The sequence below is a fragment of the Achroia grisella genome, unplaced genomic scaffold (assembly GCF_030625045.1).
Source record: "Achroia grisella isolate CSIRO2021 unplaced genomic scaffold, CSIRO_AGI_Agris_v1 utg780, whole genome shotgun sequence".
Lineage (NCBI taxonomy): Eukaryota > Metazoa > Arthropoda > Insecta > Lepidoptera > Pyralidae > Achroia > Achroia grisella.
In genome coordinates, this window is record NW_026713020.1 from 7,828,726 (window position 1) to 7,930,326 (window position 101,601).

General features: G+C 34.5%; 8 protein-coding genes, 1 non-coding gene and 1 pseudogene across 10 annotated transcripts; 3 read left to right on the plus strand and 7 right to left on the minus strand.

Moving 5' to 3' along the window:
- Positions 1-4,276: 4,276 nt before the first annotated feature.
- Positions 4,277-4,349, plus strand: Trnaa-agc (transfer RNA alanine (anticodon AGC)). Its single transcript has one exon. It is a non-coding gene; the product is annotated as a tRNA-Ala (tRNA).
- A 25,976-nt stretch (positions 4,350-30,325) lies between these two features.
- Positions 30,326-43,671, plus strand: LOC131850966 (uncharacterized). Its single transcript, XM_059201384.1, has 4 exons — positions 30,326-30,388; positions 38,422-38,564; positions 39,971-40,114; positions 43,283-43,671. The coding sequence occupies exons 1-4, from the start codon at positions 30,386-30,388 to the stop codon at positions 43,455-43,457; spliced, it is 465 nt and encodes a 154-aa protein (XP_059057367.1). The 5' UTR covers positions 30,326-30,385; the 3' UTR covers positions 43,458-43,671.
- A 137-nt stretch (positions 43,672-43,808) lies between these two features.
- Positions 43,809-52,009, minus strand: LOC131850961 (uncharacterized). The gene is made up of 3 exons (XM_059201380.1): positions 51,878-52,009; positions 49,195-49,261; positions 43,809-45,514 (listed from the first exon to the last, which is right to left on the minus strand). Exons 1-3 carry the CDS (start codon positions 51,893-51,895, stop codon positions 44,787-44,789), a joined length of 813 nt encoding a protein of 270 aa, XP_059057363.1. The 5' UTR covers positions 51,896-52,009; the 3' UTR covers positions 43,809-44,786.
- A 6,018-nt stretch (positions 52,010-58,027) lies between these two features.
- Positions 58,028-62,524, minus strand: LOC131850959 (uncharacterized). 2 transcript variants are annotated; one of them, XM_059201378.1, is made up of 6 exons: positions 62,366-62,524; positions 62,217-62,270; positions 61,671-61,730; positions 60,398-60,451; positions 59,763-59,816; positions 58,028-59,146 (listed from the first exon to the last, which is right to left on the minus strand). In XM_059201378.1, the coding sequence occupies exons 1-6, from the start codon at positions 62,411-62,413 to the stop codon at positions 58,523-58,525; spliced, it is 894 nt and encodes a 297-aa protein (XP_059057361.1). In that variant the 5' UTR covers positions 62,414-62,524; the 3' UTR covers positions 58,028-58,522. The 2 variants fall into 2 exon arrangements, with proteins under 2 accessions (XP_059057361.1, XP_059057362.1); XM_059201379.1 differs by lacking the exon at positions 59,763-59,816.
- Positions 62,525-63,706: 1,182 nt separating this feature from the next.
- Positions 63,707-64,351, minus strand: LOC131850967 (dihydroanticapsin 7-dehydrogenase-like; the record flags this gene model as incomplete). The annotated part of the gene is made up of 1 exon (XM_059201385.1): positions 63,707-64,351. A coding segment is annotated over one exon (570 nt), but the record flags the coding sequence as incomplete, so codon positions are not given.
- Positions 64,352-64,448: 97 nt separating this feature from the next.
- LOC131850960 (uncharacterized) lies at positions 64,449-69,115 on the minus strand (annotated as a pseudogene).
- A 1,203-nt stretch (positions 69,116-70,318) lies between these two features.
- LOC131850962 (3-oxoacyl-[acyl-carrier-protein] reductase FabG-like) lies at positions 70,319-71,340 on the minus strand. The gene has a single exon (XM_059201381.1). The coding sequence runs from the start codon at positions 71,129-71,131 to the stop codon at positions 70,367-70,369; it is 765 nt and encodes a 254-aa protein (XP_059057364.1). The 5' UTR covers positions 71,132-71,340; the 3' UTR covers positions 70,319-70,366.
- Positions 71,341-71,650: 310 nt separating this feature from the next.
- On the plus strand, positions 71,651-78,590 carry LOC131850964 (superoxide dismutase [Cu-Zn]). Its single transcript, XM_059201383.1, has 4 exons — positions 71,651-71,800; positions 73,064-73,114; positions 76,271-76,441; positions 78,148-78,590. The coding sequence occupies exons 1-4, from the start codon at positions 71,735-71,737 to the stop codon at positions 78,322-78,324; spliced, it is 465 nt and encodes a 154-aa protein (XP_059057366.1). The 5' UTR covers positions 71,651-71,734; the 3' UTR covers positions 78,325-78,590.
- A 918-nt stretch (positions 78,591-79,508) lies between these two features.
- LOC131850958 (uncharacterized) lies at positions 79,509-80,567 on the minus strand. The gene has a single exon (XM_059201377.1). The coding sequence runs from the start codon at positions 80,532-80,534 to the stop codon at positions 79,509-79,511; it is 1,026 nt and encodes a 341-aa protein (XP_059057360.1). The 5' UTR covers positions 80,535-80,567.
- Positions 80,568-81,394: 827 nt separating this feature from the next.
- LOC131850963 (circadian clock-controlled protein daywake-like) lies at positions 81,395-99,998 on the minus strand. Its single transcript, XM_059201382.1, has 5 exons — positions 99,878-99,998; positions 96,328-96,547; positions 89,822-89,952; positions 87,651-87,806; positions 81,395-81,599 (listed from the first exon to the last, which is right to left on the minus strand). Exons 1-5 carry the CDS (start codon positions 99,933-99,935, stop codon positions 81,448-81,450), a joined length of 717 nt encoding a protein of 238 aa, XP_059057365.1. The 5' UTR covers positions 99,936-99,998; the 3' UTR covers positions 81,395-81,447.
- Positions 99,999-101,601: the final 1,603 nt, after the last annotated feature.

The following is a 101,601-nucleotide window of genomic DNA, read 5'->3' on the forward strand; positions in this document are numbered from 1 at the left end:
AATGTACCATGTCAAGTTGACCTCCACGCGGTTCCTCCTGGAAACCATAGTGTTAAATTCCCGATGAATTTGCATGATGGTGATGGACGATATATTGGATCCTACACATATATATATGTATGTGATTCATATAGTAATTACGATAATAAAATCAGGACAATTCACACAGCGCCATCTAGTCCCAAGTTAAGCTAGCTAAAGCTTGTGTTATGGGTTCTATATAACTGATATAAATACATAGATATATTTTTTTTTTCGCAAATAAATACATTCACATATTTATTTACGAAAAACAAATATATCCGTCTATTTGTATCAGAAAAAATATATATCTATGTATTTCATAAATACATAGAAAACACCCAGATCGATACAAACAATCATACTCATGAATACGAATGTTTGTAACGTGCGAGGGATCGAACCCGCGACCGGGAGTATGGCAGATGGTAAACCGCTAGACCACCGAGGCTGTCAATTATTACGATATTGAAAGACTTGTTATTAATTTGATTAATAAATTTCAATATTTGCTGACATTGGAATGTATATATTGATTGATCAGCGTCAGTTAACTGAACGTGTTAATAAATTACTATACTTCTCATTATTACATAGTATAAAACAAAGTCGCTGTCGCTGTCTGTCCGTCCCTATGTATGCTTAAATCCTTAAAACTACGCAACGGATTTTGAAGCGGTTTTTTTAATAGATAGAATGATTCAAGAGGAAGGTTTATATATATAATACATGTACACCCGTGCGAAGTCGTGGCGAGTAGCTAGTAAATAATATACATAGAAAACACACAGACCGATACAAACAATAATACTCGCGAATATATGTAAAATATGTAGACCAAAATAACATTTAGTACAATTTTTGTCTGTCTGTTTGTTTGTCCCGGATAATCTCTGAAATGGCTGGACCGATTTTGACGGGACTTTTATCGGCAGGTAGCTGATGTAATAAGGAATAGTTTAGGCTACTTTTATTTTAGAATTTTTTTTTGAAAGATAATAATAAATTCCACGCGGACGAAGTCGCGGGTACAACTAGTTATATATACAATCATAGTGTTATCGTGTTAGAGTGTGAAATGAAAAATATTAATATCAATCAATAATATAATTGTAAAGAAATATATCTCTAACGATGACCCGAATTGCTGTAACATATTGCATTTTATATTTATTTAAATTGATTACTTGTAAAATTAACAACAGCCAGGTGTTGAGTTGTGTGGAGTTCTCTGTTCCTGAACATACATATACTTCATACATACACATACACTTCTGTTCCGGACAATATATAGTGTCGTGGTCAGCCGCAACTGCTACTTATGTTAGATTAATAAAATTATTTAATTATTTTAATTAGGCGATATGCTCGAGGAGTAGTCGTCAGGTTTTTGGGCAGTATGAATCCTGCAGTCCCCATTTGGCCCCTAAGGCTTCTTTATTTTTTTAACGACTGGAAAATCTTTATAGATTTTCCAGTCGTTAAAAAAATAAAAAAAGTTTTGCCAACCCTAAAATTCGGAAATCAGGACAAGATGCGTGAGAACCCCGGATTTTAGAGTCCAGAATCCGGATATGACAACAGGTTTTTTTAAACATAGTCAGTGTAATAAATATTAGATTAATAAAATTATTTAACTGTTTTAAATTAGGCGATATGTTCGAGGAGGAGTAGTCGTCAGGTTTTTGGGCGGTATGAATCCTGCAGTCCCCATTTGGCCCCTAAGGCTTCTATAAAGATTTTCCAGTCGTTAAAAAAATAAAAAAAGTTTTGCCAACCCTAAAATTTGGATATTAGGACAAGATGCGTGAGAACCCCGGATTTTAGAGTCCAGAATCCGGATATGACAACAGGTTTTTTTAAACATAGTCAGTGTAAAAAATAACAGTTAAAAATATTATAAATCACCTTTTTATTTATTTTTAGGCCTTAAAATTAAATATAGTATAATTTTTTGTCGTCATTTTAAATGTAACAACACAGAACTAACAAAACAGAATATTATTACAGTTTCTTACAATTTTTTCTAATAAATGAGTCCAATTTATTTGTTCTTAAAATAAAATACAAATTTATTAATATAATTTAATTATAAACCTAAAAAAATTACATTACCCCTCTCTCCTCGGATGCCCTCTAAATTAGGACAAATCCAGGGAAACGGATGGTATAAAAAATTACATTACCCCTGACTCTCCTCGGATGCCCTCTAAACTAGGACAAATCCAGGGAACCGGATGGTAACCCTAACTGAATGCATTAAATCTAAAAAAAATACATTACCCCTCTCTCCTCGGATGCCCTCTAAACTAGGACAAATCCAGGGAACCGGATGGTAACCCTAACTGAATGCATTAAATCTAAAAAAAATACATTACCCCTCTCTCCTCGGATGCCCTCTAAACTAGGACAAATCCAGGGAACCGGATGGTAACCCTAACTGAATGCATTAAATCTAAAAAAAATACATTACCCCTCTCTCCTCGGATGCCCTCTAAACTAGGACAAATCCAGGGAACCGGATGGTAACCCTAACTGAATGCATTAAATCTAAAAAAAATACATTACCCCTCTCTCCTCGGATGCCCTCTAAACTAGGACAAATCCAGGGAACCGGATGGTAACCCTAACTGAATGCATTAAATCTAAAAAAATTATATTACCCCTGACTCTCCTCGGATGCCCTCTAAACTAGGACAAATCCAGGGAACCGGATGGTAACCCTAACTGAATGCATTAAATCTAAAAAAATTACATTACCCCTGACTCTCCTCGGATGCCCTCTAAACTAGGACAAATCCAGGGAACCGGATGGTAACCCTAACTGAATGCATCAAATCTAAAAAAATTACATTACCCCTGACTCTCCTCGGATGCCCTCTAAACTAGGACAAATCCAGGGAACCGGATGGTAACCCTAACTGAATGCATCAAATCTAAAAAATTACATTACCCCTGACTCTCCTCGGTTGCCCTCTAAACTAGGACAAATCTGGGGAACCCGGACGGAAGGGGAGGGAAGGGGATTGTTAGTAATGTGGACTCATGACCCCATTACCATGTCAGATTAACCTCCACGCGGTTCTCCCTAGAAACCATCATGTTAAATTCCTGGTGAATTTGTTACGATGGGCTAACTGACCTGACCTCATGCTCATCTTATCATCCTCCACTGGTGCCCCGCCAGCGTAAACCGTTAGCGCAGGCGGGTGCACCATTCCATTATCATCTATAAAACATAACTTCACTATTGCTACGATTACATTCAGCCGCTTCCCCTGCCACTCGCGCTGCCGGAAATATTGCCGGGCGACAACTGAGCGAGAGGGCTGAATTTAAAAACACGCTGCCACTCGCGCTGCCAGTCCTTTGACTCGCGCACGAAAAACCGACTATCGAGGGAGCGCCGGACAGAGCGAGTGGCAGAGCTAATGGCATGGGAAGTGTTTCCAATCGTGTTTATACTCTCGCGCTGCTCACTTCCCTGCCCACTCGGGCTGAGTGTAAATTGGGCATAACGCATGCGCGTTATATAAACTGCTTTATGTATCGAAAACCATTGAAATTAGATCCACATTACGAGCGAAATAAACGAAAAATATTTTATTAACATCTACAAAAATATAATTATTATAACATAAAGTCATAAATCTTAAAAAAACGTTTTATTTATAGTTTATTGATATAAATAATTCGGAAACATCAATTTCAAACTTTTACTATACATAACTATATAATATATATATATAAAATTCTCGTGTCATAGGTTTCGTGTTTCGTGTTTATACAGAAACGGCTTGACCGATTTTGATAAAATTTTATTATATATGTATATTCAGTATATTCTGAGAATAGGTTTACAACTAATTTTTATACCCTTAAGTGTTACGGGTGGCTCACCCCAAATAATTTTTTATCGACAAATTTTTAAAATTTTTATTTTATTATGATTTAGCATTTAAAAATACATACAACCATACATTTTCACCCTTTCATCACAAACCACTATTTTTTAATACTGATTTTAATTTATAAGTCAAAACATCGTTTGCCTAAGCAGCTAGTTACTACATAATATCACAGATAAGATAATATAACATACTAATATCATGTTAATAATATATTAATATAATCTGTTTAAATATAATATACAAAAATTAAAAAATATATATTGACTATTTGAAACGATATTGCCTTCAAAAACATATCAGTAGGTATAATGCATATAATTGATATTTTCGACAAATCTGCCACTGGGGGCGTAGCTCAGATGGTAGAGCGCTCGCTTAGCATGCGAGAGGTACCGGGATCGATACCCGGCGCCTCCAAACTTTTTGTAAATCTATTTTTTTTTCTTTTTATTTATGTTCTATTTTAATTCACACCAAATTAAATCAATAAATTACTTTTCCTTAAGAAATATTGCAAAAAATTTTTTTTTATTTATTTTGTAAGTACATATTTTACTTCGTCCGCGTGGAATTTCACTTTATTTTTCTAAAATAAAAGTAGCCTAAGTTACTCCTTATTAAATCAGCTACCTGCCAAAAAAAGTCCCGTCAAAATCGATCCAGCCATTTCAGAGATTAAATGTAAAAATGTTATTTTGGTGTATGTACCGTAGTATATGCATGTAGTAAAAAACGATTATTTCAATATTACAAACAGACACTCTATCTTTATTTATATGTATAGATGTAATATTATCTTATCTGTGTCCGCTCTCAGTTACTTACAAAAGGCATTCTAAATAAAACATTTAGAACTTCTTTTGCAAATAAAGTACCGACTGTACTATTATTGTAGTAATATCTAAATATATATAACTCAAAGGTGACTGACATAGTGATCTATCAACGCACAGCCCAAACCACTGGACGTATCGGGCTGAAATTTGGCATGCAGGTAAATGTTATGACGTAGGCATCTGTTAAGAAATGATTTTGATCATTTCTACCCCCAAGGGGATAAAATAGGGGATGAAAGTTTGTATGAAACTTTGTCAATTTTAAACTGATCGGGCGGAAACTTTACATGCATAAAGCTACTATAATGTAGGCATCCCCTAAGAAAGGATTTTGATAAATTCCACCTCTAAGGGGATAAATTAACGCGAGCAAAGCTACGGGCAAAAGCTAGTCTAATATAAAAACAAAATATATGTGTGCACATGTTATTTGCTACATATGAAATAATTTTTTAATTGTGTAAGTATTACTTGAGTTACAAAAAAAAACAAATATTTCCCCTTCCTAACATCAGATAACGCTAGAAACTGGTTTATATAAAAAAGAACATTAATTTAATTCCTGGTAGATGCGCAGGTTCATTCCGTGAATATAAAATGTCTAATTATCATAATAATATAATTAATACATTTAAATTAATTAAAAACATAAATTATTAATATAAGAATCAGAGCAATTGACATGTTATCTAGTTATATTTAAATAATTATCTCACTTTACCTGGTCGATATCATTACATAGTATAAAACAAAGTCGCTGTCGCTGTCTGTCCGTCCCCATGTATGCTTAAATCTTTAAAACTACGCAACGGATTATGAAGCGAGGTTTTTTAATAGATAGAGTGATTCAAGAGGAAGGTTTATATATATAATACATGTACACCCGCGCGAAGCCGGGGCGAGTTGCTAGTACTTATATATAAAATTAGAATTATAATAAAAATTACATACTCCTCCGAAATGGCTTGATCGATTTTTATGAAATTTTATATTCAGTAGGTCTGAGAATCGGCTACTATCTATTTTTCATACCGCTAAGTGAATAGAATAGAATAGAAAATCATTTATTCAAATAAACTTACATTGAAGCACTTTTGAATAGTCATTACATTTTTTTTAATCTACCGTTCGTTCGGAAAGCTGTCTCATCACAAGAAGAACGAGCAAGAAACTTGCGTGTTGCTCTTTTAAATAACTTTATTATTACTTTACATTTTTAAGTTTAAGTGTGTGAATGAATACAAACCACCAATTAGCACTAATTCAATTAAATACTCAAATAGAAAAAATATTGAATATAACTGGTTAAAGTGATAAGGGCTGTCCATCCCTAACATTCTTTTATTTATTGTTATCGCTAGCTCCGGATATAGATGGCGCTGGAAGCAAGCACCAACGCCAAAGCAGTATTAATTATTAAAATTACCCGCAGTTGTAATATTGTGAAACTAGATGACGCTAGCGGCGCACTCGTCCCCACTAATACTACTTTACCGATTTTAGAACGCCATCTTATAATGCAGATTCTTGTTGTTGAGCATTCATTCCGAAACCGTTGAAGTGAAAGGTTAACAGTAGATTCCAAAGTTTGTTACATTATATTCGAAGATTGGTATTTAGATATAATTATTGCAGACAAATTCCAATAAAATTCAACGTATCCTATAATTGTTTAAATGAATTTGATTAAAGAAACTAGATAATTAAATATAATGATTATACCTACATTTATTAATATTTACATTGGAAACTTTAGAATTAAAATCAAAACGTGAATAAATAACTATATATATATCTGTAATGTGTTTAACTCTTTGTTATTATGAACAATTTCTTTATTAATATTTTGTAACGGGGCATTAAAATAGATACAACCCCAAATTTTCACCCTTCTACCCTATTTTTTAATAGCAATTTTAAATTATACGGTAAAACAGCGTTTGCGGGCACAGCTATTAAATAAATATATATTGCAATCTTCAAATTAGTCTGTACTTGATTTTAACAAGCGAATGTTGGCCATTAGCAATAACGATCAATTTAAATTGTAATAACAAGGGCTGCAGGGAATCATTGGCATTTACGTTAATTTAAACAAAACACCTTGAAGTTATGCGACCCTGGTAACTGGAGCTGCTATTCTATCTATATGATCAATATTATTTTGTAGGTCACTTTGTTTTTAAAGTAAAAACTTGTTGATTCCATTTATTTGGTCCTAATAAATTAGTGCTAGTTAGTGATTTGTATTCACACGTTTCGACTTGAAAAATATAAACTTACTAGCAGCGCAGGCGAACGCGTCCTATATCCTCACGCTATATATACACAAGCGACACGGACAGCTGTAAACTAAATCATTGTTTCATTACTGAGTATTTCACCACTCCACACTTATAACCGATACAGGGCTTCAGTCAGCTTAAGCTAAGCTAGCTAAGCTAAGCGCAAAAATATGTGTTTCTTTACGACATAACTCTCCTCTCTAAATTTATCAGTATTTCTCTAAAATATTATACATATTATAAAATTGGAGTGTCTGTTTAATATTGAAATAACCGTTTTTTACTACATGCATATGAATATAAATACGGTACATACACCAAAATAACATTTTTTACAATTTCTGTTTTACTCCGGCTAATCTCTAAAATGGCTGGTCCGATTTTGACGGGACATTTCTAGGTAGGTAGTAGATGTAATAAGGAGTAATATAGGCTACTTTTATTTTAGAAAAATGAGGTTTAATTCCACCACACTCCACAACTAGTGAGTAATATGTCTTTTTTTTTAAATAAAATACAAATTTCCACAGACAAATTCGTCCGTGCTTTTTTTAATTTACTTTAATATTATTATATTTATTTAATTTCCACTTTTATACAACTCCAGCCGAGATGTTACAATTTGCCTAACAGTGGCACCGAGGCAGACCTTATCCGTCTGGCCCAGAACCACCGCTGGCCGGCCGGGTGAGTTGACAACATGCAGTGTCACCTATCTTTATTACGATTCTTTTTTACTTTTTATTCAGAAGTGTTAGTTACTTCTTTCGTTAGCTGTGCTTGTAGGCTCCTAGGTCTTACGCATGCTTATTGTTGTCTTTTTTTAGGAATATATGTGCAAATTACAATGAATAAAAGAAGAAAAAAACTATTACGGTACGTCAAGTAAGGCATAAGACCGGATGATGATAATGACGGTCAATTCAATGATCTCAATCAACCGTTGGCCCACTAATAATAATCCAAATGAACACGTAAACTTAATATACATTATACTATAAGAGTAGCTATTATATAGCGACTTTGTCCGTATGCAAATTGATTTGTTTTATTAAAATAAATGAAATTTTATAATATACAAGTTAGAAAGTAAGTGAGGTTAAGTAAGTCCTTATAACATTATAATTATATAGGATTCTTAAATAAAAGTAGCCTAAGTTACTCCTTCAACGTTATATTACTATAATATATAATAAAAATAATATCTTAGGACTATTCACACAGCGACATTCAGTCCCAAGCTTAGCAGGGCTTGTGTTAGAGTACTAGACACCTGATATAGATACACAGATATATTTTTTGTAAAAGATTTTGTTTTAACAATTAGACCGGTATAATCATACTCATGAATACAAATGACTGTATCGAAGAAATTGATCAAACCCGCAACCTTCGGAAACAAGTTGGTCTACTAAACCGCTAGACCACCGAGGTCCTAGGTATCTATCTACAAGCCAAAGTCCCGTCAAAATCTGTCCAGCAAGTTCATATATTATTAGACAGGCAAACAAAAAATTATTTAATAAATTTTACGATGCAACTACCGTCTATACATTCATATCCATTTAGTAAAAAGCTATTAATTTTAAATGAGAAACAGACACTTCAATTTTATTTATTTGTATGTAAGTATGTACAGATGAACAACAGCCAGTTCAATGTCGCTCGTTAAACAAAACATCTAATATAATTCGTTATTACTCACTCATTAAAACTCATTAAAAAAAAAAAAAGGTAATTCAATTGAGTTTCTTGCCAGTTCTTCTCAATTGGATCTATATACCGAACTGGACGGTAGGGAAAAAATTAAAATTATAATGTAAAAATTTGACGTTCATAAGCGGCTAAAATGTCCTACATGAATAAATGATTTTTGAATTTGAATTTGAATTTGAATTACACGAATGCAGATCTGTGATTATCTAATTTGTTATGCACATATACATATACAAATCGTATATAACAGACGCATAGGCCATTGTATATATAAACACCTCTTTGGGCACTTTGTTGATCACGCCACAACCTACACACTTGCTGATTCCACCTTTTGCACTGAATAACTTGACTCCTATCGCGTATATCTCAGGCGGTATGGCAACGTCGCATTCTATTTTGCGATGCGGCCATATATATTCGTCGATAGTACGATATACTCGACACTTTTTTTACTAATAATTCGTGACTGACTGGCTCCGAACGGCTAAATTTTTGGTATACACAAAGACTTTTTGGCTCTGAATATATTTCAAAAATCAATTAATTATGTTGATCACTTTATATACTCGTCCTTACTGCGATACTTACTTTCATCCGAATATATACAGATACCGTAACGGTCTATCAATTATGAATTTATTAATTTACTAATGTAGATATTTTATATTCGCAATGCTCCATACATGCAAGCTCCAGCAACGGTGGAGGCAGGGTCCCCCCTGCACCGTACACCGCACCCCGCGCACACAAACAAATTAGATATTTTTTGAATACACAAAGACTTTTTGGCTCTGTATATATTTCAAAAATCAATTAATTGTGTTGATCACTTTATATACTCGTCCTTACTGCGATACTTATTTTCATCCGAATATATATAGATACCGTAACGGTCTGTCAATAATGAATTTATTCATTTGCTAATCTAGATATTTTATATTCGCAATGCTCCATACATGCAAGCTCCAGCAACGGTGGAGGCAGGGGGGAGCACCGTACACCGCACCCCGCGCACACAAACAAATTAGAATAAATTAAATTCATAAGATTATTTATATATCTCGACTGCCTCGGTGGTCACACCGCTTTACATCCGATGGTCGCGGGTTCGATTTCTCGCACGGTGCAAACATTTGTACTCATCGGTCATCGATTGTTTTCATCGGTCTGGGTGTTTTATATGTATATTACATATGTATTTACAAAATAAAAATATCTATTTATATCAGTTCAGTATCAGTCTGTGTTAATTGTCCAGGGCTATTTATTATATTTTTATAAACGGTTTTCTTTTTCCATCGCACCGCTCGCTATCGACAGTGAATTCATAGAAATGTCACTCTAAAAACAAAAATAGTTTTGTGTTTTGTATTTCAAATACAAAATGCAAAATAGGTATTTTCAAAATACTTTTTCAAAATAAAGTACCTTTTGAATTTTTGTCCAAACCTCAGATATTTTATTTATTTTAGGTATATCAATCATTACATAGTGTAGTATAAAACAAAGTCGATGTCGCATCTAACAGTACATAAATAAAGAAAGAAGACTTTTTGGCTCTGATACCGTAACGGCCTATCAATTATGAATTTATTATACCTAATCTAGATATTTTATATTCGCAATGCTACATACATTCTAATATCCGCCTCCATTCATTGTAACGGTGGAGGGACTAAATAGTTGAATAAAACTGAATAAGCACTTGCTCCACTCTATAGGTACTGCGTCGTCGTCGTATGCTGTTCATTTTTTCACTCGTTTTGGCGCCAATAGAGGGTCACATAGTCGTGGTAAAGTTAAGAACTTATAATTTAATTTTGATAACAATAGATACAAGTAAAAAGTAGGTATTATATTAATGTACGTAAGTACTGTACTTAAAAATATTTATTCTTTATTGTACATTTGAAAAACTTAACACTTAAGGACTTGTACATATACACGTACATACTGCCATTTTCTCTTAAAGACATCCAGAGAAGCACTATTTATCAAATACGCGGGGTGCACCGACCTTTGACCTTATAACAGCTGATTCGCGCGTAACGAATTACATTGCTACTTTTTGGTATTTTATAGTGGATATGTCACTATAAAATATTATTATTTCTTTAGATTATGACATAATAACATAGTTTACATGATTTTAAGGGAAACATACGATAAAAAAAATTCCCGTAAAATTTAAAAGATAAAAAATGGTTATTGTTGGTTATCCTTAAGAGATACACATATACCATCATGGACTTTTTTGTTGACCTTATTTTGATACATCTCAAAGCACTAGACAATACGCATTTTCATTAAACAGTATTGTATTTTTTTTATTTCTTTAACTTTAATGCACAAACAAATTTGTACATGTGGCGGACTTAATATTTTGCCGCGTTATTTACTAGGCAACCATGAGTGGTGCAGCGAAAGATTATTGGCGGTGCACTAATATAAATAAGAAATGTCAAAAAAAGATATATAAATACAAAGCAAAATATACATTTCTATAAAAAAATAACAATATACATACATAAATATATAACCCATAAATGTATAAATAAATACATAATGATCCGATAATCAAATTATAAGTACAGTCTCAAATTGAAAGTAAGAAAAACAGAAAATATAGAGAGAACTATAGGGATATAACAGAAAGATGTGAAAAAAGGAGAAGGACAGTAAAAAAGTTACAAATTTAAATAATGTTGCCGCAATTTCTGTTTAAATGAATTTATTACATTATTATATATATTAGGCATACGACTAGCCTTATGACTGTTACTTTTTTTTTAATCTATACATGTAAATAAAATTGGAGTGTCTGTTTGTAATATTGAAATAACCGTTTTTTACTACTTGCATATGAATATAAATACGGTACATACACCAAAATAACATATTTTACAAGTTTTGTCTGTCTGTCTGTCTGTTTGTTCCGGCTAATCTCTGAAATAGCTGGACCGATTTTGACGGGACTTTTTTTGGCAAGTAGCTGATGTAATAAGGAGTAACTTACGCTACTGTTATTTTAGAAAAATAAAATAAAATTTCACGCGGACGAAGTCGCTGGGGCCAGCTAGTGTATAGATATACCGAGATTTAATATTTAAGTTGCTATTATGTTGGTGACAAAATTTTACTGTAATGTTACTATTACGTTATCCTACACAATTTGTATTATTTTGGATGAATAAATAAATAAATAATAATCTATACATCTATACATTTAATAAAAATTGGAGTGTCTGTTTGTAATATTGAAATAACCGTTTTTTACTACATGCATATGAATATATATAAGGTACATATACCAAAATAACAATTTTTATAATTTTTATCTGTCTGTCTGTCGGTCTGTTTGTTCCAGCTAATCTCTGAAATGGTTGGACCGATTTTGACGGTACTTTTTTTGGCAGGTAGCTGATTTATAAGGAGTAACTTAGGCTACTTTTATTTTAGAAAAATAAAGTTAAATTCCACGCGGACGAAGTCGCTGTTCCCAGCTTGTTTTTAATAAAAACGGTTTATTTGATAGAAAAAACATCTTTTTTGTGGTACTTGAGAATGTTGAAGCCTGTTGTTTGTAATATTGAAATAACCGTTTTTTACTACTTGCATATGAATATAAATACGGTACATATACTAAAATTTATTTTTATACAATTTTTGTCTGTCTGTCTGTCTGTTTGTTCCGGCTAATCTCTGAAATAGCTGGACCGATTTTAATGGGATCTTTTTTGACAGGTAGCTGATGTAATAAGGAGTAACTTAGGCTACTTTTATTTTAGAAAAATAAAGTTAAAAACCACGCGGACGAAGTCGCGGGAATAGCTAGTGTATAATATATTAGAGATACCTACGTGTTTTTTTTTATTGATGACTAGCTGTACACGGGATTTTGTCCGTGTGTAATTTAACTTTATTTTACTAAAATATAAGAAGTTACATTCCACGCGAACGAAGTCGCGTGTACAGCTAGTTGTCGGTAGTCTAGCGATTTAGCTAGTACACCGCTTTGATTCCTGCTTGGTGGTCGAGGGTTCGATTCCTCGCACGCTGCAAACATTTGTATTCATGAGTATGATTGTTTGTAACGGTCTGGGTGTTTTCTATGTATAGATAATATATATTAATTTACGAAAAAAATCTTTGTATTTGTATCAGTTATCTGGTACCCATAACACAATGTTCAGCTAGCTTAACTTGGGTCTAGATGAAGCTGTGTGAATTGTCCTGAGATTACTATTATTACTATAATAAATCTTTTCAAATCAGCCGATGTTTATTTTTGCCATAATACGTGCTGTTACCATGTGATAATATTACGTAGTTACTGTTTGATAATGTGATAATATTACGTACTTATTACTGTTTTAAATGTGATGTGTTCATTATTTATATTTCCTTTGAATTAAAGACAAGTGTATATATATATATATATACGCGCACTTAGTTGTACACTTTGTTGATCCAGCCACGACCCGTAGACACATTTGCTGGTTCCACTGTCTATCTCTTTCTACCACTATAACGGTATCGTGGCGGAACGGCAACATGTTGCCGTTCCGCGTTCCCGCGTGTTCCCTAGATAAAGTATTCATCGATAGTACCTGTACTCGATATATATGTTTTCAACAATTTCCTGCATTAGTGACTCCGTATCAGCAAAATTTTTTAAATGCACAAAAACTTTGGCTCTGAATATATTTAAAAAATCATTTACTTGTGTGTTGATGAATTTATATACTAGTACATGAAGTACCTAAAATACTTGTTCTGATTCGAATAGGTAGCGATATTATGAATTTATTGTACGTAATCTAAAGATTTTGACGAAATAAGAGTAATTAGTTATCTATCTATCTGTTAACCTTGACTTCATACTGGCACCAGTATTATCAGATGATGAACATACTCTTCGAAAACTTACAGCAGAAATATCGTGTTTGGACTCATTAGATTGGTCTCGATGAATAGAGTTTAAAAAACTTAAAATAAATGGTAAATTAGAAATAACGTATAAAAACACTCTACGCAAAATTCAACCACTTTAAAACTTAATAATAATAATTAGGAAAAGATCAAAGCTATAAGTGCACTGAAAGTAATTGATGGCTTCCACACAATATTTTCAGTACTAAACAACTCTGTTTGTTCAGTAAAAGTGTAAATATACTGGTAACCTTTAATCATATTTTATATGCAAACATTACATATACAAACCCTAAAGTTTTATTTCAAGTAAATAACTAGTTTATTAGCATACAACGTTATAATTTAATTTTCTCATTGCTTTCTTGATTTAATTGATTGATTTTAGAAACATGAAAGCGTAGCGGTTTTTGTATTGATTGCCGCATGCATTCTTATGTAAAATGTGAATACTATAACTATCAGATGGCAATTGTAAGTAGCTTTGACGTAGTCTAGTGTTTTGAGTAGTCATGCTCACTAAAATATCCAGACTTGTGGCGGCGTGGTGGGCCGGGTCATTGGGCTCCCTAAAATATGGTCGAGCGCAGTGATGGCTGGCTCATCCGTCATACTCGTGAACGGGTGCTGCTTGTAGGGACTGGTCTGCTCTAATCACTATGACTGATTTTCTCTTATTAATTGTTTAACCAGTTGGTTATATATTCAATATTTTTTCTATTTGAGTATTTAATTGAATTAGTGCTAATTGGTGGTTTGTATTCACACACTTAAACTTAAAAATGTAAAGTAATAATAAAATTATTTAAAAGAGCAACACGCAAGTTTCTTGCTCGTTCTTCTTGTGATGAGACAGCTTTCCGAACGAGCGGTAGATTAAAAAATGTAATGACTATTCAAAAGTGCTTCAATGTAAGTTTATTTGAATAAATGATTTTCTATTTCTATTTCTATTTCAGAATGGCCAGTAGTTTTCAAGAAATAAGTCTTTGAAATTGTACGTGTAACTTATATATATACTAGTTTTTTCACCACAGCAAACAACAACAATATGGCCTAGTTAGTAGTGTACCTGTTTACCAATTTACCACATAGATACTCCGAGTTCGAATCCTACACTTTTTTTCATTATTTATTTTTTTGTTTTTTTTATTTTATATTTTAATAATTAATTTATGATTATATACGATTATGAATTTATAATAAAAACGTAGTTAAGTATTAAATTAATTTTACTACTTAGGAGTGTACCTGTGTACCAACTTACCACACAGACACCCCGGGTTCGATTCCCACCATTGACTATTGTTATTTACTCCTTTTTGTTTTTTTTTAATTTAATATTTTAATAATTAAATTAATTTATACGAGAAAAACGTAGTTAAGTATTAAATTAATTTTACTAGTTAGGAGTGTACCTGTGTACCAACTTACCACACAGACATCCCGGGTTCGATTCCCACCATTGACTATTGTTATTTACTTCTTTTTGTTTTTTTTTTTTAATTTATTATTTGAATAATTAAATTAATTTATACGAGAAAAACGTAGTTAAGTATTAAATTAATTTTACTAGTTAGGAGTGTACCTGTGTACCAACTTACCACACAGACACCCCGGGTTCGATTCCCACCATTGACTTTTTTTTTTTTTTTTTTTTTTAAAGTAATATTTAAAATTAACTATTTTAATAATTAAATGAATTTAATCGATAAAAACGTTGTTTAATATTAAATAAATTTTAAGTGACATTAACTATTATAGCATGCACAAAAAATATTTTGTAATAAAGAAAATATATTTGAAATGTTGTTGTGTTCATTATTTATAAGATCTTACTATAATTGTTAGCTGCTTTACAATTTAGAAAGTATAATAGTTAATGTAAATTAAAATTAATTTAATACTTGACAACTTTTTGTTCGATTAAATTCATTTAATTATTAAAATAGTTAATTTAAAATATAACATAAAGTCAAAACAAAAAAAATTCTATGGCGGGAATCGAACCTTGAGCGTCCGTTTGGTAAGTTGATTTGAAATTCAAAGGCTTATTTCTTCGAAATTACTGGTCATTTTGTAATAATACTTAGGGTTCGCATACCCTTATCGGATAATACTAATACACGGAGTTTCGTCACAATAAAATATCTAGGTTAGGTATAATAAATTCATAATTAATAGACCGTTACGGTATCTGTATATATTCGGATCAAAACAAGTACTATGAAATAAGAAAGAGTATATAAATTGATTAACACAAGTAATTGATTTTTGAAATATATTCAGAGCCAAAAAGTCTTCTTTCTTTATTTATGTACTTGTTAGATGCGACAGCGACTTTTTTTTATACTATACTATACTATGTAATGATTGATATACCTAAAATAAATAAAATATCTGAGGTTTGGACAAAAACTCAAAGGGTAATTTATTTTGAAAAAGTATTTTGAAAATACCTATTTTGCTTTTAGTGTTATAGTACTTTAACTGTTATGTTTTAAGTAACAATGTTTAATTATAATTAATACTACTGCACCAACATTCCGATCGTGCAAAAAAATTTGCTGTTTCATTATTTTTTAGTTCAATTAGTGGTCTACCTAAGTCCTGGGCTAAGGGGGGGGAAAGTCATGATGCCCCCATGACTCCCATGACCTCCATGACGCTCCCCCTGGATCCGCCGTTGCGTCTTCTCTTTATTCGCTCAGTAACGTTGTTACAAAAGAAAAGATTCCCGTCCAAAAAATAACAAGTATTGAGGTTTGATCTGGAGTCACGTTACTCCAGACTGATTTCTATAAATATTTAGATTAGATAGACTATTATTCTTGAAATACTAGCTAGACATTATTAAGTTACTGTAGCCATAATGTAGTAGCCCAAACGTGCCAATGAGGAAGCCCTTGGCAAATGCTGCACCCTGATTGGCCCGTTTGAATTGGATCAAGAAGTGGTCGTATGCCAAAAAGGTGGATTTGTATAAAATCGTGTATAAATCGCTTAATTATTATTATTACTCGTCTTGACAGTTGTGGCTCAAAACGGATCAACATTTATATATGGTCATCTGGCATTAGATCAACAAAAGGCCTCCGGATCAACAAGTGAAAAAGGATCAACAAAAAACTACCTATACGGCACGTCTGAGCCACAAAGTGCCCAAGGGGATATTATATATATATATATATATATATATATATATATATATATATATATATATATATATATGTCGCAGAATCAACAAAGAGGCTCAATTGATTAGTTTCTACTAGAATAGCGCCATCTATTATCGTTGTTGGAAACGTCAAGCGGTTTGCTTGGGTGAGGTCGGTACAGGGTAAAGCAGTTTTAACGGCAATTACGAAACGCCACTTTTGAATTGGGAGCGAGCGCGAGAGGTTGTTCTGCACTCTGTACCGAACTTGCCGCGTTTCCCTGACTAATCCGTTTGCATCTGGCTGATCGTTGTTAAATTTATTATTTTGTTATCGGGAGTGAGTTAATAGACAATTATACTTTAAATCCAGACTATTATTTCTTGCCTACACCATGCCCAACATGGGTTCTGATGACGAGGTATCCCAAGTAGAGGAACTACCCTCGTTATATATATATATATATAAAGAAATTCTTTATAATAATATAATTAAATATTTGAACAATTCAAATTTTGGCGCGTTCGGCGCTGTTGATTGCAAGGAGTGTGAAAGGGAGCTGTCAATAGAAATTAGACGTCGCCTATTGATGGTAGCATATTTGCAACGTCATCTATTATCTAATTAATAAATTCTAATATGGTTGAGTGCAATGATGGCTCGCTCATACTCGTGAACGGGTGCTGCTTGTGGAGATTGGTCTGTTCGGGTTACAAACACTGATTAGACTAGTCACTTTTGACGGAATTGCTATAGCATATGCTAGTAGTCAATCTAGTCTTCCAAATTGGAATTTATTTGAAAAGACTACGAGCTGAGTTTCTTCTCAGTTCTTCTCAGCTCGGTTGCGGAAGACAGTTCAATTGAGAGAGCTGGAAGAGGCCTATGTCAAAAGGCACACCAAATTGCGGGACATTTTATAAACTGCATAATGTAATCCCAAAATTGGGGAAATAGTCTATTATCATTATTTATAGTAAGTAGTAGATCTTCTTCTTTGTCCAACCCATGTTTATCTGGGGTCGGGTCTTCCTGTACATCTGCGCCAGAGAATTCTGTTCTGGGTTGTCTGTATATTAAGGTTGTCCTGGTCCAACTGCTCCACCTGTTCCTGTTCCACCAAAGGGCGCTTGGCCTGCCCTTACCTTTGGTCGAGTTTTGAGTCTGATCTTGAGCACTTTTTGAACCACGTAGTCGTCTTCGCGTCTTTGAATATGGTCATACCAGCGTAAGCGACTTTCTCTTACTTTCTCCACGATAGGAGCCGCTCTGAAGGAACCTCTAATGTACTCGTTGCGGACTTTATCCAGGCGTGTCACACCACCAGACCATCTCAGCATTTTATTTATTCATTTAGAAAACCAACAGCTTACAATCTAATACATTAATCAACAGTACATATCTAGAGAAAGCCAATAAGAGGTTTTCAGTGACTTAGCAAAAGAAAATATGTGAAACAGAACGTGGCAAATAGAATAAGGATTAACTTAAAAGTACAAATCAAATATTTTTCAATACTAAGTGATGAATATTTAAAATATTTTAATTAACTATTTTATAATAGACAAGTAATTTGTCTATGGTAAGAAGAAAAATATAAAAAAATATCTATGGTAGAACAAGTAAAATTTTGGTTTTGTAAAACAATTAGAATGGTGTGTGTTTTTTTTTAGAAATATAAAAAGGCTATTTGATTTTGAAATTATATTTTATTCACAAGGTGTCACGGACGGCCAGGACACTACAGTAAGTACAAAAATTAATTCACCCTTTTGTATTGTAATTTTCTTTGATATAAGCTGTAACGATAAAGATAGAATAAACGCAGAAAGTAGAACAACTAATCAGAAAAAATAAAAAGATCTTAACCCTATGATTAAGTTAAAGCTATTCATAAAAAGCACCAGCCTGTGATGATCATTTTAGCTTATTGCTTCAAATTATAACTTTTGATCAGTTTTATTTTTGGATTAATGCTTGAATAATTCTATCAATTGTAAAGACATCTAGAAGAAATGCGCGTTTATCCCAACCAAAACCCGGGACCGTCTGAAGTAATGCAGTGTGCTAAACCGTTAGACCACAATGCATATACGAGTATGTTGAGTTATCCTTATCTGTAGTCTATGGTTATAAATACTTGTGTCTGTTCAATCATGATCATTAACTAAACAAACAATAGATACTAGGAATTGAACCTTGAACCTTCAAACATTGGCATCTCAGTGAAATATATCTTTTGTTACAGTGACAAGAGCGGCCTCCCCGAGTGAACTGTATCGATATTTGGGTCATATTTTTCAATCGTAAAGATTGTACGATATTACGTTTAAAAGGTCAGGTATTTTTTTATGATTTTGTTTAACAATCTAAAAAATGTGTGTAGAAGAAAACAATTTTATTGATAATTAAAATAATTAAAAAACACCAAATTCTTAAAAATGTTTTGATTTGAACAACATTTATTTTTAAGAGCAACACACAAGTTTCTTGCTAGTTCTTCTTGTGATGGGTCTGCGTTTCGAATGAGTGGTAAAATCAAAATATATCTATTCAAAAGTGGTTGTATTGAGTTTATTTGAATAAAGATATTTCTATTTCTATGGAATGGTAAGAAGTCTCATATGATCGTAATAGAAATAGAAATAATCTTTATTCAAATAAACTCATTACAAGCACTTTTGAATAGTCATATTTTTTATTCTACCACTCATTCGAGACGCAGATTCATAACATGAATAATGAGCAAGAAACTTGTGTGTTGCTCTTTCGAATAGATGTTTTTTTATATAAATAACTGGCTACTCGCCCCGGCTTCCCCCGGGTGTACATGTATTATACATATAAACCTTCCTCTTGAATCACTATCTATTAAAAAACCGCTTCAATATCCGTTGAGTAGTTTTAAAGATTTAAGCATACATATGGACGGACAGACAGCGTCAACGACTCTGTTTTATACTATGTAATGAATTTTTTTTTATAACACAGGGGACAAACGAGCATGCGGCTCACCTGATGGTAAGTGATTACCGCCGCCCATGAGCACCCGCAACACCAGGGGAATTGCAAGTACGTTGTCGGCCTTTTAAAAAGGAATAAGCTCTTTTCTTGAAGGTTTCAATATCGTATCGGTTCGGAAATACCATTGCTGGAAGGTAGGAAAACCGTACTGTGGAAGACCGCCATTCATCCAGATGATCAGGATGGTATTTCAGTTTCTGGCGGGTGGTACGGTGGTGAAACTCAGCAGCTGGTATTAATCCGAACAATTCCTCAGAACACTCCCCGTGATATATGCGGTAGAAAATGCACAGAGATGCACACAATTTTACACAATAACAAGTAAGAGGCATGCGATAATCAACATAGAAACCGCTATGCACTCCTTAGTGCAATCAGATTGTTGTCCTCCTTTGTTAAAAGTTAAGTATTTCTATTGACAACCCTATTTGTGTTAGCCTCATATTACACCCACGTTACTGGTGGTAATGAAGACATTGAAATATATGAGGTGTCGTGCAGATATTGTTACAGTGGTATGCACAGCATCCAGTTGATTCGACCTCTAACCTCGTACCAACTCTCAACTTTACCTTGAAAACAATACTATCAAAATATTTAACTGAGAATAATGAATGACTTCTATATTTTTAACTAGCATATTTTCTTTTTTTTAATTAATAACTAGTTTCAAATGAAGCTAAATTATTCCATAAAACATTAGCTTATCTGTGAATAGAAGTCCCATAGAAATCAGACCAGCTCTTTCAGAGACTAGACTCTGTTTGAGACAGATAAAATTTGTTTAATTTTTTTTTTGTTCTACGTTCTGTTTACATTTAAAAATCTGTTAAAATTACAAAAGTACACTTCGATTTTATTTATTGTCTGTTTGTTTGTTCCTATTAGCAAGACAGTCTTTTTTTATATTAATTTTTTGACCTGAATTCTGTATATAAGTACTCTCATATGCAATTAATGAAGAACTATTAATATGAATTACAAACGGACATTTCAATTTTACTTATCATTACATAGTATAAAACAAAGTCGCTGTCGCTGTCTGTCCCTCACTATGTATGGTTAAATCTTTAAAACTACGCAATGGATTTTGAAGTGGTATTTTTAATAGATAGAGTGATTCAAGAGGAAGGTTTATACGTATAATACATGTACACCCGGCAAAAGTCGGGCGAGTAGCCAGTTTTTATACATAATGCTAACTTTTGCTCGCAACTTTGACCGCGTGATAAACAAACTCACTGTCGTATATGTATTCTAATACTGTTAGAATAATTATTAAATAAATTTGCTTCTGTAGGATTAATGGATAACAAGTCTGTAATATTATCTTATCTATGGTATTAGACGACTAATTGAAATACTTAAATATATATTTGAAATATGTAGGTATATAGATAAAATATATCAAAATGTAATAGAAAATAGAAATATTTGTATTATGCAGAAATCAAACCAAATGAATACAAATATTTGTACCGTGAGAGGAATTGAATCTGTGACAATCAGAAGCAAAGTGATGTGCTAAACCGCTAGACCACCGAAGGCAACTTACACAAGTAATAGAATATTACATTTTTTTATGTATGATAATGGAATGGTACATCCGCCTGCGCTAACGGTGTACACAGGCGGGGCACCAGTGGAGGATGATAAGAATAGAATAGAATAGAATAGAATAGATATAGAATAGAAAATCATTTATTCAAATAAACTTAATTTAAGCACTTTTGAATAGTCAACGTTTTTTTAAATCTACCGCTTATTCGGAAAGCTGTCTCATCACAAGAAGAATAAGCAAGTAACTTGTGTGTTGCTCTTTTAAACAATCCTTGTAAGTTCACATTTTACAAGTCGAAACGTGTAAATACAAACTACCAACCAGCACTAATTTATTTAGGCTCAAATATAAAAACACAATAAGATTAAATCAGTCGTAGTGATAAGAGCAGAACAGTCCCTACAAGCAGCACTCGTTCACGACGTTTCGTGTGACGGATGTGAGCCCAATGACCCGGCCCACCACGCCGCCACATGTCTGGACATTTTAGTGAGCATGACTACTCATTCCACTCGACCACGTCACAGCTACAAAAATTACTATATGGTAGTTACAGTATTCGCACTTTACATGAGGATGCATGCGGCAATCAATACAAAAGCCGCTACGCTATCATATATCAAGAAAGCAGTATGAAAAATAAATTACAACGTTGTCAGATGAGCATGAGGTCAGGTCAGTTAGCCCATTGTGACAAATTCACCAAGAATTTATCACGATACTTTCCATTATCATATGAAGAATCACGTGGAGGTCAACCTAACATTGTACATTGCTAGCAATAATATCATCATTCCACATAACTAACAATCCCCTTTCCCCTCAAAATTACATATTATGATCTATCTATAACAATCATCATCATCTATGATCAATCGGAGGATTGATCTCTCTGTCTGATTCAATTGATCGAAATTACAACGGCCTGATCCTAAGTTTGAACCCCTTTTTTTACGTAGGGAAAATCCCTCGTGGAGACCCACCCGTCTCAGGGGTCGATTTGGTTTTTTTGTGGATGATAATGGAATGATGCACCCGCCTGCGCTAACGGTTTACGCTGGCGGGGCACCAGTGGAGGATGATAAGATGAACATGAGGTCAGGTTAGTTAGCCCATCGTGACAAATTCACCAGGAATTTATCACGATGGTCTCCAGGGGGAACCGCGTGGAGGTCAACCTGGCATGATACATTGGTAGCAATGGGGCCATGAACCCTCATTACTAACAATCCCCTTCCCTGAGACGGGGGCCCCTGAGACTCCCCGTCTCAGGGGTTGGACGGACGGGTACTGTGACTCCTACTCACCAAAAACCCCACGATATTCCTCCTCACCGCCATAATGCCAGGGTCGCGGGTTCGAGCTGGCAATCAACCGCGACCCAGCGGCGGTTGCCCGCAAGCGGGCCATCCTCAACGCGTGGGGGAAACTCTTCCCAGTTCCCACGTCTCCGCCCACCGTGGGGGAAACGCACCGGAATACGGGATGCGCCCCCCCCCATCTCTGCTCCTGTTGTGTGTACAGCAGACTTGAACACAGTTTTGAACCCCTAGCGATGCACTCAGACTGCAGTCGTATCCGTCAGGTAGGAGTCAGCCTTCAGCCGCTTCATAATCCTTCAGCGGGTTTGAAGTGCAATTCAAAGTGACTCAAAATTACGATGGTCTGAGCTGAAGTTCGAACCTAGCGGTGTCCTTAGACTAAAGTCGTATCCGTCAGGCGGGAGTTGGCCTTCAGCCTCTCCATAAGTCCTTCCGCGAGTTTGGAGTGCCATCTGCACTCGCCCTCTATAGTTCCGTGAAGATGTAAAGGTCAGCTGCGGCCAACAAATTGGAATAGTTCAAAATAAAACTATTTCTGAATCATCATTAATTTCATTGTGTTTAAGCATGATTAAGTAACGAGTATTCAAAGTTTGAATAGATAGATAGATACATTTTAAGGTCAAACAGCTATCAAATGGCTCCAAGCTACGTACATTATCTAAATTAAGTCATTACCTATTATTTAGTTTGATAGGAACCTAATTACGAAAACTATAATAATCAAATCAATGTCTCGCTTGTAAAGTCACGCGATAATCTTCAATTTTTAGGGTCCCGTATTCATATCCATCTATTCTCTAATTATAGTGATAGGTTTAAATTAATTAGAATAAGCTACAGTGTTAAACGGAATTATCACAATATTTTGTTGTATTTATATATCTTATATATAAAATTCTCGTGTAACAGTTTTCGTTCCCATACTCCTCCGAAGCGGCTTGACCGATTCTTATGAAATTTTGTGAGCGTATTGAATAGGTCTGAGAATCGGCCAACATCTATTTACATCTATTCCCTAAATGTTAGGGGTAGTCCATCCCTAATTTTTTTTTTTAATTTAAGGCAAAACAACGTTTGCTGGGACAGCTAGTATATATATTATATGATATCTTAACTAAGCGTGATTAACTTAATTGTAAATTTAACAGTTAAAAACATTAACCGAAAAATTTACTAATAAACTAAGACGCGTGTAAAACTGAAATTAAATTTATTTGTTATAAAAGTGGTACATTGTAGATGGTGTGGTTATTTATGTTATATAGCTCTCACTTTTAGTCTCTACAGACATGCAAATACATATTTGAATTGATCTATTATTATTGTTTATATAAAAGTTACGTATTTCAAATTCATATTAAATTATATTTATTTTTGAATTCGTAATTCAAAAATAAATACAATTTAGATATTGATTGAAATGACCTGTCCTCTCGGTACCGTTTATTATTTTTATAGTTTATATATTTATTACAATGGTACAAAGTGTACAAACTATGATGTTGCGTTTTTTTTAATTGTGTCAAAGTGAAGCCGTTTGTTGCCAACATCACACGTTAACTTTATTTGCGCCCAGTCGTCAACAGAGGGCGCGAACAGATATTCCTAAAACTGAAAGACACATCCTATTAAAGTAAAAATCTGATAATAAGTTAACTTTACACAACGTGACAAACAACCATTCTCATAAATGTTTCTCCTTTACAGTATAAATGGTATAAAGATTTCATTTTTAAATAAGCAATTTATGGAAGATAGAATATTTCATTCATTCAATTTAATAGACATTAAATATTTTTAATTGGTTAATAATTCATTAAATTACAACTATCCAATATTTCCAAGCTAAGCAGAGTCTTCATTTCGGGTACTAGACAACTGATAAATATACTTAGATATTTTTTTTTGTAAATATATACATAGAAATCACTAAGACCTATTTAAACAATCATACTCATAAATAAATATATAAAATATATATATAAATATATAAAATCTTTGTACCGTGCGAGAAATTGAACCCGCAAACATCGGAAGTCAAACGATGTCCAAAACGACTAGACCACCGAGGTTGTTAATAATACAATAAATGAAAGACATGTCATGTCAAATTGTGGCGTCTAGAATTCAATGGAAGCTTTACATAGTGGGAGAACTTCTCACAGCTATTTTATTTTCATAGCCAGCGGCTAAACGCCTACACATTGCGTGATCAAGTGCACACAAGTAACTCATAGACAAATATTTCATCAGGCGCAATATGCAAACAAATCCATCGTTACCTTGACCTAGTTACACATATATACAGTGCTAACAAATTTACCTTTAAATCTGTTTTAATCGTAATTTACGATAACATCTTTTTTATTCAACGAGTTTTAATAATATGTGCTAATTAAAAAAAAATATTATAGATTCTCCCGTATACACCGGATTATTCATTGTTAATATGTATTCAAGTATATATGTGTATATGTACAAATATTATATATGCTTTTTTATATTATGTATTATATATATGATTTGTTATGCTTGTAGGGACTGGTCTGTACTAATCACTATGACTGATTTCCTCTTATTAATCGTTTAACCAGTTGGTTATATATTCAATATTTTTCTATTTGAGTATTTAATTGACGAAATCCGTTCTAAACTTATTAGAAACTGTATCCTGCTACTAAATGAAGTAGGAAGCAGAAATAATATTATACTGAGATGGGTCCCCGGGCATTCAAATATTGAAGGCAATGAGAATGCCGACCATCTGGCAAAGTTAGGGGCAAAAACCGTCCAACTGGGCCCCGAACCCTTCTGTGGTGTGCCTCGTTGCCTAAAACTGGGACATCTCAAATTAATAACCAAACGAGAAGCACTGAATCACTGGCAAGAAATGCCAGGATTAATACATTCAAAAGACCTTATATCGGGCTTCTCGACCAAATACTCCAATAGATTACTGCAATTGAGTAAAAACAACATATGCATGATGACTAGGGCCCTCACAGGACACTGCAAATTGAATAAGCATATGACTAAGCTAGGCCTATGCATGACAAGTATCTGCAGATTCTGCCAAACTGAAGAGGAAACGCCGCTTCACATCCTATGTGGTTGTAGCCCACTCATGCATAAACGAAATATCTCCTTTGGAAAGTTTACACTCTTCCCCGAGGAGATAAAAACGATCGCTCCTAAGAATATCCTTCAATTCTTGTCCCTGACGGGTCTAGGTAGCGAACTCTGAAAAGAGCGAGCACAATAGATCTATGTAGGTCGCAGTGCTACAGGTGCTACACATCAGACAATAGCCCAAACAATCCAATAAAAAAAAAAATTAATTGAATTAGTGCTAATTGGTAGTATATATTCACACACTTAAATTTAAAAATGTAAAGTAATAATAGAATTATTTAAAAGAACAACACGCAAGTTTCTTGCTCGTTCTTCTTGTGATGAGACAGCTTTCCGAATGAGCGGTAGATTAAAAAAATGTGATGACTATTCAAAAGTGCTTCAAGGTAAGCTTATTTGAATAAATGATTTTTTATTCTATTCGATAATAGAATAGAATAGAAAATTTATAATAAAATTATTCAAATATTCTATGTATTTTCTGTTTTATTTCTGTTAGAATCTATCTTTTAATATTACTTATTTCATGCTATACCTATACAATAAATAAATGCAGCGTCCACTTAATGTCAATTTGTCCTATTTTGGTAGGTTTTACATTATAAAAACTTCTACAGTAAAGATACCCATCTTACAACTTTTTTTAAATCGAGTTTTTCAGTTACGTATTCTAAAATTAGAAATTGCAATAAAAATTAGAATTTAAATTTTGAAATTAGAAATCAGAACCTGTTTAAAGAAAATATAACTAGAGTACTATAACTATATGAACCGTTGATATTAGTCGTCTTATGTACCTATCATATGTACAAAATTTCATCGAGCTTTATTAATTTTAGAAAAAACATCTAAATATATATAACTCAAAGGTGACTGACTGACATAGTTATCTATCAACGCACAGCCCAAACCACTGGACGGATCGGGCTGAAATTTGACATGCAGATAGATGTTATGACGTAGGCATCCGCTAAGAAAGGATTTTGATTAATTCTACCCCCAAGGGGATAAAATAGGGGATGACAGTTTGTATGAAACTTTGTCCATTTTAAACCTATCGGGCGGAGACTTTGCATGCATAAAGCTACTATGACGTAGGCATCCCCTAAGAAAGGATTTTGATAAATTCCACCCCTAAGGGGATAAATAAACGCGAGCGAAGCCGCGGGCAAAAGCTAGTTAAGTAATATGCTCTGTATTGAGAGGAGTCAGGGACATGCAGTCTTAAGACGCAGACAACTTTTTACAGTCTACAGTGAGACAAAAAAATAAAAATTTAATCAATTATGAATATACTATTTACCAAATGGGATAATCTCATCATTGCTTTGACCATTATTTGTGGTCGGCGCAGTATGTCATTCTCTTCCACTGCTCTCTATCGGCCGTCAGAAACAGTCATGCTCGCTATAAAGTTCTAACTTGTGGCGGCGTTGTGGGCAGGGTCGATGAGCTCCCTCTAATATGGCAATGATGGCTGGCTCATCCGTCATACTCGTGAACGAGTGCTGCTTGTGGGGACTGGTCTGTTCTGGTTACGAACACTGATTAGACCTTTTGCTTTTGCAATAGCATATGCTGATAGTCACTATATTACACCAAATTTGAATTTAAATGAATCTGTATTAGTAAACCTTTATTTGAAAAGAATACGAGCTGAGTTTCTTTTCAGTTCTTCTCATCTCGAAATCATTCCGAACTGACGGTAGTTTTGACATATCATAAGAGTCTATAATAGACCTACATGAATAAAGATATTTTGAATTTGAATTTGTCATATCTGAGCATAATCTGTTGAAAACATTACCTACGTCACAAGTGGATATATATGTATATATATATATATATATACAAATTATATGATATATCTTAAGATACAGACCATGATATAATCATAATTATGTCTAACATTACATTTTATCTAGACCTAAGTCGATACGCTTTGATTTTTGCCATTAACTAAAATGTTATTTATCATATTGCTGTTAGGAACACGTTAAATTTGATTGATTGAAACACGTTAAAATTAAGCTTATTTGCAATAAAACACATGTATTAACAATTAGTTATCGAGCAATCAGGGATATCACAAGATTAGCATTAAATTTAGTACCTACAACGCAATTGTTATTCTAAACAGATTAATTTTACGTTTAATTTCGTATGCATATCTGTAGAATTTTATGTGAAATGTATTTTATCTATGTATTATAAATTTATCACTGTATTAACATAGTTATGTACTTATTGTAGCAGGAAATTGATGTTAAATACAAATTTACAACTAGTTATCATAATAATGAATAATTCTTCCCCTAAAATTTTAAATGCTCACTAAAATTTTTAAGAAATCGATTAAATCCCATTACCTCTCCACTTAAATCTCCCTGTATTCCTTCTTGCTATGTGTCTTGTTTCTTTGCATATGACATTGTTGTTTTGTACTTGTATTTCTGTGTATTTATATATTTATATATGTATGTATATTTTGCTTGTAATTTTTGTAATTTTATATTTTTATATCTATGTATGTATATATTTTACATATAGTATATATAATGTTTGTTATTTTCTAATATTTATTGGTATTATTATCCTATCCCTATTATTACGTTTATATATATATTCTTCCATTCTATTCATGCGCCACCTACCACTTTTGTTGTATTTTCTCTACCTAAAGGTTGTCTGGAAGAGATTGCTTCTAGCGATAAGACCGCCTTTTGTACTTCCATATCTCTTTTCTTTATAATTCTTATGTATTAATTCTATTGGTGCAATAAAGAGTTTATAAATAAATAAATAAAATGTCCAGACCTGTAGCGGCGTGGTGGGCCGGGTCATTGGGCTCCCTAAAATATGGTCGAGCGCAGTGATGGCTGGCTCATCCGTCGTACTCGACATACAGCAAGACAGACACAAATACTCATTATGTTTATTTTTAATTATGGTAAATTAAGTTTAATTATATGTACATTTTATATGCTCTTTTTTTTCGTTTGTTGTTTATATTGTATTTTTTACATTGCACTGAATAAAATATTTTTCTTTCTTTCATTAATACAAATTTTTGCACCGCGTGAATCGAACCCATGTTTGCAATGTGTGGTGTTGTATCTATGTGGTTATTTACATTAAATCTGTGATAAATGTGACAATAAGATACGTAAGCGTAAAGAGAGAGCTTATCTCTGTATTCACGCTTACGTATCTTATCGTACGGACCTCTCTATTTACGTATTACAAATAGAAATATTTTTTATTCAAATAATAATAATAATAATATCTCAGGACAATTCACACAGCGCCATCTAGTCCCAAGCTAAGCAGAGCTTGTGTTATGGGTACTAGACAACTGATATAAATACATGGATACATTTTTTTTCGTAAATAAATACATATTATACATAGAAAACACCCAGACCGATACAAACAATCATACTCATGAATACAAATGTTTGTATCGGTCTGGGTGTTTTCTATGTATAATATGTATGTATTTACGAAAAAAAAAATATCTATGTATTTGTATCAGTTGTCTAGTACCCATAACACTAGCTCTTTAGCTAGCTTAACTTGGGTCTAGATGGCGCTGTGTGAATTGTCCTGAGATTATTATTATTATCATTGTGAAGAATTGTCAAGAAACTCAACAGGATTTATGTTATTATTATTATTTTTAGTCAGTTTATCATTACATAGTATAAAACAAAGTCGCTGACGCTGTCTGTGCCTATGTATGCTTAAATTTTAAAAACTTCGCAACGGATTTTGAAGCGATTTTTTTAATAGATAGAGTGATTCAAGAGGAAGGTTTATATGTATAATACATGTACACCCGTGCGAAGCCGGGGCAAGTAGATAGTTATTATATAATACTAATATGATATCTACTACCTCTGTAAATATTACAATTTTATGTTTCACCCGAGATCACCCAGAGAGAGAGATTTTTTTATGGATAATGGTACACCCGCCTGCGCTAACAGTATACGCTGGCGGGCACCAGTGGAGGATGATAAGATGAGCATGAGATCAGGTCAGTTAGCCCATCGTGAGAAATTCACCAAGAATTTATCACGATGGTTTCCAGGGGGAACCGCGTGGAGGTCAACCTGACATGGTACATTGCTAGCAATAAGATCATCAGTCCACATCACTAATAATCCCCTTAATATATATGACTTAAAGTTAATAAAGTTTATTATTAATTTGACAGTTACCACATTTCTGTCTGTCTGGATTTCTGAATCTGGATGATCGTAAGTATGTTTGTCACTGATAGTATTGTTGATTTTAATGAGGACATGAAATTATTAATGGAATTCCGACCACGAACTGTATCAAAACTAAGATGGCCACGTTATCAGTGTGATAGCACGATAACTGATAACATATTTGATATTATGATTATAACAGTCAGTACAGTGCGTGCTGTTCACGGCAGTAGATTAACAATGAGACCGGCAGAGATTTAGAAAATGGTGAGAGAAAATTATATATATTAATAATATATAAGTACAATATTTGTATATATTTATACATTTATATTTTTGTGTTCTATTATTATTTACATAACCTAATTGTACAACTAAGAACCTAAAATTAAAAAGCTTAAAAAATATAATGTGATGACTAAAATATATTATTAAAAGGGGTCCCTTTAGGCAACGTTCCGAAGATACTGGCAGCGTTCCCTCTTTGAATAGCTAGACTAATTCTTTGTCCGAGGTAGCTGCCAGCTCTTCGGTCTTCTGTGATGTCGACTAACCTTTTCGTTATTTCTTTGAAAAGTCTTATAGCGCTAGGACCCCACGGACCAAGGGTCTCGACACCGAATGGGACAAATTCATATTCGGAGTCTAGACCCCTATATTTACATGTTTTGGCTTTTTCAGCCGCTTCACATGCCGCACCAGCTCTGTTTCTGTATATATTTATGTAATATATTATTGTATCTCTTATGTATATATAATTTTTTTTGTACTGTTTATATTTTGTTGCATTTTGTTTACGTTTATCATTTTGCACCGCCAACAATAATTCTCTGCACCACTAATGGTTGACTGATAGAAAATGCCGCATGGTGTTAAGTCCGCCATATGTATTGTACTATATATATTGTATTGTGTGCATTGAAGTTAAATAAATAAATATTCTAAATGCGCCCGCGGTAAAAATTATTTTATAAAAAATATTTGTTTCTTTAAATAAAAAGTAACTTATGTCCATTCTGATGTGTCCAAGAACATGTGTAGGACATTTCATGAGGATCAGTTCAGTAGATTTTGTGTGAAAGTGTAACGAACGTCCCTACTTTCACATCTATACATATAAATAAAATTGGAGTGTCTGTTTGTAATATTGAAATAACCGTTTTTTACTACATGCATATGAATATAAATACGGTACATACACCAAAATAAGTTTTTTTACAATTTTTGTCTGTCTGTTTTTACAAGTTTAGCCGGAACAAACAGTTCCGGCTAAACTCTGAAATGGCTGGACCGATATCGACGGAATTTTTTTTGCCAGGTAGCTGATGTAATAAGGAGTAACTTAAGCTACTTGTATTGTGAAAAATTCTTTCATTTTAGAAAAATTAAATTCCACGCCGACGAAGTCACGTGTACAGCTAGTTTATAATATTAGTAAGGATATATATATACCTATATTATATGCATATACCTATATATTTAATGTTTAATTATGGAATGGTGCACCTGCCTGCACTAACAATTTACGCTGTCGGGGCTCCAGTGGAGGATGATAAGACGAACATAAGGGCAGGTCAGTTTTTCCATCGTGACAAATTCACCAGGAATTTATCACGATGGTTTCCGCGTGGATGGGAACCGCGTGGAGGTCAATCTGACATGGTACATTGTTAGCAATAAGAGCATATCCATTACTAACAATCCTCTTTCCCCTCAGTGTAGGCATATTATAAATACTTACGATAGATTATTTCTTTTTTATCAATAACAAAAGCTTTTGTGTTATTGTACTAAATTGAAATAAATAGGTACTTCTCTTATATATATAAAACTAGCTTTTGCCCGCGTCTTCGCTCGCGTAGTAGTAAGTATTATTATTAATTAGGTGTAGTTTTTGCGGCTTTACTTTTGTTTAGCGTGTGTAAATAATTAGGGCCTACAAAATCTAAGAAGATTTATACAAACTTTCATCCCCTATTTTATTCCCTTAGGGGTGGAATTTTTCAAAATCCTTTCATAGTGGATGCCTATGTCATTGTAGCTTTATGTATGCAAAGTTTGAGCCCGATCGGTTTAAAATTGACAAAGTTTCATACAAACTTTCACCCCCTATTTTACCGCCTTGGCGATAGAATAAATCGAAATCCTTTCTTAGCGGATGCCTACATCATAACATCTACCTGCATGCCAAATTTCAGCCCGATCCGTCCAGTGATTTGGGCTGTGCGTTTATAGATCACTATGTCAGTCAGTCACCTTTGAGTTATATATATTTAGATTCTCGTGTCACAATGTTATTTACCATACTCCTCCAAAACTCGACCGATTTTATGAAATTTTATATGCACATCCAGTAGGTCTGAGAATCGGCTACTATCTATTTTTCATACCCCTAAGTAATTAGGGTTGTCCATCCCTAATATTTTTTTTTATTTTTTGGACAAATTTTTTTGTTGTGTTTTTTATAATGTGGCTTTAATAAATACATAAACCCCTAAACATTCAGCCTTCTACCATAGACCTTTTAATAGTGATTTTGATGTACATATATGGCAAAATGTCTGTGGGGTCGTGGGAGTAGAAACTTATATTTTTGTATATACATACATAATATACATATAACAATGGCTAGACTAATTGTGAAGGATGGAGATCAAGATGACGAGCAAAAAGTAAAACGGCACCGTTGTAGTTGTAGAATATTTTTTGTATTAAATTGACTTATGTCATATAGAAAAAATATAATATTATAAAAAAACATAGATAATAAAAAAGGTATAAAAATAGTTTCCAACACTAATATAATTTATGCTAATCTTTGATTATATATTAATGTCCTTAATCCTAGTGAATATAAATAATACTCCACTTATCCTAGCATGCTAATAGGCAAAGTTGATGACGTTTACTTTACCTATTATCTTTCTATATAAGAAAGAAGAAGAAAGAAAGAAAAACTAGCTGTACCCGCAGCTTCGTCCGCGTGGATTTTAACTTGATTTTCTGAATGAATTATACCATGATGAATGACGAGCGTGCATGGCAATAGTTGTTCATGCACGGGATTTTCATTTAATGTTAGACATAGACACCTATATAAATATACATTGTAAATAAACTGGCTTTTAAAAAAAGTAATTCAATTGAGTTTCTTGCCAGTTCTTCTCAATTGGATCTATATACTGAACTGGACGGTAGGGAAACAATTAAAATTATAATGTTAAAATTTTGATTTTCATAATCGGATAAAATGTCCTACATGAATAAATGATTTTGAATTTGAATATACGAGTATATTTGCGCCGTATATATATATACTATCAGACCCGGCCACGCGTTGCTGTGGCCAATCTCTGGAATGGCTGGACCGATTTTGAAGGGGCTTTTATTGGCAGATAGCTGATGTAATAAGGAGGAACTTAGGCTACTTTTATTTTACAAAAATTAAATAAAATTCCACGCGGACGAAGTCGCGGACACAGCAGTTTATACCCCTCCGATCATCCCCAGTCCTCCCCTCCGTCCAATTCAAATGGGGATCGATATTACGACGGCCTGAGCCGAGGTTCGAACCCCTAGCGGTGCCATCAGACTAAAGTCGTATCCGTCAGGCGAGAGTTGGCCTTCAGCCGCTCCATAAGTCCTTCCTTGGTTTGGAGTGCCATCGCCCCCTATCCTCCGGTGAAGCTGTATAGGCTAGCTGCAGCTCCAAAAAAAAAAAGCGGTTTATAATTGTCACTATTTATGACTATTTTGTTGTTATTCTAAATGATACGAAACGATGAATATATTTTTGGATGCTTTTATTTAGACTTCTATCAAACAAGTGTATCAATACAGTTTACCGGATATTGATGTTCGGAAAAGTATCGAAATAGATGCGTTCAGAAATCACGATTCATAACAATAATATTAGTAAGGAATCAAATATCCTCACCGTTGCTTCTCAATACATTTATGAAAATATCATATATGCCAGAAGGAATATAGACAGTTTCAAAAGAGTTAGTGATTGCACTAATAAAAGCTTACGTAACAATAACAAACTGATTTTACCTAAATGTCGTTTGGCTAAAGTTAGTAATTCGTTTTATGGCAATTGCGTAAGGTTTTACAATAAAATACCAGAGTCCGTTATAAATGTGCCAGAAAAAAGATTTAAATGTCAAATAAAACAGTTCGTTTGCAAAAAAGCTTACTATAAAATTGAAGAATTCGTTAACGATAATAATGTTTTTATGGAAAAACTTTAAATCTATAGCACTGACAATATTATCTGATTACATTAATAATGAGTGCGTAGCGACTTCTATGTTGATTATCGCATGCCTCTTACTTGTTATACTGTAATTATTTATATAAAAAAAACACCTATTAAAAAGAGCAACACACAAGTTTCTTGCTCATTCATCTTGTGATGAATCTGCATTCCGAATGAGTGGTAGAATCAAAATATGACTATTCAAAAGTGCTTGTAATGAGTTTATTTGAATAAAGAATATTTCTATTTCTATTTCAAGAAAGGCAGTAAGGGTTAGTAAGATTCCATTTCGAGATTTATAAGAACACGCGTGGGAAATATGACGACTGAGGTAACCAGAGATAAGAGAATACGAGTGTTACAGCTGTAGGTATGAGTGAATAAGTTATACAGCAATCCCGTTATCAGAGATATACCGAAGGAATGTGTCGCTAACCAATCAAATCGATGTTACTATATATGATTAACTCTTTAATATATGACGTCACAGCAAACAATAATTAATTTTAAATTAATGAAGAATTTATTATTTTACTTCTCAAGGTATTTCCTGGAGATTAAAAGAAAAAAAGGTAATTACAGGTTTCTTTGGGGTTGGAAACGCACATTATAAAACTCTGGTAGAATCTATTATTTACCTCCCAAGGTACTAGAGATTACACGAAAAAAGGGTAATTTAAGGTCTCTTTGGGGTCGAAACGCAGATTATAAAACCACCAATTATAAAACCATCAAATCTACCGTCAGTTCGGAATGATTTCGAGATGAGAACTGACTATCGCACGTTTAGTTACAAACTGCATTAACTCGAAAATAACAAATTTTGAAAATGGACTTTAATTGTTTGTCTTAAGATCAAATTTCCTTTTTTTTTCGGTGGTTTGTATTCACACACTTAAACTTAAATTGTAAGTAAGAATAAATTATTTAAAAGAGCAACACGCAAGTTTCTTGCTTATTCTTCTTGTGATGAAACAGCTTTCCGAATGAGCGGTAGATTAAAAAAAATGTTATGACTATTCAAAAGTGCTTATATTAAGTTTATTTGAATAAAGATTATTTCTATGTGTAATATGTGAAACAATATTCTATTTATGTATGTTTGTGTGCTTGTCTTTTATATTATATATCCGGCCAATTACTCCAACTTTATGATACACATATCTAGGACAACTGTATACCTAAATTCTTGACATAAAGTAGGGTTACCAACACCAAATTAAAAAAAACTAGGATTTGAAGTTGGAAAACCAGGACAATTTAGTTTAAAACCAGAACTCAGTAATATACATGTTATAATTACATTATTATATAATATCAATAGGGTAAATTAATAAAATTCAAGTAATGATAATAATCAGTTTTTAATACTTAAAATTATTTAAAAAAAACTACTATAAGAGCAGGTATTATAAAAATGGCGCGTGAATTTTGAAAATACATGATCTTATCAGGGCGTTTTAAAACCTAGGACGTTGCTTAAAAGCTATCCAGGACACCACAGGACATTATAAAAACTAGGACATGCTCTGGGAAAACAGGACGGTTGGCATCTCTAAGATAAAGTGATGTTGGTAGAGATTATGAATTGTTTGAACGCGATATTAACTTTATTAACACTCTTACAGTCAAGGCACCATGTTTAACATGTTCTATAATTAACCTTCGTATTCGTAACTAGTAGCAGTTTGCGGTTCTGTTCGCGTCAAATTGAGGGAATGTTATTATATAGCTTTCATTTAATAGAAACTTCGAATAAGCTGACAGCTCAGATTAAATTTATTGATTTTAGAAATATGAAAGCATAGCGGTTTTTGTATTGATTGCCGCATGCATTCTTATGTAAAATGTGAATACTATAACTATCAGATGGCAATTGTAAGTAGCTTTGACGTGGTCTAGTGTTTTGAGTAGTCATGCTCACTAAAATGTCCAGACTTGTGGCGGCGTGGTGGGCCGGGTCATTGGGCTCCCTAAAATATGGTCGAGCGCAGTGATGGCTGGCTCATCCGTCATACTCGTGAACGGGTGCTGCTTGTGGGGACTGGTCTGCTCTAATCACTATGACTGATTTCCTCTTATTAATTGTTTAACCAGTTGGTTATATATTCAATATTTTTTCTATTTGAGTATTTAATTGAATTAGTGCTAGTTGGTGATTTGTATTCATACACTTAAACTTAAAAATGTAAAGTAATAATAAAATTATTTAAAAGAGCAACACGCAAGTTTCTTGCTCATTTTTCTTGTGATGAGACAGCTTTCCGAACGAGCGGTAGATTAAAAAAAAATGCAATGACTATTCAAAAGTGCTTCAATGTAAGTTTATTTGAATAAATGATTTTCTATTAAATAATAATAATAATAAAAATATCTTTATTGTCTAATAATAATAAATAAGTATCAACGGCGCCTATACATGTACTATACAAAATATATAATAATAAATAATCGTGGACAATTAACACCACGCCATCTAGTCCCACGGTAAGCAGAGCTTGTGTTATGGGTACTAGACAACTGATATAATTACTTAGATATTTTTATTTTGTAAATACATATAGTACATAATATATATACATTTGGTAATCAACGTCTATGTGACAGACTCGACCCATTGGCTTTGCGGCGAGATATTGCATCTCTCTGCATTTTCTACCGCATATATCACGGGGAGTGTTCTGAGGAATTGTTCGGATTAATACCAGCTGCTGAGTTTCACCACCGTACCACCCGCCAGAAACTGAAATACCATCCTGATCATCTGGATGAATGGCGGTCTTCCACAGTGCGGTTTTCTGGAAACTTTTTGCCTCGCACAACCACACTGTGGAATCACCTTCCAGCAATGGTATTTCCGAACCGATACAATATTGAAACCTTCAAGAAAAGAGCTTATTCATTTTTAAAAGGCCGACAACGTACTTGCAATTCCCCTGGTGTTGCTCATGGGCGGCGGTAATCACTTACCATCAGGTGAGCCGCATGCTCGTTTGTCCCCTGTGTTATAAAAAAAAACATACAAAACACCCAGACCGATACAAATAATTATACTCATAAATACAAATGTTTGCACCGTTAGTGGAATTAAACCCGCAACCATTGGAAGTAAAGTTCATCACTGAACCACTAGTCCAGCCATTGAGATGATGATGTCCTGAGATTACTTTATTTACAAAATACACATTTTACAACACAATATAGTAAAGAAAACAGAGTATGTAAAAGATAAGAAGCAAATACAGTATATATACCTTGACGTCTTTGGTGGTCTAGTGCTTTAGCACACTGACTTACTTCCGATAGTCGCAAATTCGATTCCTCGAACGACACAAACATTTGTATTCATGAGTATGATTGTTTGTATCGTTCTGGGTGTTCTCTATGTATAATATGTATTTACTAAAAACTATATATCTATGTATATGTATCAGTTATCTAGTTATGGGTATAACACAAGCTTTAGCTAGCTTAACTCGGGTCTACATATGTGGAGTGTGAATTGTTCTGAGTTTATTATTATTATACTTGGTGTATTTTTTTTCTCACCTTTTTTTGCTGGGTTCTTACGCTTTGTGGCGTATACCACACTTATTATTATTATACCTAAAAAGGTAAACAAAACATAAAAATATGCAAAATCACAACATTATTATATTTGAATTAAAAAGAAATATATTAATATATTTAAGTACGTATATATCTAAGTAGTAACTAGTAACTACTGCATTTAAAATATAATATATATGTATTTATTTCGTAATTTAGCATCCCCTCTATAGGAACACATAAAACAATTAAAACTTTCGCCGTATCAAATGGCGGCTGAAGTACTACTTAACATCATAATACAAAACAATGTGATAATAAACATAATAGGGAAGTAAAAAAAATAAATATAAAAAATACAGTATATATAAAATTTCATACAGACGTTCCTTTCTCCTTTCGTAATATGTGTAGCACTGTGATGAAAAAAGTACTCCCATATTTAGTACTTACTACGGGAGTACTTATAATTTGGTCATCATATTTGCAGGAGACAGAGAATATAATCATAGTGAGCGTGTTCGGCGGGGTGTGGCTGGTGCTGTTCATCATCAGCGTGGTGCTGTGCGTGCAGGTCTCCAGGCTGAAGAAAACCATCTCCGACATGCAGGCCACCGGCAGGATGCGAGTGCAGTAAGTAGATCCCATCTATCACCTTCACACGATACGATCAAAATAATTCATCAAAACAATTTACATAGAAAAATATATATATACTCAACGTGACCTGATGTCCCGTTTTAAATGAGACTGTCCCTTTTTATTATTACAAGCCCCCCGGTCCTTGGAATAAATTTTGGGACGCAAATTTGTCCCGTTTTCAAAATCCACGCGAAAGTTTTTAGTAGTCGAGCCGGACGGTTTTGAATTTGATAATTAAGGTGATATAAAAAAACGTGTGAAGAGTTTCATTCTTACTTAGAATCTTCACCAGCTGTGTTAAAGTAAAGTTATTTCTTCAAAAAATATAAATATAACTAAACAAAATGTTTAATAACTCATTTACTTTATTTGTTATTTACCTTTCTGAAAGCTAGTAGCTACCTCGAGCAAAGAATTAGTATAGCTATTCAAAGTGAGAACGCTGCCAGTATCTTCGAAACCTTGACTAAAGTGACTCCTTTTAATAATATATTTTAGTTATTATATTATATTTTTTAAGGTCTCTAGTTTAGGTTAATAATGTTAGTTAGTTATTTTGTAAAAATGTTTAGTTATATTTATATTTATCTGGTATATTTTTAAATTCGTAACGTTTTTTAAGATAGATAAAAGTGTTTTTATTGATTATCTAATAATTATATAAATAAACCAATGTCCCGTTTTACGTCAAAGAATAAACGTCAAAGATCAGGTACTACATACATTTTCTTCTTTATTTGCCGTCTCCTACCGGAGGTTGGCAGTCATCCTGGCGATCTCAATTTTGTCCACCGCTGTTCTGATTGGGATCTGGTGCTGATCCCGAACCACTGTCTTAAATTCTCTAGCCAAGATGTACGGAACCTGGATCTTTCCTTGAATTATTATTTGTAAAAAACTATATTTTTTCTTTCTCATTATATGTCCAAGGTATTGCGAGTTCCTACGCTTTTATTACAAATACATACATATATTATTAATAGTAATCAAATATCATTAGCAACACTGACATGTCCAAACCTTGTAATATAAAACAACGTACAAGCTTCTAAAAAAAACTACGTTACAAAATATAAGTCGCAGTGTCTCGAAAAATAGTCGGTCGCTCAGTTACTGTAATCTGCTTAATATAGCTCTGTCTTGGTCTTACTCTCTACTCTTTCCTTCTATTCTTCCTTCAATAATATTATTCATAAGTTCGTCGTATCGTCTCAAGTGCCCCAACATTTTTCTCCGTCTATTCTTAATATTTATGGTCTTTTCTATAATCCTTTGCAGACTTCTTCATTTCTTATTTTATCTTTCCAACTAATTCTTTCTATTCTCCAACACCACAATTGAAAAGTTTCCAGCTAGTCGCAAGTAAAATTACGAATACTCTTTGTGACAATTTTCAGAAGGTTAAAAATGAACAATGACAAGAACCACGCGTTCCACAACCCCGGCCTGGTGCCGGATGAAGAGTTATCGCGGCGAGGGTTCGCCATGTACTCTCCTGATGATGTGGAGGCCAGCAGAAACCCTCGGTCAGACCCGTACCGGTGAGACTTGTTCCATATCTACAAATATTACATAGACTTAATACAAAATCTACAAATGACCATACAGACAAACGTCACAAATGGATGGATTAGGATGGTAATCCTAATCATTTGAAAGAATGGTGTTTTCCCAGAAACTTTTGCCACGCACAACTACAGAATAAGAGCTATTTTCTTCTTAAAATGCTGACAATGCAGTTGCAATTCCCCTGGTGTTGCGGGTGCTCATGGGCGGCGGTAATCACTTACCATCAAGCGCTCGCTTCTTGATCGGTCAAATTTCTCCTTAATCTAGTGGTTTAGAATACTGTCTTACTTTCCGATGGTCACGGATTCGATTCCCTGCTCGGTACAAACATTTGTATTCCTGACTATGATTGTTTGTAAAGATCTGGTGTTTTCTTTGTAAAAATATATCAGTTGTCTAGTACCCAAAATATTTGCGTTGTGTGAATTATCCTGAAATATTATTGTTTTAAACTTGACGCGGTCATCATTTATACGAATAATTAGTAAAAATCACGGGATCTTACCACGTTTTATATTTATTTGCTGAGTTCCCGATATTTCGGTAGCGTTTCAACCACCATAATCACGGGTAAACTGTTTACCCGTGTAACTGTTCACCTCAATTCAAATAAATATAAAACGTGGTAAGATCCCGTGATTTTTACTAATTATACGTATATTATATATTAGGTACGATATAAGTGGAGGATGAGCCTCGTTTTTATCATTAAAACTAGATTATTGTCATCACTAAAAGACAGATAATAAAGTTTAGACTTATCTAACTAACTATATAGACTTAATTCAGACATGTATTGTATGACTCATATAATTATACAGCTACACCACTCACTCATGTAAGGAATGTATGACTAAGTTCCTGCCTGAATCGGATAATTGCTACAATAAAATCTACGCACAGATATGACGTAGAGTTTATTATGAAATCATCTGCTATGGCTATCTCATTTACTTCAGCCGACAAGCAGCTTGTTTGTAATATATATTCGACTAGCTGTGCCCGCGACTTCGTCCGCGTGGAATTGAAATTGAAATTGAATAGAAAAAAACTTTTTTTAGAACACAAAGTGTGTTCTAAAAAAAGTTTTTTTCTAAAAAAAAAGTCTCGTCAAAATCGGTTCAGCCATTTCAGAGATTAGTCGGAACAAACAGACAGACAAAAATTGTTATTTTGATGTATGTACCGTATTTATATTCATATGAATGTAGTAAACGGTTATTTCAATATTACAAACAGACACTCCAGTTTTATTTATATGTATAGATTACAAGGTGATATTAGGCAGTGAAATTACAGGGTACGGCTGCATTGTATCACCAGCAACTGAACACTGTTTGGGTAAAAACAATATATGCATCATGACTAAGGCTCTCTTTCTATTCTATTCTATTGGACACTGCAAGCTGAGCACATGACGAAATTAGGCCTTACCTTCACATCAATCTGCAGATTTTGCCAAGCAGAAGAGGAAACGCCACTACATATCCTATGTGGCTGTAGCCCACTCATGCATAAACGAAACATCTCCTTTGGAAAGTTTACATTCTATCGTGAGGAGATAAAAACCATCGCTCCGAAGAATATCCTTCTTCTTGTCCCTCACGGGTCTAGCGAACTTTGAATAAGGGCGAGCACAATATGTAGATCTATACAGATCGCAGTGTTATAAGTCTTAGCACCTGACCCCCCAATATAGGGGGGAAAGGTGATTGTTAGCAATGTGGATTTATGACCCCATTGCTAGCAATGTACCATGTCAGGTTGACCTCCACGCGGTTCCCCCTGGAAACCATACTGATAAATTCCTAGTAAATTTGTCACAATGGGCTAACTGACCTGACCTCATGTTCATCTTATCATCCTCCACTGGTGACCCGCCAGAGTAAACCGTTAGCGCAGGCGGGTGCACCATTCCATTGTAAACCACAAAAAAAAACCCCCCAATATAAAAAAATAGCACACTGTTTTACTTCAATGCTAACTCACAATAAAATAACTTATTTAGGAGTGGGGCACCCTTATCATGGAGGGGTATGAGAGATGGATGTTGGCCGATTCTCAGACCTACTCGATATGCACTCAAAATTTTATAAATATCAGTAAAGCCGTTTCGGTGAAGTTTGTTACCAAACCCGCGACACGAAAATTTTATATATCGACGACCTCGGTGGTCTAGCGGTCTAGTGCACCGCTTTACGACCGATGGTTGCGGGTTCGATTCCTCGCACGGCACAAAAATTTCTGTTCATGAGTTGATTGTTTGTATCGGTCTGGGTGTTTTCTATGTATAATATGTATGTATTTACAAAAAAAAAATATATCTATGTATATATGTATCAGTTGTCTAGTACCCATAACACAAGCTTTAGATAGCTTAACTTGGGTCTAGATGGCGCTGTGTGAATTGTCCTGAGATTATTATTATTATTATTATATATTAGAGTAGTAAAATTATTATCATTAAATTATGGAATGAACTACCTGCCGAGGCTTGCTCTATAGACTACAGCATGGGGTTTTTCAAAAAGATACATTAAGGTTTCTCAAGGGTCGACATCGAGCACGCAACGCCCGTGGTGTCTCAGGCGTCTATAGGTTACGGTAACAGTTTACCATTATATGGGCCTTCGACTTATTTACCACCATCGTAGTATAAAAAAAAATTTACACAAAGTTAAATAAATATTAGCACTATAGTACAATGGTGATAACAGTACAAAACAAATCTTTATCCGCTTGAGATAATGTCTTTGATAAACAAGATTAGTGGATGTCGTTGAAAGGATGTGCGTTGTTCAAGACTACATTACATACATTCTACATATATGTATATTATGTATGTTCTTACAAAAAAACAAGCTCTTCTTAGCGTGGGATTAGATGACGCTAAATTATCCAAAGATATTACTATCACAATTGCTATAGTTCCAGTTCCATAAAAAATATACACGTAACAATCTAGGCAGTGATCTAGGACCACTCCTCACCTCTATTCCAATTATTAATTTTACGATCATCTGTAGATGCTTAGGGATAAAATACAACAACAGTAGTACAAGAGAAAGAATACTCGGCTCTATCTCCAATTCAATTAAGGTTTACATTTGCGAGCATATTTTTATTTTTTATTCTTTCAGACAGACGGACGGGCGCTTCGTAGAAGAGCTGTCGCGAGAACTGGATTCTAGACAGAGGCAGTCGACCGCTCCACCCTTCTTGTTGCAGAGCATAGAGGACAATAAGAGGAAGAGCATGAACTACACTTTGTCTGACGGGCGACAAAGCCAAACCAACCCTAACTTCATATACTGAAGGCACAAAATAATCTCGCAAACATATGGCGTGGACGCGACGCCATAAGTTTGAGAGACAATGTCTTGTTAACGTCAGACAATATTTGGGAAGCACTGAGTGAAAATACATTGAAATCTTTTTCACCAATTTTCGTAAGAAAATCGCTGTAAAAGTTTATCAGTTAGTTTTTATTTATTTATAAGGATTTAATTATAATTGTATTTAATATGAGATAAGTAAACTTAATATAATTTCTAAGGTCCTAAAACGTTTTTATTTTTGTTATAAATAGAAAACTAGTCTTATTGTAATGACTTCTTATTCTAAATAGACTGAAAGCAAAAGTTTTTCGATTCCATTATGATATTTTGGTACCGTACAACAAAATTTTAGTTGCACATATTAAGTCTGTTTAATACAAGAAATCATCGCAATCATTTTACATAATCAAGCCCTTAATCGTAACAAATTAGTCTTTAAAAACTCGCACGTAAGATCTAAATTACATTTAATTACTGAAATAAATATTGCATTAAATACTCAATCTCCAGATAGTCATCATATCTTATCAATTTCCATCAATAAATAACTAATAACATTTTATAATCTACAATTCTAATGAAGTACTTATCATTTGTATTTACAAAAACTTTAAGTAATAATAATTTAGTCAGTTTCCTCAATGTCATATATTTGAGGCTTAATTGTTAAACCCAGTTGCTAACAATTCAAATTTTAAACTTATTAAAACCTCCAGCTAATTATTCCTGGTTGATATAAATCTACTAATTTCTAGCCAACTTGCAATATGTTACTACCCTAAATCCTACTCCTATTTTTATCCACCAAATCTGGGGGTAGCATCAACAAAATAAGTCGTTCGTTGTACGTCGCGTCGAGCACACGCAAATCAACATATTCTCCACGAATCAACGTTAACGGAACCATCAGCCGCGATCTTCACGCAATCATCTGATTAGTACATCATCCAGTGAAAATCATCGTATTGTTGTGCGTTTTTAAAGTGAAACGGCTACGCGTATAATAAGACCTGCACGCGGGGACGACACGAACCAGGTTGGTCCTTAGTTTCCCTTTTTTACCCAACAATTCCAAAATCCAGTTACTGATAATTCTCATTTTAAACTTATTAATTTCCAGTTAACGCGTGGTGGACCATACAATGTTACAGATGGAATTGGAAACTGTGTAATAATTTCATAAAAAATTACAAAGCTATCGATTTTAGACACTATAGAGTACTCATTGTTAGCAACTGCTATACATACTGGAAATGGCTACGCTATATGAGTATTGCGATCTCTGTCTCAAATAGATAAATATGAATCAGTAGTTGACAATTCTATGTTTTATCTTTCTAACATAGGGTCGAGTGCGTCTTATGTAATTTGTTGTCCTCTTCCTACATCTGCCAGAGGTGCACCGCGGTTTTTTCAATTCATTACTCTGTATATATCTTGGATTAGTCTTCACTTTATTCTTTGGGCGCGGATAATTCAAATAATTCACTTCTTCCTCTTCATCGTTGATTTTAGTTTTAGATTTGTTACTTTCATGCGCATCTAATATGTCCTGAATACTTTTATACGCCTGAGTTTCTTCCGCATTACCGCCGTAAGTCAAAAACGGCTTAAAACCTCCAGTGCTTTTTGGTAAATCCACATTTTTAACCTTATCGTATTGCTCAACATGTTTCAAATAGTCGTATGCATCTGGGTCGGTTTCTTGGCTGATTGGTTTGAAATCGCTATAGCTCACAAAGTTTAAAGTGGACTGGGGTAATTGTGCTGGCTGCTCGTAATCTAACAGCTGTTTTTGGAATATCTTCGCGTAACGATCTGCGAAATTCTCCATGTCAGTATTGTAGACGTAATCATCGTTATAGTTAGCGTCGAGTAGTCTCTCCTTCTTTTCAGAGGCTAGAGCCTTCTTCTGTGTACTACCTCTGTAAGAGATGCTGGGCGGCAGGGATGCACCGTAGATATGTTTGTCAGAAGTTTTGCCGTAGATCTGATCGAAAATTTTATAATCATCCGCCCAAAATTTGGTAATACCTGAAATAAGTAGAAACAATGTTTGATTAATTAGGTTAAATGTATTAGTGATCTTTTTGATGTATCTATGCTTAATATTATAATTACAAAATTATGTTTGTTTCTTAGCGACTACCCTATTTATTTTCAACTAAACAGCTTTAAATATATTTTGTATCATTGGAATATTAGACGACCGAATTGGTCTAGCGGTTTAGCATTCCGCCTTACTTGCGATGGTCGCGGGTTCAATTCCTTGCTCTATACAAACATTTGTATTCATGAGTACAATTGTTTGTATCTGGGTGTTATGCATGTATTAATGAAAAGATTATATATATAACTAGCTGTTCCCGCGACTTCGTCCGCGTGTAATTTAACATTATTTTTCTAAAATAAAAGTAGCCTAAGTTACTCCTTATTACATCAGCTACCTGCCAAAAAAAGTCCCGTCAAAATCGGTACAGCCATTTCAGAGATTAGCCGGAACAAACAGACAGCCACAAGCCACAGCAGACAAAAATTAGAAAAAAAAAATATTTTGGTGTATGTACCCTATTTATATTCATATGCATGTAGTAAAAGACGATTATTTCAATATTACAAACAGACACTCCAATTTTATTTATATGTATAGATTATTTGCATCAGTTGTTTAGCTCTGCACAGCTTGGGACTAGATGGCGCTGTACGAATTGTCCAGAATTATTCTTATTCCACGAAGTCTCGTATAGTCAGCTACTGAATAACATAGTAGAAATAATTCGACATAAACAAACAAAGTTGTGCAACTCCATAAGTAAGGTACTTAAAATGTGTTGCAAAACATATTACCACTTTCCTTTGTTTAATGTGGCTGTATAACGTTGATTGCTTTTACCACTTTTACAAAGTATGACTTCACCAGTTTCGTTTTTGGCGAGTAAGCGTGAGTATTGAACGATTACGTGTAGTTAGGTTTGACAACTTGTCTTGCCAAAAAAACGTCTAAACTGGTTTGGATAAGAAAAAAATAAAATATTCGAAAAAAAAGTAAAAAACGTACCTATATACTGGTTTGAATAGGAAAAAATGAAGTTTTAGGAAATAAAATGTATTTTTTTCAATTCATGTTTTTATTGCTTTAAAAACGTATTTTTGTGTGCTTTTAACACTAGAACTGTAGTGTCTAGTAGAGGACAAATGTCCACAATCACACAATTGACATCTAACATTTCGTTCAGTAATTGTAAATCGTTTCCATGATCCGTTTTAAAGATTTTATTCTAAATCGTGTAAAAATAATGAGTATTTTGTTTTACGCATTACAGTAAAGGTAGAAAATAAAGTATTTTTGCATACTTTATTTGTATGATAAAGTATAATTACGAGAAATAAAGTAGGATACGTTATTATACTATATAGTTGGCAACCCTACGTGTAGGTCACTGTTGCATCATACATACAAATACGCAGTACCTATAGTGAGTATAAATATTTGAGTAGAGGAAAGTAATAACTGGAGTAAATTAAAAACAAAAAAATCATATTCTAATTCTTACTTAATATTATAAATGCGGAAGTAAATATCAGTTGCACTTTCACGCGAAACTAAGCCGATTTAAATGAAATTGGGCACAGAGATAGTTTAGACCAGTGATTCCCAAAGTGGTCTATATCGACTCCCAGGGATCTACGACAAACTGCCTACGACAGCGGTCATCTTAACTAGGGATAGAATTTTACAAAAAATTAATACCAGGTAAGAATCGGGGGTCCCAAAATCGAAAAATATGGAAAGGGTACGACACAAAAAAGTTTGGGAACCTATGCTCTAGACCCTGAAAAAGGACATAGGGTACCACAAAAAAAATGGTTGTAAGGTTGTATGGAAGCATCGTCATTTTTAATGTTGGAAACTTATTATTAACGGCATATTTATTTATATTTAATCTGTTGATTAATTTATCTATACTGTCCTCTCCTCATATCCTAGGATAAATAAATATATAAATAAATATGACGTTCCAGGTTTGTACAAATTTTACTTTAAAAAAAAACAATATAACAATCACAACGACTAATTTAATCTTATTGTGTATTTATATTTGACCCTAATAAATTAGTGCCAGTTAGTAGTTTGTATTCACACGTTTCGAATTGAAAAATGTAAACTTACAAGGATTATTTAAAAGAGCAACACACAAGTTTCTTGCTCGTTCTTCTTGTGATGGAATAGCTTTCCGAATGAGCGGTAGATTAAAATGTATGTCTATCAAAAGTGCTTAAATTAAGTCTATTTAAATAAAGGATTTTCTATTCTATTCTATTCAGCACAGTTTGTAACTAGATGGCGCTGTAACATATTTCGGCCTTTTTTTCTTTATCATTCTTCTGTGGTGAGTCTGCGTTCTGAATGAATGGTAGAATAAAAAAAACTATTCAAAAGTGCTAATATTAAGTTATTTGAATAAACATTATTTCTATTTCTGATCTATATTCATGTGATTATACAAATACGCTTATTCTATTACTAGAGATGAAACGGATAGCAGTTTGGCCGGATATCGGATACCGGATATTCAGCCAACCATGTGACCGAATAGCCGGATATCCGGCGGAACTTATCTAACTAATAAATTCGTTTTCTTACTATAACAGTCATTTACTATTGAGTGATTAAAAATTTTAAACTAAAACTAATTTTATTCCTTAAGTAATACTGAGCTCAGTATTACTTAAAAAAATATATTTTATCCAGATTTTTAGATAGAAGGAAAGAGGGGGAGAGGAAGACCAAGGCACAGCTACATCAAACAAATTAAAGACAGAATTGGAGTCGTGTCGTATCAAGGCTTAAAGAGTATGATGGAAGATCGTGAAAAGTGGCAAGAGCTCCACCGACAAGAGCATTGCTCTTAAATTTATGAATGAATGAAGTAGTTATCCGGTATTCGGCAGGATAGTATAAAGGCCGGCGGATAAGCCGGATACCGGATAGTTACCGGATATCCGTTTCATCTCTATCTATTACTGTCCTATCAGGATTAAGTAGATCGTAGGTGGGTACTTAATTATCGGAAAGGAAAATCGCGAAACTAGATATGAAAGTGGACTAGTTCGCACCTATATTATGGAAAAATCTGTAGCAATATAAACTCACAGCTTAGAAATTAAACGTTCACGTAGAAATGTGGTTTTAACTCTTTAAGGTTTAGTTTATTAAATAAGTTTCCTTCCGCTTTTCTTTTTTTTTATATGTGTTAGAATCTTATAAATAACTAGCTGTCCTCGCGACTTCGTCCGCCTGGACTTCGTACGCGTCGCGTAACTTTACTTATCTAAAATAAAAATAGCCTAAGTTACTCCTTATTACATCGACTACGGGCCAAAAAAAGTCCCGTCAAAATCGGTTCAGCCATTTCGGAGATTAGTCGGAACAAACAGACCGACATACAGACAGACAAAACTTATAAAAAATGTTATTTTGGTGTATGTACGATACATACACCAAAGTAACATTTTTTATAAGTTATTTATATTCATATGCATGTAGTAAAAAACGGTTATTTCAATATTACAAACAGACACTCCAGTTTTTAGGTATTTATATGTATAGATGTATAGATAATAGACCTTTAGGCCTTTAGACGTGTGACGGATTGTCGTGGCCAGTATTAAAAAGCTTTAAAGTTACAAATAAAAATATATTAGCAACGTACCAGATTGTTTTGTAACTCCACCGCCACCGTACACACCCATCAGGAAACACACCACCGTCACCGAAATCTGAAATAAAAACAGCCGCATCATCATCAGGAAGTCGAACTCGTAACCCGCGGGTTGCGAACAAATAGTAACATTATGTAATGCTAACTGCAACCGCGACTTCGTCCGCGTGAAATTTAACTTTATTTTCTAAAATAAAAATAGCCTAAGTTACTCCTTATTACATCAGCTATCTGCCAATAAAAGTCTTGTCAAAATCGGTCCAGCCATTTCAGAGATTAGCTGGAACGTTACATCAGCTACTTGCCAAAAAAAGTCCCGTCAAAATCCGTCCAGCCATTTCAGATATTAGCCGAAACAAACAGACAGACAGACAAAAATTGTAAAAAATGTTATTTTGGTGCATGTACCGTGTTTATATTCATATGCATGTAGTAAAAAACGGTTATTTCAATATTACAAACAGATTTACAGATTTACAGACAATTTTATTTATATAGATGTGAAAGTAGGAACGTTCGTTACACTTTCACGCAAAATCTACTGAACTGAACTGAATCTACTATATTTATATTCATATACTTGTAGCAAAAAACGGTTATTTCAATATTACAAACAGACACTCCAATTTTATTTATATGAATATTGCTAGATATTATAATAAATAATATCTAGAAATATTTAGACATTTTATTTGATTGTTAAATAGAATGACCTATAGCACAAGCTCTACATAGATTGGGACTAGCCGCTGTGTGAATTTTCCTGAGATATTATTATTTTATTTTAAACGAATAAACAACCTACAATTTCCTTAATATCAAACGGAGCCTTGACATACTAAAACAAAAATATTATATATATTTGATATTTAAATTCAAATTCAGAAATCATTTTAGCCGCTTATGAACGTAATTTCTTTTACGTTATAATTTTAATTTTTTTCCCCACCGTCCAGTATGGTATATATAATATATCTAATTGAGAAGAACAGGCAAGAAACTCAACAAATAGAATGAGGCGAGATTCGAACCCCTAAAGATGAAATCAAACTAAAGTCGTATCCGTAAGATAGATGTTGGCAATCTGCATTCGTTCCGCAAGTCTGCAGTATGCAAAATTAAAACTGTTAAGGGCGAGTGCATAGGACGCACTCGCCCTATTTTTTTTTATGGGTGATATTCCTTACTAATATTATAAATGTGGATTGATACACATGTTCTAGAACAGGACACTTTATTTAAAAAAAAAAGTCTGCGCTAACGGTATACGCTGGCGGGGCACCAGTGGAGGATGATAAGATGAACATGAAGTCAGTAAATATATAAATGTCAGTTAGCCCATCGTGACAAATTCACCATAAAAATATCACGATGGTTTCAAATATTATTAATTATTAATAATAATAATTCAGGGGGAACTTGTGTTATGGAGTCAACCGACAACTGATACAAATACATATATACTTTTTTTTTAATGCATACATAATATATTTAGAAAACACAGACCGATACAAACAATCATACTCATGAATACAAATGTTTGCGCCGTGCGAGGAATCGAATCCACAACTGGAGGTCAACCTGACATGGTACATTGCTAGTAATGGGGTCATGAGTACACATTACTAATAATCCCCACCCTGCCCATGAATAATATTATAATTTCGAAAATCGGTCCTATCTGTTTGTTTGTAACCATTTTGCATCCCCCATATCACAGGGTTGTTGGTAATAGGGACAGTTAACTAATTTCTAATGATATACCAGATCGACATCCCAATGAATTCGCCACGATGAATAACTGTCCTGACTTCATGCTCATCCTATCATCCTCCACCGGTGCCCCACCCGTTTTCCCATGTAATACCCAGCGTTTTCCGCTGGAACCTAAGTGGTCCCGAACAGTGCGGTTTCAGAGGAGCTTCTTCCCGCGTACACTTAGATTGTGGAATGAACTTCCCGCCGAAGTTTTCCCACGAAACTACAGCATGGGGTTTTTCAAGAAGGGTATATTAAGGTTTCTTTAGGGTCGGCAACGCGCATGTGATACCACTGGTGTTTCAGGCGTTCATAGGCTACGGTAACCATTTACCATCAGATGGGCCGTATGCTTGATTGCCATCATCTTAGTATAAAATATATATATATATAATAAAAAATATATATATCGAAATTACGACGGCCTGAGCCGAGGTTCGAACTCCTAGTGGTGGCCTCAGACTAAAGTCGTATCCGTCAGGCGGGAGTTGCCCTTCAGCCACTCCATAAGTCCTTCCTTTGGTTTGGAGTGCCATCTGCACTCGCCCCCTATCGTCCGGTGTAGCTGTAAAGGCCAGCTGCGGCCAACAGCATTAGGGTAGGCCGAAAAAAAATAATTAAAAGTAAATCTACTTTTAATTACTTTTAATTTTTAAAATTTTTAAAGGTTAGGAGAATTTTTCTAAAATATATATAGCCAAGTTACTCTTTATTACATCAGTTACCTGCCAAAAACAGTCCCGTCAAAATCGGTCTAGCCATTTCAGAGATTAACCGGAACAAACGGAGAGACAATGTTATTTTAGTGTAAAAATATTCATGCAGTAAAAAACTTTCAATATTACAAACAGACACTCCAATTTTATTTATATGTATAGATGTATAGATTATGTCTTTTATAAAAAATGATTCCTACCTTTTGATGTACGACCATGTTGTTACTGTAGTTACACTTGCACCATTTCACTTCCACTCAAACGACTTACACTGCCGATACGATGAAAGTAAGAAGAGTGATACGAGACATCCTATTATAAGCTCGCCAGTGTACAAGACATGATCGCAAGTGTAGGGGACAGCGGGCGGACTCGATTACAAGTGCGGCCGCCTTGCTACGACGAATATTATTTATAATTGAAATTAAACTTCATTTTTCTAAAATAAAAGTAACCTAAGTTACTCCTTATTACATCAGCTATCTGCCAATAAAAGTCTTGTCAAAATAGGTCCAGCCATTTCAGAGATTAGCTGGAACAAACAGACAGACAGGCAGACAGACAAAAATTGTAAAAAGTATTATTTTGGTGTATGTACCGTATTTATATTCATATGCATGTAAACAAAGGTTATTTCAATATTACAAACAGGCACTCCAGACTTATGTACCAAAATAAATCAGTCATAGTTATCAGAGCAAGCAGCTCCTTCAAGCAGAACCCGTTTACGAGTATGACGAGATGAAAAAGGGAGAGCTGGGCATATATTTTCCGTGATTTTTCATTGATGCTCCGCTCCCTTCGATAGTGGCGTGTTCTTATTCGCCGTAGAACAAAGGAGAGTAATCTCTCAAAAGGCATATATTTTCCGTGATTTTTTGTTGATACTCCACTCCCTTTGATATGGGCGTGTTTATAATCGTCGTAGAACAAAGGAGAGTAATCTCTCAAAAGGCATATATTTTCCGTGATTTTTTGTTGATACTCCACTCCCTTTGATATGGGCGTGTTTATAATCGTCGTAGAACAAAGGAGAGTAATCTCTCAAAAGGCATATATTTTCCGTGATTTTTCAATGATACTCCACTCCCTTTGATATGGGCGTGTTTATAATCGTCGTAGAACAAAAGAGAGTAGGCTCTCAGAAGGCATATATTTTCATTAATGCTCCGCTCCCTTCGATAGTGGCGTGTTCATATTCGTCGTAGATAGACCGCACCGATCATTCACAGGCCGGCCGGGCTCCGTCTGAAGCGAAAGCCAAGTTCAAACTCCTAGCAACAGGTCCTACACCCGCCCTGTACTACTAAACATAATTACTAGTATCTACAACACTTGATCTCATATCGACTTTTTATAATTTATTTATATGCACTCCTTAAGAGGCTTGTTGAATAATTAAAAAAACTTTTACGTACTAACGGATATGTTATTGGCACGAGTCTAACTTTTACTTGAAAGTACTTTTTTTATAGCAAGGGATAAACAAGCTTGGGGCTCACCTGATGGTAAGTGATTACCGCCGTCCATTAGCACCCGCAACATCCTCGGAACGGTGAGGTCGCTCCGTGAAGCCTGTGAAGACACCAGGACTCTTCTGCGCTTTTGGGAGGAGCTTGGCTGGCTACTTTAGTAGTTTGGCTCTACACGCACAACGGCCCGAATTTTGCGGAGACTGGAGTCCAACATACAATACAATAGCACCCGCAACATCAGAGGAATTGCAATTGAGAAGGAATAAGCTCTTTTCTTGAAGTTTTCGTTATCGTATCAGTTGATTCGGTGATTCCACAATGTAGTTGTACGTAGCAAAAAGTTTCTGATAAAACGCATGGTGGAGGATCACAATCTATCGAGATGATCAGGATGGTATTTTAGTTTCTGGCGGGTAGTGCGATGCTGAAATTCAGCAGCTGGTATTAATCCGAACAATTCCTCAGAGCACTCTCCGTAATATATGCGGTAGAAAATGCACAAAGAAAGAATTATAGATTTGTACAGATGATAAATATCAAAGTAAAATACAGACGATCACGACTGATTTCCCGGAAGGGGTAGTCAGAATAATTGTCTTTTTTTTATTACTAACTGCGCTAACGGTTTACGCTGGCGTGGCACCAGTAGACGATGATAAGATGAGCATGAGGTCAGGTCAGTTAGCCCATCGTGGTAAATTCACCAGGAATTTATCATGATGGTTTTCGGGATCGCTTTATTTTTCGGACTACTCTAATGCTGTTGGCCGCAGCTGGCCTTTACAGCTTCACCGGACGTTATGGGGCGAGTGCAGATGGCACTCCAAACCTGCGGAAGGTCTTATGGAGCGGCGGAAGGCCAACTCCTGCCTGACGGATACGACTTTAGTTTGAGGGCACTTCTAGGGGTACGAACCTCGGCTCAGGCCGTCGTAATATCTATCCCCGTTTGAATTGGATGGGGGATCGATCAGAGGGGGTCGGGAATCGCATGGAAGTCAACCTGACATGTTACATTGCTTCAACAAATTTCTTCACCCCGCAGTGTGATTTTTTTAAAGGATAATAATGAAATAGTATTCGTCCCTGCGCTAACGGTATACGCTGGCGGGGCACCAGTGGAGGTTGATAGGATGATCTTAAAGAAACTGGGCTAGGCAATCGTGCTTAATTCACCTGGAATTAATCACGATGGTTTCCAGGGTGACCGCGTGGAGGTCAACCGATTGAAATTGATTTTAGAATAAAAGGTATAATCCATCACATTTAAAATTAATAGGATTCCTGTTGCTAAGTACTTAACAGTTACATATAACGTACAACTGTGATGATAACCAGATTAAGGTATATTTGCTGTTATATATCCACTGATTATATCTATCTGATAGAGTGTTAACATGATAAATTGTTATAAATGGGATAACTATTACCCATTACTAAAACTCCCTTCCTTCTCCGTCGTGTGAATTGTCCTGGCTTTTTATTATCATAATTATCATAGCTCAGAAGCAAGAGAAATATTTAATACTATCTGTACACACGACCTCGTCCGCGTGGAATTTAAATTGCTTTTTCCGTAATAAAAGAATTTCTCTAAAATACAAGTAGACTAAGTTACTCCTTATTACATCAGCTACCTGCCAAAAAAAGTACCGTCAAAATCCGTCTAGCCATTTAAGAGATTAGCCGGAACAAACAGACAGACAGACAAAAATTGTAAAATATATTATTTTATTGCATGTACCGTATAGAGATTAGCCGGAACAGGCAGTCAGACAAAAATTGTAAAAAATGTTATTTTGGTGTATGTACCGTATTTACATTCATATGCATGTAGTAAAAAACGGTTATTTCAATATTACAAACAGACGCTCCAGTTTTATTTACATGTATAGATGTATAGATTAAATATTCAATTCTATTGGGCAGTACAGCAAACCCAATATATATATATAATATTAGTAGATATTGAATTATAATTAGGTTCGTAGATAGGGCATCAATAAAAGAGGAAAGTAAAATATTATATCACAATTATATATTTCACGATGAAGTCTAAATTTACAGTCCTTACTTTCTATTGGTCTAACGATGACAAGGAATGTACAATTTTCAAATTTATATTTTCTTTATATAAACTAAAGAGTTATTAACAAATGCTATCCACGGCTATTAACTCTTAAGTATTCAAGATTTTTTTATATAACGCTAAAAAAATAGCAATCACGATGGTAACGGAGAGAAACTGCAGCAAAAGCGGATGTACCCATGTTGTTCCGTTTCACTCTCGACTTCTCAAATACACGATTGCTTCAATTACTCCCCAGCAGGTAATTGAAAAATGTCCACGTTACGTTTCCTGCATAACAAACTCATTACACGACTATACTAAATTATAGTTACATTTAGATAATGCCTACCTCACATACAGAGGCGTAGTTAGGTAACCTAGGGCCCTGTGGCAAGTCAAGAAATGGGGCCTTACATTACAGTTTTATTAAAACGCACATATCGCTATCCGTCAAATTGACAACACTGTCAACCCACAGGAAGAATTTAGGGTAATTCCGATGGTATACCTTTCAATTTTTTCACAACTGTGTTGCCATGATTAAAGTCGGGTTGCAAGCTGTCATATTTATTTTGAAAATGGGAGAAATTTTGAAAAATTCTGTTTGATCGAGATTTTCTGGTAAGGTTTCGAGGACCCTCTGAGCTTGAGAGCGCCGGGGCACTACCCCTAGAGACGCCGGTATCTACGCCACTACTCATATAGTGTTTCCAACAAAATATCGCGCATACGCAATATGGATAAATAACATTATGAATGCGAAAGTTAAAGTCCGGACTACCTTTTCTAAATAAAAAAATGTTGTAGCATGTAACCTCAATAGTAGGTTAGGTTTTTTTTAGATCATAATGAAATGGTGTACCTACCTGTGCTAACGGTTTAAGCTGGCGTGGCACCAGTGAAGGATGATAAGATGAATACGAGGTCAGGTCAATTAGCCCATCGTGACAAATTCACTAGAAATCACGATGGTTTCCAGGGGGAACCGAGTGAATGCCAACCTGATATGGTACTTTGTTAGCAATAAGATCATCAGTCCATATCACTAACAAATCCCATTTCCCCCCTCATTGACGTAGGATAGGAGTTTTACCAGAATTCACGCGGGCAGAGCCCCAAATCAACATGACATATATTACGTGTACAATTATAATCAATAGGTTTAAATAATATTAATTTAAAAGCAACTGACTTTTGGCGCTTAGGCAGATGCTGCCATTATGCATAATCATCCTAAAAAAATAAAAAAGGGAGGTAAAAACTATAGAAGTTTTTTGTTTAATTAAAATATTGTTAATAAATTGAAAATACGTATCATTTTGTATTTATTTATTTGCTTTAAATAGGTTACATTATTCTTATAAATACATAGTTCCTTATTAAAGTACTTATTAATTAAATGACACATCGGTAAAACATTAATCATAAGTCATCAAAATATGGCACAGAGTAGAAAACTACAAAAAAATACACATGTTGCCGATTTTGGTACATTGGACATTGTTTTAATTATTAATAGACAATACATTAATTCCAAATAAATCAAAATTTAGTATTTCAGACTACTAAATAGTGCTTAGAATTAGTAATCTATGGATTATTTAAATTATTAACCGGGTCTTAACACGAATAATTTTATGGCAAATAAAGGTATTTACCTCTCTCGATGTTTCGACTAGTTTGCACTAGCCGTGGTCACGAGCTGACTGGAGCACTTTATATTAACACGAAAATTAAAAAATAACAGTAATCTATGGAATTAAAAAAAGTATAAGAAATATGTCGATCGGTGTTGGATATATACTCATTATTAATAACATATATTTAGGCATATAAAATGAGAAACTTAATAAATAAAAGACCATCAGCCTCTCAGAAAATGTTGTATCCTTGTTTATTCCACTTTATACATAAAAAAATACAAAATCATGCTTCCACTGAGCAAGTTTTTTTGTTGACTACTCTAATGCTGTTGGCCGCAGCTGGCCTTTACAGCTTCACCGGATCTTAGGGGGCGAGTGCAGATGGCACTCCAAACCCGCGGAAGGTCTTATAGAGCGGCTGAAGGCCAGCTCCTGCCTGACGGATATGACTTTAGTTCGAACCTCGGCTCAGGCTGTCGTCATTTCGATCCCCGTTTGAATTGGACGGGGGATCGATCGGAGGGGTAACTGAGCCAAGTATGGTACAATAAATGTAAATATAATAGTAATAATAAAACATAAATATAAAACTGTTACCCATCCTGCGGGACCATTTACGTAAAAAATACTATATCTAACAAATTGTCAAACCAATTTATCATCTGTAGAAACTAAACTTCAGATATTTACTAATTACTAACTTTACAATTACTAAGCTCTTGTCTTTCAAGCAAGATTCTAATTTAATATTTAAAATGTAAACTTGACTTATCGTATTGTATAATTTATAAGAATAAATAGTGTTGTCATACCATCTATCGACATTATATGCGATGTATGTTCGTATCAGGGATGTTAGGGAGCTTCGTAACCGTAACCGAATATCGGATAGGGACGGAGCCTAATTGAGATACATTATGTAACCATCTTATTAGCCATTTTGGATTATACTGGAATGTGTCTGGATATGTTGGAATTACTCTTAAATAAATTCAAAACATCTGTTAAATCATATTTACTGAGCAAAGCCTATTACTCACTAAACGATTACTTGAATGACGAGTGTGCATGGCAATAGTTGTTCATGCACTGAATTTTCATTTAATGTTAGACATAGACACCTATATAAAAATACATTGTAAATAAAATAGCCTATAAAAAAAAAAGTAATTCAATTGAGTTTCTTGCCAGTTCTTCTCAATTGGATCTATATACCGAACTGGACGGTAGGGAAAAAATAAAATAATAATGTAAAAATTTGACGTTCATAAGCGGCTAAAATGTCCTACATGAATAAATGATTTTTGAATTTTGAATACTTTTGGAATTCTTTAAAAAATTAATACACGTAACCGAAATTATCCGAAACTAACGGATAATCCGAAATAATTTCATATCCATATCCGTATCCGGTAAAATAATCATTCCTATATCCGAAACCTATCCGTATCCGATATTTCATATCCATAACATCCCTAGTTCGTATATAACAATAACCATAATAATTTCAAAACTACACTAGAAATTGAGTGATATAAAACTCCTTATTATATTGCCATATATTTATATATGTGTATATAAAAAGAGATACATACTACTAAGTATAACATAAGACTAGTTAGGCTCCATATCATAAAATTTAAGCTAACCAGTAGCCTATTTTGCATCATGACTTATAATTTGCACATTCACATGCGAGATACCATTTGCATCGCTAGTATCTATATCAATTTTCAGTTCCCCGAAAGCGGTTTCTTGTTCCTTCAATGCCATCATTTCCTCCGGCTTCAGTAACGAAATCCCCGACGTTGTTTGTTTGTTCATCAAATTCTTTATCCATTTCTGATTCTGTATTCGCTGATCTTTCTGCTTATTATCTATGGTCACTAATTCTTTATTCAACTCTTTTATATCTTCTACGTTCTTCAATATTGCCTTCTCCTTATCTTTCTCTGCTTCGACCTTCTTCGGTTTCTTCTGGTATGTGTTGCTTTCGAACTGGCCATCGTCAGTTTCGTATGCACGATTCAACTTCTCTATATCCGTCCATGCAGCAGTTGAGACAACCGAGCAGGTCGCCGAAGATGAACGGTCGTCCAGTGTTCGTTTGCTCCGTATACTGGCCACTTCATCATCGACTTCAGCTTCATTGTCCTCCTTGTAGAACTGCAGGTCCTCGTACCCGAATGGAAACTCGCACTCCGTGTTCTCACACATGAGCATCTTCTCATTGAAGTTTATGAAGAACAACTTGATTCCAGATTGACACAATGGACATAACTGGAATGAAAAAGCAATAACTTAATACTACTTTACACAACAAATTATAATCTTGACATTTCAGATAGCCAAAATTTGTTAAAGCAGATTAATGTACATATGTAATATACATGTGGAATTATATAGGTTGATGCGTGAAATGGAACGGTGTGTGAATGAAACAGAGAGATGTGTGAGTGAGACAAGTAAATAGGAAAAGAAAAAGATATGTGTGATAAAGAGAAAAAGCAAGTGAGAGAAACAAACGAATAATGAGATCAGTGCGAGAGAGAGAAAACATGCTGGAAAAAACAAAGAAATAAAATAAAAACAATAGAATACAAAGTAATATATGGAAGATTATAGAACCATGCAATGATTATTAAAAGATACTTCAAAACAAATTTTTGTATTAGATACGGAAGTTTACAGAACGTGCAGATTATTTGCTCCCACTAAATCATATATACACAGATACATAAAGTAATAGAAACTATACAAACATAAATGTTTGTATAGTGCAGTATTCTAAACCACGACCATCAGAAAGTAAGTTAGTTACGCTCGCTATACTCCTTATTGCATTAAACCATCACCATTCAATTAGCCATTATAAACATATCAAAAGTAAACATACTTTCAGACCTTTATCAATTAGTGTCGCGTTTTCGGATATGTGTAACGGTGGTGCCTGGAATTCGAAATATTACAACATAAATACTAAATACTAACACATCCATGCTAATAACAAAACACTAGCCGTTACCTGCGACCTCGTTTGCTTCTATATAAAAGATAGCATACAACACTATTCGCATTAAAATGTCTCTACAGCTCAGGGCAAAACAAAAATAAAGTCACACGTTTAGTGCTTCCCTAAGACCCCTCCCAATTTTTAGGTTGGCTTTGGGAATGTAATGAAAAAAATGAACAAACTCTAAATATAGCACTGGATCCGAAGTTAGATTAAGCTGTACATATTGTGCCTCGTAGCCCGTTTTAATCGTGTGGAAAAATATCGGCCCCCACCAGAGCCACACACTCTTGATAATAAGAGGGAGTGTGGTGTTCTTATCCAATAGCTTAGGATTACTTAGTACTCTTACCCAAGAACTCCGGGGTAGTCTGGAGGTCTTAGGTGAGTGCGAATGACGCATTACATTTACAAGATTTGAATTATTAGCTAATTAATTGCTCATAGTGATATCATCCAAAATCTAAATAACTAAACTAACTACAGATAGACAAAGTTATAAAATAAGTAATACATACACCTAAAGTCTCCTCGGTCATTGTAGGAGTTTCATTACCATCCCGTGGTGGTGTCTGCAAGAAACGAGATTAAATGTTTATTCACACTAATGAATAATAATAATCTAGGATTGGAAGCAGAAGCGTAGGTAGACCAGCTGCCAAATCGTCGGACGACATCAAGAAGACAGCAGGGCCAACCTGGTCCAGTCATGCAGCAGAAATAAAAATGTAGACATCCAGCAAACGATAATGTATGCTGAAGAATCTGCAAATTTTGCCAAGTTGAAGTGGAAACGCCACAACACATTCTGTGCGGTTGTATCCCACTCATGCATAAACTAAAATATTCTCTTTGGAAGGACACAATTTATATATTGTCAAAATGTCAAATTAACAAATTACTGATTTAAATAAGTTGATTTGGATATTATATAGATAAAAACCATTACTGCTATGAATATCCTTCAATTCTTGTCCTTGACGGGTGTAGGTAGTGATTAGTAATTGACAGTGAAATTACAAGTTAAGAGGCATTGCATTGTATTCTTCGGGAATGACAGCACATGGGAGAGTAGCTAGTAGTACCTAGGAGCAGCACAGGTGCTAAGACCTGTAGCACTGCAACCTGCATAGATCTATCATGCTCACCCATTTTCAAAGCTCACTATCTAGACCCGTCAGGGACAGGGAAGAATTGTAGGATATTTAGGAGCGATGGTTTTTATCTCATGATTGATTAATACTTTCCAAAGATATTTCATTTATGCATGTGTGGGCTACAACCACATAGGTTGTGTAGCTTGGCAAAATCTGCAGATATTTCAGCATATAGTAGCTCACTGCTGGACATGTAGCTGTTATAGTTTTCCAGATTCTTCGGTCTACTGCATAACTGGTCCATATTTATGGATGATAATGGTATGGTGCCGCCTGCGCTAACAGTTTACGCTGGCGGGGCACCAGTGGAGGATGCTCAGATGAACATGAAGTCAGGTCAGTTAGCCCATCGTGACATATTTACCAGAAATTTATCACAATGGTTTCCAGGGGGAACCGCATGGAGGTCAACCTGACATGGTACATTGCTAGTAATGGGGTCCACATTACTAACAATACCCTTGCCCCCTGGTTTGGCCTGGGTTACAACCACATAGGATATGTTATGGAATTTCCTCTTCTGCTTGGAAAAAATACAGATTACAAAGCAAACATTTTGATGGCTGAAATATACAGAGCTATCCAGACAACTTGGTACAAAGTATAAAAGTTTAAGATAAAAATGACTACATACCATTCCACCATCTTCTTCTTCTACAGTAGCATTATCAGGAATACCCAGCAAAGACTCCAACTAAAACAATGTATAACAAAAACATTAATATTACATTGTAACGCAATGTAAATAAATAATTAGTAAGTTGTGAGGACAACATACTGACAATTTTTCTAAAATACTGTTTAATATTATTCACAGACCTGAATAAACTTTATTTCTTGTAAAGAAAGTAGGCAAGCCTACCTCCATGTGGTTTCCTCTGGAAATATTTGCTTTGCTATATATTCCTTGTGATTTTGTCAGGATGGACTAACTGACCTGATCTCTGCCCCGCCGTATATAGGCGTATACCGTTAGCGCATTCGAGTACACCATTCCAATACCATCCATTAAAAAATTATAAAAATCATTCAATTTTGTACTAAAATTTCTAAAGTTCTCACATGAGCCTGTACTAAATATCGCGTGTTAATAATAAGATAAAAAAATAAATATTAACTTCTTTATTTACGAATAATTATTTATGTAATTAAAAGTTACCAATAAATATAAAATACATACGGTTATATTGTCGTCCATTATTGTATCATTTTCTGTGCCTTCAGTGGAATTTGCCTGCAAATATATTATAAATAGAATTAAATGTTTATCGCAATGAAATATTATTAAAATCCACAGCATTAAAATAAATAAATTAAACATATACTTACTATAGGAACGAAAGGATCTGTATTATCCATTGCTTTCTTATTTTCCATGTCAATTTCAAAAACTTAATTTTATTACCGAATTTAACAACTGCTTACAACCAATTAAAATAACGATGGGAATCAAAACGTACCGGCCATTTTCTTCAATTTTCGGCTTCAATTTTCCAGAACTTCGATTTTATTTTGTTTTGTTTTTAACAGAAAGGCAAAGGGAACTGTATTCATACAGCCATGCCTGCTCAATCGTTCCAATTTTTTAAGTTTATTTTAAGTCGTATAGTTGGGATGATTTTTAGTACAAAGATTACCTGAATATCAAGATCGTGAACGTCTGACTGTCAAGGGTCAAACAAACAGTGCAGTGGAAAATTCTATAATGAGATCTCGTTATAAAGTATTCTTTCCCTTTCGTACAGCTCAAAAACTAAATTGGGATTACAGATTTATCAATTGTTATTTATACTAACTTACATTTAATTATGTAATGTATACGTATATTATATACATAATAAATAATAACAAAATTACTTATTAGTCCTACTAAAATGAGCCATCTATTTACCTGTCTGTACATGTCACTTGTACAGATTAGTAAATGTCACTTATATTATTTTTATAAATTTCATCTGTCTGTCTACTTCTGCTAAATGGCTATACCGATTTTGACGGGACTTTTTCTCCTATGACAATTAGTAACTTAGTCTACTTGCTGATTTTAGAAATTTTATTTATCTTACTAAAAAGAAACTTTTATCTTTGTCACAGTTAACAGTTATCACTAAATATTAGTGATACTCTGTTTATTAAAGGTTTTCTATAACTCTCTTCAAATCCACTTTCACAGCTTTAATATTAGTGACATGTACATATGTTATGTAAAAATATAAAACAAACACATCTTATATACTTTATATTCAATAAAAAAACAAAAAAGATCTAAACAAAGAATAGATTACACCCAAAATGCATACTTATACTAGAATTTAAAAAAATGAGTTTATTCAGACACAATTCCAAACATTAAGTATATAACTCAGTTAACATACAATATTGCATAAAAAAATAAAAAACAAATCTAAATATCTAATTAACAAACAATGGATTATATCAACTATATTCTTATATACTAATTTAAAGGCACATTTTGCAATTTCAAAAGTAGTTCTTACTCAGCAATGTCAAGCAATGGCAATCCATTAAAATTAATTTACATAATAACACTTAAATTCATTTTTGTAAATAATGTTGAGTATATATTATTTTTCAGAAATTTGCTAAGCATTGTTTGTAAATAATGTTGAGTATAAATTATTTTTCAGAAATTTGCTAAACATAGTAAATAATGTTGAGTATAAATTATACCTATAAAGTTTGCTCAACATTGATTAGTAAGGACCTATTGACAGATATGAGGTTTTAACGGGGGCACATAGCATGACGTCCACCATCCACTGGCACGCTAGCACCAGTGATATTGCTTGCAAGGTCACTAGCCAAGAACGCTATTGTAGCAGCAACCTCATCCGGTTTCCCTGGACGTCCTAATGCATGTGTTTCCTTGGTCCTCTCCAAAAACGCACGGTACTGGTCATCGGACAAACCTCCGCGTTTCTGTAACTCAGTCAGAATCACACCTGGATTAACAGCATTCACTCTGACGCCTTTTAGCGCCAACTCCAGCGCTACACACCTTGTGAATTGATCGACTGATGCTTTAGACACATTGTATGCTAGAACACCAGGGAACGATCTAATTCCATTAACACTTGATACATTAACAATGTTACCTTTAGTTTTAATAAGATGAGGAACTGCTAACATTGTTAAATAATAAATTGAGCGTACATTTGTATTCATAAGTCTGTCATACTGAGCTAGAGACGTATTCTCTATGCTTCCAGTCTCTAAAATTCCCGCGTTATTCACTAATACATCTAGTTGTCCATAATGATCAACAGTACTATTTATTATGTTTTCGATGTCTTTTTCTTTTCAATTGTAAAAGTAATTCAATTGAGTTTCTTACCAGTTCGTCTCAATTGGATCTATATACCGAACTGGACGGTAGGGAAAAATAAAATAATAATGTAAAAATTTGACGTTCATAAGCGGCTAAAATGTCCTACATGAATAAATGATTTTTGAATTTTGAATACTTTTGGAATTCTTTAAAAAATTAATACACGTAACCGAAATTATCCGAAACTAACGGATAATCCGAAATAATTTCATATCCATATCCGTATCCGGTATAACAATCATTCCTATATCCGAAACCTATCCGTATCCGATATTTCATATCCATAACATCCCTAGTTCGTATATAACAATAACCATAATAATTTCAAAACTACACTAGAAATTGAGTGATATAAAACTCCTTATTATATTGCCATATATTTATATATGTGTATATAAAAAGAGATACATACTACTAAGTATAACATAAGACTAGTTAGGCTCCATATCATAAAATTTAAGCTAACCAGTAGCCTATTTTGCATCATGACTTATAATTTGCACATTCACATGCGAGATACCATTTGCATCGCTAGTATCTATATCAATTTTCAGTTTTTCTTGTTCCTTCAATGCCATCATTTCCTCCGGCTTCAGTAACGAAATCCCCGACGTTGTTTGTTTGTTCATCAAATTCTTTATCCATTTCTGATTCTGTATTCGCTGATCTTTCTGCTTATTATCTATGGTCACTAATTCTTTATTCAACTCTTTTATATCTTCTACGTTCTTCAATATTGCCTTCTCCTTATCTTTCTCTGCTTCGACCTTCTTCGGTTTCTTCTGGTATGTGTTGCTTTCGAACTGGCCATCGTCAGTTTCGTATGCTCGATATCAACTTCTATATATCCGTCCATGCAGCAGTAGAGACAACCGAGCAGGTCGCCGAAGATGAACGGTCGTCCAGTGTTCGTTTGCTCCGTATACTGGCCACTTCATCATCGACTTCAGCTTCATTGTCCTCCTTGTAGAACTGCAGGTCCTCGTACCCGAATGGAAACTCGCACTCCGTGTTCTCACACATGAGCATCTTCTCATTGAAGTTTATGAAGAACAACTTGATTCCAGATTGACACAATGGACATAACTGGAATGAAAAAGCAATAACTTAATACTACTTTACACAATAAATTATAATCTTGACATTTCAGATAGCCAAAATTTGTTAAAGCAGATTAATGTACATATGTAATATACATGTGGAATTAGATAGGTTGATGCGTGAAATGGAACGGTGTGTGAATGAAACAGAGAGATGTGTGAGTGACACAAGTAAATAGGAAAAGAAAAAGATATGTGTGATAGAGAGAAAAAGCAAGTGAGAGAAACAAACGAATAATGAGATCAGTGCGAGAGATAGAAAACATGCTGGAAAAAACAAAGAAGTAAAACGAAAAACAATAGAATACAAACTAATATTTGGAAGATTATAGAACCATGCAATGATTATTAAAAGATACTTCAAAACAAATATTTGTATTAGATTTGGAAGTTTACAGAACATGCAGATTATTTGCTCCCACTAAATCATATAAACACAGATACATAAAGTAATAGAAACTATACAAACATAAATGTTTGTATAGTGCAGTATTCTAAACCACGACCATCAGAAAGTAAGTTAGTTACGCTCGCTATACTCCTTATTGCATTAAACCATCACCATTCAATTAGCCATTATAAACATATCAAAAGTAAACATACTTTCAGACCTTTATCAATTAGTGTCGCGTTTTCGGATATGTGTAACGGTGGTGCCTGGAATTCGAAATATTACAACATAAATACTAAATACTGACACATACATGCTAATAACAAAACACTAGCCGTTACCTGCGACCTCGTTTGCTTCTATATAAAAGATAGCATACAACACTATTCGCATTAAAATGTCTCTACAGCTCAGGGCAAAATAAAAATATCGTCACACGGTAAGTCCCTCCCTAAGACCCCTCCCAATTTATAGGGGGACTTTGGGAATATAATGAAAAAAATGAACAAACTCTAAATATAGCACTGGATCCGAAGTTAGATTAAGCTGTACATATTGTGCCTCGTAGCCCGTTTTAATCGTGTGGAAAAATATCGGCCCCCGCCAGAGCTATTGGGTATCGAGTTATTGGATAAAAATCCCACACACTCTTGGTAATAAGAGGGAGTGTGGTGTTCTTATCCAATAGCTTAGGATACTTAGTACTCTTACCCAAAAACTCCGGGGTAGTCTCGAGGTCTTAGGTGAGTGCGAATGACGCATTACATTTACAAAATTTGAATTATTAGCTAATTAATTGCTCATAGTGAGATCATCTAAAATCTAAACAACTAAACTAACTACAGATAGACGATAAAGTTACAAAATAAGTAATACATACTCCTAAAGTCTCCTCGGTCATTGTAGGAGTTTCATTACCATCCCGTGGTGGTGTCTGCAAGAAATGAGATTAAATGTTTATTCACACTAATGAATAATAATAATCTAGGATTGGAAGCAGAAGCGTAGGTAGACCAGCTGCCAAATCGTCGGACGACATCAAGAAGACAGCAGGGCCAACCTGGTCCAGTCATGCAGCAGAAATAAAAATGTAGACATCCAGCAAACGATAATGTATGCTGAAGAATCTGCAAATTTTGCCAAGTTGAAGTGGAAACGCCACAACACATTCTGTGCGGTTGTAGCCCACTCATGCATAAACTAAATATTCTCTTTGGAAGGTATATACTCAAACCTGAGGAGATAAAAACCTGTAGGCTACCAACCTCCTTGCATTAACTAGCCATATAACACAAAAACACATTTAATAAAAAGTATATTGTCAAAATGTCAAATTAATTCGCTTGCAAATTACTGATTTAAATAATTTGTTAAATTAATTATTATTTGTTATTTTTAATTCTGATATTATATACACCGTCATATATTCAATCTTTTATTAATATCACTCCTTCTGTATATCAACACACCAACCATAACCACAAACCATTACTGCTATGAATATCCTTCAATTCTTGTCCTTGACGGGTATAGGTAGATTAGTATATTGATTAATTGACAGTGAAATTACAAGTTAAGAGGCATTGCATTGTATTCTTCGGAAATGATAGCACATGGGAGAGTAGCTAGTAGTACCTAGGAGCAACACAGGTGCTAAGACCTATAGGACTGCAACCTGCATAGATCTATTATGACACACACATCACCCATTTTCAAATCTCGCTACCTAGACCCGTCAGGGACAAGAATTGTGGGATATTTAGGAGCGATGGTTTTTATCTCATGATTGATTAATACTTTCCAAAGATATTTCATTTATGCATGTGTGGGCTACAACCACATAGGTTGTGTAGCTTGGCAAAATCTGCAGATATTTCAGCGTATAGTAGCTCACTCTGCTGGACATATAGCTGTTATAGCTTTCCAGATTCTTCGATCTACTGCATAACTGGTCCATATTTATGGATGATAATGGAATGGTGCTCCCGCCTGTGCTAACGGTTTACGCTGGCGGGGCACCAGTGGAGGATGATAAGATGAGCATGAAGTCAGGTCAGTTAGCCCATTGTGACAAATGCACCAAGAATTTATCACGATGGTTTCCAGGGGGAACCGCATGGAGGTCAACCTGACATGGTACATTGCTAGTAATGGGGTAATACTAACAATACCCTTGCCCCCTGGTTTAGCCTGGGTTACAACCACATAGGATATGTTATGGAATTTCCTCTTCTGCTTGGAAAAAATACAGATTACAAAGCAAACATTTTGATGGCTGAAATATACAGAGCTATCCAGACAACTTGGTACAAAGTATAAAAGTTTAAGATAAAAATGACTACATACCATTCCACCATCTTCTTCTTCTACAGTAGCATTATCAGGAATACCCAGCAAAGACTCCAACTAAAACAATGTATAACAAAAACATTAATATTACATTGTAACGCAATGTAAATAAATAATTAGTAAGTTGTGAGGACAACATACTGACAATTTTTCTAAAATACTGTTTAATATTATTCACAGACCTGAATAAACTTTATTTCTTGTAAAGAAAGTAGGCAAGCTCCATGTGGTTTCCTCTGGAAATTATTGCTTTGCTATATATTCCTTGTGATTTTGTCAGGATGGACTAACTGACCTGATCTCTGCCCCGCCGTATATAAGCGTATACCGTTAGCGCATTCAAGTACAACATTCCAATACCATCCATTAAAAAATTATAAAAATCATTCCATTTTGTACTAAAATTTCTAAAGTTCTCACATGAGCCTGTACTAAATATCGCGTGTTAATAATAAGATAAAAAAATAAATATTAACTTCTTTATTTACGAATAGTTATTTATGTAATTAAAAGTTACCAATAAATATAAAATACATACGGTTATATTGTCGTCCATTATTGTATCATTTTCTGTGCCTTCAGTGGAATTTGCCTGCAAATATATTATAAATAGAATTAAATGTTTATCGCAATAAAATATTATTAAAATCCACAGCATTAAAATAAATAAATTAAACATATACTTACTATAGGAACGAAAGGATCTGTATTATCCATTGCTTTCTTATTTTCCATGTCAATTTCGAAACTTAATTTTATTACCGAATTTAACAACTGCTTACAACCAATTAAAATAACGATGGGAATCAAAATGTACCGGCCATTTTCTTCAATCTTCGGCTTCAATTTTCAATTTTCCAGAACTTCGATTTTATTTTGTTTTGTTTTTAACAGAAAGGCAAAGGGATCTGTATCCATACAGCCATGCCTGCATGATTTTCAATCGTTCCAATTTTTTAAGTTAATTTTATGTCGTATAGTTGGGATGATTTTTAGTACAAAGGTTACCTGAATATCAAGATCGTGAACGTCTGACTGTCAAGGGTCAAACAAACAGTGCAGTGGAAAATTCTATAATGAGATCTCGTTATAAAGTATTCTTTCCCTTTCGTACAGCTCAAAAACTAAATTGGGATTACAGATTTATCCATTGTTATTTATACTAACTTACATTTAATTATGTAATGTATACGTATATTATATACATAATAAATAATAACAAAATTACTTATTAGTCCTACCAAGATTACATAATATTACATAGTCCTACTAAAATGAGACATCTATTTACCTGTAAACAGGTAAATAGATGAAGATAATCTGTACATGTCACTTGTACAGATTAGTAAATGTCACTTATATTATTTTTATAAATTTCATCTGTCTGTCTACTTTTGCTAAATGGCTATACCGATTTTGACGGGACTTTTTCTCCTATGACAATTAGTAACTTAGTCTACTTGCTGATTTTAGAAATTTTATTTATCTTACTAAAAAGAAACTTTTATCTTTGTCACAGTTAACAGTTATCACTAAATATTCGTGATACTCTGTTTATTAAAGGTTTTCTATAACTCTCTTCAAATCCACTTTCACAGCTTTAATATTAGTGACATGTACATATGTTATGTAAAAATATAAAACAAACACATCTTATATACTTTATATTCAATAAAAAAACAAAAAAGATCTAAACAAAGAATAGATTACACCGAAAATGCATACTTATACTAGAATTTAAAAAAATGAGTTTATTCAGACACAATTCCAAACATTAAGTATATAACTCAGTTAACATACAATATTGCATAAAAAAATAAAAAACAAATCTAAATATCTAATTAACAAACAATGGATTATATCAACTATATTCTTATATACTAATTTAAAGGCACATTTTGCAATTAGTATTTGCAAAAGTAGTTCTTACTCATCAATGTCAAGCAATGGCATTAAAATTAATTTACATAATAACACTTAAATTCATTTTTGTAAATAATGTTGAGTATATATTATTTTTCAGAAATTTGCTAAGCATTGTTTGTAAATAATGTTGAGTATAAATTATTTTTCAGAAATTTGCTAAACTATAAAGTTTGCTCAACATTGATTAGTAAGGACCTATTGACAGATATGAGGTTTTAACGGGGGCACATAGCATGACGTCCACCATCCACTGGCACGCTAGCACCAGTGATATTGCTTGCAAGGTCACTAGCCAAGAACGCTATTGTAGCAGCAACCTCATCCGGTTTCCCTGGACGTCCTAATGCATGTGTTTCCTTGGTCCTCTCCAAAAACGCACGGTACTGGTCATCGGACAAACCTCCGCGTTTCTGTAACTCAGTCAGAATCACACCTGGATTAACAGCATTCACTCTGACGCCTTTTAGCGCCAACTCCAGCGCTACACACCTTGTGAATTGATCGACTGATGCTTTAGACACATTGTATGCTAGAACACCAGGGAACGATCTAATTCCATTAACACTTGATACATTAACAATGTTACCTTTAGTTTTAATAAGATGAGGAACTGCTAACATTGTTAAATAATAAATTGAGCGTACATTTGTATTCATAAGTCTGTCATACTGAGCTAGAGACGTATTCTCTATGCTTCCAGTCTCTAAAATTCCCGCGTTATTCACTAATACATCTAGTTGTCCATAATGATCAACAGTACTATTTATTATGTTTTCGATGTCTTTTTCTTTGGTCAGGTCTGCCGGAATTAAATGTATATTCGCTGTACTCCCACATTCTTTGCTGGTCCTCGACAAGTTGTCCACGTTTCTTCCTGTTAGAGACAATTTTGCGCCCAGTTTCGATAAAAATACGGCTGTGGCGGCTCCGATACCCGAGCTGGCGCCGGTGACTATAATTACTTTGCCAGCAAAATTCATTTTATTGTTTCTATTTGCTACCAAAAATACAGTTATACTCCGTATGTATATGAATTTGTTCTGTGCCTTAGATCAATCTCTCTGTAGTACGAAACTAGAACTAACTACAAGTTGTTTACTTTAACACTTTATAGAATTAACTTATTTTTAGAGGCCTTGACTCGATTTGAATTGTTATCAAATTCTTTTGCACTTGAAATGAACTTGACAGTTGACATCACTCGTGGTTAGTTTTTTTAATATTTTTGGATTCTAGCTTATAGTAGAGTACTATTCGGATATTAGTCTAAAATAGAATACGATCATTTATAACCATTCATGGTATCTTAATAGGCAATAGTCGCCTAATTTAACGTTTTTCCAAAACTCAACTAATTTTAGCATATTTTTGCTCACGTAATTAGCGCTATCACAAAAATTTATATGGCCACACTAACAATGTTTTCAAAGCCGTAATAAAAAAAAAATATTAAGTTTGATAATTTTGCTTTTCCATTCCATGATTCCTATCAATTACTGTTGAGTATATCTATCCCAACTGTACATTAAATTGTAAGTTTCTTATTATTTTTTTGGAAGGAGTTCTTTCGTCGATAGCGTAAAATGCCTGTAAAAGCAGTTTGCGTACTCAACGGAGATGTCAAGGGCACGGTGTTTTTCGATCAAAATGTAAGTACGCATATAAATATGTTCGTAAGTTAATAATTGTCAATTTGAACCGACCTTGCACAGACCTTGCCCTTACTTGATGATTAGACATTAATTATCATATTGCCAATTACACCTTATACCTACCTGCATAGGTTATGGAAAAATAGAATAATACTTCGACTCAAGAAGTTAAGTCGTAAAAAGACCGGCAACAAATGCAAATGCTTTTCTCATAGGTGGAACTGGTATACTTATAATTATAGGTATGGTATGATGATACTAAAAATGTTTTTTGTAATTATGTAAGTAATATCTGTATAAATAAGGGGTAGTACGGTTGCGGCCTTAGTGATTGCGAGGCTCTGGGCGGGAGGTTGTTGCTAGGCACTGATTGTTTAAAATTTGCTTGGGTTGTGACCCCGAATTGCACTCGTCCCCCCTAAGGCCCCCACTGTTGTATAATAATGGTTTATTACTCTGAATTGTACTGAGGTCTATATCCAGTTGACATAAAAAATCTTTCTGTGGTATGAATGCACCCAAATTATTCTTACAGGGGTAAGAATAATTTGGGTGGACCATCTTTTTGACATTACTAACAATCCCCTTTCCCCTGGAAACAATTTACTCCTGCAGCAATTTACCATGTCAGGTTGATGTCCATGTGATTCTCCCTGGAAACAACAGTCATAAATTCCTAGTGTATTTGTCATGTTTGGTTAACAGACCAGACTTCACGCTTATCTTATCATCCTCCACTGGTGGCTCGCCAGCATAAATCATTAGCATAGCAGGTGCATCATTTCATTATCTCCATACAATAAAAAACCACTCAAATTAGTCTTACGTCAGGCACCGCCTACTTCGCCCCACACACTGTTATGTTAATTAAAAATTCCCAGTGACCCGTCCCAAATGACCATTTCAAGAGAACAGAACCCCACAATTTGGAAAATAATACTACCCCCTCTGGTGTAGTTTTTTTTTGTTATAGACAATGTATGGTACACCCGCCTGTGCTAACGGTTTACGCTGGTGGGGCACCCGTGGAGGATGATAAGATGAGCGTGAAGTCAGGTCTGGTGAATTTCCGGTGAAATTCACCAGGATTTTATCACGATAGTTTCCAGAGGGAACCGCATGGAGGTCAACGTGACATAGTATATCGCTAGCAATGAGATCATCAATCCACATTACTAACAATTCCGTTCCCACCTCTGGTGTAGTTAGAAAGGTATATCATAATTATATTATTAAATGTGACTACCATTTTGTTTTCAGAGCGACCAAGCACCTGTAGTAGTTACAGGAGAAGTCAATGGCTTGAGCAAGGTAAGTTTACTATAAATGTTGCCATATTAAATATTAATAGCCTACTGTGTGGAAGACCAAAATCATTTACCTATATAGGATGCTTTCAGCCACTTATTTATACCTCTATACTCTATAAATATACTCTATATATACATATAAATAAAATTGGAGTGTCTGTTTGTAATATTGAAATAATCGTTTTTTTACTACATGCATAATCAATGCATATGAATATAAATACGGTACATCCAAAATAACATTTTTTACAATTTCTGTCTGTCTGTTTGTTCCGGCTAAACTCTGAAATGGCTGGACCGATTTTGACGGGACTTTAGCTGATGTAATAAAGAGTAACTTAGGCTATTTTAATTTTATATAAATTAATTATCACTTAATTGAATTGGCTATAATTTTTCTTGTCTACTAGTTAGGTATATTATTTATAGAATAGAATAGAATAGAATAGAAAATCATTTATTCAAATAAACTTACATTGAAGCACTTTTGAATAGTCATAACATTTATTTTTTTAATCTACCGCTCATTCGGAAAGCTGTCTCATCACAAGAAGAACGAGCAAGAAACTTGCGTGTTGCTCTTTTAAATAATTTATTCTTACTTACAATTTAAGTTTAAGTGTGTGAATAAATATTAATATTTCGATATTCGATAGATAATAAATATTTCGCAATGTCACAAGATAAGAAAGACTTTGAATAGGTATATTATGAAATTATAAATAAACTTCTGAATATACTCCTATTATTATTGGTAACTACTGATACATTTATCATGTGACTGATATTAAGTAAATGATCTATTTCATTATCTATACATATAAATAAAATTGGAGTGTCTGTTTGTAATATTGAAATAATCGGTTTTTTATTACATGCATATGAATACACCAAAATAACATTGTTTATAATTTTTGTCTGTCTGTCTGTCGGTCTGTTTGTTCCGGCTAATCTCTGAAATGGCTGGACCGATTTTGACGGAACTTTTTTTGGCAGGTAGCTGATGTAATAAGGAGTAACTTAAGCTAATTTTATTTTAGAAAAATTCCACGCGGACGAAGTCGCGGGAACAGCTAGTAACTAATAAAATGGTTACATAACGTGTCCCAATTAGGCTCCGTCCCTATCCGATATTATCCGTCACTTTTATTTCGGATTCGGTTACGGTTAGGGATATTATTTATATCGGATATCCGAGTTTCGGTTACGGTTACGGAGCTCCCTAACATCGTTGATATATACATTGTGTACTTATGTTTTTTTTTTTATTAATTTTATATGTTTCTCTACTGTTTTTATTATCACGTTTTTTTTTCTTCTTTTTTTTATAAATATAATTTATGTACTTATGTAGGTGTCTATTGAAAATTCCCCGCGTCAACAACTGCATGTAAGGGGCCGTTCAAGTATTACGTAAGCACTATAGGGGGGCGGGGGTCTTTTCTTTGCTTATTTTGGATGACATGGGGGTGGGGGCGTCTGTATGATGATTACGTCATCGGTCGTAATTTACTTTTTTACACGAATGGCAACCCTCACATTGTCTTTGTTAAAAAAACAATACATTAATTGAGAAATGTTTACGTAAGCATGGGGGAGGGGTAAGAGCTTTGCTTACTTTTGCTGACAACGGGGGATGAGGGGTAAATAATTGTGATAAATCTGCTTACGTAATACTTGAACAGCCCCTATATTTTTATACCCATTCCCATAAAAGGGCTCTTGACTTTTTCTAAACGATACTTAGAGTCAGCTTATGTTATTTTAATTATATAAAAAATTAGTTTACCAGCCTATACATTTTTTTATTAACAAAATCACAACCTTATCTGGTTTTCTAATAGTATGATTATGGCGCACCCATATATCGTCTGTATAGTGTATCTACACCTCTTATCTAATCTAGATATGTCTAATGCTTTAGTAAATTTATATATGTAATATATATTAGTCATACTTGAATATAAACTCTTAGAACACTATAAACACTTTTGAATAGTCATTACATTTGTAAAAACAAGTTAATAATATTCTATTCTACATTTCTTTAATCTACCGCTCATTCGGTAAGCTGTCTCATCACAAGAAGAACGAGCAAGAAACTTGCGTGTTGCTCTTTTAAATAATTTTATTGTTACTTTACATTTTTAAGATGTTACGAATGAATGTGGATGGTTGTAAGGGTAGAGGAAGAACAAAAAAGAGATGGATGGACTGTGTGGTAAGAAAGGGAGTAAATAACAAGATGACTGCGAACAAGGATGAATGGAAGAGAAAAACATATTACGCCGACCACAAATAAATGGGATAAGGAAGAAGCAGATGATAATTACTTTACATTTTTAAGTTTAAGTGTGTGAATACAAACCACCAATTAGCACTAATCAATTAAATAGTCAAATAGAAAAAGTATTGAATATATAACCAACTGGTTAAACAATTAATAAGAGGAAATCAATCATAGTGATTAGAGCAGACCAGTCCCTACAAGCAGCACCCTTTCACGAGTATGACGGTTGAGCCAACCATCACTTCGCTCGACCATATTTTTTTTAAAGGATGATAATGGAATGGTGCACCCGCCTGCGCTAACGGTTTACGCTGCAGGTGCACCAATGGAGGATGATAGGATGAACATGAAGTCAGATCAGTTAGCCCAACGTGACAAATTCACCGGGAATGTATCACGATGATTTCCAGGGGGAACCGCGTGGAGGTCGATCTGACATGGTACATTGCTAGCAATGGGATCATTAGTTCACATTACTAATAATCCCCTCCTCTGAGTCATTTATTTGCGTAATCTATCTGTAGATATATCTCCCGTGCATGAACAGAGAAAAATTATTTATTATTTATTTATTTCAGGCTACTAGGCCCGTATTATAAATACCTTATAGACTAACATATATATGAATCAATATTACAAGATAAATTCAAATTCAAAATATCTTTATTCAGTGTAGGTATATTACAGACTCTTATAATATGTCAAATCTACCGTCAGTTCGGAATGATTTCGAGATGAGAAGAATTGTTAGTAATGTAACAATCCCCTTCCCCCGCTGGACCATATTTTAGGGAGCCCGATGACCCGGTCCATGTAGATTAATTAGTTTCAAGTCTACAATGTATGTTTAACTTGTGATCTTTTCAGGGCAAGCACGGCTTTCACGTGCACGAGTTCGGGGACAACACCAACGGCTGCACGTCAGCGGGTGCGCACTTCAACCCCGGGAAGCAGGAGCACGGTGGTCCCGAGGCGACGATCCGCCACGTCGGGGATCTTGGTAACATCGAGGCTACCAGCGACGGCGGTGTCACAAAAGTAAGTATTATGTTGTTGACGCTGTAGTCTAGTGGTTTAGTATACGGCTTTCATTACGTTGGACGCGGGTTCGATTCCTTGCACGGTACAAACATTTGTATTCACATGTATGATTGTGTCGGTCAGGGTGTTTTCTATATATTATTATTATATTTAAAAAAATGTAAGTATTTAATCTGGACAATGTACAGTACCAGCTCTGCTTAGTTTGGGATTAGATGGCGCTGTGTGAATGGTATAAGGATATTTTTATACACCAAATCTGAGGGTAGCATCAACAAAACGACAGTCGTTCGTTGTACGTCGCGTTGAGCACACGCAAATCAGCATATTCTCCGCGAATCAACGTAAACGGAACCATCAGCCGCGATCTCCGCGCAATCATCTTATTAGTACATCATCCAGTGATACGTATATGTTATATATAATAATAATAAACTCTTTATTGTGCACATAGAAGAAATACAATAAGAAAAAAAAATATATAGTGATGATAATAAAATATTATGTCGAAAAAATTAAAAAAATATAATTAGGCGAGGATATCCCTTACCACTTAGGGGTATGATAATAGAATAGAATGGAATAGACAATAATTTATTCAAATAAACTTAATTTAAGCACTTTTGAACAGTCATAACAATTTGTGTTTTATCTACCACTCGTTCGGAAAGCTGTCTCATCACAAGAAGAACGAGCAAGAAACTTGTGTGTTGCTCTTTTAAATAATCCTTGTAAGTTTAAATGAAAAATAGATAGTAGTCGATTCTCAGATCTACTGAATATGCATATAAAATTTCATAAAAATAGGTCAAGACGTTTCAGAGGAGTATGGTAACTAACATTGTGACATGATAATTTTATATATCTTATATATAAAATTCTCGTGTCACAGTTTTCGTTCCCATACTCCTCCGAAACGGCTTGACCGATTCTCATGAAATTTTGTGAGCGTATTGAGTAGGTCTGAGAATCGGCCAACATCTATTTTTCATTCCCCTAAATGTTAAGGGTAGTCCACTCCTAAATTTTTTTTTTTAGACAATATTTTTAGTATCTATTTTTTTATGATACAACATACAAAAATACATACAATCCTAAATTTTCACCCTTCTATCATCAACCCCTATTTTTTATAGCGTTATTAATTTATATGGCAAAACAACGTTTGCCGGGACAGCTAGTAAGATATATTATATATGCGAAAGGGCCAAATGACGCAAACGGTAAATTTTACAGGAGAGCTCATCAAAATTTTCACTGTGATATTTTTACTTTTTTTACGAATCTATAAGTGGTATATCTATGTGTTATCTCTAGAATAATGGGTGTCTTTTTTAAATATAAAAATTATAACGATTTAGATACCATTTTTGGAAAAAGAAATAGTTCCAGTTTCCATTTTTTGCGTTGTGGCCCTTTGGCATTTAATCAGCGATATGTATATTGCGTTTTCCAATAATCCTTAGATTCAACATAAGTTCCATTTTTCATTTAGTTAATTAATACAACTGAAAAACTTATGTAAAAACAAAAGCAGACACACTAGTTTCCAAAAAAAAAATTTTACAGTGCACAGGCCCACAGGCCTAGAATAGAACTGTGAAATTAGAAATGTAAATGTGTATTAATAATAAAGATAGAAATAAGATAATGGTATGAGACTAAAAAGAGTTTCTAAAGAAAAATAATTTTAATATTAACAGGTATGCATCCAAGATTCTCAAATTTCGCTGGTGGGCCCCAACAGCATCATCGGCCGCACTCTCGTCGTGCACGCCGACCCTGATGACTTCGGTCAGGGTGGACACGAGCTCAGCAAAACGACAGGCAACGCCGGCGCCCGTATCGCATGCGGAGTCATAGGCCTCGCTAAAATCTAAACATATCCGTCATATTCGATCCAGTTTCTAAGTAAATACTTCATGGGATTACTTGTGTTACTTAGTTACTAATCATTCTCATTTGAAAGATGTTAAAATTGTCAAATTTTGTATATTTGTCTTGACAGTTGCAATAAATGAATGTAATACTAAAATTAACGTATCCACAGATTAATACAAGTAGTGTCTGTACCAAATTTGACATTGGCAAATTTATAGATACCTAGAGCCATAGTTAAAAAAACATTGCAACTGTAATTGGAAAATTGGCCTTGTATATCATGATACAGGAATCAATTTAAATTGATTTCACATAAGAATTATTAGCAACTATAACTAGTATACATAAGTGAAGTTTCAATAATACTGTATGACAATACTTGAATTATTTACTTAACAGTGGCTTAAAAATCAAATTAATAAAATAAAAGTGTATATGGCAATGTAGCTAGTTGTAAGGTCCCAAACCAATATGGTCTGTAGATTATATTTATGTAATCTGTTGCATTTCTTCTGATGTAATATTTTTGTTTTATTTTTTATCTATGGTGCAGGGAACATTTTTGTATATGGGAATGTGTTCTGCGGCTTGTTTTGTTTCAATAAAACCTTTCTAAAAGATTTTTTAATGTTCTTTCAAGTTTGTTTTTCCCCTCATACATATAAAGATATGAAATGAGATTTAATTTAATTTTATAGGTCCAAAAATGTTTTGGGAAGCATTTCATGATTCATTAATGATGATGTGAGTTCAGATATATATGTACCTGAGATCCTCTTAATTTCCTCTTGATTGATTTATCAAGGCTGAGGGTTTAACCACCAAGAATGCTACTACCAATCAAATCTAACTCTCAGAGATATGTACAAAACATGGGAATCTTAATGACAGTTGTTCTAGTCGCCAAGCAACTTGCTTTGTAAACTATTTCATGTGTAGGGTGTAAATTGGGCATGAAGTTACAGGAAAAAGCCATGATAGTTTAATCCCAATAATATTGTAATATCCATAGTGCTGTTCATGTATATAGGCAATCACTAGCGTTTTCCACAAGTTCAGCTTATTGGTTATTCCAGTAAATTCATGGAATACTAAGAAGTTTGTCTCTCTGTTGTAAAAAAAGATGTGTGTATAGGTAAGTAGATAAAAATAATTTTAATTGTAGAATATTAAACACAAAATATTAAGAATATTTTAATTGTCCTATAGAATATACATCATACTGTCCACTATTTGAAATAAATATATTACAAGATGAGTCATGCGCTTGAAACATGACCGGACTGCTAGTGTTCCACTGCCAGAGACTATTTTCATCGCTCTGTATACTTATTGATGCCCAATAATTATCTAATTCTCGTGAACAAACCTGTTTCTCAACATATTTACAAGTGTTTACAATAATATTTGGTGTTAAAAATCCTTTAACAATAAGGACAGCAACTCTAGTAGATTTCAAAGCATATTCACTTTCTGGTGGTTTGTAGGTGCTTATGTAAGACGGAGTATCGCTTAGATCAGCATTATGAGCTAATAATCCGATCCATTCGACCATATCTTCGAGTTCTACATCTTTTATAGATGGTATTTCAGGTACAGGAGGTGTCAAAGTTCGTGTTAGTACAGCCGAAACTGATACTTGTAAGTTCCTATCACAAAAATATTTAGCAATTGATGATGGACATATATCCTCAGATTCAGGTTCCCACAACACATTAAAGTCAAACTTATCTAACTTATTTAAAGCACTCCTAATTTTATTAGTGGTTTTTAAACTTTTCAAATCAATTTTGACTTCATAAAACTTGTGTGGTTGTTTAATGCCTTCCAAACCCAGTGTTTGATATATAAATTCGATAACATGTAATGTTAATACTCCATCAGGAGTTATTGCTGCACAATTTTGTGTTATGCAGTTCCTATTAATCGACAAGCAATACAAATTACCCTTCTTAACAAAGTTTTCTATAAAAGCAGGTTCTAAAAACTCGCTAAGTGGACAATTCAATAACTTGTAGTAATCCGTGTCTTCTACCAGAAATTGCTCAATGAAACTGGGCACATGTAACTCGTCGGGTAACGTAATAATTAAGCTTTTGTAAAAGTTATTCATTTTTACAGTGTCTAATACAGGATCAAATGTTTCAAACTTCTTCTGATAAGTCATAACTTTCGGTGGCGGGAAATTCCAAACTTCTGGACACAACATTATAATTTATTACTTATCTTATAATTAAAATTACATTAATAAAATTGCTGTAAATTATTTTGTTTTCAATAGAGCACTTCGAAAATAGGATAGTTATTATATTATAACCTAAAATGTATACGCCGACTACTGACAGGTATTCAGACACTGACAGCAAGGCATGACAGTCAACTCCAGTCAGACAAGTAATGACAGTTGACTGACATTTTTTTAAGCTTTTGGTTTAGAATTTTGACGTCTCTAAGGAATAAAAAAATAATTTAGGATCTTAGAAGCAAATAACTCAAATATTATTTTATACTAGCTGAGCTCACGGTTTCACCCGCGTGAAATTCATAGCATATATGTTATTCAGATGTATAATCCATATTACTGCATAGTTTCATCAAAATCCGTACAGTAGTTTTTTAGTGCGTGAAACAGTAAAAAACATCCATCCATACTGACAAAATTTTGCGTTTATAATAGTAATAAGATTTTAGTGATGTGATCACTTATAGATTTTCTGTGTGTGAATAAATTTTGGCCAAATAAAATATTATACAATAGATTAACCTATTGTATCATATTTTATTTAGTCAAAATTTGGTATTTTTATGTATTGTTATAATTTTTATTTTTTTCTTTCAATTAATTATTAAAGTGCACCGCCTTATTATCATGATCTACGCGCTTGTTGACTGGTAGAGAATGCCATCAGGCATTAAGTCCGCCATGTATACATTTTTGTGTGCAAAAGAATAAATAAATAATACTAAACTGAAAAGTCTGTCGGTCAACCTTTAGTAAACATAAATGCATAGAAATAAAACTAATTGAATAGAAACAGATATATATTTTTTAATTTACTTATATACCTAATAATCACAAACCCTTAACACTAAATAATTGTAGATAGTAACTGATCTTCTGCCTAACTAATTGCGAGTTCGTCAGCCGGTACGGCTTTGAAGAGAGATTCTATGGTATCCATAACAGCAGACACGATGGAGTAGACAACTGGCGGCGCTACCTCCTGCATCACATCGTTCCAATTGTTGTTCATGAACGCTTCTACTGGTTCCGCTGGAACAGATAAAAAATACACCCAAATAATTAACAGGTCTATGGTTTATAAATATTTAGCGTCTATATTGTTACCGCTATTATTTATGTTATGTTCAGCTGGTACTGGCAGCGACAGGAGGAGGAAGATTAAATAACGAGTCCAGTGGTGGCTATGTATAAATGTAATATTCTTGTGGTATTTACAATAGTTGTATGGTTTTATTATATATATAAAAACGTATATTTCTGTATGAGAAAAGAAGCGATTGTGTCCCAATCTGACAAGCTTGTTATTCTTCTTTCTACAACGTCGCTAGGCAACGGTGTTGCCGCGCACTATCCGTAAATCGCCACACCACCCCCCCTCGGAGAGAAAAAGGTGAAAGATAAACGAAAACAATAAAAAAAAAAAAAAAATAAGATAAAGAAACTACAGATCTAAAATGTCCCTAAAACGAACTCTCCGTCCTGACCTGGTAACTATAGGTTTTGCAGCTGAAACAGGTCGATTAGAAGGAATTAGAGGTGACGAGGAAGGCGAGGGTATTTGGGAGGAAGATAATGGTGGCGAATGAGGAAAAGTTGTGATTGGCGGACAAGATGAAGTTGAAGGAATGGAAGATGAAAGTGTGGATGGGTGTGAGGACTCGTGCATGATATGAGCAGGCTTCACACGATCCAGACTGACCTCCATTTTTTTACCCTGGACGTCAAGAGTGACGGTTTTGTCACGCTTACATAAAATTTTGTGAGGCCCTGTATAAGGAGCCTGCAAAGGACGTCGAATGCTGTCATCTCTTAGGAAAACGTAAGTGGCGGAAGGCCAATCCCTATAAATGAAAGTTGGCGGATTGGAATGATGTGACGCTGGCGTGGGCATGATATTATTCATGGTGGCACGAAGCTGTGTGATGAAGTCGGTAGGATCTTTGATGGTTGATGAAATGACAGATGGTGTAACAAATTCACCCGGCAAGCGAAGAGTTTCTCCCAATACAAGTTCAGCCGAGGAGGTCTTCAGATCCTCTTTAACTGCTGTGCGCATACCTAAAAGAACCCAAGGTAACGCGGTTATCCATAAATCGCCGTGACACATTAAAGCTGCTTTGAGTTGACGGTGCATGCGTTCCACCATGCCGTTTGCGCAGGGATGGTAACTAGTTGTACGGATTCGACGAGTTGCACAGGACTGCATTAAGTGACGGAATAAAACGGATTCAAATTGACGACCCTGATCCGTGGTAACAGTAATAGGGACGCCAAATCGCGATATCCAACCGCTGACAAAAGTATCTGCAACTGTTTCTGCAGACATATTTGGCATCGGCCAGACTTCCGGCCAGCGTGTAAATCTGTCCACGGCTGTCAGGCAGTATTGCATGCCTTTGTTGACAGGAAGTGGACCGATGATGTCAATATGAATGTGTTGAAAACGGCCGGATGGATTAATGAAATGACCAACGGGTGTAGAGATGTGCCGGATGACCTTACTGCGTTGGCAAGGAATACAAGTTCGAGTCCAGGAATTACAGTCTTTGTTCATCGAGGGCCAAACGTAACGATCAGATATCAAACGAAGTGTGGCTCGAGAACCTGGATGACTCATGTTATGTAACCTGTCGAAGTATTTGCGTCTAAATGAAGATGGTAAGTATGGACGAGGTTTGCCAGTGGACGTGTCGCATATGACAATGATGTCTGTTCCGGAAATTGTGACATGTTCTAATTTTAAAGATGAAGTATTATTGGATATTAATGCTTGCAACTCTTGGTCTGTTTGTTGAGAGCGACTTAATGAATGATAATCATCCTCCAGCTGAATGGCCTCAATACGCGACATCGTGTCGGCAACAACATTCTCATTGCCCTTAATATACACGATGTCGGTGGTGAACTGTGAAATGAATGACAGTTGATTTAATTGAGGTGGAGGAAGTTTTTCTCGTTTTTGAGAAAATGCGTAAATGAGTGGTTTGTGATCTGTGTAAATAGTGGTATGTTGTGCTTCAAGAATGTGGCGAAAATGTTGCACGCTTTCGTAAATGGCGAGTAACTCTCTGTAATAAGCAGGAAGCGATGCCTGTTTAGGCGTCAACTTCTTGCTAAAAAATGAGAGAGGTTGCCAAGAATTTCCAACTTTCTGTTGTAGACATGAACCTACGTGTGTAGTGGAAGCGTCGGTGAAAAGAGCAAGTGGAGCGTCCGCCACTGGGTGACACAACATAGTAGCGTCAGCTAAACTATCGCGACACTTGTGAAATGCTTGTTCCAGATCGGGAGTCCAAGGAACTGGTTTGGAACCCTTAATTTTGGCATCTGCCAGGATGTTAATTAACGGGGCCTGAAATTCAGCGGCTCTGGGTATAAAACGACGATAGAAGTTTAACATACCCAGAAACCGTCGTAGGCCATGAGCTGTTTCAGGTAAGGGAAAATTCCTGATGGTTTCGACACGATCTGATGGTGGTTGTGTACCTGCTGATGAAATGTGACTGCCCAAGAATGTAATTTCTGGAACACCGAACTTGCATTTGGCAATGTTGATGACGATTCCGTATTGAGCTAAGCGTTGAAAAAGCAGTCGCAGATGTTCTGCGTGCTGAGCGGCGTCGCGCGAGTAGATGAGGATATCGTCGATGTATGGAAAGCAAAAAGTAAGTCCCCGTGTGACCTCATCGATGAAACGCTGGAATGTTTGACCAGCGTTTCTGAGACCAAACGTCATGTAGGGAAATTCGAATAGTCCGAAAGGAGTGGTAATGGCTGTCTTGCATATATCAGCTGGATTGACAGGAATTTGCTGGTAGGCTTTTACCAGATCAATTGTACTGAAGATGGTGGCTCCTACCAGATTGTGTGAAATATCCCCGATGTACCGAACCGGATATCTATCAGGAATAGTGCGCGCATTTAAGGCCCTGTAGTCACCACAAGGTCTCCAAGTGGCATCCTTTTTAGGAACTAAATGGAGCGGTGAAGACCAAGCACTGCTGGATGGTCTAGCAGTACCGGCAGCAACCATGTCGGCAAATTCTTTTTGGGCAATCTGAAGTTTCTGGGGAGCAAGGCGACGAGGACGGCATGATAATGGCGGTCCGTCAGTAGTGTTAATGAAATGCACTGTATTATGTTTAACATCGCGAGGAAGACCGGGTGGACGAGTGAGTTCCGGATATTCCTGTAAAATTGTTAGAAAGGGTGAGTCTTTAGAATCACTAATAATGGTCTTGACGCTGGGCTGATTAGATGACGCGCACTGAATCTGATGACGAAGACCGGTTGTTCCATCGACTAGACATCTATGGGTACAATCTGGCAAGAGATTGTAATGAGCGAGGAAATCGGAACCGATGATAGGAACGCTGACGTCAGCTATAATGAAATCCCATGCAAAAACTCGTCGAAGACCCAGGTTGAGATTGAAACGCAGAGTACCGTACGTCGTAATAGCACTGCCATTGGCTGCTTGCAGCACAAAGTCAGATTTATAGGCGTGGGAACGAAGGGCGCTTTTAGGATAGCAGCAGATATCGGAACCTGTATCTACGAGAAATCGTCGCTTACTGTATGAATCTGTTACAAATAAACGGCGACTTGAAGTGGTATGAGAGGAGTCGGTAGTCGCCTTTACTGACTCCTGTTCATGTTTAAAAATAAATCTTGTTGCCAGTTACAAGGAGTAGTACAATGTAACGCCTTTTCCTTATATATACGGTGGTACCAACATATCCTAGGTTGAGGGCTCCTACTACGACTTTGACGTGATTGTGGAGTCCGAGACCTGGACCGACTTCCCTGTCTCTGATAAGCAGTTAAGGAAGCTACCTGCTCTGTGAGTTGGTCGATGCGCTGAGAAAGAGTGGCAAATGGGTCGACGCTTGAAGATGAAGTGACAGGCTGAGATGATATACCAGCAACTGAGGTGGAACTAGCAAGTGGTGTTGCAGGAGATACTTCCATAATGCGATCAGCTAGATCCGCTACCTTCTCTAATGGAAGATCCTGTGCAGCCAAAATGGTCTGAAGGTGAGTGGGCAGGCGACGCATCCAAAGTTGGCGAAGTATGCCTTCGTCGTCACGAAGTGAATCCCCCGTGAGAGACTTTAGGTGACTCAGAAATTGTGAGGGACGCCTATCCCCCAGCTCCTCATCACTTAAGAGATGTCGGACTCTTTTTTCCTCAGATGCCGATAGTCTGCGGATTAATTCAGCTTTTAAAAACATGTATTTGTCTTCCGCGGGTGGTTTGATGATTATATCTTCCACCTCAGCAGCCTGGCTTTGTGACAAATGACTGATAATATAATTAAATTTAGTGGAATCAGCGGTGATGCCAGATAGTTCAAAATTTGCTTCAACCTGCGCGAACCACAATGCCGGACGGTCAGGCCAGAAAGGAGGTAATTTTACGGAAACCCTATGCACTTCCGAGGCAGATGATGGGGACGAATTTTGTGTGCCGGATTGTGCCATTTTATATATATATGACCAATGCGATGCCGAATATAAAGAAATTAATATTTACAATAAGAAAATAAAAAATATACACATGCAATAAAAATAAATTTCAACATAAAATTATAAAAAAAAAAAAATACACGTAAAATAAATTGACGGCAATAGAAAATGAGAAAAGTAAAATAAAATCTTAATATCGAAGTCCGTAGTATCCTGACTACGTAGTACTGGGCCGTGTCGCGTGGTTTCTTTATAGGCGGCGGGCGGCGGGCGGCTGGCGGCGGGCGGCGGGCGGCGGGCGGCGCGGGCGGCACAACGACGGCGAGTACTTGTGTGATGGACGATAGTGTTTACGGTCGATGGTGATAAGATCTTGTATGGTAAGAATGCCGGTAAGGAGAAGGAATGTAGGAAAGATGGCACCTGGACTGGAGTAGGTTCACGCTTCACCGTGTCTGCTGTGATGTCGTGGAACGTCGTGGGTCACCAATTTAGCGTCTATATTGTTACCGCTATTATTTATGTTATGTTCAGCTGGTACTGGCAGCGACAGGAGGAGGAAGATTAAATAACGAGTCCAGTGGTGGCTATGTATAAATGTAATATTCTTGTGGTATTTACAATAGTTGTATGGTTTTATTATATATATAAAAACGTATATTTCTGTATGAGAAAAGAAGCGATTGTGTCCCAATCTGACAAGCTTGTTATTCTTATTTCTACAACGTCGCTAGGCAACGGTGTTGCCGCGCACTATCCGTAAATCGCCACAAATAGAACAGAAACTATGTATTCAAATAAACTTAAATTTGAGCACTTCTTATTTTTTATCTACTACTGTATCGAAAAGCAGTTTCAGAAAAGAAGAATTAGCAATATATTTGCCTACTGCTTATGTCTTAGTTTTAACGACATAGACTTTTTACAATCTGTGTCATGTGCGTAGGTATTTATTTATTTACTTAAGCTTTATTGACCAATAAATTACGGGTACCAATAAGGTACATAAGATAGATTTAATGCTATAGACACTCTCTACCAGCCAATCTTCGGAAAGTGTCACTTATTTTTGCCGCCAAACAACTTGCTTGCCAGCTGCAAAAATATAGAATATCTATTTTGCCTATGCCCTAATTACCCAAGTAAAAAGTATATTTAAAATTAATAAAAAATAGTAGCAATGTCTAAGAAATTTAATTATTATAGGCTTACAGCACTACCACACACAGTAATTAGGTACTTAGTCTAAATATTATAATTGAGGCTGTTAAAATGTTTTTACTTTTGTAATTAATACTGGCATAACTTTGAGTTTTTGTTTATTCACTGCTTATGATTTTTGTATTATCTGATTGCACTAAGAATTAGTGCATGACGGTTTCTATGTTGATTATCGCTTGCCTCCTACTTGTTATTATGTAATTATTTATATAAAATAAATATCTATTCAAAAGAACAACACACAAGTTTCTTGCTCTTTCTTCTTGTAATGAATCTGCGTTACGAATTTGTGATAGAATGTGACTATTCAAAAGTGCTTGTATTGAGTTTATTTGAATAGAGATTATTTCTATTTCTAACAGATTTCATTGGATAGTAGATTATACTTACCAAGAATCTTGTTACCATTGAATAAGTTATCAAATTGGAAGTGTGCATTAGTTTTGACTTGATACGCATGTTTCCACTTGTTCACATGCCAGTGCGGCTTCCCGTCCTCTCCTTGAATAATTCTCACTTCACTCGTCATTTTAATCACGATGTCACCTGTAAAGTTTATAAAAATATTTAGTTTAGTTTATGAGGACCTTGGGGGGCGAATGGTGTAGCACACCACCTTGCTTCGTGGTCGCGGGTTCAATTTCTCGCACGGTACAAACATTTGTATTCATACCTGGCACAGTGCAAATGTTTGTATTCATAAGTATTGTTTATCTTATTTGTTTATTATATTTGTATTGGACCGAGTGTTTTTTGTTTTTTTATGGATGATAATAATAATAATAATCTCAGGACAATTCACACAGCACCATCTAGACCCAAATTAAGCTAGCTAAAGCTTGTGTTATGGGTACTAGATAACTGACTTTATTTATAGGAAGAATAACTGTAACTACTTAAATTGGTGTCAATAAAATATATTATTATTATTAATTTTAATAATAAGTAATATTATTTAAGTATTGTCCGATTTTTTTAATCTTTATACATTTATTGAATATGGCTTAGTATCGTAATTCAAGTTTGTTGAAGTCGTTTCCAGGTTATCGACAGTTAATAATGTTTCTGACTAAACTATCTGAGACAGTAATAAAAAGTATATTATTATTAATATTGTATTAATAATAATACTAACCCAGCATAACCACACATGGTTGAATTACGATACTAAGCCATATTCCATAAATGTATAAAGATTAAAAAAATCGGACAATACTTAAATAATATTACTTATTATTAAAATTAATAATAATAATATATTTTATTGACACCAATTTAAGTAGTTACAGTTATTCTTCCTATAAACTATTACATTTTTTTTAATAATATAATAATACATACATATAATTTAAAAATATAAAAAAAAAATAAAGCTAGAAAAGTATTATTTAAACAGACACAACGAACGAAGAAATTTTATATACATATTGTATTATGTACACAATTCCCTACCTTCCAGTTCTTTGAAAGTCAGTTACATAGATACAGATCAGATACATAGATATTTTTTTGTAAATAAATACATATTATACATAGAAAACACCCAGACCGATACAAACAATCACATGAATACAAATGTTTGTGCCGTGCGAGGAATCGAACCCGCGACCATCGGTCGTAAAGCGGTGTGCTAGACCGCTAGACCACCGAGGTCGTCGAAATGATAATGGAGTGGTGCACCCGCCTGCACTAACAGTTTTATAAGCATGTATGTAGTAAGTGATACATAAGTATTGATTATAATGATAAACCAAACAGTATACACTCAAATATTGTATCTATCATTTACAGCATTTGCCTAAGACACACCACCCTTATATGGCGACCATGCTACCCTTACAGTTTACGCTGGGCAACAGTGGACGATGATAAGATGAACATGAGATCAGGTCAGTTTGTTCATCGTGACATATTCACCAAGAATTTATTAAGACGGTTTCCAGGGGGAACCACGTGGAGGTCCTGACCTGCTAGTAGTACATTGGTAGTAATAAGATCATCAGTCCACATTACTAACAATGCCCTTTCCCCCAGTACATACATACCATACATTATAAACATATTCATACATAACCGAAATTAAGTTATGTACCCAAAATTCAAATTCAAATTCAAAAATCATTTATTCATGTAAGACATTTTAGCCGCTTATGAACGTCAAATTTTTCCCTACCGTCCAGTTAGATATTCAATTGAGAAAAACTAACAAGAAACTCAATTAAATTTCTTTTTTTGAACACATAATTTTTTCCCTTTTCTGCGTAAACCTGAAAACCACATTGTGAGAAAGTGCCTTTCCATGGCTACAACAAAAAGAGGACGAGGCAGGCCACCAACTACCTGGTTGACAAATATCCACAGGGACATGAAGGAGTTGGACCTGTCAAATGACGATGCTTACCAGTGAAATGTATTACCCCAGGATTAGAAAAGCCGACCCCGAGTAACGGGAAGAGGCGAGGATGAAGATGATATATTTTTTTCCCTACCGTCCCGTTCAGTATACAGGTTCAATTGAGTGACCATTCCATTATCATCCATAAAAAAAATTATGTACTTACGTATATTAATATTATATCTGCCTTCTCCCTCAACTGGTAATATAATAAGCTTCCCACTGAGCTTGTAATGTCCGCTCTGGTCGATGGAGCACCGGATCACCACCGACTGTTTAGGCTTGGTGATGTCGTGTCTGAAAGAAACGAATCCGTCATACTCGTGAACGGGTGCTACCTGTTCTGGTCTGTTTGGGTTACGGCCACTAAAAATTTTCTTTACATAAAAATGCAATATTTAGCCTTAGTGATGTTGTGTCTGAAAGTAAATAAATACGTCATACTCGTGAACGGGTGCTATCTATTCTGGTCTGTTCTGGTTACGGCCACTAATTATTTTCTTTTAACAAAAATGCAATATTTAGGCTTAGTGATGTCGTGTCTGAAAGTAAATGAATACGTCATACTCGTGAACGGGTGCTATCTATTCTGGGCTGTTCTGGTTACAGCCACTAATTATTTTCTTTTAACAAAAATGCAATATTTAGGCTTAGTGATGTCGTGTCTGAAAGTAAATGAATACGTCATACTCGTGAACGGGTGCTATCTATTCTGGGCTGTTCTGGTTACAGCCACTAATTATTTTCTTTTAACAAAAATGCAATATTTAGGCTTAGTGATGTCGTGTCTGAAAGTAAATGAATACGTCATACTCGTGAACGGGTGCTACCTATTCAGTTGTTCGGGTTACGTCCACTAATTATTTCTTTTTGACAAAAATCCAATAGCATCCTCTGGTGGTCACAATATTATCTAATGGAATTTAAAAATGAATCTGCTCTTGTAAGCATGTACAAGCTCATTTAAAAAGAATACGAGCTGAGTTTCTTGTCAGTTCCTAGCTCGAAAGCACTCTGAACTGTCGTTAGATTTGTCATATCATAAGAGTCGGTAATAAACCTACATGAATAAAGATTTAGAAATAATTAGAAGCACAATCATAACTTTATTATAATATTAATTTAAAAAAAAACATTGGGGGCACCCTTACACTGGCAAGGGTGCCCACTAAGGGGTATAAAAATAATAAAATAGACAACACAAAAATCATTATATAATGTAAATAGAGAACGCATGGCAAAAACTTTGTACTCCTTTTTACGAAAATTGTGCGGTCGGACCATTATGAAATTATGCACACTTATAGTTCATATAGTGGAAGAGCCCACGACGGCCAGACATTTATAAAATAACTAGCTGTCCCGGCAAACATAGTTTTGCCTTAAAATAAAAAAAAATTTAGGGGTGGACTACCCCTAACATTTAGGAGGATGAAAATTAGATCTTGGCCGATTCTCAGACCTACTCAATACGCTCACAAAATTTCATGAGAATCGGTGCCGTTTCGGAGGAGTATGGGAACGAAAACTGTGACACGAGAATTTTATATATAAGATATAGTTTAGGGGTGTCCAGCGGTGGGTTGGAACAATACTAAGTGTCTGGCAATGAGCAGCGCAAGAAATAATACTGTTATGAACAATATGTGAAAAAATTTTGTTTCATAAATTAACGAAAATGATATGAAATTGTATACACCGAATGTTACCCAATATACGCTTTCAATGCGTCTGGTAGGATGATAGAACCAACAAAACTGTCTGGCAATTAAGGAAACACAGTTTAAACTCAAAGGTGACTGACATCGTGATCTATCAACGCACAGTCCAAACCACTGGAAGGATCGAGCTGAAATTTGGCATGCAGGTAGATGTTATGACGTAGGCATCCGGTAAGAAAGGATTTTGATTAATTCTACCCCCAAGGGGATAAAATAGGGGATGAAAGTTTGTATGAAACTTTGTCAATTTTAAACCGATCGGGCTGAGACTGCATGGATAAAGCTACTATGAGGGGGAAGGGGATTGTTAGTAATGTGGACTGATGATCCCATTGCTAACAATGTACCATGTCAGGTTGACCTCCACGCGGTTCCCCCTGGAAACCATCGTGATAAATTCCCGGTGAATTTATCACGATGGGCCAACTGACCTGACTTCATGTTCATCTTATCATCCTCCACTGGTGCCCCGCCAGCGTAAACCGTTAGCGCAGGTGGGAGCATCATTCCATTATCATTCACTAAAAAAAAAAAAGCTACTATGACGTAAGCATCCCCTAAGAAAGGATTTTGATAAATTTCAACACTAAGGGGATAAATTAACGCGACCGAAGCCGCGGGAAAAGACTAGTAATATTTATAAACTCCAGCTTTAGTAAAATAATGTAAGTATATTTTTAAAATAATACAGTTTATATATTAAATCAATAAAAAAACATTAACACACCACAATGTATTTGACGCGCGCATATATATATACATATATATACTCTTTTCTTTAATTATTATTGCTGGGTCAAAGATATTTTTGTATATTTTATTATGGTTGTATATGGACCGCTGGGTGACTGGTAAGCAATCGAGTTGGAACGTAATATAATGTACATGCAGACCTTGAGATGCCGGTACAGCAACAATAAGTCAGTACCTAGTGTGAATTAATTAAAAATAAATATTTAATTAGGCATTCCAACCTTTTAAAGATTTAAAACACGCGTGTATCCTCATGTTATCACAATAATCCAATATGAAGATGTCGCTTATGGGTCAGTACTGATTATGTTACACAAATAGTGGTTGTTACTACTTCTACTTTTATTTCTTTGTCTTGGGACTAGATGGCGCTGTGTGGATTGACCTGACATTTTTTTGTTTTCTTTGGCAAGAGGCTAGTGTTACCTATTATGTCATTAAAACAGGTAACGAGGCGGGATAATGAACAGGAACTGGTTAAATTTTAGTTACACTCGGAAAGTGATCATGGGTTTTAAAGTTTAATGTTATTATGGAAAATAAAGTCGCAAAAGATTTATAAATTATAGGACTAGGATGAGCTATACTGCATACAATGGATGAAGGAAAAAGAATTTCTAATGATATGAATGACTATAAATGATCATAAGAGGAGCAGGGAAAGATAATGTGGTTTAAATGTAAATGACCCATATTTTCTCCACATTCACAGATATTATCGTATTTTATACGTAGTTTTGTTAAATGTTCAGGGTTGTAAATAACGTTGCCAGACGTCCCATATTTCCCGGGACGTGCCGCATTTTAGGCTTAGTTTAAAATGTCCCGGCGCCGCGCCGCGGCGGTACTGACTCCGTCCCGTATTCGGACCGTGTTCCGTTTTTTATTATTAATGATTTATGCTAGACAAAAATACTCACGCAACGTTTGTACCCATAATTTAATAAAAAGCGAGTCGATGACCGTTTTTAATTACGATTTTAAATTTTTATAAAAATGTTACAACCAATAAAAATATGTTAAAACTGATTTGCTCCTCAGAAAAATATATAAGAAATATAAAGAATGTCACTATATAATTTTGTTTTTTATTTGTCCCGGGTAAATAACTAAATTCCCAAATTTTTTTGCCTATTTAAGCATTTGTCCCTTATAGGCTGAAAACAATCTGGCAACTCTAGTTGCAAACATGACCAATTCATACATATTAAAACATTAGTTGATCTTCTATCAGATGTAATTTGAAAAACCACCGTTTATAAGGTATAAACGGTTGGACTAAACAATACCGTTTGCCTTTAATTCTGCTATGAGATATTATTAAATTATTAGAATAGAATAGAATAGAAGAATAGAAAATCATTTATTCAAATAAACTTAATCTAATCACTTTTGAATAGTCATAAATTTTTTTTTTATCTACTGCTCGTTCGGAAAGGATTTTTTTTTTTTCTAAATATGGTCGAGCGTAGACAATTGCTTGGCTCATCCGTGATAGTCGTGAACGAGTGTTGCTAGTCGTCTGCTCTAATCACTACGACTGATTTAATCTTATTTTGTTACTCAACCAGTCGATTGTGTATTTAATATTCGGACTCTAATGAATTAGTAGTTGGTAGTTTGTATTCACATATTTCAACTTAAAAATAAAAAGTTACAATTATTAAAAAGGGCAACACGCAAGTTTCTTGCTCATTCTTCTTGTGATGAGGCAGCTTTACGAATGAGCGGTAGAAAAAATAACTGTGGCTATTCAAAAGTGCTTAAATTAAATTAATTTGAATAAAGGTTTTTCTATTCTGTTCTCTTTCTTTTTAATGGAATTCAAAAATAGAGAAGGAGAGGAGAGACTCAAATAGGCAGTATTTTTTATTGGTTGTTATGTAAATGAATAATGGAGTAACAACCAATAAAAAAATACACAACGAAGACTGAGCAAGAAACTTGCGTGTTGCTCTGCGTTGATAAGTCTACGTTCAGAATAAAAAAATATGACTATTGTGAAGTGCTTATATTAAATTTATTTGAATATAGACTCTTTTTTCTAAAATGTTTTCTAAAAGGTCAGATTTACATGATTGATTTTTTCTACATCTATAAAAATAATTATATCTTCTTGGATATAATGTAATAATAATATTTAATGACATATCGAAATTATGACGCACAATCGTAACTTCTACGAATCGACTGCATAACAAGTTTTAGCTCGTATAATCTAGAATTTTGTTACGGATCTATCCAGCTAAATTAATATTTTTTTAAACAAATCTTAATTCTTAATCATTACATAGTATAAAACTAAGTCGCTGTCGCTGTCTGTCCGTCCCTATGTATGTTTAAATCATTAAAACTACGCAACGGATTTTGAAACGGTTTTTTAATAGATAGAGTGATTCAAGAGGAAGGTTTATATGTATAATACATATACACCCGTGCGAAGCCGGGGCGAGTAGCTAGTAATATTATAAATGTGAAAGTTAGAATGTAAGGATGTTTGTTACTCTTTCACGCAAAACCAAATGAACGGATTTTGATGAAATTTACATTAATAACTTATGCATCAAATTAACACATAGGCTATATTTCTTATATATATATTGAAATTTAAAGTGAGTGAAACCGCGTGCACAGCTAATCTAAATCTATATAACTCAAAGGTGACTGACATAGTGATCTATGTCAGTTGAGTTATATATATTTAGATTAGCTATTAAAGTGACTGACATAGAGATCTATCAACGCACAGCCCAAATCACTGGACGGATCGGCTGAAATTTCGCATGCAGGCTCGAAGAAAGGATTTGATAAATTCCACCCCTAAGGGGGATAAATTAACGCGAGCGAAGCCACGGGCAAAAGCTAGTGTATATATCTATTTACTCAAGGTACAATAAGTAGGTAGGTTACCTACCATAATTGTTTTACAACTTCATTTAGTAGTCTTGGTTATAGATAACTATCAATTCATTAGGAGTTTATTACCTCTTGTGTACAGACCACGGATGGTAGTTTATTCTTCTTGTTTATTGCAAACTAGCTGAACCCGCGACTTCGTCCGCGTGGAATTTAACTTTAATTTTCTAAAATAAAAGTAGCCTAAGTTACTCCTTGTTACATCAGCTACCTGCCAAAAAAAGTCCCGTCAAAATCGGTCCAGCCAAATCTACATACAAATAAAAAACTGGAGAGTTTGTTTGTTTCTACCTACCAGTTGAATTACAGAAAATCTTTACTCATATTCATATTATTCATATTACTTTATTCACAAATGTAACAAAACTCGTTACACAACAGCATGTCAATAGTAATTACATTTTTAAGGTAATTATGTCCCAATTACAATTTTAAATATTCAAAATAATAAATTAAATAATATATAATATATTAGTATAATCTTTACTAGTTGAATTTTAGAAATATTGCTATAAAAATAGCAGAATTTCTAAACAAGTTTCTAATAATAATAACCTTGGACAATTCACCATCTCAGTTCAATGAATTTAAAAGAAATAATTAATAAAACAAAAAAAATAATTTATTCATGAATAAATAAAAAAGTATTACTCAGTCGAGTTTGTGTTATGCAAAGATATAAAGATAATTCTGCGAGCGAGTGATATGATGGGAAATGTTCTGGGAGGATGGTTATTATTGCTTTTACATTAAATTGATGAAAATATTGGAAATATATAAAAAAATTGCAGTGTCTTTCAATCTTTTTGATTTCGCGACCCCGTTACAGGTTAAAATATTCTGGCGACGCCCTTGTGTCTTAGAAACCAATCAAATAATTTTATTAATTATTTTAAAATTTATTTACAATTATTTAATTAAACGCATTATGTACGTTAGTTAGGTAAAAAATTGTTTTTGCACGAAAACACGAATATCCAGAACTGGAAAGAACCCTCTCTTTCCAGTTCTGGATATTCGTGTTTTTTATTACCATTCGCCACTTCATACAAGTGTGAACTGACATTTTCTTCAATGGTAGATATTAAAACTAAAATGAGAAAGAATAGAATAGAATAGAAAATCATTTATTCAAATAAACTTACATTGAAGCACTTTTGAATAGTCATTACATTTTTTTTAATCTACCGCTCGTTCGGAAAGCTGTCTCATCACAAGAAGAAATAAAAATAGTCAATATTGAAGTTTGCCATACAAACTACAGAAAAAAAACTCAACTCACCTAATGCCGTCAATTTTACAGTTCTTAAGTCCAGTCACCACATTGTCTGTGAAGGTGAGTGACAACCCACCCTGGTCACTGTTTATTAATGGTATGTTCAAGGGATCCAGTGGTTTAACACCCAGTTCAGGTAAACCGGCAGCTACATATGGTAACGCTGCTTGTGCTGCTGCTAGAGTGCAAGTGTCGTTCTGTGTTTCACATGGTGTGATGAATGGGGCTGGAAAGAAGAAAGAAATTATTTATTAATAGACATAGTGATCTATCAACGCACAGCCCAAACCACTGGATGGATCGGGCTGAAATTTGGCATGCAGATAGATGTTATGACGTAGGCATCCGCTAAGAAAGGAAATCTGATTGATTCTACCCCCAAGGGGATGAAATAGGGGATGAAAGTTTGTATGAAATTTTGTCAATTTTAAACCGATCGGGCTGAAACTTTGCACGCATAAAGCTACTATAACGTAGGCATCCCCTAAGAAAGGATTTTGATAAATTTCACCCCTAAGGGGATAAAATAACGCGAGCGAAGCCGCGGGCAAAAGCTAGTTTCAATATAAAATATAGTCTATATGCTAATCTGTTGCATAAGCTATATTACTGTAAAGTTTCATCCAAATCCAGTTATCAAAAACACTATCGTGATTATCTTTTGATTGCCTGCGATTAATAATTATCGACCAAATTTAATTACCATGAAAAAGGTTATAGTGTAATAATCTTAAAAGAGATACATATACTGTCTGGGAATTTTTTTTAGATCATTTAAAGGGGAATAATTCTTTCATACATATTTTTTGGGTAACTTGAATCGTTTATTTGTTGTGTGCGCGCACGCAACGGAAGTCCACAAATATGATTTCCCCGTTTTTGTAACATTATTGATGCTCTGCTTCTATTGGTCGTAGCGTAATGTTGTATAGCTTTAAGCCTTCCTCAACAAATGGACTATCCAACACAAAAATAATTTTTCACTTCGTATCAGTAGTTCTTGAGATTAGCGCTAGATCAATAAGATATGCATTAGATGTTAGGAAATATAACCGAAGAATATATAATTGCGACTACCAGTTTATAACTACTTATAAGACCTTCCTAAGACTTGTTCGCCCTTGAACTGTTTGAAGAAATGTGAATATGACGTTTTTAATAGCAATTATTACAACTCGCGTCAAACTGTAGCTTGTAGACAGTATTTATTTATTAATTAACTGGCTACTCGCCCTGGCTTCGTACTGATGTATATGTAATATAAACATTCCTCTAGAATCACTCTATTAATTAAAAAAAACCGCTTCAAAATCCGTTGCGTAGTTTTAAAGATTTAAGCATACATAGAGACGGATAGACAGCGACAGCGACTTTGTTTTGTACTATGTAATGATAATATAGTATTTAGACCACCAGGTGTACACTGGAGTGTAATCTCCAACTAATTCAATTCAATAATTATTTAATGAAACATAACCAATAGAAAATTTTGGATGTTTTCACATAACGCGGATTATATGAAACTGTATGTTTATAATCACTGTGCACATGGCATTCATCACAAAATAAACAATTTCATATAATTTCATTTTGTACCGTTCTTGGAAAGGTAATCAAGAAGTAAATAGATGTAATAATCTTTATTAAAATAAACTTAATATAAGCACTTTGAGTAGTCATATATATATTTTTATGCTATAGCTCATTACAGCACATTAATCGACAATAATGTCAGTTCGTTGATTATCTATATTTATACATATAAATAAAATTGGAGTCACCACAAAAAAATCTCATTTTTACGACAAATATTTTTGTTTATCTATATTTATAAATATATCATCATAAAATTCGTCGTAATAACCGTCGATATCCTGGTGAACACAAAAAAATCTCATTTGTTACGACACCGACAATTTCATCTCTCTTTATTTGATTATTAAGTGGTATTAATAAATATATCATTATCTTTCCTTATCCCATTTATTTGTGGTCGTCGTAATATGTTTTTCTCTTCCATTCATCCCTGTTCGCAGTCATCTCGTTATTTACTTCCTTTCTTACCATATCATCTTTCACACAGTCAATCCATCTCTTTTTCGGCTTAAAAAATACTAACGGCCTAAAATTTTCACTCTTCTACCACCAACCTTTATTTTTTAAAAGCAATATTTATTTATATGGCAAAACTAGGTTTGCCGGGACAGCTAGTAGTAATATAAGTAAGTCTAAGTCGAACAGAGCGGTTTCAGAGGAGCTTCCTCCCGCGTACACTTAGATTGTGGAATGAACTTCCTGCTGAGGTTTTCTCACGAGATTACAGCATGGGGTTTTTAAGAAGGCTATATTAAGGTTTCTTAAGGGTCGGCAACGCGCACGTGATACCCCTGGTGTTTCAGGCGTTCATAGGCTACGGTAACCATTTACCATCAGATGGGCCGTATGCTTGATTGCCACCATAGTAGTATAAAAAAATATATAAATATGGAAGTACTACGTTGGTAGTGTAGCACCTTTTCAGAAGAGGTGCTAAAAAGTCCGATCCAATGTCATTGGATTGGAATTCATTTCCAGAGCATACCAGTAGAGATCTGACCGGCTTTAGATCGTGATACCTACAATGTAATATTATGTTACCTGTGTACCTACTATTATATCAAGAATTCCTAACTTTACATATATAAAATATATCTTATATTAGAGATAGATATCCTATATATATGTATATATATATTACTAGCTGTTCCCGCGACTTCGTCCGCGTAGAATTTTATTTTATATTTCTAAAATATAAGATTTTTTCTAAAATACGTGGCCTAAGTTACATCAGCTACCTTCTAAAAAAAGACCCGTCAAAATCGGTCCAACCGTTTCAGAGATTAGCCGGAACAAACAAACCGACAGACAAAAATTGTAAAAAACGTTATTTTGGTGTATGTACCGTATTTATATTCATATGCATGTAGTAAAAGACGGTTATTTCGATATTACAAACAGACACTCCAATTTTATTTACATGTATAGATGTATAGATTACTAGTTGTCCCGGCAAACGTTGTTTTGTAATATAAATTAATAACGCTATAAAAAAATAGGGGTTGGTGATGGAAGAGTGAAAATTTAGGGTTGCATGTATTTTTTAATGACACAATAAAAAAATATAAATAAAAAAAAATGCCAAAAAAATAACCTTATCACTTAGGGGTATGAAAAATCAATAGTAGCGGATTCTCAGACCTACTGAATATGCATATGAAATTTCATAAAAATCGGTCAAACCGTTTCGGAGGAGTATGGTAACTGACATTGTGACACGAGAATTTTATATATAAGATTATATTCGAAGGCAAGGCCGCTGGTCTCGCGGTTTTACTAACCGTTTTTCGCAGGTTCGATTCTTCGTACATGTTAGTCTGGGTGTTTTATATGAATATTATACCTTTTTCGGACACTTTTTAAAAGACATGGCTTTTAATCCTAACGCAAAAAGTGCGGCGTTTGTTAGTTTCTTCTTTTGTTTGTTTGTTGAGAGTAATAAGTCACTGAATTGACTCACCTAATCCACAATTTGCACTAATTATCACAGCGAACAAACAAATAATGTAACACAGCATTTTATATAACTAATTTGGTAAAATAACATACGTGTATGAAATATTTTGAGTGATTCTGTAGTTTTTTAGTAAGTGCGCGCGCGCCGTTTGTCCACTTGTTTATATGGCTCCGACTTATGACGTCAAATATTTATATTAACACTGCGCCTTTTTTATTGTATACTATCTGTTCCCCGCGACTTTGTCCGCGTGGAATTTAACTTTCATTTTCTAAAATGAAAGTAGCCTAAGTTACTCCTTATTACATCAGCTACCTGCCTATAAAAATATCGTCAAAATTGGTCCAGCGCTGAAATCTATTAGTCGGAAACAGACAGACAGACAGACAAAAATTGTAAAAAAATATTTGGTGTATGTACCGTATTTATATTCATATGCATGTAGTAAAACAGGGTTTTTTCAATATTACAAACAGACAATCCAAGTTTATTTATATGTATAGATATAAGTTTTCACGGGCCGTTAATTTAGTGATATTTAAATTAATTATTTATTATAATAACCTTGTGGTAATATGCCATGACTAATCAGATAATCTGCGATGGAAGATTTCTTTGTTCAACGACATCGAATATGAATTTAGTTCACAAAAAACTGCTCGTTACACATAGAACTTGTGCTAGTTCTTTTTTTAGTTTTGCCCAAATTTTTTGTTACGTAAATCTGTGATACAGGTATGGATGTTATTGATTCGAATAAAATCGGTAGGATATCCTGACCGGTCATGATCTTGGGGGAAGGTGATTGTTAGTAATGTGGATTGATAACCCCATTGCTAATGTACCATGTCAGGTCGACCTCCACGCGGTTCCCCCTAGAAACCATCGTGTTAAATTCCTGAATTTGTCACAATAGGCTAACTACCTGACCTCTTGTCATCCTCCACTGGTGCCCCGCTAGCGTAAACCGTTAGCGCAGGCGGGTGAAACATTCCATTATCATTCACAAAAAAAAAACCGGTTATGACTGACAAGTTTTTTTGGAAGAATATTTTGTCATCCAATTCAATATACAGATTCAATTGACAAGAACTGGCTAGAAACTCAACTGGATCTCTTTCTTTTAGAGACAGATTTTTTTGACACATTCAATTCGTTACCATCCAGTTCAGCATACAGATACAATTGACAAGAACTTGCAAGAAACACAACTGGATCTCTTTCTTTTAGAGACAGTTTTTTTTGACACATTCAATTCGTTACCATCCAGTTCAGCATACAGATACAATTGACAAGAACTTGCAAGAAACACAACTGGATCTCTTTCTTTTAGAGACTTTCAATTCCTTACCATCCAGTTCAGCATAGAGATTCAATTGACTGGATCTCTTTCTTTTAGAGACAGTTTTTTTTGACACATTCAATTCCTTACCATCCAGTTCAGCATACAGATACCTACAATTGACAAGAACTGGCTAGAAACTCAACTGGATCTCTTTTTTATAGAGATTGTGTTTTTTGACACATTCAATTCGTTACCATCCAGTTCAGCATACAGATACAATTGACAAGAACTTGCAAGAAACACAACTGGATCTCTTTCTTTTAGAGACAGTTTTTTTTGACACATTCAATTCCTTACCATCCAGTTCAGCCAATTGACAAGAACATAGAAACCAAGTTCAGACAGTTTTTTTTGACAGATACCTACAATTGACAAGAACTGG

What these genes read in the sequence shown, in the direction of transcription:
- LOC131850966 (XM_059201384.1), top strand. An exon ending in ACCGGCAGGATGCGAGTGCA is followed by an intron (nt 38,565 to 39,970) that starts GTAAGTAGATCC and finishes GACAATTTTCAG; the next exon opens with AAGGTTAAAAATGAACAATG. An exon ending in CCTCGGTCAGACCCGTACCG is followed by an intron (nt 40,115 to 43,282) that starts GTGAGACTTGTT and finishes TTATTCTTTCAG; the next exon opens with ACAGACGGACGGGCGCTTCG.
- LOC131850961 (XM_059201380.1), bottom strand. An exon ending in TGGAGTTACAAAACAATCTG is followed by an intron (nt 45,515 to 49,194) that starts GTACGTTGCTAA and finishes TACTTATTTCAG; the next exon opens with GTATTACCAAATTTTGGGCG.
- LOC131850959 (XM_059201378.1), bottom strand. Translation starts at nt 62,413, where the DNA reads ATGGAAAATAAGAAAGCAATGGATAATACAGATCCTTTCGTTCCTATA. An exon ending in TGACCGAGGAGACTTTAGGT is followed by an intron (nt 59,817 to 60,397) that starts GTATGTATTACT and finishes TTCGAATTCCAG; the next exon opens with GCACCACCGTTACACATATC. An exon ending in TAATTGATAAAGGTCTGAAA is followed by an intron (nt 59,147 to 59,762) that starts GTATGTTTACTT and finishes TTTTCATTCCAG; the next exon opens with TTATGTCCATTGTGTCAATC.
- LOC131850962 (XM_059201381.1), bottom strand. Translation starts at nt 71,131, where the DNA reads ATGAATTTTGCTGGCAAAGTAATTATAGTCACCGGCGCCAGCTCGGGT.
- LOC131850964 (XM_059201383.1), top strand. Translation starts at nt 71,735, where the DNA reads ATGCCTGTAAAAGCAGTTTGCGTACTCAACGGAGATGTCAAGGGCACG. An exon ending in CGGTGTTTTTCGATCAAAAT is followed by an intron (nt 71,801 to 73,063) that starts GTAAGTACGCAT and finishes TTTTGTTTTCAG; the next exon opens with AGCGACCAAGCACCTGTAGT. An exon ending in AAGTCAATGGCTTGAGCAAG is followed by an intron (nt 73,115 to 76,270) that starts GTAAGTTTACTA and finishes TGATCTTTTCAG; the next exon opens with GGCAAGCACGGCTTTCACGT.
- LOC131850958 (XM_059201377.1), bottom strand. Translation starts at nt 80,534, where the DNA reads ATGTTGTGTCCAGAAGTTTGGAATTTCCCGCCACCGAAAGTTATGACT.
- LOC131850963 (XM_059201382.1), bottom strand. Translation starts at nt 99,935, where the DNA reads ATGCTGTGTTACATTATTTGTTTGTTCGCTGTGATAATTAGTGCAAAT. An exon ending in TAGTGCAAATTGTGGATTAG is followed by an intron (nt 96,548 to 99,877) that starts GTGAGTCAATTC and finishes TCTTCTTTCCAG; the next exon opens with CCCCATTCATCACACCATGT. An exon ending in CAGATATAATATTAATATAC is followed by an intron (nt 87,807 to 89,821) that starts GTAAGTACATAA and finishes TAAACTTTACAG; the next exon opens with GTGACATCGTGATTAAAATG.